General features: G+C 39.0%; 3 protein-coding genes, 1 long non-coding RNA gene and 3 pseudogenes across 12 annotated transcripts; 5 read left to right on the top strand and 2 right to left on the bottom strand.

Annotated features, from left to right (window-relative positions):
- Positions 1-12,555: 12,555 nt before the first annotated feature.
- LOC101702034 (arginine/serine-rich protein PNISR pseudogene) lies at positions 12,556-13,678 on the top strand (annotated as a pseudogene).
- A 15,204-nt stretch (positions 13,679-28,882) lies between these two features.
- LOC101707166 (olfactory receptor 2F1) lies at positions 28,883-29,836 on the bottom strand. The gene has a single exon (XM_004860480.1). It carries the CDS (start codon positions 29,834-29,836, stop codon positions 28,883-28,885), a length of 954 nt encoding a protein of 317 aa, XP_004860537.1.
- Positions 29,837-30,337: 501 nt separating this feature from the next.
- LOC147828957 (uncharacterized) lies at positions 30,338-74,054 on the bottom strand. Its single transcript, XR_015449910.1, has 4 exons — positions 73,968-74,054; positions 67,090-67,200; positions 35,222-35,318; positions 30,338-30,524 (listed from the first exon to the last, which is right to left on the bottom strand). It is a non-coding gene; the product is annotated as an uncharacterized LOC147828957 (long non-coding RNA).
- LOC101702371 (guanine nucleotide-binding protein-like 3 pseudogene) lies at positions 33,945-34,922 on the top strand (annotated as a pseudogene).
- Tcaf1 (TRPM8 channel associated factor 1) lies at positions 60,952-106,840 on the top strand. Of its 9 annotated transcripts, none has more exons than XR_015449909.1 (9): positions 60,952-61,116; positions 83,230-83,863; positions 95,056-96,050; positions 96,344-96,441; positions 97,551-97,764; positions 98,075-98,314; positions 99,213-99,550; positions 100,944-101,248; positions 104,283-106,840. XR_015449909.1 is itself a non-coding variant. In XM_004860481.4 (9 exons), exons 2-9 carry the CDS (start codon positions 83,244-83,246, stop codon positions 104,290-104,292), a joined length of 2,766 nt encoding a protein of 921 aa, XP_004860538.1. In that variant the 5' UTR covers positions 60,953-61,116; positions 83,230-83,243; the 3' UTR covers positions 104,293-106,840. The 9 variants fall into 9 exon arrangements, 6 of the variants coding, with proteins under 6 accessions (XP_004860538.1, XP_087063746.1, XP_087063745.1 ...); XM_004860481.4 differs by having other exon boundaries at positions 60,953-61,116; positions 100,944-101,194; XM_087207620.1 differs by having other exon boundaries at positions 60,953-61,116; positions 100,944-101,220.
- A 9,349-nt stretch (positions 106,841-116,189) lies between these two features.
- On the top strand, positions 116,190-135,204 carry LOC101708729 (TRPM8 channel-associated factor 2). The gene is made up of 8 exons (XM_004860485.4): positions 116,190-116,316; positions 118,021-118,657; positions 125,522-126,513; positions 126,806-126,903; positions 127,979-128,192; positions 128,622-128,861; positions 129,694-130,031; positions 132,621-135,204. Exons 2-8 carry the CDS (start codon positions 118,035-118,037, stop codon positions 132,873-132,875), a joined length of 2,760 nt encoding a protein of 919 aa, XP_004860542.1. The 5' UTR covers positions 116,190-116,316; positions 118,021-118,034; the 3' UTR covers positions 132,876-135,204.
- Positions 135,205-142,457: 7,253 nt separating this feature from the next.
- The window catches only part of LOC101702711 (TRPM8 channel-associated factor 3-like), a 7,842-nt pseudogene continuing 6,120 nt past the window's right edge, over positions 142,458-144,179 (top strand).

Below are 144,179 nucleotides of genomic sequence, written 5' to 3'. Positions count from 1 at the left end.
TCATGAAGGAAGATAACCCATTACCGTCAGGATTTAACTATTGGTTGCAATATCCAGTAGGTGTATGTTGTTGTTCATGTCACTGAGGCAATACCCTTGATGCGTTCCTTTTATAGGAACATAAAGAAAATGTGTCAATTTGTAACTAGGATTCTCTGGAGCAGAAGGATCACAAAGAAAATCCTTTATCTCCTCAAAGGTACTTTCAGGTTCCTCTGTTTAGTATTCTTTGTCTTAAATGATTGACATAGAGTTTGAGCCATAATGGAGAAATTTGGGATCCAATTTCTACAATATTCTACAATTCCTAGAAGTCTCCTTAATTGTTCTTCAGTTTTAGAAGGACAAAAGAATAATATACATTGAAGATGATCGGGGTCTAAAAATAGTCCCTGCTTAGAAATCAAGTGTTCCAGATACTTTATATGGGGCTTACAAAATTTCAGTTTTCTTTTGAGATCTTGTCTTTTAGGTGCCCCTTCCTGCAACAAGTGGAGGCTGTGCTTTTGGGAAAGTGTATGTAACAGTATGTCACCCACGTACTATAATTGATCACTTTGAAAAAGTGGTACCAGTGATTCCAACCTTTAGAAGTTGAGAAAGATACATGGAATTCTTGAGATAGCCTTGTGGTGTAAAAGTCCAGGTATATTGTTGACCTTCTCATGTAAAAGTAAGCATAGACTGGCTTTTTTCATGAACCACAGGAATATTAAAGTAAGTGCTGCATAGGTCAACAACAATAAAAAAATGCACAATCAGGAAGTACAGGTGGTACATAAAATATAGGTATTATATACAACAAGGTGTATATGGATTAGTCTATCATACATGACTCTTCAATCTTGAAAAACAATCTCCTTCTTGCATTTGGTTTCTGTAAAGGAGAATAAATATATTGTAAGGGCTGCTTCAGGCAGTAATAAGTTTCTGCTCTGCATAATCTCTAATAATGGGTCTGATTCTTTCAAGAGCTTTTGAATTTAAGGGGTGGAGTTGAATTGTGGGTAAGGTTTTTAATCAACTGGGATTTTTATAAGTGATGTTAAGTGAATTTTGCCAATATCTGGATAATTTTTAGAACCTAGGCAGTCTAATAAAGTATCTTATAGTAGATAATTATCTTATAATAACTAAATATACTGAGATGCTTATTGATGAATGTTATTCTAAGTTGAGGTTTGAGGATTGATTTAAATGTAAAAATATTTCACCCTTTTGGAAAAGTGAGATGTGTGCTTGGCAGGCTTCAAGAAAATCTCTTCCTAGCAGGTATAAAGGTGTAGAGAAAGGTAGTAGATTTGATGAACTCCTTGGATAAGTCCTAGTTGGAAAGGATTGGTTTGGGAATTCATAGGCTTACTTGAGATTCCTACCACTGAAATAGTTTATTGACTCCAAGGAAGGACAGTAATGAGCTGAAAGGATTAAGAATAAATAAAGTGGTTCCTGTGTCAATAGGATCAGGGTAACCTCATTCATAACTACTAAATGTGTATCTCCAAAATAGTTTTTAGTAATTTTTAGTAAAACCCTTTTTAATTCAGAGTAATCCCAGTGAGGGCAGGTATTGGGATACATGTGAGCCCACACACGTAAATCCTTCTACTTGTGTTAGAGTCTGTGCTATAACCTTCCCCACTATTTTATTAAATAATGACAATATTCTGGGTGAAATGTAGAAATGTGAGGAATTTGGTTAGGGGGATAATTGTTTCATTTAGAGGTTCATGAACTGAGAAACCTGGATCTGAGTCCATAACTTTAGTAGCTTTCTCTTTAGATTTTTTTGAAAGCATCTAGAACTGTTACCCAGCTAGGGTCACTAACTCATGAAGTTTTTCCTCAGTTGAGGTCAGGGAATGCTCTTTAACAAAAACACTTAAATCTTCCTAAAGACTGGCTATGAAATTAAATTGAATAGGCTATTGGTATGGTATATGGTATAGTTGGGGGTTTTTTTTGTACCAGGGATTGAAATCAGGACCTTGCACTTGTGAAGCAGGCGCAGTGCCACTGAGCTAAATCCCCAGCCCCTACCTGTTAATATTTTAATACCTGAATTTTGGAAGTAGGTCTTTGCAAAATGGTTACAATAATCCTAAATGCACTTACCAGGTTGTTGAATATATTGTTGGGTGATGAGCAAGTCAATGTGTTTGATGAATAGAATATGGTCTTTTTCATGAAGTTTTACAGCTAGTTTTAGAGCATCTGTTTAGACTTTAGAATTCAGACTTAAGAAATCTTTAGTAGTGTCTTTCCAAATGACCCCTGAAATATTTTCCTTAGCTATGATATGGACTAATTGATGTAAATTTAAAAAGCAGGGCTGATAGGCTTTAATTAAAAGTCTCAAATTGCTGAGCAACTTCAACTAAGTCTTCCTTAACATTTGGAAAATCTTTAGTCCAGAATTCATTTCAGCCCATGTCCCAGCCACATATATAATGGCTTTAACAATATGGACCTGAAACCTAATTTTAAAAACTGAAGCTAAAATGGATGGAGTGTCAGAGATAGCCTTTTGAGGGGCCTTAATTTCAGTATCATACAAAAGAAGCCCAGGAGAAAGGGATGGAAGGGACAAGATCAACATATGGGGGCAGTCAAGACAATGAGAGAGAGTAGGAGTGCCAAAGGAGTGTACTCAGAAAACTGAGGATTTTCTAATTTGGAAATTATTTGAGGCAGCTGTGAATTTGTCTCTCCAAGTGAAGTGATAATGAATTCATTATTATATTTAGTAGCTTCATATACCAATTAAGAAACATCCCATTCAAGTTGTTGTGTTTTATACATTTTCCCTATTTGAATGTGCAAGTGAACTAATTTGGAATTGTCAAAAGAGCCACAAAGCAGACAGAACACTTTTAAATCATCATGAGTAATTACAACCCATAATGACAGGAATTTACAAGAAGGCACATAGATTTTAGCCATAAAGGGAATCAGAGCACTGAGTGGTGGCTGCTTACGAATCTCTTAGAGACATAATTAACTCAATATGAAAGTTTTCTTTCCTGAAAAATAAGCACTCACTAAGAGTAAGGATGCTCCCCCCAGGCACCTGGCAATAATATGAGAGCCAAATAAGACTCAGAACTTTAATGAGGAAGACAAGACAGGAGGCTCAGAAATTGAGAGCACTTATCCCATGATCCACAGCTGCCAGGGAGGCAATGCCCCAGTGGGCGTCTGTGCACATGTCCTCCTCGGCATCATTGGACATTGGGAGGAGTCACTTTGATTGCTGCTTCTGACACCATATAACTTTGGCCAACACAGAAACTGTAAAAGAAAAATAAGTTCTTTTGGGATCTTAGAACTGCAATTCAGAATAACGTAGATTCAGACCATTCTGAATCAATCCTCTGTAGATATTCATACCGTATGTGGCTTTTAATGGGAAGGAGATGAAAGGACAAACGCAGGTCCACTTATTACAGGAAGGGAAGGTGACTAGGGTAGAGAAGGAACTGTAGCAAGAAGCTGTGCATCACCAGGCTGTGAATGATTGGTTACTATGACTGTCTCTAGATGTAAGGCTGTCATTCATCTGTGAGAGCTGCTCAGCTGCAACTTTCAATGCAAGATGTTAATGATGTTGCAGGCTTTGACTCAGTTCAGATGTCAGTACTGTATTGCTGTAACTTTCTAGTGCCCAATTCAGGAGTTCTCCTTCTCAGGAAGCAGCCTCTGACATGCATAGATCCTGCTCCTCAGTTGATGTCCCTACCTTATCTGAAATTGTTTTCTGCAAGTTCTGTTTCATCGATTGTCTTATGGATTTCACAGGCTTGAGCAGATAGGATGATGGTTCAGAATGTAGAGTCAGCATTTGCTGCTCTTAGATGTTCTTACAGAACTTTAGTAAGACCAATCTCTAAGTGTCAGAGAATGGAGGGTCTTAATTGCCAAGAAATGATCAGAGCCACAGAAACAAATACTCAGACTTAGTCTTTGCTTTGCCAAAAACATTTCTCTTTGTAAACAATTTTGATATATTTTGTTTTGATGTATGCTAATCTTATAATCAACCTATTCTGTTCTAAGCTCGACTGCTTATCAGTCTTTCTCTTCCTCTCTCTGTCTCTACCCATCCCCTCATAAACATACAGAGTTCTAGTAAAAATACAGCCAAATTCAATGAGGATCTTACAGCTCTGCTTTAAAGAACATGTGCTTGAGAAGCTGAAGCTGTTACTGAAAAATGAGTCTAGAAGAAAATTACAGGGGTGTAGGCAACATTGATTTTGATAGGACAGATTTAAAAATAGTTTCCTCTGACACTTGCAGGAGTCAGTCTAAAGATTTTCAAGTTGTATATTAACATCGCTGGGATTCTCTGGCTCTGGTTGTGAGGAGGAGCACACAGTAGCCTCAACTTCTTTCTAATAACTTAATGGGGTTCATCATATCTACAGTTGTTATTATATAAATTTAACACAGAATATAACAGTGGAAAAGTATTTGACAAAGTATTATGATATCCTTCTAGATAAAATGATTAAATCAAATCTTGGGAAATTAGCTAAATAAAAATGTACTCCAAAAAAATGTGGATCAGGCTGCAGGCATAGAATGTGTGCCAAGCATACTTGAAACCCTGGGTTCAATTGTCTTCACCCAACCCCCAAGAAAGCTAGCTGATGGGGCCAGGAACTTAGCTCAGTGGTTCCGGCATCTGCCATGCAAGTGCAAGGTCCTGAGTTCGATTCCTGGTACAGAAAAAAAAAAAAAGAAAGTGAGCTGATGAAAAAGTTTGGAAATAGGTAATAGTTGCAAAACATTGCAAATATAATTAATGTATTGAACTGTGTACTTAAAATAGTTTTCATTATTTTATTATTATAATTACATATATATGTATGTAGATATACATTTACTTACCATAATAAAACAAACTGTAATGGGGCCATCTTTTCAAATTTTAAAAGCAAATTTGTTTCTTGTGAAGCAGGCATGACCCACTACAGTGGTCAGAACTAAGGCTGAGTCATATACTGTTTAGTTCGGTATTGACACTCTAGGCACAAAAAGATTCAAAATTCTGATATTGGTATCATTTAAGAAGCTTAAAAAGTCATTTGTGATGATCCTGGAGGAAAATAAGGTAGTTCTACAACTAACAGGAGTCTTGCCATATAGAAAGAGGAACGCTCATTTTCCTTTCTATTCCATGAGGTGAAAATAGACCTCATTAATGGAATTTTTCCCTCTATTCATGCTACAGATGTTAACTTGGGTGTTTACAGAGACAATCTGTACTAAGCCCTCAGATGCAGAGGTGAGCAGGAGGTGGTTCTTGGCTCCACAGAGATTACAGCAAGTCTTCTTGGGAAGAAAAATGTAAAGCATCTTCCCTCCAGGCCTCAGCACAAAACAGGAGGTAGAGAGAACCTCAGTCATGAAGAACTTGGGTTTATGAGTCAGGCAGACCTCAAAGCCAGTTCAAATTTAACAACTTCAGTGTAATAACTCAGCAGCCCTCTGGTTCATGCATAAAGTGAAGGAGCAATATCTCCCTCATTGACTTCAAATATTAAAGAAAAATATGGGATATACTGTTGAAATACAGAACCAGGTACATGGCACTACCTCTATTTATGTGAATAGTAGCAGTATGGGTACAGGCATAACAGAAGCTTTCCTAGGAGGCCCTGTTTAAGCTGGGATAAGCTGTGTTTATATAAATTTGTAAGTGAATAGAAGGAGAAATGGAAAGATATGGTACTGTGGAGAAAGGCAGTATATTTTACTCAAGGAAGTGAAAGGAACCCAGTATGACTGGGAAAGACAGAATGATTGAAGGGAACAAGGTGAGGGTGTTCAGGAGCCCTAGAGTATCATAAGAATTAAGGATCTTATGTTAATGGTAGTGGGATACTCTTAAAATGTTTTGAAAAAGAGGGAATGGTATATTCAGACATTCAATTGAAAAAATAATACATTCTATGGAGGAAGAGTGAAGATAAGCAAGTGTGCATGTTGGAAAATCAGGTTGTTATTGCAGTAATGCAAGCAAAGATGACAGGGTTGAACTGTGGGGGTTGAAGTTGGGAAGAAGAAAAGTAGATAAATATGAAAATGGTATCTACTTATTATTAAGCTGAGAAAGAGTAGAGCAGAAAGATAGTAATGTCCACCAATCTTCTGTCATGAACAACTTAGTGAGTGGTGATAAGTTCATGAAATGGCAAAGTTTCAAGAGTTAAATGAAAGCAAACCATCTGAGGCATGTTGAGCCAATGGACCTATAATACACGCATATGTATGGGATAAAAATATAAATTTGTAAACCATTAACATAGGGTGATAACTGCAAATAAGTGATTTTTATAAAGAAATTTTACTGTAAGAAAGAAAAACAGATGAACTGAAGCTCCTAAAGTAAAGAATCCCTCAGTGCCTTCATCAAGATGGTTGTAAAACAATCCCTCAGTGGGAAAAGCAGTTGCATCAAACTTTCCCATGCTCAGACTTTCATCTTTCTGCTACTGATTAAAAATTTAAAATAGTAATAAATATTAAATTGAACAAATAAAACTGTAATCTATCTTGTCAGACAATTGAGAAAAATCATGAAAATATGAACTACTAATTAACTGACTCTTCCCAAATCTTTCATTAGCCTTGCAAATGTTGTTTCTTTCTTTCTTGTACACAGAATTAGATTTAATTCTAAATCTTTAATTAGATTTTAAAGACATTTTTAAAATCCAGTCCTAACAGCCCTTGTTGTACAGTATGAAAGGATCTTAAATCATTTTTCGACCAGCCTCCAGCTTGGCCTTGAAGTCAGAACAGTGCCAGGTGGCTGCGCCCTGCTCTGTCTGGCTTGCCTCAACCACTTGCATCCACAAGACTGTGATACCCCCAGGGCATGCCCACCAGCCACCAGCTTAGCCACGCGGGCACCTGCAACAACAGCTCCCCCCACCCCCACCCCCTGCCTCTGGCCTCTTAGCTGTGCAGCTACCTGGTTCCACACTACAGAGGCTCAGGGGGACATAAAGGCCATTGTCCTGAGCTGCAGAAGTGAACAACAGAGAGAGGGCCTCTCTCAGGCTCCCAGATGAAAACTGAAGCCCACTGGAAAAGTGAAGAGAATCTCTGCAATAAAGGCACACCAGACCCCCATGCTTGGTAAGTTGGAGGGATCATCACCTCCCATCAGAATCTGGACTATCTTCAGGGGAAGGGCAGCTGGAACCTGCAGTAAAACATTGCAGAGTTCAACCCTGCAGGAGGACAGGGAGCTCAACTTGGGACTTGCAGCCAGAAATCTGCCTGAGTCTCACAGGTCTGTGACTGGCTTCCTGAGACTCATTGACTTATAAGTGCACACTGGTGCCCACGTTGTTTATTGTGACAGCAGAGATATATACTGAAGGAGGCCCTTCATTTTTATCTTTTGTTATTTTCAAAATTACCACTATTTTATTTTGCTCTTATTTTTGATTTTTTTCTCTTCTTTCTCTACTCTTTTAAAATTTTGATTTTTCTCTTTTCTTTCTCTCTTTCTCTCTCACTTGCTCCCCTGCTGGCCCACATTTTGCTTCATCTCCTTTTGTGTTCCTGTTCTGGCCCTAATTCATACTTTATCATTATTTTTTTTTCTTCTCTCTCCTTCATTTACCTGTGCCCTCTGGCCTTACTGCTAACCTTCTTCCTGCCTCTACCTACCTATTCCTCCCTCCCCAACTCCTTTTAATTCCCCATCATGAAGGGTAAAATTGCTATATTGAAGAGTTTATTCACTATAAATATATGTTGGATTGGTTCTTGAGATTGGTTCTTGATCTTGATTTAATTTACACAATTAAAGGTGATAGGTTAATAACCACCACAAATTATCATTTTCTAAAAGGTACTTGATGCTATTGTGTTGCTGATTGTATCACTTGGGCTATGTTGTGATTGATCTAATCAGTTGTCCTTCCTGGTATAAATAAAATGAGATAGCCTCAGAGCTATTAGAGATTCAAAACCTAAAGACCAGCTATATCTGAAAGATACCTCTGAGAAGCAATCATCATATAAGGGATCGAAGTACATCAACAAAGAGACTTACAATAAGCAACTTCAAAGTATCAACCCAGGAACTAACTAAACCAAGGACAGTACCAAAAACAAAAATGAGAAGACATTTAAGCAAGTCACAAACTCAGACTTCCATCCCACAAAAGGCAAATTCTGAGGGAAATGAGGTGGAAAAGTCTGATAATCAACCACCTGGACACTCTGAACTGATAGCACAGGAAGTAACAAAACAGATGAATGAGGCTCTAGAAAAATTCAAAGCACAAATAATTTCCCAGATAACTACAGAGATGGTGAGCAGAGTGAAAGACATGATTAGAGGCTCTAGAACTGAAACAGATAAAAAGAATAGATGAGCTCAGAAACATGCTGGAAGCAATGAATGCCCAGCTTAAGAAAGAAATGGAAACCATGATTGCCCAGCATAAGAAAGAAATGGAATCCATGAAACAGATTCAAACAGATATTCAGGAGATCAAAAACTCCATCGAAAGCATGCAGAGCAGCAGATTAAGGGAATCTGAAGATAGAATATCAGATATAGAAGAAAGGATTGCATTTAAGGACCATGAAAACAGAGATTTTTAAAAAATAGTAAGGGACCATGAGAAATCAATCCAGCAGCTGCTAGATGATGCAAAGAACAACAGAAGACTGATAGGAGTCCACAAAAAAAACAGGAGAAAGTACAATTGACATAAAAAACTGTTCACAGAAGTAATAGAAAACTTCCCAGACAGAGGTAGAGAAGTGGACATACAGATAAGTGAGGCATATAGAATTCCAACTAGCTATGATCAAAAAAAGTCTACACCTAGACACATAATAGTTGAGATCCCTGAAACCCAACAGAAGAACAAAATCCTATAGGCAGTTAGAGAGAAGATCAAATCACCTACAAAGGAAAGCCCATCAGAATCTCAGCAGACTTCTCAACACAAACTCTCAAATCAAAGAGAGCATGGAGTGAAGTATTTCAAGCCCTAAAAGAAAATAACTTCCAACCTAGACTGTTGTATCCTGCAAAATTATCTTTTAAAATCGATGGGGAAATTAGATATTACACAACAAAGAACACCAAGCCAGCACTCCGAACAATTCTAAGCAATATCCTAGAAAAAGACAATGAAGGTCACAACTCCATGAGGCCCAACAGAGGGAAGCCACCAGACAAGGTGAGACACTAAAGGGAAAGGGGGAAATAATAAGAAATAAAAGAGCCAACAACAGTAAAACATCATGACAAGGATGAGTCAATATCTATCAATTATAACTATCAATGTTAATGGCCTCAATTCACCAACCAAAAGAAATAGACTGGCAGAATGGATTAAGAAGCAAATCCAGCAATATGCTGTATACAAGAAACACACCTAACTCAAAAAGAAATTAATAGACTGAAAGTAAAATGATGTAAAACAGTTCTTCATGCGACAGGAACCCAGAAGAAAGCAGGCATAGCAGTCTCATTTGCAGACAAAGTAGACTTCAAACCAAAACTAATTAAGAGAGACAAAGATGGTCACTACATCCTTGTGAAGGGAACAATCCAAGAGGAAAAGATGACAATCCTAATATATATGCACCAAATACGAATGCCCCCAACTATACAAAACAAATATTAATGTACATGAAAAGCCAATTAAGCACTAACACAATGATAGTGGGGGACATCAATACCTATTATCACAAATAGACAGATCATCTAGACAAAATATTAACAACAAAATTCTAGAACTGAACCAAACTATTGAACAAATGGACTTAATAGATGTTTACAGAGTATTCCACCCACAAAATCAGAATACACATTCTTTTCAGCTACACATGGGTCATTCTCCAAAATAGAACACATGCTAGCTCATAGGACATGTCTAAGTAAATGTAAAAGAATTGAAGTTACACCCTGTATATTATCAGACCGTAGTGCAATAAAATTGGAGGTCAATAACATAAGAAATCACAAACTCCCACAAACACATGTGGAAATTGAATAACACTCTCCTTAACAACCTATAGGTCACAGAGGAGATTAAAGAAGAAATTAGACAATTTCTACAAGTAAATGATAATGCCAGTACAACATACAGGAATCTATGGGATACAATGAAAGCATTTCTACATGGGAAATTCATAGCAGTGAATGCCCATATTAGGAAAACAGAGAGAACTCAGTTAAATAACCTAATACAGAACCTCAAGCACCTAGAAAAAGAAGAGCATAACAAACCCAAATCTTGTACAAGGAAGGAAATTATAAAGATCCAAGCAGAAATCAATGCAATGGAGACTAAGAGAACAGTACAAAAAAGTCAATGAATCAAAGAGTTGGGTTTTTTGAAAGAATAAATAAAATTGATAAACCTTTAGCCAACCTTATCAAAAAAAGGAAAGAAAAGGCTCAAATTGATGCAATTAAGAATGAAAAAGGGGAAGTCACAACAGACCCAGAAGAAATCCAGAGGATCACCAATACCTACTTCGAGAAATTGTACTCTAATAAAATGGAAAACACAGAAGAAATAGACAGATTCCTAGATACATACGAATTGCTGAAATTAAATGAAGAAGATATAGAAATTCTAAACACCCCAATTACAATGAAATTGAAAATGTAATAAAAAATTTACCAACAAAGAAAAGCCCAGGTCCTGATGGCTTCACTGTTGAATTCTACAGGACAGTTAAAGAAGAACTATTGCCATTACTCTTTAAAGTCATCAAGGAAATTGAAAAGGAAGCAAGGCGTCCAAATTCTTTCCTGAAAGCAAGTATTACTTTGACTCCAAAACCAGGGAAAGACACAACCCAAAAAGAGAATTACAGGCCAATCTCCCTAATGAACATAGATGCAAAAATCCTCAAAAAGATACTGGCAAATAGAATACAAAGGATCATCAAGAAGATCATACAAACCTAACCAAGTGGGATTCATTCCATGGATGCAACGTACGCAAATCAATAAATGTAATACACTATATCAATAGAGCCAAGGACAAAAACCACATGATCATCTCAATAGATGCCAAAAAAGCATTTGACAAAATCCAACACCCATTCATGATAAAAACCCTACAGAAAATTGGAATAGAAGGTCTTAATCTCAACCTGATTAAGGCTATGAAAAACCAACAGCCAGCATCATACTAAATGGTCAAAAACTGAAAACTTTCACTCTAAAATCAGGGAAAAGACAAGGATGCCCACTATCAACACTCCTGTTCAATATTGTTCTGGAAACATTAGCCACAGCAGTTAGAAAAGAGAAAGAAATAAAAAGAATAAAGATAGGAAAGGAAGAAGTTAAACTCTCACTATTTGCTGATGATATGATTCTTTACATAGAAGACACAAAATACTCTGCCAAAAGACTCCTAGACTTAATTGACAGATTCAGTAGAGTAGCTGGATATAAGGTCAACACTCAAAACACAATAGCCTTTTTATATACAAAGAATAGACTCACTAGAGTCTATAGAGAGAAATTAGGGAAACAATTCCTTTTACAATAGCATCCAAAAAAGTGAAGTATCTAGGAAACAATCTAACAAAGGAAGCAAAAGATCTCTACACTGAAAACTATAGCATTCTGAAAAAGGAGATCGAGGAGGTTATAAGAAAATGGAGAGACAGCTCTTGTTCCTGGGTAGGAAGAACCAATGCAGTGAAAGTGGCCACATTTCCAAAACTACTATATAGATTTAATGCAATGCCGATTGAAATTCCATCAATATATTTCACAGAACTAGAGAAAACAATCCAAAAATTCATTTGGAACCAGGAGAGACCTAGAATAGCAAAAGCAATTATAGGCAACAGAGACATGGCTGGGGCTATCACAATCCCCAACTTGAAACTATACTACAAAGCTACTGTGATAAAAATAACATGGTACTAGCAAAGAAACAGACCCAAGGATCAGTGGAATAGAAGATGCAGAAACAACTACAGATATGCTCAGCCACCTCATCTTTGACAAAGGAGCCAACCACCTTCATTGTAGGAAAGATAGCCTCTTTAATAAAAGGTGTTGGAAAAACTGGATTTCAACCTGGCAAAGATTAAAACTAGATCCATACCTATCACCATGCACTAAACTAAGATCAAAGTGGATTAAAGATCTAAATATTAAGACAAAAACATTAAATTTGCTGGAAGATACATTAAGTAGAACTCTTGAAAACATTGGCATAGGAAAAGACTTTATGAACAAAACCTCAGTAGCATGGGAACTAGCATAAAGAATCTCAGCTGGGATCTCATCTTATTAAAAAGCTTCTGCACTGCAAGAGAAACCACCAACAGAGCTAAGGGACAACCTACAATCTGAGAAAAAATTTTCAGCAGCTGCACCTTAGAGAAAGGACTACTATCTAGAATATATAAAGAACTGAAAAAAATCAGACCTCCCCCCCAAATTCAAAGACCCAATTCAAAAATGGGCATCTGAAATGAACAGACATTTCTCAGACAAAGAAGTAAAAGCAGTAAATAAATATATGAAAAAATCACAACTTTGGTGGACCACCCGATAATTTTGCAGTGGGGCCAGTGAACCAGTTTGACTATCAGCATGGGGCTGCTTTTGGTCCACTACAAGGTGGATTTCATCCTCTTTATTGGCCACCAGGACCTCCAGCACCTCCCCAGAATGGAAGAGAAAGACCATCGTCATTCAGGGATCAGCAGCAGTCACCTATTGCCCTTCCTGTGAAGCAGGAGCCTCCTCAAATTGATGCAGTAAAATGTAGGACTCTTCCAGCTTAAATTCATGAAGGTCTTGAAAAAAATGGAATGTGAAAAGCAAAAGAAATTAGAGAAAGAAAGGATAGAACAACAATGTTTACAATTGTCCAAAAAATAAAAGAAGGCCACAGAAGAGGCTGAAGGAGGTAATGGTTCTTGTTTTTCTCAGAGAAGTAAATTTGATAGTGATGAAGAAGATGAAGATCCTGAAAACACTGAGGCTACAATCAGTGGAAAAGTCACCAGAAGTCCATTTCCAGTTCCTCAGGAAGAGCAGAGTGAACCAGAGATGACTGAAGAAGAGGAGTATCAAATGATGTTGCTGACAAAAATGCTTCTGACTGAAATTCTTCTGGATGTCACAGATGAAGGAATTTATTATACAGCCAAAGACACACATTGGGACAGTTTTGCAGGAGCAACAAAAGCTCCTGTAAAACAGCTGGCACAGTCCAGTGCACTGGCTTCCCTCACTGGACTTGGTGGACTAGGTGGTTATGGATCAGGAGCCAGTGAAGATAAGCAGAGTGACAGAGGCTCTGAGTCATCTGACACTGATGATGAGGAATTATGGCACCGAATCTGGCAAAAACAGGAAGCTTTTTGGAGAAAAGAAAAAGAACAGCTGCTACTACATGATAAAAAGATGGAAGAAGAAAAGCAACAGTAAGAAAGGGTTACAAAAGAGATGAATGGATTTATCCACAAAGAACAAAATAGTTTATCACTTCTAGAAGCAAGAGAAGCAGATGGTGATGTGGTTAATGAAAAGAAAAGAACTCCAAATGAAATGACATCCATTTTAGAACCAAAAAAAGACCATAAAGAAAAAGAGAAACAAGGAAGGAGTAGATCAGGAAGTTCTAGTGGTAGTTCCAGTAGCAGTAGCAGAGTACTAGTAGTACTATCTCCAGTTCTTCTTACAGTTCTAGCTCAGGTAGTAGTCACACTTCTTCTCCGTCGTCTTCTCCTAAAAGAAAAAAGAGACATAGTAGGAGTAGATCTCCAACAATTAAAGCTAGATGTAACAGAAGTAGAAGCTACTCTCACGGAATTAAAGTAGAGAGCAGTAGGGCTAAGGTGAAGATCAGAGACAGGAGAAGATCTAATAGAAATAGCCCTGAAAGAGAAAGAGGACGAAATCAGAGTCCTTGCTGAGAGAGACGTAGGAGTAGAAGTCGCTCAAGGGCTAGATGAAACAAACGTTCCAGTCGCAGTAGGAGTTGAGATAGGCCTAAAGTTGAGGATCAATGTGGAAATCTTAGTGGGAGCAGTTATAAGCATAAAGGGGAGGTTAAAGAACAAAAGAGGAAAAAGAAGAGGAGTCGAAGTATAGATAAAGATAGGAAAAAGAAAGACAAAGAAAGGAAGCATGAACAGGATAAAAGAAAAGAGAAAGAAAAAAGGGAAGAAAAGATTTTTAAGTTCAGTAGTCAAGAAGATAGATTAAAGAGGAAAAGAGAAAGTGAAAGAACATTTTCAAGGAGTGGTTCTATATCTGTTAACATCATAAGACAGGATTCTGGACAAGATAGTAAAAAGCATTCAGGCTGTGATTCTAGTGGAAGGAGCAGTTCTGAATCTCCAAGAAGCGGCAAAGAAGGCTAAGAAGCCTAAACATAGTCGATCGCGATCCATGGAGAAATGTCAAAGGTCTGGTAAGAAGCCCAGCCGCAAACACAAGTCTAAGTCCCGATCAAGATCAGCAACCCCTCCCCGTCATAAGTGCTGAGGAAGGATGTGGCAAGAATGCCAAGATGTTTTTTAAACTTCCATGAGTTTTAAGGGCTTGTCTCATTATAGAGGCACATTGTGGCTGTCTAGGTGAAACCAGAATCTTTTTCATTTAATCTGTAAATAGGTATACTTTTTCCAAATGCTGCTCCAAGTTACTTAATAGGATTTCTTTGTATTACATTTTTTTCAAAAACTTTTTGTCTTAAAACTAATTGAAGGTTTTCAAGAATCTGAGTCTATCAGCATGAAAATCCTACTCAAAATAGAATTACCAGGGTGATGAGTACATTCTCAGAATATCTGAACAGTGTGAACTTCAGAACCTTCCCATACAATATTTTTTCTTCACTTATATTACAAAAACCCCAAAATTTCCAACCCAAAATAGAAGACACTAAAACACCTACATGGCTAAGGCACATTCATAGCATTATTGAATTACTTCAACACAAGATTAATTTCTGTTCTTCAGCCACCATATTACAATCTGTTTCATCAAAGATAGCAAATACTTCAAAAGAATTATCATGTATTGCCAAGGCAGAGTGGAGATGATCATAAATGCTTATCCCTCACTCAGAAGAACCTTTGGAACAGTTCTTAAAAAATATAAACATCAGACAAGAAAGCTTAGTAAAATGTATAAAGAGCACAAAGAACAAGGGGAGATGGCAGAGATGAGCCAGAGAATAAGCCAGGAACCCGGGGTCTGTACTCCTCTGTGGGCAGCAGTCTCTTGTTCCTTTTGCTATGCACCTGATTTGCTTCTTGCCGTGGCTACATTGTCATGTTGCCTCTTCTCTTCCTTACTACAGAACACTTAGAAAATTGAGCATCAAGTAAACCCAGCTCCAATGAGCAGCCAACCCAAATTTTTATTTCAATTAGAAATACCTGCATTTGATGCTACCATAGCATCTATCTTTCCATCATTTTCATGCACCTCAAACATTATATTGTCATTTTAAAGTACTCTTTGCATAGAATTAATGATTTATAGAAAAGCAGGCATTCCTCTAAACCATAGCATATCTGTTTTTCACATTATGGAATCAAGATAGTGGCGTAAATTTTCCCTCTCCCAGAAGTTTAAGCACATAGCTTTATAATGATAATTTAAAAATAACAAAAATGATTTATTGATATATACAAGTGGAAATAACCTTGAAACTATAAGAATATTTTTAAAACATGCACCAGCTAAGCAAGCTATTTGTCATACGACTGTGGATACTGTGGCTTAGGGAAGTTACATTATATTCTGACCAGCTCTAACTGGGCAGCGGTGGGTAGCAGTTTAGACAGGTATGCTACTTCAAAGAATTGTTCACCAAGCAGAAAGTGAGTATAAAAACAAACAGCTGATCCCTGATCACTGATATCTGGCAAAGAAAAGGCACAGGCTGCAGACACTAAGGCTATGAATCTAGAGCTGATTCATTAGGAGGCTCAGGCCCATCGCAGGTTGGGAACACTTAAATCCTTTGGAAAGTTATGTCTCCCTAATTTGAATAGCTAGAACAGAGTTTGTGAAGCCAGATTTCCACTAAAGGAGAATTATATCAAGCCACCATACCTTTAGGTTTGAAGGAAACTTGTTTTATAATTCATGTTCCTAAATAAATGTTTTGTACAAGGCCTGACTCGCCTCTGGAGAGTGGAGAAAACCATTCTTGTCTTCAGAGGATGTTAAAACTGGGAAAGTTTGAAATTTGAAGGCAGGGCAATTGGAGTTGGTAACTTTCTCAAACTTTAGGAAGGAAATCTCCAGGGACTAATTATATTTTGTTTATTAGATTTCTTTTCTTTTCCCTCCCCCTCTGACTGGTCATTTCTGCATCTAACACCTTGAACTACATTTCAATTTTGCAAATGGAATTTTGCTTTCCTTGTCCCTGGGGTAGGGGAAGGAGCTTGCCAAACTTTTGATTTCTCAGGGGAACTAAATCTGTTCTTCACTGATTCCACTTTGAATGGTGAGCCCTTGTGTCCTACTTGGTAGGCATACAGACACAATTACATCTCTAATTCTCCATTCCAATTTGCTTTTCTCCACATCCCTTTGAGCAATAGTTCCTAGTCCAGGGAACTCAGAAGACTGTTGGGATGCTCTGTTTCATTCTATGATGTGAGTATGGGCAAGGAGACAATTTTGCTCCAGTTCCTAGTGAGATGTTGCTTATTCTTGGGCTGCTCTCCACATTTGGAATTCTACTACCACATCCTGCAATGGTCGTTAGGATTTTAATCTTTCCTTTACCTTTAAGGAAGACAGAACTTGTCCTGGTTTATAACTTAGAAACTTTAATTTTCAGAAGGTTTAATAAAAGCACAACCATATTGGCTGAAAAACTCTAGTGAGTCGCTCTCTCTCTCTCTCCCTCTCCCTCTCTCTCTCCCTCTTCCTCTCCTTCTCTCTCTTCTCTCTGTCTTCCTCTTTCCTGAGAATGATTGGCAGTTTCCTCTGTTGTGCTGCTCTCAGCTCTACTCAGCTACCTAGCATTATGCTGAAAGCTCACCACTGTCTTCCCTTTGGCTTTTTCAGAAGCTGATGGCAACAGATGTCCTGTGTGTAGAGGGCACCAAAGGGAGAGCTGGTGAGAGAAAAGCAATAGAGTCTTAGCAGGGACATTGAAAAAAAAAGGAAGAAGGGAGGAAAGGGGAAGAAAAAAGGGGGAAAAGAGAAGAATGAAAAGGACTCTTTCTAGCTTTCAAAATATTGCTGACAGAGCCAGGTAGGCATGATGGGGCATTCCTGCAGCCCCAGCATTCCAGAAGGCTGAGGCAGGAGGATGGGAAGCTCAGGCCCAGCCTGGGCAACTTAGCAACTTAGTAAGAACTTGTCTCAAAATGAAAACAAAGATGCTGCGAGGTAGCTCATTTCCAAAATTCTAAGTTCAATCTCCAGTACCTAGAATAAATATTGATGACATCTTTCATAAAATACAATTCTTTATTTGCAGTCATCTTTACTTTGTGGATTTATTATCTTATTTCAATTTTTACCCCTATTTATACCGACACAAGAGGGAAAAGACAAACTCATTTGTATAATACACTTTTCATCTTTAGATTTTAAGAATTATTTTTTCTTTATGATACATAATAGATAAAATGGTATTTCTTTTTCCTGTTAGGATAGCCATTTGTCCCACATAATTTATGTGGTAGTATATATTTTCTTTAATTTGTTTGAAATTGACAATTTATATCTAGATTCTCATATGCTGAAGTTGTATTTTGTACTACATTTTGGTTCATTGATACATTTTTATCTATAGCAATACCATAATTTTTAATTGTAGTTACTTTATGTTTTGATATATTAGAATAATCACATTTTACTTCACTTCTTTTTCAAAAGCCTTTTTGGTTATTCATAGAAAGTTTTTCTTTCATGTGAAGTTTAAAATCAACCCAATTACAACTTTCAAAAATGTCTGTTAGATTTGGATTGCTATTGTTTTGAGTTCGAATATTCACATGAGACTATCTGTATTTTGTAGTATTAAGTCTTCATACAGAAGCAGATATCATTCATTTATGTTAGATTTTCTATGGCTTTCTTCAAATTAGAGATTTTGCATTGAAATTTTGCATATGTGTACTAGACTTTTTTGTTGGTTCTATAGTTCATGCTATTATTGTAAGTGGGAGTTTTTCTAGTACATGTATAGTTCATTCTTGGTAGAGTACAGACAGACTTCTGAGTTTATGTACTCAGCCATCTTCCTGATTTCGCATTATCACCAGTACTTTTTTATTGAAGATACATAATAATATCAACCACTCTATGTCAGAGACTTTTAGCTGCCCACCAATATCTAATTTCCCTTTCTTTATTTCAAATTTAATAGTGTACATGGCATATCACAGCTTTCTTTAGAGCCCAGGTAGAAGTTTTTGATTGTTCAGATGGCCAGCAGGCAGAAGATTCTTGGAAAGAAAAATGGATTTACTATTGTAAATGAAGCTGCTCTGTGGAGGTGGGTTTATCTCTGTACAACTCACACTTCTGCTAGTCTCAGTCTGTGAGCACTTCTTTCCAAAAAGTAATAAGAACATAGCTTGGCAAGTTGATGATAGGCGCACTGGCTCATAGGTACGTAAATCATATTGTGAGGTTTTGAAAAGTCATGTATCATGATAACACATCACTTATCCTCATGGATTCAAGGACAGTTCACCATCAGAAAACTGACTGGTGTAATTACATTAGTAAGCTCGAAGAAAAATTCATAGTTATATTGATTGATGGATTAAAAAGGGATTTGATAAATCAAAATGTCCATTTATTTGCAAAATCATTTAAAAATAGGAATTAGAGGGAACTCACTTAACTTGGTAAAGGTAAAATATCTCATATAAACAGCAAATGTTACACTTAGTGAGGAACCTCTGGATGTATTTAGAAGCAAGAATAAGAAGTGATATGTACTCTCATAATTACAGTTTGACAGTACGTTAGACATGCTGGCCTCAAATAAATTAATATGTACAAAAATTTTAAAGGTAACTATCACTCTTTATAGTGTATAATATATGTCTAGAAAAATTTTCAACAATATATTAGTGTTAGTGAGAGAACTAGGTATAAGCCCACCTTACAGATCTCAACAGTATTTCTGGAAAGAACACGCCAAATCTCCCCTCTACAGACAGGCAGGTCTGCCCACGGCCTACCAAGGTCCCCAGTCATGTGGAAGATGCCAAATCACCCCGCTGCAGACAGGCAGCCACCTGGTTCCACACTACAAAGATGCAGAGGGCACCAGACCACCAGACCACCAGACCAAGGTACTGAGTCCCGCTGCTCCCGGCGCAGAGGTAGGGGCTCCTGAGCCGCCAATCCCACTGCTCCTGGTCCAGAGGAAGGGGCTTCCCGGCCACCATCCCTCCCACTCCTCCCAGCCCACAGGAAAGGGCTTTCGGGACACCATCCCTACTCTTCACTGTATGGGTCCTACACAGAGGATCATCATGTGTGGTGTCCAGAGATGTCTTCTAATGCTCTGTTCAATTGTTCTCTCACTAGTTTTTAATTGCATTTGTTTCCTTCACTGATTTATGGACCATTACATCAAAATACTCAACTTACCTTTGCAAGGAAGGAAATAACCAGGCCTTGGCACTTAGATATCATTTCCCTTCCCAACTGTCAGTACCACATTTTATTATGCTACCCCAGTGAGTACATTATGCATTTAAAACAATCTAAAATCACTTCCTACTTCTACTAACTGGCTGGTTCAATAAGTTCAATTTTCCCCTTCCCTCTAAATTAGGACAAGAGAAAGAGTTCTGATTTTGAAAACCTACAAAGTATGCATAGTATAAAAGGATGTCTAAAGGTCTTATCCTCCAGAAATATTTCAGAAAAATATCTAGCATCCACCAATCATATTTCCAATTTTTAATTAGCAATAATTCTCTTTCCCAATGTTTATTTCATTATGTCTCTCTGCCAGCCTTAAGGTTTGGAATTAGCAAACTCTTGCAGTGAAAATATACCTAAGTCACCAACTTTGGGAAAATTGAATTATTTTACTATACTTCCTATTATATTAGGGTGATAAAATTTCAGCATTTATACTGCATATCTCTAATCCAAATTCCCTAAAAAGCAAATGTATAATAATTCTGCTCCTTTATAAATTCCTGTTTATATGTACTCCCTTTTGATACCTCTATTCAGAATTCTCATGTACTAATTAATATCTGTTGATATAGTCCTATCTCCTTTAACCTAAGATTGTTTTCATAATGCCTCCTTCAACAAAGTTGTGGACCATGGAGATTTAGTGCCCCAGTCTTCTTGGGCTCCATGATGTAGAAATCACCTGAGATGAGTTTAGAAACACTACTGGGAAGAAGTTCATGGGTGATCCCAAATGGGTTGTCACACACAGAACTAACAAAGTGCAGGACTGGCTGCATTGGCAACGTGGAGCTGGCAGATCCTTTGGGAGCTTCTTGCCTGACAGCGTTAATTGCTGCTGTGACCTAATTTCCAAGGGGAAGGCATCATGCTGCCCTTTCCTTCCCTGTGGAAAGCTATTCTCCTACTCCTCCCCTCCAGAACTCCACTGAAGTCAGAGTCATTCTAAAAAATCACACAAGCCAACTTCCTAATATTTTAGGATGTTGCCCTATAGCCAAAACTTACTTTGTCTCTCAATACCTCTATTTTAGTAATCAGTGAGTATGCCTCCCTCCATATCAGAATGAAAAGCCCTCTTCATTTAGGTCCAAGATGCCCTTCCAGAGACAGAGTGTTACACTGTATTCTGTTGAGATATGTGCAAGAAATAAGATCAGCTGTAGTGAGCAGTACAAGTGTCGATGGGCAACAAGTATATACCTTACAGTATTATTTAAGTCCCAGAATAATGTCATTATAAAAAGATTCAATGGGCTGAATATGATCTACAAAAAAAGTCTTACGATCTAAAAGAGAAAAAAAATCACACAAAATTAAATTAGTATACCTTTTTAAATTTTTCATATGTATTAACAGATTTTATATAACTTTGAAACAACAGTCACAGTAACATGCTGTGGCATATTCTTTAACCCTTATTTCTTAGATAGATATTTTTCATGTATTTATCCATGCCAAGTCCGGTACCCAATAATTCCCCAGCATCATTACCTGTGTATCTATGAATGAACCTGAGAGAGAAAACCACCCCTCTGTATGGAATTGGACAACTATGGGTTAACTGGATAACTATGCTCTTTGTGGAATGCACCTGAGTGACATGATAACTTCTTTAAGCTGTCACCAAAGAAGTGTAATGGACTCAGAAAATCCTGCCAAGACTCTTTGGCCCATGCTCCCCCCAACACACACACACTTCTCTGCTTTGTATAAATTATGTAAATCCTGATTGATATATTTCCAGGGAAGCTCCAATAAAAGTAAGCCTTGCAGATGTAAAAAGAGGTATATAAAGAAAAACAAATTTCTATTCAGGGCTCTCAAGCCTGACAGGAGTCACTTGCTGAGCTGCCAGCATTAAAGACTACTTGCTCTTTCTTTGTGTGTCAGAGTGGTCTGTCTGGGAATCTCATGTAGTTTCCCACTGCAAACTCAGCTGTCTCTTTCACCATCCCAATTCTCATCATTTATTTTCTATTCTGCTCATGCACCCACTGTTGCATCCCATCACCCACATGCTAACTCATCTACAGCATTTCCCTAACCTCCATTAATTATCTATTCCTACCCAAGTTATCATCTAAAACCTCTTCACTAATTTATTCAGTCAGGTTAGCATAGCTTCTGATGTTACAAGGTCCAGTATCTTTGAAAAAGTTCTGGAGTATTCTAGGCAATACATAGGAAAGTACAGATGCTTCTTTTTCTTCATTCAAACTTCTAAACTCCTATAGAATTGAAATAATTGGTTGGATATTTTTTGTTCAGCAAGCTAGGAAAATTCAATAGAGATAGAGTTTTAGTCATAGCATCTAAATGTTTATATAGCTACTGTTTTTCTACATTCATCTCTAGACAAAAAAAATATAAACTTCAAAATCTCAAACTTTTAATAAGGGCTTCCCAATATTTTCTGTCACTCTTAGTCAAAACCTGGGTAAATATTATTTTTCATTTAAATTCTATGATACACTTCTTCCTCTGAAACGTCTTCCTCTCTTCAATAGGTCCTTCTTTTCTGTTATTACTACTGATGGTCTCTATCATTTTAACATAATGTTTACAAGAGTCATGTAATTCATCACCTTTCAAGATGTGATTGGCTTCATTCAACACTGACTTACTGAAACAGAAACTATGCAGCTGAGTACAGAAAACAGTTTTAAGAAAACTTTCAGAAATTTCTGATGAAATAAAATGATGATTCCTTGAATAATTCATTCTGCAGACCTCTGTCACATTTCTTTTCCATACAACACTTCATTCTAACATTATCCATTTCACAAATATTTCATGTAAAACCTTCAATAAATACAATACCAAATCTCAACTGAGTAAAGAGCAACAGAGTCAGCCACAATCTTGGTTTTCACTGTTTCTTTTCCATATGAACTTCTATCCATCCTACAACTCTTGCTGCTCTGCAAACAGAAAATTGGTCTCTCCTCTGCACAGGATGGTCATCTCATAGATGTCTACCTAGGCATTAAATGAGTTCCTTCAAGAAGCACTTGTGACAGACACACTAATATTCATACCTATGATATTATAGAAACATAGCCTGAATACAGAAAACTACTTTTTCCAAAAAAAATAGTTTGCCTAAGTCCTGAGAAGTAGTTTGGTTTATAATTCCTTGCTGTGGCTAATTTCCATTGTTACAGTTTACTTAGTTGAAAATTATTACGTTTCCTCACTTATCCTTTGTTCATTTAAAAATATTAAAAATTAATTGAAAATATACTATTCTGTTGGTGATTATCGACAGTAGGAGAGACTAGACTGTGCATAGTGGTGGGGAGCAAGAAGTATAGGGGAATTCTCTGTGCTTACTGTTCATTTTTGCCAGGAATGTAAAATTTCTCTAAAGAAATAATAAAAGCAGTTTAGTTTGTTTTAGCTTCTACTTAGTTTGTAGAGAGCTAAAAAGAGGAGTGCTTCCATACTAAAGCAAGAAATGTTTAATAATATACCAAATTATAACTATTCTTGAACTGATGAGAGAGCTGATGTTCCAGGAAAACAGATCCTTGAAATCATAGGAATGCTAAGGACCTTCAGAAAGACATGGGACATGAGCTCTGTTTTACCAGGGCCAGCACATGGGAGAAAAAGCAGGCTACCATACCAGCTAGAAAGAATCACTGAGTGAGTAGTACTAGACTAGAAAATGTCTAGAATCCACAGATAAAAGGGCATTCAGAACTAATCTCATGATTCTCTCTTCAGATCTGTAATATTCTTCCTAATAATATTCAGGGGAAGGTATAAGACCAGACACAGCCTCAAGCTACAATGCAAGCTCCAGAAATTTAGAGGTGCCAGTCACATGGAACATTTGCTAAGGAACCTGAAGGTAGTGAGGGACGCCAGCCCAAGAGACTGGCTATGGCACCTGCCACTAGTAAGACCATGATGTGGCTCCAATCATGCTGCCATGTATCCCAGATGTTTGCCCTGCTAGGTTTGTTTTGGTATGATTCTTTGTATCCCTATTCTCTTCTTTTGGAATAAAAATGTTTGCCCTATACCATTGTATCATCAGATCACGTGACTTGCTTTTTGAATTCTACAGGGATTCATAGGTAAGAGTTTGTCTTTAGTCTTAAAGAATACTTTGAACTTAGACTTGTGAGCAATGCTAGAATTCTTGAGACTTTAGTAAAGGAATTACTGTATCTGCTTGTACATGGATAATTATGCCATGTTAGATGGAATTATGACCTTGTATTTGTGTTTATTTTGAGATTGAGTTTTGTTTGAGATATGATTAGCTATCAAGTTGATAAAGGGTCCAATTTTATTGGTTAACCTTGATTGTCACTTGACTGGATTAAGAGACTCTTGGAGAAGTGATTGCATTGTCAGAGTACTACCTTCATCAATGAATTTACATGATGAGTTCACAACTGAATGGGCAATGAGGAGGTGGGTCTGGTTGGGCACCGTGGGTATGTGACTTTGAGGACTATATTTAGATCCTGGTCTCTTATTCTCAGACTGTTCCCCAGCTCTCTTCTTGCAGATGCCATGAGGTAAGCAGCTATCTTCTGTTATGGCTTTCCAGTGTGATGTTTCTGATTTGGAACCATATGACTATGGACTGAAAATGAGATCCTAAATAAAGCTCTCCCCCTATGAGTTGTGGTTGTTTAATATTTTGTCCCAAGAGTGGAAAGCTGACCAATACATACTTTTTGATGAGGATCAGAAAAAAGAGGCATGATTATGGAAGTAAAGGATCACAGAGAAGCTTGCAGTATTATTTGACTTGTAGATGAATTAAAGCACCATAAGCCAAAGCATGGAGGCACTTGAGGCAGCAGAGAAAACAGAAAAGCTATTTATTCCATAGAGCACTTCAGAAAGTCATGCAGCACTGTGGACATCTTGATTTTGGCCCAAATGAATCCAATTTCAAACTCTGATCCTCATAACTTTTAAATGATAATTTTATGTTGTTTTAAGTAATCAAAGTTGTAGTACTTTCTTACAGAATCAACAGGAAATTAAATAGGCTGTCATTCACAAAATACAAGATAACTTTAACACCTATAAAGATTAAAAATGCAATAGATTAATAAAGATCAAGTAAATTATTGATGAGTTCATAAGGATAATGAAAAAATCCCATGTCATTTGTTGTATTTAAAATGGTAAAAAAAAAAGGAAACCATTAAAAATTTTCTTCCACATTTCCTGTACCAACTATGTCCCAGGAAGATGAAATAGTTGTGAGGAGGAATATTCTATATTTATAAATGTATTCTAAACAGTAAGAAATAAGAGACATGGACTCCACCATCTTTCAGGCCTAACAAATCACTGGACTTAGTTCAGTAGCTCTCTGCTGAAGGAAGTCTTGGCAATGCCTGGTGGATTACTGTGGTCTAGTAGGTAGAAGTCAGGAATGTTGCTAAGTATCCTACAATGCACAGGATATCTCTCCAGCAAAGAATTATTCGGCCTAACATGTCAGTAGACATCTGTTTCCTTTAAGAAACATAAACTAGTGCAATAAGCCCTGGAAAGAAAGAAATGAAACATCATGCATCAGCTGTAGAACTGTAGTCAATGTCTATGAAATTCTATTGTCAGAAAGAAAATAAGGTTAAATTCTATTGAATAGGAGATATAGGATCAAGAATATAAAACTATACTCCCACGACATCATTAAAATATCCAGAGTGCACGCAAATTCCAATTGGGTCAAACAATGCAGTTCTACTCAAAAAATAATTTAAATGGTAAGGGTGAGGAAGTGACAATAAAACTATACTGTAAAAGAGGCATAGTAGATAATGGTCATAGAAATTTCTTATTGGGACTTTTGTTTAAACAAAATATAATTTTACATATATTAAACTTTTTATTTAAAAATTCTGCTGATGATTTACTGGTTATTAGTTTCTGAACAAGATTTTATTTTGAACACTTTTTAGTGACTTTTTTTAAAAAGTTCTTAAATATGACTATCTTGTTTAAAATTTTATCTTATTTTAGCCCTACACCAATACTTTCCACTTTTCTATTGGGAATATCTTTCATGAGCAATTGATAATTGCGAATGGCTATAGTCTCGAGTAATTTAATTCATGGAAAATTCAATTAACTAAGAAATTGCATCCCTGAGAAAATGCCAGGAAAATGAAAAAAAAGGTAAAAATTCAACAGATGAGATATGAGACAATAATAGCCTGTTACTACATAGCAAATGCCTATCCTCAGTATTTATGCTTCTTAGAGTGAAGATTTGAATAATCCTTCATTTAAAGACACCAAACAAGCTGAAGAGTTGTCGGAGGGCAAAGAAATCATGGGATGATTAGTAGAGCAAAGTCACACTGTGATCATACAGTTAGTCATGAAAATAAGGATATAGTATTTCCATATATTTTTCTTCCTGATGTATCATGTGTATACTTGCATACTTTATTAATTTTCTTCTTTCCTCTCATTCCCATATCATTATATACAGGCTATATTCATGGTAGTAAATTTTCCAATTTAGTACACAATTTAGAGACTCTTCAGAGAGAACCATAACATTTTAAAGGAGGAATAAGACCCATGTTGAATTCTAATCTGGAAATTCTTAAATCTCTCAAGTTACATGGTTTGACTTGACTTTCCTGTTTCCCATCGATGCAACCACAGTTCAGTTTCCTCTAGTGTCTCAACAGTTATTTCTGGAGCAGCCCATTTCTTGTCTCCTTGCTCTAGCCTTTTCTTCCACTTTTTCACTTGTTAGAGTTGTTGGGGAATTTGAGAGACAGGAGAGACCACTGGGAAACAGGAGGATTTATCTTAGGTGAACACCACCTCAATGGACTAATGTCCAGAGGAAGAATGTTGAACAAAGAAAAGTTTCAGTTTTTATACATTTGGTTGAAGGTGTTGGTCTTTCTAGCGATGAGGCAAGTGAGTTTACAGAAACAGAACAAGGCAGTTTTACAATTCAGCTTTGAAAGAAGGCAGAACTTTGTGAACCTTGTGAGAACAAGATGGCATAAACTTTATTGACAAGATATAGTTATCAATTTTATCTGTACCAAAATGAGGAGTTATACCTACAAGGGAGGGGGGTGTGATCTGGGGGGCGGGCACTATCCAACGCTGGGAAAAACTGTTTGTCTTTAAGTCCTGCTTCAGAGTGACATTTCAAACATGAAATTTTTAAAGTCAACTTTTTCTAAAGAGTCCTTACTAGCTCTCCATTGCTATCACAATAATTGGCATCGATGCCTTCCAGGATCTAACCATGTCTACCCACCTGCTATTATCTTTACTGCTTTTCACTTTTATCCACCCTACAATTGAGCTCTCCACACCTTTGGATTCACATAGTTGACTTCATCTCTACACCTCTGTACATGTTGTTCCCTTGCTGGGCACCTTGTCATCTGCATAACTGGATCTAATGGTTCTAGACTCAAACTAAGGGTTCTATTATAGGAAGACTTCTGAAATCATCCCCAATAGACTCACTCTCACTTTAATACATATTAGAATGCATTATAATTATTTCATTGTCTGTCATCCTTCTAATGCATAGATACTCTTGTTAGGACTGTACTATATCAACTATTGTGTGCATGAACATTCATCGACCGTGGGACACAGTCGACATTCCTATTGCTTTGACATCAATAGATACTTTGCTAGACATGACATTTTTGAATGGCTGCCTATCTTGCAAGAATTTGTATTGTATTATTATGAAGGTAAAATTCAAATTTCAAATGGTATGCAGACTGTATGAGTCTGACTCTGCCTGAACCATGAGGTTCTATGACACTGTTGAGAAACATAACAATTGTCAATGAACTTACTTAAAGGAGAGACATCAGGAAGAAAATATGTAGACACTTCTTCTTTTTCTTCTTCTTCTTCTTCTTCTTCTTCTTCTTCTTCTTCTTCTTCTTCTTCTTCTTCTTCTTCTTCTTCTTCTTCTTCTTCTTTTTCCTCTTCTTCTTCTTCTTCTCCTTCTCCTTCTCCTTCTCCTCCTTCTCCTTCTTCTTCCCAAGTCCTATTCACTTCTTTCTTTCTTTCTTTCTTTCTTTCTTTCTTTCTTTCTTTCTTTCTTTCTTTCTTTCCATTATTGAGGCTTTCTATCAGAGATGAGGTCCATTCTTAAACCAAATCACTAAGATTACAAAGGCTGACCAGTACCTGGTGTGTGTGTGTGTGTGTGTGTGTGTGTGTGCATGTGTGTATAAATGAGAAAAATGTTTAAAATGTTGGGAGTAACATTACCACTGCTGACTGAACTACCTGGCTCCCCCAAATTACTATTAAAATTTTTTTATCTTTCATTGGACTCGGTGATGAGTCTGCCCTTTCTTAAATTAACTAGGCTTTTGATATCTTATTCTTCACTTCATAATTTATGTGTTTATTTTATTACCGAAGTTCCAGAGAAAGTTCATGGATTGTACAAATTGAAGAGTTTTAACATTCTAAATGATACTCCTTATGCATGTAGTAAAATTCCTTTCAAATTGCTTGACTACCGTCAGTGCCTGAATCTTAGCTTTTCCATGGCCAGTAATATAGCTTTGTATAAAAAAACCTTTGGTTAGGTTGCTATCAGAGTAAACAAGACCTTCACTTGATCTTTCTACAGTTGCTACTGTCAGGGTTGACTGAAAGGCATTACACACACGTTTAGTAGGTTCTGTACGAAAACGTTTCCATCTGTCTTGCAAACAACACTCTCCAGAGAATGTTGCCTCTCACATGTCATGGCTAAACATGTCACACATTGTTTTAAGTGAGTGTCCAAATGTGAAAAGCCATTTTGTTTCCATGGGAAACATTACAACCCTTTTCAAAATGTGTTTGTATAAGTTCCTGTGGCACAAGATAAGACCCATGGATAAGTCTATGATTATAAACAATGTCAATTATCAAAAATGTGAGCAATTTTTTCCAATTATTGCCAGGCCATAGAAATGAATGAACTTCCATGTGGAAGTTCTATGACAGCAGTGCATAACTTCACTGAACATGCTGCTGTGCCATATCACTACATCCACCCCCAACACAATCACTTGGCCTCCTACATAACATGACCAATACACATTACAACTTCTTCACATTTGCCATGGTAATGCAGTTCATATTGTCTTATCTGAGAAGAGTAGAGAATACTAGGGCAAAGCTCTTTTCTTCAATGATGCCCATAAATCATCAAGTTGACAGTTTTGATGTTAATCCAGAAAATTGTACTAATACTTTCTGCCAGGCCCCTTTCACCTCTTTATTCCTTAGACTATAAATCATAGGGTTCAGCATGGGGGTGAAAACAGCATAGAAAAGAGAGATCAACTTGTCCTGAAGGACAGAAGAACTGGAGTGGGGCTGGGTGTAGGTGAAAATGGCCATGCCATAGCACAGGGCAACCACAGTGAGGTGAGAGGCACAGGTATGGAAGGCTTTCCTTCTCCCCTCTCTAGACTGTATCTTTAGGATGGTGGAGATGATCTGGATGTAGGACAAGAGAACCAGGAAAAAGGGGGTCATCAGCAGCACAATGCTAGAAACCATGATGGCCACTTCATTGGAGGAAGTGTCCACACAAGCCAGCCTGACCACAGCTAGTAGTTCACAAGATATATGATCAATATACTTGTTTGTGCACATGGGTAGCTGAAAGGTGATAGCAGTCTGCATAAGAGAGTTGGTGGAGCCACTGACCCATGATGTAATGGCCAATTTAGCACACAGTCCTGAATGCATGATAGAAGAATACCTCAGGGGGTCACACACAGCCACATAGCGGTCATAGGCCATCACTGCCAGCAGAACAAACTCAATCCCACCCAAGGCCAAGGAGAAAAATAACTGGGCTGCACAGCTCAGAAATGGGACTGCTTTATGTTCTGCAAGAAAATGCACCAGCAGCTGAGGGACTATGCTGGTGGCATAAGACACATCCACAAGGGAGAGGTTGGTGAGAAAGAAGTACATGGGAGTGTGGAGTCTGCTGTCCAGTCTGATCAGAAGAACAATGAGGAAGTTCCCCAGCACTGTCACCAGGTACATGACCAAGAACAGGACAAAGAGTGAGGCTTGAATATCCCAGTCACTGGATAGGCCACGGAGAATAAATTCACTCACCCACGTGTGATTATTTGTTCCCATTAAAAACTGTTAATCTGCAATCAGAGTCAGAAATAAGAGATAAGAGAACCATAAAATATGTTTTTGTAAATATATCTTCAAAAACCAGCCACCTTGACCAGGTATTTCAGATCATGGATTGGGCAAGAAGATGGCTTGAACCTGGTATTCTTTTCATATCTATTTTGCACCAGAAAGACAGTGGAATACCTTCATGAGGACGTAACTCCTTATCAGGAAGGTCACTTGTACCTTGGAGATAATGCATTGCAATTCCAATAGCTCTACCATTTTACTAACTTACCTCAGATTCTGGGGTAGGGAGAAAATGGCACGTGACAGTGATAGGTAAAATCATACACAATTAAGAAGACTGTGGTTGGGCAATTAAAAATTATCTTCAGTGAGTCCAGTAGATCCTACTTGGTGAAATGTATAAATCTAAATCAGGGAAAGATTTGAAAGAAATACGGATCTGAAATCAGAAAATATTGGTTTAAAATGTAGTTTTATTAGGTAGTTTTACTATGTTTCTTCAGAGATAAAGTTTAGTATATAAAGAGCACGATAACACAAATAAGCTCAGATAACATATGTGGAAAGTACTTTTGAATCGTTGACAGTAGAACTGTAGTCATATGGATGTTACCAGCAACAGGACCTCTGTTTTAGAGTTGATAAAGCAGCAGGTATTATTAGTGCTTCAACTCTGTAAAGAACAAATCAAAACTGTTTCAGAAATGCTTATCTCCTGCAAGGACCACACATCATGTGTAAATATGTTTTTCATGGACTCTTCCCTAATACCATCCTTGAGATCTGACCTCCTTCTCAACAGTCCCTTGTTTGCTTGTTTATCCTGATACTTCATCCTCTACTTTTGCTGCTTTTCTAAAATCTTAATCAGCCTGAGAAAATTCCACATTGTCTCAAAAAATCTAAATTTAAATTCTAAACCCTTAAAAATAGTTCATTTAAAAAATCTGTGAAGTGTTCTTGAATATGCTATAGGTCTGTATCTAAGTTAGACATTTTTCCCATTAATTTGGAAAATATATTTGAAGTACCACCTTTGCTACAAGTGCCAGGGTGAATATTACCTTTCCCTGATCAGATCTAGTAATTGAAGGAAAAGACACAGAACAAATTGCTGTTGCATCGTGGGCTGCTTCCTGGAGCACGGGCAAGACCATGCTCACCATACTCATCTTGAATGGCCATCCATCTCCGCTACATCCCTGTCTCATTACAAATGAGTGACAGTGTCACATCCTAGAAATAGCATAAATTTCACAGCCCATCAGCTTGTGTTTAAACCCACATCCCTTGCATCTTGGGGCCTGGAGATATCTACTTAGCCTCTTTGAGCTGCATCTTTCTTCATCTTTAACCCGTGCATAATATTAACTAAGTAGAAGGGTCACTGGGGAAACCAAAGGTTGAAGGATTACAGTTCCTGCATGAGGGCCTGCATAGGGAGGTGCCCATTACTAAGTGATGATAATTAGTCTTGATTTCATGCTCTCTACCTCTTTCAGGATCCCTTTTCTTCACAATTATCCCTCTCTACCACCCTCAGATTTCTGTATCTCCAGAGTGGCTCCTTCTTTTTCTTTATAAAAGGAAATATATAGATATTTCCTTTGTTATCAAAGTATTTACATAACAAGTTTTTCAGTTTTAGGAGAGGAAATTTTGCTATACATTTATCATTCTAAAACTCTGTTTTGCATCTGGAATTATTGGTGTCCATTTTCCAGATTCATGTCCTATTATTCATCCTGTTGGTCATGGAAATTTCTACTCTCATTAATCAATAAAATTTGAAAACTTGAAAGCTACTGATAATCTTCCATCATTAACTCCAGAGATTTCATCATATCTTTATTTCTTCTTTATTTTTAACAACGTTGTCTATTCCTTGAAACTCTCAACTCTGTGTTATGCTTCTCTCCTGCTTTCCCCTCAGTCTAATTTTCCTCTTTGCATTTTTAAAATCTCTAAATCCTCTACTCTATTGCTGTGAGCATTGTCTAAGATTCTCTGCTCACCAAATGTGCATATGCTCTATTAAGCAACTTGATAAATGTTTCCTAAATATCTCACTAACAATCATGTTCATCTGTCCACAGCCTTGATTTCCTCCTGAGCTTATTTCTAGCAATAGAACTAGAATATTCCCATTGCCCCAGTAAATTATGTTTTGGCTTTTCCTCTTTCTTACCACTCCACAAGCTCTCTATAAATGCTTTTCCTTTATATCTTTTACTACATATCTCTCTTCTCTTCCCTTGCTCTTCATACATACTTAGCCTCCCTGGCTCTATGCCCATGTTATATGGGCAAGAGATTATGTGTTAATTTCCCTCGTGTAACCTCCAACTACTCCAAACATCATACACTTTATCTCCAAATTAATAGTGCAAAATACAAATGTATTCATATCATTTTCATGTATAAACATTATCTATAATATCTAAGTATATACAGAATTAAATTAATCTTGGACAGAAAGGTTTTCACACCATCTATAATCTAGTCTTGTCTTACTGCTTATTTTGATTTTGTTAATTGTAGCAATTATCTTGCTGTGTGTTTTACAGAAAGAATTTTATTGAAATAGCTTTCTAACACTTCAATACCTTTTACTGATCAGTAGGCAATTTTCTAGGTTATAAAATAATTAATATCCAAATATACACTTTTTCTTTACCCTTTTTGGACTCATGTTAAAGAAAATAGAAATATCATCTTCAGTTGGAAAGCCAATTGAAGGAAATATGTTGGCCAGATATTTTAACACATCTTAAGTTAATAGCATCTTCATATTACTTCACCCTCCCCTTCCATCTAAATATAATTCCATTTCCACCCTTACTTTACAATAAGTGGAATAGATGCCCAAAAATACAGTTCATGTCTAACTTCTCCCCTCAGGAAGCTAGAGCTTGATCTTTTCAGCTGTAACTAATTTGTAGATTCTATAGCTCTCACTAAACTGGTGTTTTTCATTGAAGTAAAAACACTAAGCAAAAAATGTGAGGAATATTTACTGTATTTATACACACAAACATGACAACAAAAGCCTCTTAACACAGTGTAGACTCATGGACCATGGTTCTGTGTTCAGATCACATTTGTTTTAAACACTGAACATAGCTTATTGTCGATGCTATTGAACTCTTCTTCATATCCAAGTCTGCTTTACAGTCTCCTCTCAGTATTTGTTCAATTCCAGGTATTTCACTTGTCTGCCAGACATCTAATGCTCTTGTAACAAACAATAAAATCCCCTCTTTTGCATTCTTTGGGTGATATCCTCATATTCACTAAGCATCAAACCATACCCTCTACACATTTTAAGAGCTCTTCTACTCAAAAATAAGCAATCCAAGCTGCTAGCTCAGAGCATCAGATTGAAGAATGATGCATCCTCGCTGTTCATCTTCTTAGACATAAGCATAATGAAGGAACAATTTCCTTTTGCCTATGTTTTATGAATTGCAGTGAATTAGAATAATTAATGTGACCATAATGAATAAAACATACTATATAATAGCATTAAAAAGCTTTTGGGTCAGGGGGATAGCTCAGATATAGGATTACATGTGCAAAGCCCTGGGTTTGACCCCAAGCATAAGAAAAAGATAGAGGTCAGGGGGAAGGAGGGAGAAAGGAAGGGAGGGAAAGAGGGAGGGAGGAAGTGAAGAAGGAAGGAAGGAAATAAAAAATAAAAAGTTCTCATTCAAAGAGTGCATGAAAAATTACTAGATCCTTAAAACACTACCATTACTGCTTGAAATTTGTTATGCTTTTGTTGAACAAGTTTTTTTTTCTGTGAACTGTTTAACAATGAAATAATTCTAAATGAGAGATTAAAATATAAAATGCCTAAACTTATTGCAAACTAGTATATAAGCTTGCACTTGTCCTTTAAAATCTGTCAGACACAAGTTGAAAAGGGGAGCTTTAATGTGAATGACACAGAAACTGCAGAAGTTGGAGAAGTACAGACAGCAAATATCAGAATTTCTCAGTTAAAAGATTACCTTTAGATTTCACCCAAAGATCATCTGAAGGAAAATAGTCTGGTGATTGGGTTTTATGCATTGTCAGAATAATTAAACTAATGTATTTGAAATTTTATCACGTGAAGGTAAAGAAGAAAGCTGTTTCATTCAAACGTAAAGTCTGGTTTGGGAAAGAGGGCCTTTTGAAACTTCTTGGAGGTTTTAAAGAGACTTTCAGCAAGCCTATCCAGGTTGGAGTGATTGGTATCCCAAATGTGGGGAAAAGTAGCATCATTAATAGCTTAAAACAAGAATGAATTGTAATGTTGGTATATCCATGGGGCTTACAAGAAGCATGCAGGTTGCTCCCTTGGACGAACAGATCACAATCATAGATAGTCCAAGTTTCATTGTGTTACCACTTAATTCCTCCACTGCACTCGCTCTGTGGAGTCCAGCAAGTATTGAGGTAGTAAAGCCACTGGAGGCTGCCAGGGTCATCCTGTCCCAGGCTGATGCTAGACAGGTAGTTCTAAAATATAATGTCCCACACTATAAGAATTCTCTGAAATTTTTTACTAATCTCGCTCAAAGAAGAGATCTGCACCAAAACGGTGGAAGCCCAAATGTTGAATGAGCTGCCAAATTGCTGTGGTCTGAGTGGACAGGTGCTTCATTAGGTTACTATTGCCCAACCCCTACACTCTGGATTCCTCCACCACATTTTAATGAAAATATTGTGGCAGACATGAAAAGGGGCTTTAATCTGGAAGAACTGGAAAAGAACAATGCACACAACATATAAGCCATCCAGGGCCCTTCTTCAGCCAATAGCATACTTTTCTGGTCTTTGGGCCTGACAAATGGAACAATGGAGGAAAAAGAAATATCTGAATTGCCAAAGCAGAGGTGATGGGGAAACTGGAGGAAAGTGAGGACAGGGAAGATAAGGAAAGGATCTCAGACATGTCCCCTAGACAAGTGAGGCACTCCCAAAGGAATCTATAGTGGGTGAGCCATCTACAAGATCTTTTATTATCTTGGATGAAAAGACTAAAGAGGATGATGTTTATGACTTCAGCACTGATTATGTGTAACAGAACCTCATCCTTTTATAAGGATTTTCTTAACATTTCAGGCTAACTGCTAAAGTATGTATGTAATGTGCCAGTTTTGGTATGGCATAAGCTGTATAAATTTTGTGAATATGTATCATCATGTACACATTGAAGTGATGAAATAATTACATAAAAACAAAAAATATATATTACTTTTATTGGAATTGCTAAATCAAGCTAATTAATATATGTATTACTTAATACCATTTTTGTGAAACACTTGGAAGTCTACAGAATACAATTTTCCTTTGTTAAACAAATAAATGAAAAAACATTACCCTTGTTTGTGCTTATTAGAAGTACCTCCGCCTGCCTTCTGCTATGAATCAGTGATTATCCAGCCCAGCAAATATCAAGACATCAATGTTCTTCTGTCTATGACAAAGAAACAAAGACAAAAAAGTAGGTGTTCACTTTCCTCACACAAAACATTTTCCATGACACAATACATCTAATTTAAAAGTAAAATTTCAATCAAGCATAATTTTTAAAAATGAAACAAATCTATTCATTGATTCCATGGAAGTTGTTATATAATTCTTTAAAAATATAATTTTAACAAATTAAGTGTGATTTTTTCAATTTATTATATCTTGGTAAATGCACTTATTATTGCTTCTATTTTTCAATATTCTACCACCTTGTGATATCTTTGGTTGGAAATATATATTTGCTAAAAAGATGAGGAGTATGGAATTCACACAACCATAGGAGCTAATGTTAAAACCTGGGTTATCTTTTGTTTGGATGAAGTAGATAAAATTTAATGTTTCTACCTCCCTTTTCTCCAGTGTGGCTTCTAACCCTTTATCTGTGAGGCAACTTCATGCCATTCTCTGTAGCTTCCTGCATCCGGCTTGCCTGCCTTCCAGTGACACAGCCCTACTCTAAAACTACTCTTCCTTCCCCTTGTCTTAAAAGGAGTATCAAAAAAGTCTAGTCCTTAAGCCAAGTTAAACATATTTCTAATGGTAAATTCTCATGCAGGAATTTTAGTAAAATTTTCCACTAACATGGGGATTTTAGAATCATGATATCAAGTATCCTTTGGCTAGTCTTTTTACTTAATTTACTCAACTCTGACATGTTGATGGGAGTCCCATTAATGCCAACCTCCCTAATTTCTGCTGAATGCTAGAAAGAATATATTTCCAATAAAAATGTGACTTCTCAATTTAAAGTGTCTCTTTGGATACCTCAGCCTCCTCATATCCCTGCTCTAATAGACACAAAAAGACCTTGAAGGAGCTGTGAGCAAATGCTTATTTAAAAAAAAGATGAGAGGTCTGATCCACGACAGAACTGTTCACTCCGGGGATACTGCACAGAAGAGATCATCACACATGGTCTCTGGGATGCTGCTTGATGCTGTTCTTCTCTGTGTTCTTCTCCAGCCTTTAACTGCATCCCATCTACTTGCTGCCTATTGACCAACACTTCTAAATACCTAGCTTTGCAAGCAAGGAAGTAGCCAGGGCTTGACACTTAGCTGTCATTTCCCTTCCAAACAGTGACACATTTCATCAACCTAACCCAGTAGGTGCATTATACATTTAAAGCTATCTAGCATTTTCCATTCCTACTCAGTGGTTACTTTAAAAATTATAATCTCCTTTTCCTTCCCTAAGAAGAATGAAGTGTTGATGGGTAGATGCAGGAGATATGCCCACCATAAAAGAAATGCCCAGGGTCTCCAAAATATATTTTATAATAATCTTTTTTACTATTCATATGTAGGGGCAGGGATCTGTAGACATAACAAAAACAGTAGAATAAGCGCCTCATTAGGTCTTCTGGCTAATCCTGACTAGAAGGAGTTAAAACTTTACTAGAGAAATTCCCAGGAGAAGTAGGTCAAGTACTGGGGCAGAAAGAGGGAAAAATCAGATAAAGAAAGGCACCAAATGGCCTCGGGACTCGCAGCAAGAGACCGGAGCAGGAAAAAGCTGCAGGCAGAGTACAGAGAGAGTCAAGTACCTTAAGCCAGATCTAAGGCAGCTGTCCCTCTCCACTCCAGTACAATACAGGGGAGACAGGGAGACACACGGAGAGGTTTGCTGAGTGACTTTGGGGAAAGCTCTTATTTACACCTATGCACTCTAGGGTATCCACTCTAGGATCTCTGTAGTCATCATATAATTATAGAGTACAATAGATATCCACATACCGCCTTACCAACTCTAATCAAACTATGAATAAAGCACCCTATTGCCAACCCACCACCACTCCAAAGATAAGGCCCTGAAAAATAGGTCGGGGACAAGTAAACAAACAGACAGAAAAAAGCTGCATGTAGACCACTGGAAGAAATAACATTAGGCAGCAGTGCCTGGAAGCCAATCCAGTTAAGGCAAGTTTGGGGGCGGGGTGTGTGTGTGTGTGTGTGTGTCTCTGACTCTCCATAAACGCAGCCAGGAACAATGACCCATGGGATCCTCCATCTTTCTGGAGCCCCCTACCCTGATTCTTTCTTATCAGGGTAGCTATCTACCTCCCCCCACCTTTCCTTTTCCTCCTCACAAATAAAGTGTCTTCCTTTTTTTACATTTTGTCCCTGTAATTGTTTTACTGGGGCTGAGTTTATGAATCCCAGAGAGCTTCCCATGGGCAGTGGAGGGTGCTCATCCCCCAGGTGCAACACATGTCAACTCAAGGAGTGCACAGTTGGAAAAAAACTGTATCAACCATGAAAATCTAATCTGAAAGACAGTGGCTTTTAGAGGTAAATAGTTGACCAATATTATCTCTCATTCATTAAAGTGATGATTTCCCAGAGCTGAGGATTAATGACCCAAAAATTCTTTTCCTGGGAAAATTTGTGTATTAATTTTATAAAATGCCTTTAAGTGCTAGTCATATCTGACCTCCTTATTGGAGTCTTCTACAATCTAAACTGGGATAAAGTCCTACATATAGAAGGTAAAAAAAGCAGTGTACAGACATTTTCTTTCATGTTCATCAAAATAAAGAAGAGCCTTACCTTTACACATGAAGTCACCCATGGAAATGGATCTTTCATTTAGAGACACATTCATCTGACCTGTGGCTGAGCTCTTGACAGTTATCTACACAGACTACATCTGTCACCAATAACAGCATTTTGTCATCTTATCATTTGGACAAAGAACATCAAGGCTCCTTAAGTGGGTGATGTAAAAATGATTTCATATTTTGAGCAAGCAATTACTTTTTCTTATTTAAGGTCTTGATGTCTACTTTCTTTCTGGATTTGGTTGCCTGATAGCTCATGCAATGTGTCCATTTATTGAGACCCAGTGTCTCAAACAGGTTCAATCTTGAAATTCACTTTTGGTGCTATTTATTATGATGATTTCATTCTGCAACTGCTCACCTGCTTTACAGCTTTTGGCCTCTATACCTAAGACCAGAGTATTCCTTTGAAGTATAATTCCCTTACAATGGAGTTATTGAGAAATCTGTTCTTCCTCCAAAGTGCACCAGAGCACTTACCTTCAGGAAACCAGAATTATTTGTTATAATACTTAGGATGAAAAGATTGCATGAATGGATCATAATCTCTAACATATCAGATCAGTGTAGTCCCATCCCTTCAGAGCCTGCTTAAAATCCATTATTCCCACAGTTCACACTTCTATTAGGAGCTCTTAGATATTAATTGGCACCTGAAAAAATAGACTTATCTACTTCGATCTAGGTTGAAGCTATATCTTAAAGAGTGTGCTTCCTTCCAACAAAATGATGTATAACAGAGGTTAAAAATCCTCTATTCCTTTGGCTCCAGGGTTCAGAAATCACCTGAGAATGCAATATATTGTGAGTGAAACTTAGAAGATATGCATAAGTGTCCTCACAGTGGGCTCACACACAGACCTAAGGAAGTGGGGTGAAGGCTTCTTTAGGAATGTGGGGCTGTCATATTTCCCAAGGAGCTTCATGCATTAGTGTTAATTGCTGTTACCATTCCCAATTCTCCAGAGGAGGGGTTCTACACTGCCCTTCTTCTCCCTATGGAAAGCTGTTCTGCTACATCCCTCTCCCTTTCAAAGTGCCATTGAAGACTTAAATTATTCTAAAAGGTCATAGAAGCCAGTCAGCCTCATGAGGTTCTAGGATGGTCTTCCAGAGCCCAAACCTAACTTTAGTCTTCATACTCTTAGTGAGTCATGGTCCTGCATCCTCACTTGGTGAACCAAGCCCATTTGCATCTTTGGCTGTAGTACCTCCTTATCTCTCCTTCTGTAGGCAAGTGAGCTTGATTCAAACCCTAGGGTTACAGGCAATGAGCATTGCAAGTGTCTGTAGATATCTACGTATTTTGATGGTGCTATTTACATTCCAAACATAATAACATCACATTATTTTAAGATTTTGCTTAAGATTTAAGAGTCAAAAAAAAAATGTCTACCTGAACAGAGCCTTATTATCTACAGAGAGGGAAAAGGAAAGTAAAAGGGTCTTCCAAAATCCTTAACAGAGAATTGTTCATTTTTTTATTTGTTGAAATTTTTAAGATTTATGAAGAAAGAATCACTTTTCAACTTTCGGGCATGTTCTTTAAGACTTCACAATGTTGGGCTTATAAACAATGTTAGCTAGGACATGGGAAAATTAAATACAGAAGCCAAACACATGAAGATAAGTGCTTCTTTCATGATAGTGAAAATAATTGAAAGGGGAAACAGATAAAACCATGTTAGCAGTTGAAGACTTCAACATGCCTCTCTGAGTAATTAGTAGAATATACAGAAAACCTATAAGGATAAAGAGTACTTGTAGCACTATTAAACAGTCTAATTGCCATTTATTGAATGCCACAGTCAATAGTAGAACACATAATAATTTAAACTATACACAGAACATTAACTGAGATAGAGTACATTCTAAGCCATAAGACAAAATTTGAAGTGAAAAGCAAAGTATATTCTCTGACAATAGCAAATTCAAATAGAAATTTAAAACAGGAAGTCATATCTAAAATATCCAAATATTAGAAAATTAGCACATTAAGCAAACTGTTCCTACATGACACATGAGTCACAGAGGAAATTTAAGAGAAATTGTTAAATGCATTAAATTGAGTAGAAATGAAAATAAACATATGAACATTTGTGAGAGAACACAAAATGCTCCTTAGAGGGAAGTTTAGAGCATTAAATGCATGTATTAGAAAAGAAGACAGGCCCCAAAACTGACACTGTAATTTCTAACTTAAGAAATGAGAGAAAAGGCAAATTAAACCAAACAAGCAGAAGGAAGGAAAAACAATTTTGTAAAAACATTTTCCTAATAGAAGAGCAGGGAACATTTCAGAACTGATTTCATGAGGCACACATTATTCTGATACTGAAAAAAAAAGCAAGACCCCATCATGGAAAGAAGAACTGTAATGCAAAAACCGTAAAGAACAAAGATACAAAATTATTAACAAGATACTGAGGAATTAAATCAGGGATTGTGAAATTAAATGAATATTTGAAAAATTAATCAATGTAGTTCACCATATCAACAAATTAAAGAAAAATACATAATTGCTTCAGTAGATGCATGTCATTTAACATCTATTCATAACAAACACTCTCATTAAATAATTTACAGATGGATTCTTCTTCAGCCTGATGTCAGCTACAAAAAATCTCTATAGTTATTATATTTAACACTGAATACTGTGACAGTTAAGCTTTATTGTCAGTTTGTCTGAATTTAAAGACTCCTAGAAAGGTATTTGACTCAAGGAATTGCTTGACTCTTTGGTATGTTAGACCACTGATGTGTGTAGTTGAATGTGTTATTAGGGGGTGTTGCCTAGTGGGGGAGGGGGGAGCTGGGTGAAAGAATCATGAGATATGTAGAGAAGAGTCACAAACTCTGGGACCACAGATGAGTCACAGAAATGAGGATGTAGCATTTGCACTTATTGTCCTCCTTGGTGTGTCTATGTATATCTGTGTTTTGGATAATGTTTCTTCCTTCTCCTTTACCTCACTCATTGTTTGGGTTTGCTCATGAAGAATATTTTTCAGATTAGTCCAGAGTTGCAGAATATCCAGACAGGATTTTGATATTCTAGAGTGAAATGACATCCAAGATTAGTAATCCAGTCCTGATGAGACAGATAGTGCACTCTAGTTGTGCTTTGTTTTAGATGGGACCTTTTAAAGAGAAGGGGCTATTAATACGAGAAGTAAATGTGTTGATTTGGAGTAGACAAAGGGGTGAAGACAGCATGTCATTACCTATTTTTTTGCCCAGTGTCTACAAGTTTCTCTCTTGCTTGAGGCCTCCGAACTCAGGAGAGGCTCAAATATTCTCGGCATCCATGGAATCAGGGCACAGGTTCTGTCACCGATATGCTCTCCTGCCAGAATGTGGCACCAGGGCCATGGATGCAAAGAGGGAGTAAATGCCCAGAATTAACCTTGGTGAGGCTGGCATGGAGCTCAGTTTCCAGACTCAGTAATGACAACACTTCTAGCAATGTTCAAACCCCAGGAAGCATTAACATCATGCACTACACTGTTTGGACTCAGATGAGACTACAGCAGTGTAGTCTCAGAACCAGTCTACAGAACCAGCTGTGCAGAATGATTTGTGAACTTTTCTCAACATTGCTCAATCCCACATCTAATTCTTAGAGCTTATGTGAGTTATTCAGCCTCCCTTACTAAAATGTATATCCTGCTTAAATTAGCCAAATTTTGCATCTATTGCATACAACGATGATACTAGTTAAAGATGATGAATTATACACACTTGGAAAGTAACAGGGCTGGCACAATAAGCTTTTGTTTTTCTTTTCATTTTTCAGTTTACATATAACAGAAGGAAGAAATGCCAGGTTTCACTTTTTTGTTTATTCATCTGATTTTTCTCTAGAAACTTAGCTCAAACTATAAACATAGGAAGAGACCTTCAAAGAATGATTCCCAAAATTAACCCTTGGTCTTCCTGGGCATCAGTGTCCCCTGACTCTCCACTCTGTGTAGATTTTCCTCCGTTTTGCCCTACACAAGGATGACTCATCACAGAGAAGTAGGACAAGGACTTCAAGGCTATTGGCAATTGCCTCCCTGGACAGTTTCCAAAGCCAGTCCTCTGTCCCTCCCAGTCAATTTTCCTAGTTTAAGCACTTAGAGCTAGTTTAAAAAATATATATTGGGTTGCTTTTCCAGCTACCTTTTTTCTCCACAAAAATCCTAGTAGCTCATCCTGTCTCCATTCTCTCTCTGTTTTTCTCTACCACCTGAAACCCAAAAAGAAGCTACCTAGATTTATAGAGGCAGGTTATTCTTGAAAATGATCATCTAGTTTTTCTACCCCTAAAGCCCTTTGGGTTTTCTTCTTATTTTTATTTAAAGATGAGATACACCTAATTTCCTTTCATCAAAAGTTTCTTTTCTGACCTACATGATAAAAAGGTCCTTGGCATTTATGAAAAATATACCTCAAAACTATTGTTAACCTATGACTTGTGTAAATTCTTCAGGATGCCATTTCCACAGATGATCTAACTAAAAGTTTGGATCCTTCACTTACAAAATATTTTAACATAATATTCAGACACTATTTTTAAATTAGCAGATTCAATTTCATTTCTCTGGCTGATCTAAGGACTCATGAAAAATTAAGATAGTGGGAGAAAGAGAAGTGAAAGAATTTGGAATTTATGTAGAAGGTAAAACTGATGTTACTTATGCACCAACCTGGCTTTCATCAGTAAATTCTCTTACTTAGTCCCTGGCTTTTCTCTTGGTGAGTTGTGCACACATTTCTTCACCTCATCTCCCACTCCCTTCTCTCTAATTCTCAGCTCTTGGTACTCACTGGCCATGGCTGGCACTTTTTCTCCTAAAAATATCTCTGCACTGGCTGGTGTCTATATTGGGACCCTCTTTGGCAGATACTCTAAGGTTCATTCTACATGTTCAAAGTTTTGCCCACATTCATTTTCTTGGCAAGACAATCAAAATCATCCTAACCTCTGCAAATTTGATTTTCCTAAGTTCATTTATTTTTTTTCTACAGACTTTTCACTTTCTAATGCATCTTAAAGTTCATATGCACTTTGCTTATTATTGTGCTTATCCATCTGTTCTCAACAGTTTGCAAGCACAATGAAGAAAAGGATTTTAGTGTGTTTTATTTTCTCATCCATCACTAGCTCCTAGAAAATTCATGGCCTGCATAACTGCACAATGAAATGTTAATGGAGGAATGAAGAAATGAAGAAGCATCTTTTTAAAAAATTTGCCACATTATCCTAGAAATGAGACATACTCAAATACCAAAAATGTACATTTACCTATATAGCTCAGCTGAACTTTGTTTGCTTAGTGATTTTGTTTCCATTTTCTTCATTTTTGTACATATCAAAGATGATGGTCTGCATTCATAGAACTAGAAAAAATTCAAATTTTACAGCATTTTTTCACTCTTTTCTACATCTTGTTATCCACAGATTGAGATACTAGGTAATAAAATATCTTATACTTTATAAGGAAAATTAAGGTGAAACTACAAGTCTATTCATGAGTGAAATAATCCAGACTCTAATTTTAAATATGCACACATTGCACATTATATAGTGAGAGCAGCAGCATCTTGCTTTTGACTCACAAAGGAAGAGGGTTTGCATTATGACACAGCTGGAAGATTAGTTTTAGACTCAGAAATCTAGAGTGCAATATTGACTAAACAACTAATCATTTACTTTTACATGATTAATGTGAACACTTTAGCCTAATGTATATCAATAACTTGAAAAACTAACATTAGCTAATGTATTGTCATATAAACTTTTTAAAATGAGATGTAGGTGCTTCTGTGACTTTAAGAAAGGAGGAGTAGGAGGGCCCTCATTCCATCCGTGAGTGCCTGCAGATCCCAAGAACAGCTCTGTGGCCCAGACTGGTGTGGCTGCAGGCAGATCCTAGCCGGAACACCACCCCACAAGACCAGGAGTCTGCCCAGAGAGGAGCGGCAAGGGGCACTCAGGCTCCCACTTGAGGCCTGCCATTCCATCCCTAAGTGTGAGCAGATCCCAGGGAGTAGCTGGGTGGCCCGAACCAGTGGCTGAGGGCAGAACCCAGCAGGGGATACTCCCTGACCCCAGAGGCTAAGGCACACCAGCCCAAGCAAAAGGCCCGCCCAGAAAGGAGCTGCACGGGCACACGGGCATCAGCCAGAGGTTCACCATACCATCTGCCAAAGCCAGGGACCCACCTGGAGGAGAGCTGTACAGGTGCACAAGCAATACCCAAAGGCTTGCCCCTATACAATTGATAAGTGTGAGGAGAACCTAGCCAAAGCCAGTGCAGACAACAGAAACTGGGATGCACAACTGCCAACCAAAGGTCCTCCCAGACAATAGCTACATAGGGGCCCCAGCGAGAAACACACCTAGATACCATCCCAAGTGTGATCAGGCCCCAGCCAGAAGCCCACCCAGACAACAGGTCAGCTGAGGGACCTAGAAGGCCACCACTATGAACCCAGGAATTGCTGCACTGGTGAGAAGCAGAGTAAAGGCTGCTCTGTGGCTTGCTGAGAATTCAAGACCACTGGGTGAGCAAAAAGTTGCCTCAACAAAGACACAGCAGGCTGCATCTGTTGAAATGAGAAGATGCTTAAATAAGTCCCAAAACTAGACATCCAGATCACCTAAGGGAACCCCAAAGGGCAATGAGATGGAACAATTTGATACTCAACCACCTGGACTCCCTGAATGGGCAATGAAAAGGGACCTGGAGAAAAATGAAATCTGAAATAATTTCCCAGATAACAGCAGAGATTGTGCCCATAGTATAAGACAAGATTAATAAATCTAGAGTGGACTCAGATAAAAAAATAGAGGCATTGAGGAATATAGTGGAATTCCAACATAGGAAACAAATGGAATCCATAAAACAGATGCAAACAGATTTCCAGGAGACTAAAAACTCCATTGAAAGTTTATGCAGCAGAATGAGCCAATATAAGGATAGAATTTCAGATATAGAATATAGGATTACAATTAGTGACCAAGAAAAGAAAAATTTCTTAAAAATAGTAAGGGACCATGAAAATCAATCCAGCAGCTGCTAGATGATCCAAAGAAGAATAACATCAGTGTGACTGGAGTCAAGGAAGAAACAGGAGAGAGTGCAGATGACATAAAAAATCTCTTCACAGAAATAATGGCAGAAAACTTCCCAAGCAGGGGAAAAGAGCTTGACATACAGATAAGTGAGGCATATAGGACTCCAAATAGCCTTGATCAAAAAAAATCTACACATAGGCATATAATAGTTATGATTCCAGAAACCCACAGAAGAACAAAATTCTACAAGCAGTTAGAGAAAAGAAACAAAACACATACAATGGAAAGCCCATCAGAATCACAGCAGACTTCTCAACACAAACCCTCAAGGCAAGAAGATCACGGACATATTTCAAGCCCAAAAGGAAAACAACCTCCAACACAGATTGATGTACACTGCGTAACTGTCTTTCAAAATTGATGAAGAAATAAGATAGTTTCATGACAAAGAGCACCTTAGGAACTTCATGAATACCAAAATAGCACTCCAAAAATTTTTAGTCAAAATCCTAGGAAAAGACAATGAGGATCATAACCCCAGGAAGCTCAGCAGAATGAATCCATCAGGCACCACAAGAAATTAAACACAAAGGGGGAGATTTAACAAAAAGAAAAAGTCATGACAAGGATATGTCAATACATACAATTATAACCATCAATGTTAATTGTCTCAATTCACCAATCAAAAGAAATAGACTAGCAGAATGGGTCAAGAAGCAAGATCCAACAGTATGCTGCATACAAGAAACACAATTAAAAAAGAAACACATAGACTGAAAGTCACAGGGTGGAAAACAATAATTCATGTGACAGGAACCTGAAAAAAAGCAAGACTAGCTATTCTTTTTGCAGATCAAGTGGATTTCAAACCAACACTGATTAACAGAGACAAAGAAGGAAACTACAGCCTTGTAAAGGAAACAATCCAAGAGGAAGAGAGGACAATCATTAACATATGTGCACCAAACCCTAGTACTCCCAACTATATAAACCAAATACCAACAGACATGAACAATCATATAACCACTAATACAATAGTAGTGGGGGACCTCAATACCCCACTCTCACAACTAGACAAAAAATAAACAGCAAAATACTAGAAATCAAACTCTTGAACAAATGAAATTAACAGATGTTTACAGAGTGTTCCACCCTACAAAATCAGAATACAAATTCTTTTCAAGTGCCTATGGGTCATTCTCTAAAATAGACCGCATACTCGCTCATACAACATGTTTAAGTAAGTGCAAAGGAATTGAAGTTATCCCTTGTATATTGTCAGACTATAGTGTGATGAAATTAAAAATCAATAGCAAAAGAAACCACAAGAATTTCATAAACACATGGAAACTGCCAAACACACTTCTGAATAACCAGTGAGTCACAGAGGAAATTAAAGAAGAAATCAGACAGTTCCTACAACTAAATGACAATGTCAATACAACATATTGGAATCTATGGGACACAATGAAAGCAGTCTTATGAAGAAAATTCATAGCAGTGAATACTCGCATTAGGAAAACAGAGAGAGCTCCATTACATAACCTGATGCTGAACCTTAAGATTCTAGAAAAAGAAGAGCAGGACAAACCCAAAGCTCACAGAAGGGAGGAAATTATAAAGATCAGGGCAGAAATCAATGCAATGGACACTAAGAGAACAAAGCAAAAAATCAATGAAGCCGAGAGTTAGTTCTTCAAAAGAATAAACAAAATAGACAAACCCTTAGCCAACCTTATCAGAAAAAGGAAAGAAAAGGCCCAAATCCATGCAATTAGGAATGAAAAGGGTGAAATTACAAAGGATCCATCAGCAATTCAGAGCATCATCAATACCTACATCGAGAATGTATATGGCAATAACCTGGAAAATACAGAAGAAATGGACAGATTCCTAGATGTGTGTGAATTACCAAAGATGAACGAAGAAGACCTAACAATTATAAATGACCCACTATCAGTCAATGAAATTGAAAATGTAATTAGAAACTTACCAACTAAGAAAAGCCTGGGTCCTGATCGCTTCACTGCTGAATTCTACAAGACATTTAGAGAGGAACTACTGCCACTACTGTTTAAACTCTTCGATGAAGTACAAAGGGAAGCAATATTCCTGAATTCATTCCTGGAAGCAAGCATCACCTTGATCCCCAAAGCAGAGAAAGACCCAACCGAAAAAGAGAACTATAGGCCAATCTCACTAATGAACATAGATGCAAAAATCCTTAATGAGATACTGACAAATAGAATGAAGAAGATCATCAAGAAGATCATACACCCTGAACAAGTGGGATTTATCCCAGGGATGCAGGGATTGTTCAACATATGCAAATCAATGAACGTAATACACTATATGAATAGAGCCAAGGACAAAAACCATATGATCATTTCAATAGATGCAGAAAAAGCATTTGAAAAAATATCTGACACACATTCATGATAAAAACCCTACAAAAAATTAGAATAGACAGTCTCTACCTCAATCTCATAAAAGCCATCTATGAAAAACCAACAGCCAACATCATACTAAATGGTCAAAAATTGAAATCCTTCACACTAAAATCAGGAAGAAGACAAAGATGTCCACTAACACCACTCCCGTTCAATATAGTTTTGGAAACATTAGTCACAGCAATTAGACAAGAGAAAGAAATAAAAGAAATGAAGATGGGAAATGAAGGAGTCAAATTGTCATTATTTGCAGATGACAGCATACTCTCTATAGAAGACCCTAAGAACTCCACCAAAAGTCTTCTAGACTTAATAACCAAATTCAGTAAAGTAGCCGGATACAAGGTCAACATACAAAAATCAATAGCTTTTCTGTACCCAAAAACAGACACACTGAGAGAGAAATCGGGCAATCAATTCCTTTTTATTGTACAATAGCATCAAAAACCCTGAAATACCTAGGAATCAACCTAACAAAAGAAATCAAAGACCTCTTCTCTGAAAACTATAGCACTCTGAAAAAAGAGATTGAAGATGATATCAGAAAATGGAAAGACAACCCTTGTTCCTGGGTAGGAAGAATCAACGTAGTGAAAATGATCGTACTTCCAAAACTGCTGTATAGATTCAATGCAATCCCAATTGAAATCCCAGCAGCATACTTCACAGACCTGGAGAAAACAATCCAAAAATTCATTTGGAACAAGAAGAGACCTAGAATAGCAAAAGCAATACTAGGCAATAAAGACAAGGTAGGGGATATCAAAATCCCCAACTTGAAAGTATACTGCAAAGCTACTGTGATAAAAACAGCATGGTACTGGCAAAGAAACAGACCCAAGGACCAATGGAACAGATTAGAAGATGCAGAAACAACTCCAGACACACTCAGCCACCTCATCTTCGACAAAGGTGCCAGACACCCTCACTGGAGGAAAGATAGCTGCTTTAATAAATGGTGCTGGAAAAATTGGGTTTCAACTTGCCAAAGATTAAAACTAGACCTATATCTCTCTCCATGCACTAAACTAAAATTGAAATGGATTAAAGATCTAAATATTAAAACAGAAACACTAAATCGGCTGGAAGAGAGGTTAGGAAGAACTTGTGAAGACATTGGTATAGGAAAAGATTTTATGAACAAAACCTCAGTTGCCTGTGAACTAGCACAAACAATCAACAGGTGGGATCTCTTCTTGCTAAAAAGCTTCTGCACAGCAAGAGAAACCTTCTACAGTGTGAAGAGACAACCCACAATGTGGGAAAAAATTTTCGCCTGTTGTCCCTCAGACAGGTCTACTATCTCGAATCTATAAAGAACTTAAAAAAATCAGACCTCCCAAATTTAAAGACCCAATCGAAAAATGGGCATCTGAAATGAACAGACATTTCTCAGACAAAGAAGTAGAAATAGAAAATAAACATGTGAAACAATGTTCAACATCACTGGTCATTCAAGAGATGCAAATGAAAACAATGCTGAAATTCCACCTCGCCCCAGAAAGAATGGCTGCCATCATGAAATCAACCAATAACAAATGCTGGCAGGGTTGTGGGGAAAAAGGAACCCTACTCCACTGCTGGGGGAGTATAGATTGGTGCAACCACTGTGGAAATCAGTATGGAGATACCTCAAAGAACTAGGACTGGAAGTCCCATTTGACCCAGCTATTCCCCTGCTGGGTACCTTCCCCAAAGAATTAAAAGAATCATACCACAGTAATATTTGTTCACCCATGTTCAGAGCAGCACAATTCCTGATAGCTAAAACTTGGAAGCTGCCCAAATGCCCATCAACTGGAGACTGGTTAAAGAAAATGTGGGGTTTTTTTTGTTGTTATAAAATGGAGTATTACACAGCCATAAAGAACGAGAAACTAGAGATATTTATAACTAAATGGATGCACATTGTGGCGATGCTCTTAAGTGAAATAAATAGGAAACACATGTGTAAATACCGAATAGTTTCTTGGTGTAAGAAACTGAGAGTGTAAATAAGGACTAAAAGGTATAATAGATAATGTGAAATAGGAAGAAAAGGTGCAAAGGGAAGGGGAAATGAGAGGGGTAGGGGAAAGAAAGAAGAGAATGGAATTAATATGAGAAAAAGAAAAAATGGAAACAAAGTCTTTATAGATAGGGAAGGGTGGAGGGGTTAAAGGGAGGGCAGGGGAATGGGAAAAAATAAGAACCAAGATGGAAGGCCAGGGATATAGCTCAGTGGTTCCCCCGCCGGCCTGGCAAGCCAAGGACCCAAGTTCGATCCCCGGTACCAAAAAAAAAAAAAAAAAAAAGAATCAAGATGGATTATGTAAAGGTGCAAATTTCCAATGATGAATGTCATTTTATTGTATACCTTAAAGGTACCAATATAATAAATAAATAAATAAGATATAATTTGCATAACAGTGAAATGAATGAATTCATTTTGCAAGGGCTGCAAGTTTTGTGTTGTATATAATCTCCGCCCAAAACAAGATTTAAAAGATTTCCAGGCCCAGAAACTCCATTCGTACTTCATGTTCTTTTCCATCCAAAATAATTCCTTGAAGACTACATCTTTCTGGTTTTTGTCTCAGTAGATTTCGTCTTCCTATTCTTATATTTCATATAATTTTGCAAAAATGTGATACACATTCCCCCTTTTATCCCTTAATACAAGATATTGAAGAACCATTCATGTTGTTGCTTCAGTAATATTTTTCTCTTTTATTACCATTTGTTCTCTTTTATTATCTCTTTTTATTATTTTAGTTCAGGAACATGCCACATGTTATTTATTTGTTTCCTGTTGGTGGCTATATAAATATATGAAGAGAGTAGCTGTAAACATTCGTGTTCAAGTCTTTTTGTGGACAGATGCTTTAATTTCTTTTGAGTAAATATTACAAGTAGAATTTCTGGTTCCTACAATATACATGTGTTCTCTGTGTGGATGTAGATATATATGTAGAGACAGAGACAAGAACTGACTTGGCAAAATACACTAAACAATATGCCAACTTGCCTGAGCCATTTTACATTCCCAACAGCAGTATAAAGCAGTTCAAGTTGTTTACATATTTGCCACAGAATTGTCAGTATTGTCAGTTTCTATGTAGTGATTCAAGTAGGTTGAAATTATATCTAATTGTGATATTTTTTCAGTGCAGAGAATCAACCAAGGGCCTTTACATTAAGGTATAGCCCCAGCCCTTTCTGGGGTTTCACTAACTCGCTAAATTACTCAAGTTGGGCTGATGATCCTCCTGCCACAGCCTCCCAGAGTGCTGGAATACAGGTATGGGTCACCATGCTCGGTGATGGGATAATAATTTTTATTTAACGTTAAGTATCTTTTCGTAGTGTGCTTCTGGGTGATTTTTATGTTTGTTTTTTTTCTGCACAAAATATCTGTTTAAACTCTTCCTATTTTTATTGAGTTTTTTTTGTCTTTTTAATTGATTTGTTAGGGTTACATCTATATTTCAGTTATATTTACATTCTATTATCAGAAATAGAAACATACAGATTTATACATAGGCATATAGAAAATATTTTTATCCCACTACAACTTAATATTTCTTTTTCTTTACAGTTACCTTCAAAGAGCAAAAGTTTTGAATTTTGATAAAGTGTCAAATAAATAATTTCTCTTTTATAAATAACACTTATCTATCCTCTCTAAAAAATCTTTGTGTACTCCAAGATCTTAAGGATATCCTGCTGTTTTCTTATGAAAATGTGGTTACTTTAGCTTTACATTTAGATTTATAATCAAGTCACAAATTATTTATTGTGTGGTATAAGATACAACTATTTATTAAAAAGATCTTCCTTATTAAATTGCTTTGAAAACTTTGTAAAAAATTTGTACAGATGTATCTAGATAGGTTCTTTTAGAAATACAACACTTCCTTGATTATTATAACTTTATAAGAAATCTAAAGAGCAGGCAGCATAAACCCTCCAAATTAATAATTCCTTTTCAAGTGAGTTTTAGCTATTACAAACCACTATGAAATATTTGAGGCCAGAAAAGAACCACTTGGAAGGATTAGAGGGAACAAAGCTGAATACAGTCACCCCATGGCATCTGTAGGAATTAGTTCCTGGACTCCATGGCTCCCAATCTAAGGATTCGTAAGTCCTTTATCCAAATGGCATTAAGAGGTGTCATGTACATGTAACAAATCCCCATAAGGAATGTAAACATTATGTACTAAACACATGTACTAAAAAAATAATGTTATCAACAACCACAACAAAAAATACTTCAAATCTAAAAATAAACATAAGGAAGAAAAAACTAGCATAATATTTTCATATAACCTACTCACAAACGCCTGTATATGTTTTTTGTTTTGTTTTCATTAGTTTTAGGGGTTTTTATTGCTGTTGTTGTTGTTTGCTGGGTTTTTTTGAGACAAAGTTTCACTGATTTGCTCCAGACTGGCTGGACCCTACTCGGTAGCCCAGATGAGCTCAAATTCTTGAGCCACTAGATACAGTGCTCAGGGCATCTTGGCTCTGTAGTGCTGAATAATTAGCCCTAAAATAAATGTCACTTTGGCCTTGCCTAACAAATCTGAAAAACAAGATCCAAAAGGATCAAACTTATCCCAAGTAATTTAACTGCATCCCAGAACAAAGCTCATGATTATTTAGAGTAGTACAAAAAAATGCACTAAAAACAATAAAATTCACAATGTATACAAAGGGGCATGAAAATATGACCAATTTTAAGAAGAAATAAAATGAAGGCCAGTAGACACAGATTAGAACTATGGGCTCAATTCCCCACAAATGGGAAATAGCTTTTTAAAATATTGCCTTGCTTATCTTGAGCCTGAATGGCCACCAAAAAAGTATTATAAAGAAATTTAAAATAATATTTAAAAAGAGCTGGAATAATGTTTTTGCTGATATTTTTTAAAACATTATTAACTTGCATATATCACATTTTCATTTTGTAGGCTTGAGTAAATCATTTTATCTCCATAAGCCTTATTTTATTCATATATAACCTTCAGATAATGATATCTCCTTCATAATTTTGTGTGAGAAAAAGCAGCTATGCATTTTGAATTCTTAACCTAGGAACTAAATCTACAAAACAATCAAGAAATAATAACCATTTTAAAAATGAATTTTATGTATAGATTTCATTACCTGATATATATTACTGTGCTAATGTTTGAACTTGTTTATTTTCTCTTTTCTCAGTAGAGCAGGAACTTTTGCTTGTTCATTGATATATTCCCAATGCTCACATCAGTGCCTGGTATACAATGTGCAAAAATTGTGTTGTAGAAGTATGTGTGGCCATAAAGGGATAATACAAGGAAGTCTTGCAAGGAAACAATCCTATAATATGATTATAGTTGTTACACAAAGCTACACACATGATAAAATGACATCAAACCATATATGCATAAATGAGTACATACAAAACTGATGAAATCTGTAAAAGCTCTGTAGACGTTAGAGATGTTTCCTGATTGTGATATGTATTATAATTATACAAGATGTTTCCATTGGGTAAAATTATGAGAAGGTAATGGGATCTCCCTATACATTTTTCCCCCAATTTCCTGTGAATCCATAATTATTTCAAAATAAAAATTTCAAAAGTTGTTAAACAAATGAATAAGTCAAAATTGGCAGGTATATCTTTAAAATGGCATGCTAAAAAGGAAGAGGTAAATATTTAATAATATTTAGGGTAGTGTTTTGGCTCTTGTAATAAAGAAGGATTTATTTTAATCTACCTTTCTTTAAATTCTTAATGAAAACAAATTAACATCAATTTTTCATTTGTTCTTTTATTTTTCCTTTATCTATTTATCCAGTCTCATACCACATGAAGAAGCCTTCACATAATCCTTGCAATGGAAAGACAACTGTCCTCCAACTGCAGTCCCCTAAGGTGAGCCCCTAGTTTCCTCTAAGGTGGGGTGATCTCCATGGAGCATAGTTTACCATGCATATGATGAGGGAAGCTGCTTGGAGATTTTCTGATAAAAATAGCCTCTCTAGAATACTATAAATTCTATAAAGCTCCTGCCTCCCTTCTCCCACTGCAATAGTCTACCTGTCTTGCTTAGCATTTGAAGCTCACTGAAACAGATTTGATTTGTTCTGTAGCTCCTTTGCCTAAAGGAACTATTTCCCTTGGTGCCACCCACCTGAAACAAAAAGAGATGCTGGAGGAGCAGGGCCCCTAATGCCACTGCACAACCCAGGCTGTGACTAACTCTTTCCATTCCTAAAAGGCATCTCAGCTTTCAAGTATTAAATGGTATTTATTCATTTTAATGAAAAACAACCTCCTTCTTTCTCCTTTATGCTGCCTTACCTGACAGCCATTGGTGACCATTTTCAACAGCCTATTGGAACAAGCAGCTTCCAAAGGTGTTGGTGATGGTGCCACAGTGAGAAGCAAGTGTCAAAACCAATGTCTAAGAAAGAACTTGATAAAAATAAATAAATAGGGAACCAAGAGATGGAAGGAGAGGACAGGGAAAGAGGGGAAGGAGAAGTAAAAATAATTAAGACGTGTTCTGCACCAGTACCAATTCCCCCATGATAAATGTAATCATTATGGACTGCAAACATGTACTAATAAAAATAAATGAATAGACAAAATAAAGCACATTTTAGCAAGACTAAAATATCTTAAATTGATGAATTTCCTACATATGGAAGCTCCACACGATGTACTCATAAACCTCACGGAATCAGGAGCTTTCCCACAGCAAAGCTCCAACCCTCTGGACCTCCAGTGGAGCCCAGAAGGAAAGAAAGACTTCTGTGGGCAATAACTCTCCTCTTCATACTCTATCCCTACCCTACATTTTAAACCTCCCAGGTGTTTGTCTGCTTTCTCATTATTGCTCTGAAGGTAAATCTTACTGTATGCATGTTCTAAGCTGAAAGAGTAGCATGGATAAGAGTTTTTGCCTCTAAAAGTTTCAGGAACAAGGTGAGTTTAGCTTAACTGGCTGTGAGGATGTGAGGCAGGTGGCTAACTCCTTGGGTGGGGACAGAGAGGACAGCCATCATAAAGACCCAATGTGGCTGGACTGTTGAGAATGAGTAGAACTCAAGAGAGGTCTGACCTGAGTTAGAGATTCCAAGAGACCAAAAGCAGCAAGAGTTTCTATGATGATGCTCTTTGTTTTTGTCTTCTCAGAATTTCAAGTCCTGACCTATTCCTTTTGTCTCATGTTGTATTGAAAGGGACTCCTTTCCACTCCAAAAACTTTGATGCCAATAAAAAGTGAAAGGATTTTCCCTATCACATAGGAGGTAATGGCAGAACTCCCATGTTCTCCCCTTCCACCTGTTCTTTCCATCACCCCAGAGCTAAGCACTCTCACCCACTGGCTCCTCTGTGATCCCCCATCCAGCATTCTCTCTGGCTCACAGATCTGGGTGCAGGCTCAGCTCCTGGTGGCAGACAACAGAGGACACAGCCCTAAGTCTTCGGTCTTTTCTTCCCACTTCAGTTTCCTTTCAACTGTATGTCCTCCTCCTTCCTCGTTGAAAGTCTAACATATTTTATGTAAATACTTAACAATCTAATATTTTGACAAATAATTCTGATGCGTATATATAATATTGCTTTGATACACATAAAAGAATTTCTCTTGTTGTCTTTACACAAAAGTTTGTACAAACCCAAAGAAATAATTTTTCTGCACATTCATGAGTATGTCGAAGACATTGGGAAACAATGGTACAGTGCTCCTGCATATTGATCAAGAACAATGATACTGTATATCTAAGAATGGAAAAGAAGATCCCCTTTATGGGCTCATAAGGTTGAGTATAGTCCACTAAAACAGCACTGCAGAACTATATTGTTGAAGAGCTAATGAGAGGTTTTTGCTAAAGAAACAACCCTTGTCAACTGCCTGGTAGACACTACTTTATTCAATTAGTGAGGAAGAACATCATTAGTAATGGGATAAAGTGAGGTCATACAACATCTGATAGAAAGGAGAGCTCAGCATTGCTTCTGGGCTACTCCTACAAGCTTTCCCCTCACTGGGGAAAGATACTAGATACCCACAAATTAAAAGATGAATGGAGTATTTTGGCTGTTTCAGGAGATTCAGTCCATGGTTGGCTGGCTCCAAGGCAGAAACAGCATGGTGGAAGGGCCTAGTAGAGGAAGCTGCTTACCCAGTGGTGGATAAGAAAGAGAAAGAGAAAAACAGAGACAGAGAGACAGCCCTGGGAACAAAAATACACCCTTCCTGCTCATGCCTCTAGTGACACACTCTTCTGGTCAAGTCCCATCTCCTAACAGCACATTCAGTTATGAAGCTATCAGTGAACTAATCCACTGATGAGTACAACATCCCCATGATCCAATCAACTTTCAAAAGTCCCACCTTTGAACACATGAGACTTTGGGGTGACATTTTAGATATAAACCATGACAAGGCATAACCTGTAAATAATTATAGGGAAACATCAGGAAAATCCAAACTGAAGATGCACAAAATAACTGGCCTACAGTCTTCAGTTTCTTTTTCTTTTCCATTGATTGATTGGTTTTATGTTTTTATAGGACTGGCAATGAACCCCAGGGCTCCATGCATGCTAAAGAAGAGCTCTATCACTGAATTACACACTCAGCCCAGGTCAGCCATTTTTGTTCCACCCAGGCCTTCACGAGGGAGTGTAATTTCTTCTCACCCAAAACCATCCTCACAGAAACATCCAGAACAATGTCTGGCAAAATATCTTGGCAATACATGGCTTAGTAGAGTTGATATATGAAATTAATCTTCACAAGGCTTATATAGCAGGTGAAATTGACCCTGAAAAAGAGCACAGCATGGAAACTTCCTTACCCAAAGACCACCAAGCATCATTGCCATGCATACACACCTCTGCATGCAGGATGGCAGGACACTGAGGCTTACTGGAAGTCATCTCACAGCAGCCCCAGGAACCCTGGGCTCTTGTTTACCACCAAGGGGCAGTCAGTAAATTCATACATCACATGGGCTCCAACTAAGAAGCTGGTTCTTCTATGTACTTCCAGAATTAAAGACTGGTGGGAGCCCCTCTTAAAGAGGATCCTCATTGTGATCCAGAGGAGTCACATGGGTATCTCATCCTTTAAACTTTTAGGAGTTTCCAAAAGCCTCTCCTGACTCTGCAGTAACTTTTCCAGTTTTTGCCACACTGCAGGCATTCCCTTTTGTTGACCCAGTGAGTATCATGCAGTGAAACATTTGGGACATGATCACAAATCCCAATGCTTATAAAGGTCAGGATGGGGACCTGCTGTGGCTGGTAGGAGTTTTGCAGAATGTGGCAACCAGAAAACACTTCTAAAAGGAGGCTTGGGTTGTTGTGTCATGAGAATGTTAGCACTCTGGTGCTCCATTGTCAGATTATTCAAGAGAAGCTGGTATTCTGGGTCCCTATCAGGAGATCCTCCTGATTTTAAAACTTTCTGATGTTAGGTGGATGTGGAGATGCATGCTGTAATTTCATCTGGGAGGCTGAGACAGGAGGATCTCAAGTTTGAGCCCATCCTGGCCAATTTAATGAGACCCTGTCTCAAAAAATTTGAAGGTGTTGGGGATGTAGCTCAATGTGAAGGCCCTAGGTTCAATCCCTATACTGTAAAAACAAACAAACAAGCAAATAAACAAAACTTCCTGATTTCATCTTAAATATTAGAAATTTACAAGATTTCAAACCTCAACACATGTCTGACCACCAAGCTCAGACTGTGGACTGTGAGTGTGTGACTTCTATTTTAGGTGGATTTTGAAAAGTGTTTTAGGTTGTTCATGAAGTATTTTTCATTCTCAATTAAAACTTCAAGTTTGTAAAGTAAATGTGATTTATTTTGCTTTTTTTAAATCAACTGAATTCAGATGTTCAGATTCTATCCTGGGAATTAACAGAAAATTCCATTATAGTCACTTCCAGGGTCCCCCTGTCCCTGCTGAGGTGTGGCCAGCTCTGTGGGGTGCCACAGACATGCATCCTTAGCTCCCTCCCATTCTTCAGGCATACACAGACCTCACATTTCCTTTCTGAATTTTTTCCTCTCTGTTTTACTGGTTTTCTGAAGTCCTCCATGTCTGATAGCTTATTCGGTAGCTCATGAATTTAGGAACTCCTGAATTCTTCAGGATGCTTGGCAGGAACAATTACATAATTTGGGAGATTGATATAAAATAAAAATGTGAAGTCTCTTGTTTAAAATATATTAAGAATTTTCAAGATGGCAATGATAGACCATCAAAATGAGCTTAGGGTCTCCTGAGTTCCCATGGGTTCTCCTGAGTGTGGCGTCCTGCATGACTACGTTGTCACAAACCAAGGAAGGCACCCTGAGCCTTTGCTTTTCACATTCAAAATGTAAGCTAAGTGAGCAATGGCAAATCTTACCTACCAGACTGAGGTGGGGCATAGAATCGAAAAGGGACAGCATTGCAAAATTTAGAAGGCAGACAGCAAAATTACCTTACCAAATTTTCAATAGTGGATCCAGGTTTAGACTTCTAAACTATACACAAGACTACAAACTACAAATTTCATAAAACAGAGAGAGATTTGCAGTCTACACCAGCCAAGCCACAAAAGACAGGTTCTAAAATTCAACACCAACACACTCCATTTCCTCCCTTCCTGGCTTCCAATCTAGCCAAGAGGGCCTATCAGATGGGCCTTTGAACACTTTCTATCTCTCTCCATCTCTACCTCTATCTTTAGCTCTAGCTTTCAATCTTTGTCTCTAACTCTGTCTTTCTCCATGTCGTGGTAGTATTCTAGGAAGTGGAAATGGATCTATCTCAGGTCACCAAACCCAGACTCCCTGGCCTCCCAATGCAGCATAGCATACAGAGGAGAGCAGGGGGAGCATGTGACTCCCTTCCCCCTCATTCCCTTCCCTGTCTAACTCTCCAAGCTGTGGGTCCTCTACTCAATTTCCTGGAAGTCTGGCCTCCTGCTGAGCTATCCTGGCAGTCTGTCCTGAGACCAGACCGGAGGGCAGATGGGGCAGTTTTCTTCTCGGAGGCTTCCGGCAGTGAAAAGCCCAGTACTCACCCTCACAGAAGAAAGCTAGTTTCTGACCGCCATGTGAAAAGCACAATTAATATTTGGAGAGTTTGACATCAGGTGTTTGTGCAATCACTGGGGCGTTGGAGGGGACCTGAGGTGCCAGGTGTATGTTCTAGGATTGTGAGCCATTTGCAATAGACCAGCATTCTTTGCAGCTGAGCTCTCTCATTCTTTCTGCCAAGACAGCTGCATTTCTCTCTTGCCCTATCCCTCCTCTCAGATACTGACAGCTAGCAGGATGCATGCCTGCTGTTCCCGCTCTCCTCAGACACACACACCACCACTGCCGCCACCACCACCACCACCACCACCACCAACAACAACAACACATTTTTAGTCACAGACTTTGGGAGTTTAAATATCCAATCTCCTCCCTTTTAGAGAAAAGAACAGGAAATACAATCAACAGAAAATGTTCCTCTAGATACAGATGGAGCAAGACCTTAAAAATCATCAGATGCAAGGACTCTTTCAGCCCCAAATCCCTGAAAGTCCTCTAGGTGTCTCTTGTGTGATTGCACGCGTGCTTGCATGCGTGTGTGTGTGTGTGTGTGTGTGTGTGTGTGTGTGTGTGTGTTTCAGGGCTTAGGAGGAACTAAGGCCAGCTCTGCAGGCTGTTGAGAGGAGTCTCCCCCACTCAACACTCCCACAACTGCCAGCTAGGTTTGGCCCAGCACTGTCATGCTTTTCCTCTGCTCCCCTCCTCCCTGGTTCTCATCCCAGCCCAGCTCCCTGTTCCAGCCCTTCTGCCCTCTGACCTCACAGGCTCTGGGCCCCTGGCTCTGTGGTTGAGAAGGAAGGAGCAGAGACAGGAGCCTGTGCCAGATTCCAAGCATGGTGCTGACAGCCCCCAGGGAGTCTGGAGGGACCTTTCTGTTACAATTCCAGGTCTGAAAAGCAGTAGACTCATAAGTGGCTAATAAGTGCCAGCAAGAAAACTGAGCAAGTATTCTGTTGATAATGTCCTCTACCCACTGTGCTTTCTACCTGTAAGAAGCTGAATTATCTGGGGGACAACGATGAAGGATACACAACAGAGATGAACAGAATGATCTAAGAAAAATGAATGAGAAAGGAGAAGCAGCAGGGTTTGCCATCGAGGCAGGGAAGCCTGTTGGATCAAGGACAGGTAAAGGACCGGGTCACACTCATACAGAAGGGACTGGTGTACCAGTTCCAGGTGGGAGGAGGGAGCCAGCAGAGGAGGTGAAGGGACCCATCACATGGAGTAAGGGTCTGCTGTAGAGTGAGGTCACTGGTAATCGTGTGCTTCAAAGAATCAAAGAAGAGGTCTGGAATGATCTGCTCACCTCTGTGATCATAGTGAACATCCACACAGCATTTACCATGTGCAACGTGCTGCCTTAAGTACTTTACTTGTATTAACTCATTTGAACACCTTTACAGTCCTGAGAGCTAGGGATCACTAGGCCCAGGGTTAGAGATGAAGTCCTGAGATAGAAGCTAAGGAACCCTCTGTGCTAGGCAGGAAAAGCGGCCCCATGAAGATGAGCACATCCCAATTCCAGTACCTGTGAAAATGCAACACCACCTGACCAGGGAGAATCCAGGGTGTGCTGGAATCAACTGCTAATCAATAGATCGTGACAGGGAGCATTATCCTGGATCATCTGGAGAAGCGCGGGTCCTTCCAAATAACAGAGGGAGACAGGATACTCAGGAGTTGTGACAACAGAAGCAGAAGTTAAAATGATGAGATGATGAAAAAAGAGGCCCAAGCTGGAGGTTGGAGACAGCCTTTGGAAGCTGGAAAAGACTGGGAAAATGATTCTTCCCTTCCAAAAGCCATACAGCTGTGTCTCAGGTGAGACCCATGGTGGGCTCAGACCTACAGAACTGTAAGATAGGAAATGTGTGTTGTTTTAAGGCACTAAATGTGTGGTAATGTGTTACAGTGGCCACAGGAAAATCACACACTCCCCAGCTTGTCAGAGAAAGTGGCATCCTCAAAGTCCAGACTTTTCCCCAGCTACGCTTTTCTAACACCTTATTGCTTTACCAAACTTATAAAACAACCCATGTGCAGTTCAATCAATAGTTAACTTCAGTCTTAGCCCTGCCCTTTATATCGCACATGCAAAATATTTTTAATAAAACATAATAATGTTTTACTGCAAGCAGATTTTATTTAAAAATATATCTAAGACTCATAGATTTAATGTATCGTTTAAAATTGTGTTTTATATAAAGAACTGTCATTATTCATAGAAGCCCAATTTGTTCATATACTTAGGGGTTTTTATGTTCCATTTTGTAAACAAATCGCTAAATTGCTAGGGCGGGCGCCTGGGTCTCTATCCCAGGTTGGGGCTGCATCTAGGGGTAGAAATTGACCCAAACCAGGGCCTCTGTCCCTCCCACCCTGCCGCGGCCAATCAGCTCCCGGGGACCGCCCCCTCGTCGCACTCCTCACGGCCTGATCCTTTCCACGTCGCCCAGCCTCCGGTCCACCGTCCGGTCCCTCCTCCGCGGAAAGCTCCTTCCACTGGGAAACACCTACTGCCCGCCCCTTGCTGGTCCTGCCTGCCCCGAACCCGCGCCGCAGGCAACAGCGGACCACAGGGTGAGTGGCGATCAGCGATGAGGTCTGCACCAGAAGAGGCCTGCGGTGACAAAGGCCACAGTGCGGGGGGCGGGGTGTCCTGTGGGGAGAGGTGGGGAGGGTGGGGATGGGACGGATGGGGGGCTGTATGCGTGCCTTAGGGTGGCAGAGATGTTCCAGGGGTGCTCCTTCCTCCCCGTGTCGCTTCTCTGCTCGACATCCATCTCATTGTTACTTCTCCTGCTTGCCTGGAGGCGGATGACTCCCGTATTCTCTTGATATTTGGTTTGTGCTCCGCAGGGAGCCTTTGGGATCGATCAAAGGTGAAGAAGGTGAGGTGAAGCTTTCTCACCTGCTTGAGGCCGGATTGAATTCTTCTAGGACAGCTCTGTCTGCTTAACCCCCACCCTAGGTAAAAGCCCTCATGTCGCAAGTGCTCTAGGCGCCCACGGGGCTCTGATCGCTTCTTCTGGGAGACTTCAGGGAGGTGGCGGTGGGCGCACGCCGGCTTCTAGAGAACCTTCCTCGGGAAGGTTTAGGGTTTAGGGCTGAAGCAGCCAGTGCCAGATCTGTTTCCAGATGATAAACAGCAGGCCCTGGCCTCTGAATGCCCCAACCTGCAGGGGAGGGAGAAGGCCTTAAGGACAACACAGGAGAAAAAAGATCTTTGTCAACTGGACTCTCATGGAGACTTGGAAGATGTACAGCTCTTATCTAGACATAAAGAACAAATGTCTGCGTCTAACTGACCAGCCATCTGGCCGTTTTTCATCCTCCAAAATATTTATGTATCGATTGATTGCATTGCAATAGTTTTCTTTTTCGCTTGGTTTTGCTTTTTTAAAAATTTGTAAATGAAAAGAATATACAACGTGGAAGAGCAGATGAAAGGATAATGAAGTGAATGCTTGACCATCTTGTAGGTCAAGAATAGGTCGTTGTAACACCTTAGATGCCGCAATGGGTTAAGGGGGCTCATTCCTCCTCCTTCCCTGAAACAGGACATCTGTCAAGGCCCTTGTTGTGATCAGACCCTAGCTTTTCTTTATAGTTGTATCACATCTGCATGTGTCCAAAAATATGTGTTAATTTTGTTTATTTTTTTAATGTTCATACTAATGAATGTTGTCCTGTACATATTCTTAAATTTTTGAGACTTTTTGTTGCATCCTTCATTTTCATTGTTTATGACTTAAAATTATATTTTAATTCTTCTATTCTAATGCTCACAGGCATTTAGGTTATCTCTAGTTGGGGGGGGGCTGCACAGCTATGTGACAAATTACTGCTAACACTTAGCAACTCAAAGCCAAAAGAACCCAAAGCAAACAAAACAAAACTCCTTTTCTTGCTGTTATCTCAGTTTCTGCAGATCAGGAATGTTGGGGTGGTGAGGTCTCTGAGTCCAGATCTGTCACAGGCCCCTAGTCAGGGGGTCAAGGTGCTGGCTGGGGCCCAAGTGCTTTCCAGGGTAGAAGTGAGTCTCAAGACTTTGACAAGGCTCCTGGCCTCAATGACTTAGGATGGATGGACCAGTTCTTTGTCACTTGGCCCTCTGTATAAAGTTGGCCACAACATGGCAGCTTCCTTCCCCCAAAGTACAGGCTCCCAGACAGAAATAGAAATCACAGATTCTTTTTGTTACCTAATCTCAAAAGTGACAGTCCACCATCTTTGCCATTTTCTACATGGGAAGTGAAGCACTAGGTCCAGCCCACACCTGAGGGGAAAGGATTTCCCAAGGGCATGAATACCTGGAAGTTGGGACTTCTAGGGCCCCTTTTAAATGCTGCCTACCACCAGTGATATTTCAGGATGTGCTATTCTCTAACATCCTTGTACACCCGTGCAGGAATTTCCCTGGAGGATACATCTTGGTTTAAAATTGCTGCATTATACAATTTACACATATTCAACTTCATCAGTTCATTTCCCAGCTAATTCCAAAATGTGGAACTAGTTTGCACTTCCTCCAACAAGGAATGAGCATTCTTGCTGGTCCACATACTTGTCACAAGTTAGTTTTACCAAATTTCATTTTTACTCCATCTGAGAGGTATAGAATAGCATTCCACTAGTATATATGTAATAACTTTTATATGTAGATGTAGACATAGATACAAATATATTTGCATCTAACTGTGTGAATTGATACTGGCCTGTAATTATAATTTTCTGCACTATCTTTAGCTGATGTTGATATCATCATAAATTAGTATGGGTAATATTCTTTGGTGGTTTATGGAAAAATTCTTAACAAGATTGGAATAAACTGGTCTTTGAATATTTTCTTAAATCATCTAGAAAATCCTCTGGGTTTAGCATTTGGGAGATTTTAAACTTGGTTCAATTACTTTAATGATTATAGAACTATTTAGATTTTCATTTGGGTTCATTTTTCATAAATGTATATATACGTGTATTCAGTATACACAGGGTCAAACTTAGGACCTTGTGCACAAAAGGTAAGCACTAATACTTAGCTACAACTCCAGCCCTTGTTGACTTTAAATTTTTCTGAATCTTTGCCTTAAATACACATATAGTAAATTTATCTTATTTTTTTAAACTGGATTAAAATATATATTATTTGACACTTTATAACTTCTCACTGAATAATTTAGTCCACTTATATATTTATTGCAACTCTTAATAGAATTACTCTAACACTGTGTTATTTCTTTTTACGTTTTTTGTCTTTTTATTCCTTTCTTCTTTGTTTTTCCTTTTTTTCATTTCCCCATTTTTCTTCCTTTTCTTTGGAAGTTAGATTATCTGAGTCTAATGTTTTAGGAATATTCTAGTTTTATTACACATTTAACACACTCATGAGATTCTTTCTTGGGCTTTAAAATAGTTAGCTAGTTTTATAATAGACTTAATTTAGCATATTTACATTAAATAACATTGGTTGTCCGTACTTCAATTCTAACGCTTACCCCAAATGTCAGATGTATATCTTTATTACTAGATAACATTAGTGCTTGATTTTCCTACATATTTACCAATATATTTGCTCATAGATCTTTCTTTCAATACAACATTTAGGTATAACTTACTTATACTAAAGTTCACAAATCATAAATGTATAACTCAATAAACTTCATGTATGCATAGAGTTAGGTCAGGATATAGACTATTTCCAGCAGGCGAAGACTCCTTTTTCATCATGCCAGTTTCTGTTCTTACAGTCATGATATATTGCTCCAATCCTGATCTTCCCATTACGTGAGCCAGAATTAATTATTCTTTGTGTTTATTTTGCTTAAATGCGGCATTAGGTAGGTGAGATTCATTCATATAGTAGCATATAGAAGCACTTTGGTCTTTCTTTTTCTCTGTGTTAATACCATATTGGGTAAGTCCATCAAAGTTATTTATCTATTCTCTTTGTGGACATTGTTTTCCAACTTTTTGGGTGGGGCCATTGCCAATAAAAATGGTTTGATTACATATCATAGTAGGCATGAATGTATATTTCTATAGAACATCTAATCAGAGCAAAAATAATTCCAAACAATTTTGCAAAATGATGGTAGCAGTTTACCCTCCCATCAGAAATGCATGTATGTTGTAGAATGGATACAGGTATCTTATTGTGGTTTTAATATGGATTAACCTGGTGATTGATTACATTAAGCATATATTCATATTCTCATTGACCATTTGAATTTCATCTTTTGTGAAATGGTTGTTCATGTTTTTTTTTTCATTTAAGGAAAATGACTAGGGTTTTTTCTCATTAACTTTTGAGAATTTTAAAATATGTTCTGGATATGTACCTGCACCCTTTGTTGTGTTGATGAGTTGCAAATATAACATCCTCTTCTAACCTGTGGCTTGCCTTTTCACTTTGGTAATGATGTCTGCTAATAAAAGGAACTTCTTAATGTAATTCTAATAGTATCTAATTTTTAAAATTAAATCAGTGCAGGTAACATTAGCCCTGAGTCCTATTTAAGAAAATTTGCCTTATCCCTAGATCAAAAAAAGTTTATCCTGTGCTTGTTCTGTCATTAATATTTAAGTTTATAATTGATTTCAAATTATTTTTGTGTGTGTGGCATGAAGTGTGCACCAGGAATCATTTTTTCATACAGATACATAACTAATAATTATTTATTGAAAGGGCACCTGGACACTATAAGATTATATTAGTTACTGTATTGTAAATTAGTTAACCATACATAGGAAGTATCTTTGTTTAAGATTTTTATCCAGTTATTGAGTGAAATTAATCTCTAGTTTGCAATGCACTTATCAGATTTTATGATCAAAGTTATGCTGAAAAATTCTTCTCTAAAAGAATTTTTGTAATATTTGCATTAAATTTTTCTCAAATGTTTAGGAAAGCTTATCATAGAAATACTTCTCAGTCTAAGTTCTTTTCTGGGAATATTTTTTATTTTGCTTTAAATTTCTTTAATAGGTAAGATTATATATTCTGTTTCTTTTGTGCCATTTTGGATAAATTGTGTAGGAATTTGAAAATGAATTTGTCAGATTTGTTGGCATATGGTTGATTATTCATATCACTTTATTATCTGTTTGATGTCCTCTGGGACTGTAATAAGTGTCACATTTTAATTTCTAATAATATCTCTCTTTCTTTCTCTCTTTCTCCTTCCCTCCCTCTCACCCTTTCTTTTCCCTTTTCCCTCTTTATTGATCACTCTTTGGCTCATTAAAATTAACTTTCAGGTTTTTTGAATTTTAAAATAGTTTTAAGTTTTAAGTTTTCCTTATATGTTTATTATATCCTCTCTATTTTCTTTAGCTTTAATTTGTTGTTCTTTTTGTAATACCTTAAGACAGAAGTTTAGGTAGTTTATTTTCAGCCTTTCCCCTTTCACTAATATATACATTTACAGCTACAATTTGTCCCAGTAACTGATTTTGCTGCCTCCCAGAAATTTTGACACATTGTCTTCTAATTATTGATAAATATTTTCTAATTTTATTATGATTTATTCTCTTATCTAGGTATCATTTAGAAATATATTCATTAATTTCTAATTTGGAACGTTCTAAATTGTTACCATTGATATCTATTTTTATACCATTATTATCAGAGAATATATTATCTATGCTTTTGAGTTTCTTGAGACTTGTTTTATCCAAAATATGTGGGCTCTTTGGGAATACATTTGACCTGGACTGGAAATTGTGTGTATTCTGTTGTCAGGAGTACAGATGTACCACATATACTGATCAAGTCAAGTTTGATAACTGTATTTTTTAAATCATATATCTCTACTGATGTTCCTGGCATTTGTCTTATCAGATTATTGGGAAAGACATATTTCAACCTTTTTTAATATTATTTATTGGTACATTTTAGGTATACAATATAATGACATTCATCATTGGAAATTTGCACCTTTACATAATCCATCCTGGTTCTTATTTTTCCCCCTTCCCCTGCCCTCCCTTCAACCCCTCCATCCCTCCCTATTTATAAACACTTTGTTTCCATTTTTCCATTTTCTCATATTAATTCCATTCCCTTCTTTCCTTTCCCCCATCCCTCTCATTTCCCCTTCCCTTTGCCCCTTTTCTTCCTATTTCACATTATCTATTATACCTTTTAGTCCTTATTTACACTTTCAGTTTCTCACACTAGAGAAACTATTTGGTATTTACACATGTGTGTCCTTAACTATGGTTGTATATTTATCTACTACTTTTTTATTGCTATTTAATTTGTTTTATAAATTTTGAATTTCTATTATTATAGTTGCAATTTAGAATTGTCAGGTTGCTCTGTAGAATTAATCATTTTATTACTATGAAAAGCCTTTTTTATCTTTGTGTGGTAAGACTCTGCAGTTATGTTTGCTTTGCCTGTTGTAAATATAGCCTTACAAACTTTCTTATGCTTAATTTCTGAGTGGCGTCTTTTTCCATTTGTTTCTTTTGTGCTTAGTCAGCTTTCTGTCACTATAACAACTACTGAGATAATCTTATAAAGACAAAGGGTTTATTTTGACTCACAGTTATGGAAGCTTCAGTCCATTATCCATTGCACCTGTTGCTTTTGTGCCCAAGGTGATTCAGCACATCAGGTGTGTGTAGCAAAGCAAAGCTTTTCATGTCATAGCCAGGCTAAAAAAAGATAGAAAAAGGACAGTCAGGGTCCCACCCTCCCCTTAACCAGCACACCCCCAGGGAGCAGAAGCCTCACACAAGGCCTCACTTAAAGTTTCCAACCTTCCAATAGCACCACTTTGAGGAATAACCCTTTGAACACACGAATCTTAAGGGGACATTTCATTAACCTTAAGCAGTTTCTGTTTATTCATATTTAAAGTATTTCTCTTTTAACCAAGCTTTGCCTTCTAGTGAGATTTTTAAAAATCCGTTTACATTGAATAAGAGTATTGATTAGATGGCATCTTAGTTTAGGCTGTATAACAAAATGCCATACAATACCCCAAACAGTACACATTTATTTCATACCATTCTAGAGCCTGGGAGGTCCAAGATGAAGATGGCAACAGATCTGGTGTCCAGTGAAGGCAGACTTCCTGTCTTGCAGGCTGCTACTTTCTCGATGTATTTCCACATGGTCATGAGAGGGAACTTTAGTCCCTCTCTCTTTGTAAAGACATTACTGAAATCATGGGTGCCCCAACGCTAATGACCCATATAAACCTGATTGCCTCCCAGAGGCTCCAATTCCAAATACCATTCCCATGAGGGATAGGTTTTTAATATGTGAATTTCACAGGGACACAAACATAAAATCCATAACAATTGGGTTTAAGCTTGCTAAGTTTTGTAGTTTTTTCCTATTGTTTCATTTGTTCTTTTTTTCTTGCTTAATTTCAAATCACTTTTTCTTCTTTTTCCTGTTGTAAAAGTTTTATTACTTTTAATAGTTATGATAGATATTATAATATATCTTATTGGCTTATTGCTGTCTACCCTAAATTATTACATTTACATATTCCAAAACAGTACAAAACTTTAAAATAACTTATCCCTGTTAGCCCATCTTTAACTATGCTACTGTTGTATGTTTTGTATATTCTTTATATCCCAGAAGACATTATATTTGTAGATTTAAACAGCCAATATTCACTTCTGTTTGCACGTTATTTACTTTTTTTCTAGTGTTCTCTATTTCTTCCTACAGCATTTTGTTCTTGCGTGGAATAATTTTCCCTCATCCTGAAGAATTCTTTTTGGCATTTCTGACACTGTATTCTTCTAATCACAAATTCTCTCAGATTGTGTATATCTAAAATTATCTTTATTTTGCCTTCATTTTGAGAGATATTTTTGCCACACATAGAATTTTAGGTTTGCAGATTTTATCTTTTATTTATACCAATTACATTATGTTCTTTTTGTCATAATTTCTTTTGAAAAGTCAGCTGTATTTTTGTTTCTTTGAATGGAAAGTATCCTTTATCACTGGATGCTTTACAGATTTTGTCTATGAATTTGGTTTTCAGCAGTCTGACTATGAGATGTCTTATGTATAGATTTCTTTTTTATTCTATTTTGGGAATGTACAGTTTTCTCAGTTTGAGATTTGATATTTTTCATCTCTTTTAGATAATTTGCACTCATTAGTTAATAACATGTTGCTTCTCTTTCATTTTCTTTCTCTTTTCCTCATGGGACTTATTACACTTAAGTCATAATTCTTCACTATGTCTCATAATTCTATTATGCTCTTACTCTATTGTTTAGTCTCTGTATCCATCATTATCTTTTCTTCCTCCTGTGGATATATTCCACTGACCTTTGTTACAGTTCACCAATTCTTTGGTCTTTTGTGTCTAATTTAGTATTAATGTCATCTCTTAGATTACTAATTTCAATTGTTATTTTTCTTTTTTAAAATTTCCATTTTACTCTTTTATGAGTTTTATTTCTATACTGAAATTCTATACTGAAATTCTCCAGCCTTGGTTTTTTTTTTGAAAAAAAACCATATTAGTTGCAGTGGGTTTAAGTTGCTTGTGTAAGAGCTGAAATATGAGACCAACTTGTGGCTCTGTTTATATTATCTATTGTTTTTCTTGACTTTTTGGCAACTTATCCTGCTTTTTAATCTCCCTCTTAATTTTTGATCAAATTTAAAATATTGTGGATGAAACATTACAAAAGTTCTGGGCAATGTTACTGTCTTTCAAGGGGTTGAGCATGTGGGAGCAGACATAATATTAGCAGACAGCTTCCACATTATCATGGTTAGTTTTAAGCTTCTTTAGAACTGTCCACTTCAGGGGTAACCTTTTCCTAAGAACGTAATCCTTATAGCTAAGGTGTGACTTTATTTCTATGCCTTGAATTTTTTATATGTCTACTAAAATCACAGAGTGTGTACAAAAGCTTTCTTCTTTCTTGGTCCTTGGACTCCATCATTTTATTTTCAGACCAGTACAATTTCCGAAATAAATGCTTTGTTGTTCAGCCTTTGGCTATTACTGTATTTTCTGCAAGATTTCTTGGAGTCTCTTCTTGTCTACAGCATAGGAGTCACCTAGTGACATTAGTACATAGATGTTTAGATTCAATTTTCCGAAATTTCTTCATGTCTAAAATTTTCCCCTTTGAGCTTCTGTTGTCTGGTAGTCTTGCACCAGTACGACTGACACTTTCTGTTTGGTCTCAGCTATTTTGCACTATGAATGGAAAATGTCTAAAAGGAAAACGTAATAGAGAATACAGAGCTCATGTTCTGAGGTTTCTGTCTCACAAGGACTGCGCCTCCTCAATCTTTTCCAAAGGCCTTCAGTGTTTGCTTTTTAGAGTCTTCAGTTGCTTTTTATATTTTGCCCACTTCATTACTGTTTTCTGGGGGAGAACTGTTCCAAAGAGATTCTCTCAGTGCAGAACTGGAAGGCTTTCACCATTGAGTCTTCCATCTCAGGTTATCACAGATCATTTTTCTTTTGCTTAAGATACATCTTTTAGAATTTCCTCTAATACGGGTTTTTGATAACAAATTTTCCAATTTGTTGCTTTGAAAATGGCATTTCTTAAGAGCCGTAGAAGATGGTATGCTGGATATAAAATTCTACATTGCTTATATTCTCACAATATTCTGAAAAATATTATCTCATTGTCTTTTTTTTCTGCTGAGAAGGTGATGGGGAGTTCAGCCATCAGTTATTTGTAAATGAACTGCTCTCCCTGCACCATGAACTGCTTCTATTTCTCCCCTGCTTTAGTATCTTCTATTATTGAATTCATTATGATATAGTTAAATCATTATTTTTAAATTTATCTTGTTGGAATTTGTTAGGCTTCCTGGATCTGAAGACTGGGATCTTTCAAGAACTTGGGAAAATTGGCAATAAACATTTTTTCCAGCAATAACTATTTTATAATTTATCCCCTATATCCATTTAGAGATAAGACAGACATATGTCATCTCTTGTTACCATACCTTTCATATCTTCTATCCTGACTCATACTTTACATCTTTTTTAGCTTTTAGATTAATTATGAATAGTTTCTTCTAATGTCATCAATGAATTTTTATTCTGAACTATTCCATTTAAATTATTATATCTTTCTAGTTCTGTTTGATTGCTTGGTAAATACTTATTTTCTGTTCAAGTTTCCAAGTTTCTCCTTTATTTTTCAAACTTTTAAACAACAGGATTATTTTACATTCTGTGCCTAGTAATTCTGTTATCTGAATTCAGCCTGTTTCTGGTATCTCTTGTTTGTAATGGCTCTCATTCAACTCAATCCTTTATTTCTTTGAGTATTATGTGATGTTTATAATTATTATTATCAGCTGCTGCTTTCATGTAGAAACTTTTTCTGTAGAAATTCCTTCTGTTGCATTGAAGTTATGTTTTTTTCAGAAATCATCTGCATTTACTTCTACCTAGTGGAAACATTACCAAGCTGGGACCACCTCAAATTAAATTATTTGCTTAGAGTTTTTCAATCCCTAGAAGTAGTATGCATTCAGATTGCAAACTATAAGGGTAACTATTGTGCAATTGATTACCAATTCTCAGTGATTTTCCCCTTCACCCTCCAGTAGGGCAAAGACAAGTATGGTGCCTTGATTTCTTCCATGTTAGATGTGTTGGACAATTTATTTATTATTTACCTTTTCCCTTCATTAGTACCCCTTTGGTGTCTGATCTTTTTGCACAGATGTCCTTTTGAGTTGCATCCTTTTATGTGATCCTTGTCTCAATATCCTAGACTAGTCACCCCACTGAGTCGCTGTCTATGTTTTGCAGGGTTTTGCAGAAACGCCACAGGGAAAGCCAGCTTTTGTGCTTGCTTTCTTCAGCATTTGCTGATTGTAGTTTGTTTTTGTCTTTGCAGACCTCTTGCTTTTCTATCGTCCCATTGATGTGTTTATAATATTTTGTATATGTATTATTTACCAGAAGTGTTTTTACAATTACATTTCTGAAAACAAAATAATATTTTAATACTTTATTAACAATATTTGCATGGGAACCTATTCATCAATATATCATGAGAGTACAGCTTAATGAGTTTTAACAAGCTTAATATATCCTTGGACCAGTACGGAAATTCATTAAGAAAACACCAACAATGACCCAGAACACTCACTCCCCCTTGGGCCAGTCACTGCCTTGCCCAAGTCAAATATTATTCTTTTTAACTTTTTCTTTTTTTGGTACCGGGGATCAAACTCAGGTCCTTGTGCTTGAGCAGCAGGCGATGGTCAAATATTATTCTTAATTTCTCTCTCTCTTTTTTTTTTTTTTTGGTACCAGGGATCAAACTTGGGTCTTTGCGCTTGCGCAACAGGAGGCGAAACCACTGAGCTAAACCCCTGGCCCATTATTCTTAATCTCAAAGATTAGTTTACCCTTTTTTAAAAAAATGTATGTACATATATTCCTACAAAAGGTAATATTTGATTTCTGGCTTCTTTAGTCCACAGCATGTTAGTGAAATTCTGCCATATTGAGTATAATATAAATCAATTCATTCTCATTGTTGTAAAATATTATTTATAAGGCAGAATTTAAGCAAATGTGCTGATGGTACATGATGATGGAGACTAGGGCGGGATTGTGGTGAAGAAGCAGGAAGGGTGTTATTTGGGTAGCCATTTAGACCATTATGGATGGTGCTACTCTGAAGGTTCTAGAACATGTCTTTTAGTGAACATGTGTATGCATTTCTATTGGGTAGAGACTTAAGAGTGGTATTACCAAATTGTCTTACTTTTAATTTCAAAAATGAGACTTTTAACATCTTTTAAATACAAAGTGCCTTAAGAGAAAAATTACTAACCAACATCCCTCCAATTCCAGAAGTAGCCAGTATGTCATTTTTTAGGCTTCGATAAACATAAATGTACATGATCATAAATTTTTGCTGCAAAAGTAGGAGCATAAATTTTCAGTGAAAATGCGTACTTCAGAGCATTCCTCAAAGTATGAATTCAGTTGATCTTATTAAAGAACTGCAAAATAATTTGTAATATTAATTTTTAATAAACCATTCACTCACATACCACTGAGTACTTATAGGATTTAATAGTGCAAAAGTTATTTCAGTGCTTTCAGGATTTCATGGCAATCTCCTTTACTCAGGCTTACTCAGGACAGAAAACAAAGAAAAACAAAGAAGTCCAAGGAGAAATAGAAATAAGAAAGGCTATATGGCTAAAACTGGCCTAGAAGTGTAGAGTTTGTGGAAAAGAGTGGAGCCAGCTCATATATTGAGGAGACATCTCATTGGGAGACAGGGAAAGGAAATGTCTTCAGGGGGAAATCATAAGAAAAGAACAGAAAAGAAAAGAGAAAATGATCCTAGGTAGTTCTTTCTCACCCTGCACTCATCTGTCAGGATAAGACATCATGGAGCACCTGCTTATGACCTAGGAGAGGTGGGAAATAGAAAAATAAAGCACAGTTCTTGATCCATGCTGCCTCTAGTTTGGGGCGTTCTAACAAAAACTTGAGTAATACAGGACTGTCTTATTCTGTCCCCTTTATCACTGAATTCACCTTTCACTGGGAGGTCCAGTCTTGGCACTATTTTACAGCTGGGGAGAAAGTTTTATGACAGTCTCCTCCTGAATTTAGTTTGATCGGGGGACATTTTCTCTTTAGGTACTGGGCAAACAGGTGCAAGGGCCGTGAGAGGTGGGGAGCTGGAGAATGTACAGGCACGTGGAGGATCTCCTCAAAGCCTTGGGGACAAACAGAGGAAGACCCGAGGGGCTTCTCTCCGGATTTTACCCTTGAGCTCATCAAGCTAGACCGACATAGGAGACTCAAGGTGGGACCCGATTAGCAGTAAACCCAGGTCATGTAATATCAGATCCCACCCTTGATTAAAATGGATCAGGACTAGGACCCAAGTTCAAGAACCCTGCACACTGACAGAAATCATATTCCTAGAGAAGGCACTACCAGCTGTTGGAGCAAGGGTTTTTGTCCAGTTTCTTTAGTTAGTTGGATTTATTTATTTATATTATAAATAATACAAACTTCTATTGAAATGTTAATGAAGTGCATAAAGAAAAATACTTATAAGAAATCCACCTGTGTAATACATATATAAATATTTATGAGTATCCAACTTGTCTGAAGTAACAGATTCTCATACTTGAATCTATAGCTTCTATCTAATTTCCTTGTTTACATAAGTTTATAAAAAGATTTCTAACTTTTTGTACAAAAATGCAAACTATTTTATTATTAACACAATGTTTACTTCATACATATTGAAAGAGAGAAAGCCTCTAATTATTCCCGGTCAATATACAGAGATTTAACCCATTCTTGGAAATAGTTGTGTATTATTTTACATAAAGGTTTATCATTATCAGACTGCTCCCTTGTTTAAAAAAAAGTCTAGATTTATTCTTTTTAAACAAATTGCTCCGCTGTACTCACAAAGTGGACGTCAGGGTCTCTGTCAGGGCTTTGATGCCAAATCTTGGGTAGAAACTAACAAAGCTTGGGCTCTGGGGTCAGGGCGCCGGCCAAGCTCCGCCTCCTTGGCCTCGACCAATCAGCTGCCGGGTTCCGCCCCTCCTCTCCAGTCGGAACTGCAGCAGGCTCCCAGCCCTTCGCCACCCATCTCCAAATCCCCAGGCCTCCTGGTTCGTCTCCCCGTCGTATCCCAGTGGAGGACACCCTTCCCCCTCCAGAGTAGCAGGGTGTGGAATTGCTGGACGTGGTGAGTCTTGCCCAAAGATGTTTCCTGAACTGCAGGCCAAGGAGCACCTACCGAATTAGGGCTGCTCCGTGGAGTGCACTGCAGCCCCCAGCCGGGTCCCGGAGCTAGGCTGAGGTTCTAGGCCTGAGACGCTTGTGCCCAGGGGACAGGTCCTTCCAAGAAGGTTCCCTGCGGTCTCCTCATCTCTGGAGTCCCCGCTTTTTCTGGCATTTTTATTTATTGCATGCTGAATTCCTTCTCCTGGAATCTAACCGTTGCGTCTAATAAGTCTCTACCTTGTTTTTGTTTTTGTCTTTTTGGTACCAAGGATCGAACTCAGGTCCTTGTGCTTGTGCAGCAGGCGGCGAAACCACTGAGCTAAATCGCTAGCCAGATCTTTACCTTTTAAAAGCATTTTTCATGATGCAGTGTTATGTACAAAAATTAATATAATTTATCAGATGCCGACATTTTATCACCCTTGCTTTGGCTAGCTGGTTCTCTCTGTGTGTCTCTGTGTCTGTCTCTCCCTTTTAAAACTAAAATTAAAGCCCATTTTTGCACCAAATCTCATGCCTGTGCTCCTGCATCTTCCAAGGTAAGTTAGTTTGTATTCTTCCTGTGTATATATTTGCCCTGTGGTATTTATTTTTATGCAAGCAGTACATGCGTTTTCATTACCACTTTAAGGTTATTTTCATGAATGTCATTTCGATGGTACTGAGTCCTGACATTTCAGATCCAGAAAGAACTTACTGAGCCTGCCTGCCTCTGTCATTTAGCTGAGAAAGCTGAAGGCCAGAGAAGGTAAAGAAGGTGAAGGACAGGCTCACCATCTCTCAGGGGGTCTTCACCCAGCAGGACTCTGAACCCAGGTTCTGTTGGTTTCTGTCCTCGATAGTGGCTCCACGTAAACCATGCCAGAGCCCACCTTATCACTGGGCTCCTAATGTTCACATGGGAGAGGGGGTGTTCAAGGGAGATGAGAAAGGAAGTATGGCTTGTACTTGGACCAAAAACCCAGTTAGTACTGAAAGTTATGCATCTTCCTAGACTTGAAATATTGAATCATAGGATGACTTAAATATTTGTCTTACTTAACAGACACTCAGACAGTTATATTGTGTGCCAGGCATTGATTTAAGAACAAGTCTTAATCCACCTACTTTGAATCTTAAATAAATTCGTAATGCAGGTGTAAGTTTTATCATCCTTCATTTAGAGGAGAATTAAGTAACGCCCAAAGTCACCCAGCTTGGACTTGGAGTCAAGCCATCTGGTGGGAGTCTGAGTCCCTGGCCATTACACTACCCTGCTAGAAGGGAACATCTGTCACCATGGTGAAGTCGCCCCACAAAGAAGGGACGTGCAGTTGACAGAGAAAGGTGCAACTGTCAACTGATTACTAGAAAGGGCATAAAGGGGATTTCAACTGTACACTAAACAAGACATTCCCGTTACCCATCGCTTGTGTGAAATCTATGATTTTCAACTTTAAAAAGGCACACGTGATTAAGACAATGCAGTCAATGCAGAGACATAAAAAGTTGTCTCTCCCCTGTTCCTCAGATTAAATATAAGCAGGTAGAAAGGTTTTCTTCCCTTCTTCCCACATAACACGAATTTGGGTCCCTGTATATAAATGAAAGCCTATTCAACAATTTCTACCATCTGTTTTTCCGTGGGCCATGTATCAAGGAACATTCCCCCGGTATGTGAGATTTAAGCTCTTCCTAGAAGTGCACTCCTGAAGAGTGCACCGACGGTTTCTATGGTAATTTGTTCAGCCTTTTCCTTACTAATAGGCATGACCCAGAGACGTTTATGCCTTTAATAAAACGGCCTTATAGATTGTTAAGGATGGCACCGCCAGCCTCCCTAATCCTCCGCAATGCCGAGCCTCGGGGCTGGCGACACAAAGAAGCACTGTCCCCTGCCAAGCGCCGCCCCTCGGGCTCCCACTCCAGCCCAAGAGGAAGTGGGGAGGAGGAGACTCCTCAGGAACCCTCCTTCCTCGCGCTCGGGTCTGCTCCCAGCTCGGGCACAGCTCTCGGCTCGCCATCCGGGCCACAACTCTGTAGGGAGGCCCCGGCCCCGCCGGCCAGTGCGCCCCGGAGCCCCCGGCCGCCCGGGTGGATAGCGCAGGGTAACCCGGTGAGTGGACCCCTCCGAAGACCTGCGGCCTGGGAAGGGACCGGCTACGAGGAGCTGGGAGCAGGGGTTACTGGTGGTGGGACTGGGTCCCGGGGGCGCACGGGGAGGGGGGCACTGCGGGCCTGGGTGGGGTCCACCCTGGGGCAGCCCGGGGGAGCTTTGTGTCAGTGCAGCTGCCGGTCATTTTTCTCTGCTCCCCGGCTCTGCACCCCCTCCCCCTTGCCGCACGGCTCCTGCGCCCCGCGTTCTGACAGCGATATTGGTGTGGGCTGCGCTTTGTGTGGTCGCGTTCCACTCAGGCGTGACTTCCAGAAACAGCTTTCTGGGATGAGAAGACCACGGCCGGGGAAGGAGGCCGGGTTGGCTCGGGGGCTCCCAGGTATCTGGTGACAGAGCATCTCTTCTGCCTCGCTGCCCTTGGAACTTTGCAATCAGGGTCTCTGGGACCGAGATTCTCTTGCTCTCTTGCACTGTTCCCTGGAGACCGGGTGGGGCTGGAGGAGAGGGCAGCGCTCTGCGTGCGCCCACCTCACCCCGACCTCGGGCCCTGCGGCCTGGAGAATTTTCTGCCAATCGCGCTGAGCTTTCCTGCTGCGCTCCCCTCCTCCCAGGCTGCCGCCCCGCCCCAGCTCCTCCGTCTAGGCGTCAGCGGCTCTGGGCCTGGGAGGGAGGAGGGGAGAGTGGAAAGGGGCCGGCTCCGAGTTTATAGAGGGCAGCCCCGGGGAGTTTAGGAGAACATCGCTCACCCATTATCCATTTCATAGAGACCCTCTGAGGCAGTAGGGCCAACACCTAGGAGGAAGCTGGACTTTAATAAAAAACAAACAGCAAACATGAAAATCACCCTGGTCTTCTCATCCCGGGCAAGGGTTCCTCAACTCTGTTGTGCTCCTGGAAGTCGCCCAAAAGGAGATAGGTGCAAATAGGACTGAGAGAACAACAGAGAGCCCCATGGGGGCTCAGGAATTAAGAAAGAAGGGTGGTGAAGCCGAAAGCTTTGCTTCCTCAATTCTATAGTAATGGTGGTCATGATCACTGTTATTATCAGTCCATTCCCCATGGGGAGTTGATACATTTGCATCACACAGCTTAATCATTTTTATCCTCTTCTCCCCTCCCACCATCTCTTGGTTCTCTTCCCATTTGCAAAACATTTATCTCACTACTTCCTAGTATCTGTCCTTATTTTGCTCTGTATTTATATTTTTGGGTGTCTCACATATATATGAGAAACCATGCAATATTTAAGCTTGTATGTCTGATTTATTTCACTTAACATTATGGTTTCAGGTGCATCCATTTTCCTACACACAACTCAAGTTCATCCTTCTTTATGGCAGAGAAGGTTTTGTTTTTAAGCTGAGTGGTAAATATACACAATTTTAAGTTTTTAAATTGTTTTGCTGTTACTTTACTGTTTATATCCTTCCATGGACATTACATATTCTTGTAGATGTGTGAATTAAACATTTTCAAATTAAAATTAGCTGGAATGTCTAGGGTTGAACCAGCTCCTTTGTGGATTAGTAGAAGTTGATGGACATTCAAAAGGAAGAAAGAAACAAAAGCGTTCATGGAAAAAATTCTCACGAAGAAGAGAAGATATGAATTATTGGATGTCTGTGCTCTCAATCAATTTTCAAGGTCAGGCTGGCTATTTGCTGAAGAAGTGACCATAGGTGTGTCCTTACCTTCATACCTCTCCTCCAGGCATCTATCCTGTGATTACCCACTCATTCTCTTGAGGAATCAAAGAGTAAAATGTATTCTCTGACCTGGCACTTCAACTCTTACGTTTCAAGGTCTGAAACTGAGCTATAATCTTGGATGTGAGTGGCATAGAATCCAAAAGTTTCCACCATTCCTATGTACATGTCTTCCAGGGAAAATCCCCTCTAGGCCCATGGAACTGCTTTGTGTTAGGAGTATAAACTCTGCTCTCCCTAGTTACAGGTCCTGCTTGGGGTGCTTTTTGCTTCCGTGGTGACTGTGTACAAAATTAAAAGGCCCAGGGAAGAAAGAAGAAGCCATAGGGGAGGTTAAGAGGAGAAATAAAAAAATATTTCCCCAGGTGATGTCCATCTGAGTTCACCAAGCTAGGAAACAGGGATTCAGGCATCAAAAGGAAGCATTTGATTCAAAAGACAAGTCTTGTCACTCATAGCTGGTTAAAGTGGGAACAGAACCAGATACAGAGTTCAAGGAACCTCACAGAGGAGGAAATGAAAAACACAGATGTGCAAATGAAAGATGATGACATGGTTTTAAAGCCAGTGAGATAGGACCTGTCGATTGATCTATTGTTTAATGTGTTTAATTTTTTAATTGAACTTGTATTAACCTGGGTTCTGTTTTAAATTATAATAATGTACAGCAATTCAGAAGGATATAGACTTGTTTTTTAAAAAATACTATTCAGCTCTTCCTTTCTCAATATAATCAAAGCTAGGATATTGAAATGTGGCCTCCATAGATTGTGTATACATAAAAACTAGCGTTTAAGAAATATTTATATATTCCTGATGCTAAAGAAGGTGGACACAGCACTAGATTTATTGGAGTAGGTCCTAGATTCACCATCTACCACCCATGGGACTTTGAGCAAGTGACAAACTATCAAGCTATTTGGGATTTTGGTTGTTTTGTTTTACCTGTCTATAAAATGGGGATAATGATAATACATACGTCATAGGTTTATATAGATTTATTATCGGGATTAAATAAATGGCATGAATCAGTTATTACAATGCCAAAACCTAAAAAACAGTATTATTATTACTGTCACTACTGCAATTACTACTATCATTACCATTATCTTTATCTATAAAAATCCGCTCATGTCCTATATATCATAATGAGTTGAAATTTTTACTTAATATATATCTAGAACTTTCTAGGTAGATGAAAAATAGATTTAATTTATCTTTGAACTAGCTAGTGAGGGCAGAAATGTGAGTTCTATGTTCTGGTCAAGTAGCACATTAGCACTGGGGAAAGTATGGACCCAGAGAGAAGGGTCCTATGGGCAGTCCTTGAGGGGGGAAACTGTGGGTGGGAGTGGGGGCAGGTCAGGTACAGTGGAGTGTCAGGGGACGCGTGAAAGGTGGGTAAGTGTGGGACTGAGTTGGAGATCCAGCATCCACCAGACTGGAAATTGATACGAGGAAATATTCTTTGTGTTTGATCTATGTCCATTTCTAGGTTTTCTTTTTTTTTAAATCTCCATTTGCAGTTTTGTGTGAGAATCTATATATATATATCTATATATATATATATATAGATAGATATATATATCTTTATTTAGTTACCTTTCTTATTGCTGAGACAAAATACCTGACAGCCTCAAGTTAAGGAGGAAAGGTTATTTTGGTTCCTAGCTTGTAGAGGTTTCAGTACAGTGTGCTGGACCCAAGGCAGGATGGCATAGCAGAAGGGCATCACAGAGGAGAATCAGTTCATGATGTGGCAGGCCAGGCAGAAGTAAGCAAATAAGTAAAGTACCAAAGCAGCAGTTCCAAGCAACAAGCCTGCCTTTATATGCCATCCAGGCTACACAAACCCAGGATGGCTCTTCCCATTATCAACACCCAGAATGATGCTAAATCAATTAATGGACTAATTCACACACATCCAGGTTGTTTTGAAAGAGTGAAGACATTCTAGATCCTTCATCAGATTGTGATAGTACTCTCCCCATAGCCTTTCCACCATTGAACATTAGCTACCTTCTGTATTTACTTTCTTTACTTTCTTCACATTCTTCTTTCCTCCACTTCCTTCTCTTTCTCCTAGTTCTTTTTTGACAATCCTGTGGGCAACATACATTATGTTTCCTATTGACTGATGAGGTTGAGCATTTTTGTTTTCTTAGAGTTAGCCATTTAACGTTGCTCTTCTTTGCATATCTTCACTTAGAAGAGTAGGATTTCCACGGAGAGAAAGATGTGGGTGAGAAGGGAAGGAAAGTGAATGAGGCTGATCTGAAATGGAATCAGTGTCTGTCTAGGGACACCAGGTAGGCTTGGAGTTGCAGGGAGAGAGGGAACAAGAGATAAGTGAAGGAGCTACCACCCTGGAGTCATCACAGACCAGGAGGAAGGAGCTAGGTCTTCCCCTGTGGATATAGAGGAAGATCTGGGGATTTTTCTTCAGAACAATAATATAGTTAGAAAAGTTTTAAGACCTTGATGACTTAGAAATTGGATTGATCTAATCCATACATGAATTACTGAAGAAGTAAAGTAAGTTAATGGCAGTGTGATTAGAAGTCGTGAACAAGGACATTGACAGTACTTGTGGCCAACTGATCATGGGAATAATAGGACAAAAGAACTTACTGCGACTCTGTGGTTTACTGTCCTAGTTATTTGTGGACAACAGGAGGGGCCAAGAAAAAAACAATCTTCTTATTAATGTGTTTGCTGGTTGTATATTCTCAATAGTTCTCTGAGGTAGATAGGTAGATAATCCTTGTGTTTAACTGCTAAAAGCATCAAGCTTATGCAATTTACCTCAGAGGGGCTCTTTTGGAGGAAAATAATGAGTTTAAAACTTCTTTAGTTTCAGAAACCAGCTATGAATGATTTCTGTCCTCTTTCAGTTGGGGTTTTAACCTTATTCGCTACTTCAGGACAGGACTTTTTTATAGATAGCTGTGGAAAGCACAGTGCTGTCCAAGACTTTTTCAAGGACTCAGAAATAATGGAGAAATAACTATAATAATCTTTAGCACCAGTATGATCATTAATCTTAATATTGGCTGCAAAAAGGACAAATATAAAATCTGAATCAATAAATATTCAATCCAGTGTTTATAAAACCCAACATTATGTTAGACTTCTTTTTCACTTTGTAAGAATTTCCTATTATTCACATACTTAAATGATTTATTTTTAACCAAATAAATATCAGCATATACATATATGTTTATGTAGAAATAACTGAATGCTGATGAAAGGGCACGTAGCCTGTGTTATTCCCTCTAATCCTCAGAACCATATGTGATTGATACTGCTATTTCTATTTGATGAATAATGAAATTAAGTTTAAGATGTGTTATCCAAGTCTTGTAGTTAGTTTGACTTGGGATTCAGACCTAGACAGCTTTTAAGCCCAGCACCTGAACCTGTAATTATTTTGCATGTGAGAGTGAGTCTTATGGTTTGGATGTGTCCCTCAGTGTTCATGTGTTGGAATCTTAATCCCTAGTGCAAACATGCCCAGAGAGGAGACCTTTAAGAGGTGGTGGTTGGGCTGGGGATTTAGCTCAGTGGTTCCGGTGCCTGCTCTGCAAACGCAAGGACCCGAGTTCAATCCCCGGTACCAAAAAAAAAACAAAAAACAATAAGAGGTGGTGGTGAATTCAGAGTCCTCATGAATGGATTAATACCATTATCCAGGTAGTAGGTTAGTTCTTACCAGAATGGGTTCCTGATAAAAAGAACCATTCAGTCCCCTTCCTGGATCTCTCTCACATGTACCCTGTTGCCCTTCTGCCTTCTGCCATGGGTTGATGTAACACAAAGGCTCCAAGGAAAAATAGAGAAGAGGTTAAGGCCAAAGATAAAAACTTAGAAAATGTCTACATATGCCAAAGAGAAATAAAAGAAGGTCAGAGAGTAATGGGTTCCAGAGTATGAAGATAAAGAGCTTGCTCAGGATGGGAAGAGCAGCCATGCCCAGAGCTGCTGCATGCTCAGGACAAGAAGCCATGGATGTCTTGATTATGAAAATACCTGTTTTTGGAGGTCTGTTTCAGTCAAGTTCGTATAGGTCAGACTGTGGAGCATCCTTAAGGGGAGCTCATGGTGAAGCAGAGGACACTTGTGAGTTCACATTCATTCACCAAGTGTCACATCTTCCTTGGCTGTGTTCCAGTGCAAGCAAGAATCTGCCATCTTTTCATGACTTGTTGCCATCTGCACTTGGTTGTCCAGGACTTGGATTCCAGGCACAGAGGACTTATGTGGCCTCTTACTCAGGCTGTGACTTGGACCAAAGAAACTTTTCTAAGAACCCAGACTTTTTGGATTGAAATTCCAAATTCTCCAAGCAGGGATTAAGAAAATCAGTGTGGAGGCCAAAAAGAATGGGCACTAAAAGAACAAAATGTTGCACCATTATATCAGTGCTTTGAGGTTGCCATATCTAATGAACACAAATAGAGTGGTTTAAAGTAACAGGAATTTATTCGCTCACAGTTCTGGAGGCTTAGAAGTTCATTATCCAGGCATCAGGAATGTTGGCTCCTTCTGGAGGTTCAGAAGTGGAATCTGTCCATGCCTTTCTAATTTGAGCTTCTGTTTTTTGCCTACATCCTTGCTGTTCCTTGGCTTGTAGACACATAACTTCAATCTCTGCTTCCATCTTCTGATAACACCTGCCTCGATGTATCTGTATCTCTTTGCACCCAGATATCCTTTTCTTATCATAACATCAGCCGTTGGTCCAGGCCCATCCAAATCCAGTATGACCTTATTTTAACCTGAACACATCTGAAAGACACTATTTCCAAGTAAAGTTACAGATACTAAGTTAGGACTTCAAAATATCCCTTCAGTGGGCACAGTTCTGCCTTCATTTCCCTCTTCTGTTTTTGTCCATCTATGATAGAAAAGTGTCATACTCTCTGAGTTTGACCCTACGAGTTCAAGTGGACAGGGCATAATGGGTCTCCTTGATTGTAGACCTGGACACTGACAGCTTTAGTCATTTCACGTGTCAGTGTCATCTGCACTGTGAATTGCCCCATCTGGTAAGAAAGGGGGAAACTCTGCTTGTTTTTATTTGTCTGTTTGTTTGTGTACTCCTTGCCAAGCTAAATCTTTGCTTTCTTCTCTATAGAAACCACTGGAGCCATGGCGACTCCCTCTGCTGCCTTCGAGGCTCTTATGAATGGAGTGACAAGCTGGGATCTCCCTGAAGATGCCATCCCATGTGAATTGCTTCTTATCGGGGAGGCCTCATTTCCTGTGATGGTGAATGACATGGGCCAGGTCCTCATTGCTGCCTCCTCCTATGGTAGAGGCCGCCTGGTGGTCTTATCCCATGAAGACTACTTGGTGGAAACTCAGCTGTCTCCCTTTCTTGTCAATGCTGTGGGGTGGCTTTGTTCTTCCCCTGGGGCTCCCATTGGTGTACACCCATCCCTGGCACCTTTGGTCAAAGTCTTCGAGGGTGTTGGAATAGAGGCAAAGATTGAGCCAGAAGTGAACGACTCCTTGGGGGTTTACTGTATTGATGCCTACAATGAAAATATGACTGAAAAGCTGGTCCAGTTTATGAAGCGTGGAGGAGGTTTACTCATGGGAGGCCAGGCCTGGGATTGGGCCAACCAAGGTGATGATGAAAGAGTTCTGTTCACATTCCCTGGGAACCTGGTGACCAGTGTGGCAGGTGTGTACTTCACTGACAACAAAGGAGACACCAGTTTCTATAAAGTCTCTAAGAAGATGCCCAAGATCCCAGTCTTAGTTAGGTGAGTACCTGACCCCACTGTGGATGGAATTGGCCCCAGGTTAAAATGTAGACATGGTTCTTATCTTCACATTGCTTCCAGGCTAACAGCAGAGAATCTGGCACTCAGACATGCGTTCTTCACAAAACAAGTAGATTTTTAAAATATTGTAAAGCCCAGGAGGGGCAAAGTCCTCATTGCTCCTGCCTTTCCAGGCAGGATTATTTTGCTGTTTGGTGAGAGTACTTCTTTATTGGCCATGGAGTCACCCAATATCTAGCTTAATAAATACACTCATGACCTGAAGAGTTAGCACAATAACCAGGAAGATTCTTAGAAGAAGGATTCTTTCAACTGAAATGCAAGGAAAAGGAAAACACTAAGGATCCCATAACCAAAGTCTAGAGAGAAGTGGGAAAGTCTAGAAATTTCCAACCAGATCAGGTTAGAATGAAAATAGGAAATAAGGGATTCAGAAATTGAAATAACAAAATAGATGGTACAAATTATATGTGCTAAATCTAGGATTTAAGAGAGAGATTTTTATCTCTGGGGTCCAAGACTAAATCATTGAGAATGAAGAATATAAGTGATGAGTGCAGAGAGAAAATGCACTGAATGAAAATTATTTGAAAACATCACCTAGTCTGTTTTATTCACACATAGTGCTGTATATGTGGCAGGTTAATAGATGCTCAAGAAATATTCATTGGACATAAATTACATGGATGGATATAGGGGGTGAATATACATGGATGAATATAGCTGGAGTGCTCACAAGAGTAGAAAAAGTACATGAAGCCACTCTATTGTATATTAAAATTCTCATATTCCTTGGAACAGAGAACACTGATATTTCTGGCTGATAGGGTCAGGGTAAGGTAGGATTGGGTGAGGAAGATGCATAGAGCTGGAGGTATGGGGAATGAATGAGCTGCAACCTCTCCTAGGGTCGAATGTTTTGGGAAAACCAATCAGAACAGTTTTTTTGTTTTTGTTTTTTTCAGAACAGTTTGTCTACTCTCTTTTGGATGACACCTGGCTCCATTTTAACCTAAATACAATGGTACATAAGTTCACAAACTTAATTTGTTCCATGATTCTGGAAAAAATGGCCGTGTTCATGTTCATGAGGGAGAAAGATGACCACAGTCATGTTTGTCATCCAGTGTGGAGTTCGAAAACAAAAACAACGTTTTTCCAAATGCTTCTATTTGCGAACCAAATTGTTCTCAAACAAAAGCATTCATGAACCAGGAGACACCACATTTTGGGCTTCTGAGAAGTAGTTCAGAGTGTTTATTCATCCACTCATTTAGCCAGAGTTGATGGAGTGTAGTCCATATTCTAGACATTTCTTATTTTAAGAACACAGTTTACAGATAAGAAAACTAAAGGCCCAGAAATATATCTAATAAAAAGATCGGGGAAGAAATGTCAAAAACCACATAACTCCTATTGAGGGCTACATTATTGTAGTTCAGTAGAATCTGGAAACTTGGGACCCATGACCAGGGACTGCCCAGTGTGGCATTCATTGTCCTTTCAACTTTCTTTTTCCCTCCAAAAGAAGCAGAAACTCCCTGTCTTTCTTTACGCCATTACTCCCATGAGACTGATTTTTCAGTCTGTAGTGTTCCCTGCATGTTCACAAAGTTATCAGAGATGCATGAAAAAAACCATTGTACAAATACTAAGGTCTGTATGCTCACGTGCTCCAATTGAAAACACCCCTCTGAAACCTGACTTAATCAGCATTATAAACTGATGCTGTATGTGTTCCTTTTGGTTTGAAAAATGCTGAAGGGCTATTGGCCACAAAAATTATTTAGACTTCCAAATTACTAAGGAGATTTCAAAGTTTTGAAAATTTAAATTGTCTCAGATGAAATAAGAAACTGTCAAATTATTGAATATAAACATGAATACAATTCTCCAAGTGGCTTGGAAAAAATACCTGAGCAAGTTTTTTTTTGTTTGTTTGTTTTTTTGTACCAGGGATTGAACTTGGGACCTTGTGCTTGCAAGGCAAGCAGTAGAACCACTAAGCTAAATCCCCGGCCTCCTGAGCAAGTTTTAATAAATTTATTTATAACAAGGATCTGCATATCCTTAGAAGTCATTACTAGTTATATGTTAGCTATATAGAGAATAGATTAGTAAAAAAATAGTTGGTTAGTTGATAAATGATAAAACTAAGTGATGAACCACTAGATAGACTGATCATGACAATAGGAATGTTAACACAAATTGTATATTTCAAAAATGGAAGAGAAGAGATTAATACAGGGCCAGGGATTTAGCTCAACAGTGCTGCCACCTGCTTCACAAGCGCGAGTTTCTGAGTTCGATCCCTGGTACCAAAAAGAAAAAGATTAATACAGATCCTATCAAAATGATAATATGGGAAAATTATAAGTTTATGCAAATAAGTTTGTCAATTTAGATGAAATGGACATTTCCTAATAGACATAAATTACCAAAATTGACACAAGAAAAAACCATAAAATGTATGCTAAATTCTAACTAACACTAAATCCACTATGGTATCCTGGATTGGATAGTAGAAGGCATTGGTGGAAAAACTGCTAAAGTTGAAAAACTGCTAAAGTTTATATAAAGTCTGTAGTTTAGTTAATAGTGTTTGACCAGTGTTAACTTCTTAGTTTTCTTAAATAAACCATGGCTGTATAATGTATAAATTTTAGGGCTGGGGATTTAGCTCAGTGGTTCCACCACCTACCTTGCAAGCACAAGGTCCCAAGTTCAATCCCTGGTACCAAAAAAAAAAAGAAAGAAAGAATATAATGTATAACTTTAGATGAAAATTGGTGAAAGGCAAATAGAAACTCTCTGTACTGTCTTCACAGCTTTTCAATTTTTTAAAATTACAAAATAAAAATTTTCGTTATAACCCACAACACAAAGAAAACTCTAGGCTCTGATAGTTTTAAATGTGAAGTTTATTAAGCCTTTAAGGGACAAATACCAATCCTCTATGCAAACTCTTCCAGAAAATAGAACAGAAAGTTTTTCCTAACTTGATTTTTAAATCACCATTTCTCTGAGACTTTCATCAAAGAAAGACACTGTAAGAAAAGAAAACTATTGAACAATATTGCTCTTGAACATGGATGCAAAGTTATTAACAAAATACTAGCAAACAGAATACAGCAATATACAAAAAATAGTACATCATAGTAAGGTAGAGATGTACCAAGCCTGCATGGGTGGTTTAACATTTAAAAATCAAATTAACATATTAAAAGAAAAATATGAGAAAGCCATATAACTCAATAGGTGCACTAAAAACATTGACAGAATTCAATACCAAATCATGATAAAATTTCAGCAAACTGGAAATTAAAAGGAATTTTCTGTTAAGAAGTATCTAGCTAAAAAAAGATTCTTAATAGTGGAATATTGAGTGTTTTCCCCTAAAATTAAAACAAGGTATGGAAGACTACCTGCTCTTACGCCTTCTGTTGAACATCCTACTAGAGTTACTGATAGTACTGCAATAAGAAAAGGAAATAAGGGATAGAGTATACAGTGTGTATACACTGGACAAAGGGATGAATTGCCCCCCCCCATGGTGTAAGATTTCATCATGCTACTCAGAATGGTAAGCAGTTTAAACCTTGTGATTTGTTCACTTATGTAATTTTTCTTTCAATGTTTATGGATTAGAACTGTGATGAACTGAAATTGCAGAAAGTGAAACTGTGGATAAGAAGACATGCTTGATATCTTTTCTAGAACACTGAGCTAAACAGACAGGAAAAACTTGAATTTTGGTGTTAAAAAACAGATTACCAGGACAGCAAAAAAATAAAAAGTATTTTAAACATTTAGAAGAGTTGTGACAAGATTCATTTGAGCATGACCAGCAGAATATTTCCTACAGTGGGATTATTTTATCCCTAGAAGTATTTGCAGAAGATATAATCATTGTGTAATGAGAAAAAAAAACTACAAAAAAGCTTCCAAAATATTTGACTTTACCACGGTTGAAAATTACAAAAATCAATTAAATTTTTATACACTTGAAACTAACAATTGGTAATTGAAATTAAAATATGTCACCACTTAAAATAGTATCTAAAATCAAGAAATACTAAGGGTTAGATTTAACAAAAGATATCATAATGTACTGAAAACTACAAAATGTCACTGAGAAAAATTAAATAAAAACTAAAGAAGTGAAGAAATATATCATATTGATGAATCAGAACATTGTATCTTTCTTTCTTCTCTTCCCTCCTTCTTCCCTCCCTCCCTGACTAGTTTGCTGTTACTGTTTTTTGATAGTTCTTTAATTTGGGCTGAAAAACCTGGGTGCACATGTACTTGGCCCCCAAAGATGTACTCTCATACAATAGAAACCATTAAATAGAAAGTTTGGTTCCCATTTTATTGTTCAAGTTAAAGTTATTTTTCTTTTAAAATTTTATTGGTACAATTTAAATATACTTAATGATCACATTCATCAAAGAGAGTTTGTATCTCTATGTGATATATCTTTTTGTTGTTGTTTTTTTTGTTTTGTTTTGTTTTTGGTACCAGGGATTGAACTCGGGTCCTTGCGCTTGCGCAGCAGGCGGCGAAACCACTGAGCTAAATCCCTGGCCCAAAAATGTATCTCTATTCTTTTTTCTTTCTTTCTTTTTTTTTTGGTACCGGGGATCAAACTCGGGTCCTTGTGCTTGTGAGGCAGGCAGCAGAACCACTGAGCTAAATCCCCGGCCCTCTATGTGATATATCTTGATTCCTCTTTTTCTCCCAATTCCCTTCCTTCCCTATATCCCCACCCCCTTATTTACAAAAGCTTTGCTTCCATTTTGAGACAAGGTCTCCTTTTCTAGTCCAGGCTAGCCTGGAACTTACTATATATCCCAGCCTGGACTCAAACTTTTGTATTCACCATCCTTCAGCCTTGGCCTCCTGAGTGCTGAGCTTACAGGTGTGTGCCACCATGCCCAGCTCAGAATATTCAATATTTCTAAGATATCAGTTTTTTCCAAAGCGTGGTATAGACTCTATGCAGTCCCAGCAGAAGTTCAAATTTATTCTAAAACTAATAAACAAGTGAAAAAGAACTAAACTCACCAACCCTATTCTGAAAATGAATAAAGGTAAAGAACCTGTAAAATTTCAAAGTTCTTTCAACAGACAGTTCTGACTCAGCTTGATACTCTGATGGGAAAAAAATGAAGTGTGTCCCATATAAAACAAATACATAGAGCTAGACCTAAATACAAAGGCAAAAACTTCAAACCTTCCAAGTAAAAGCATGGAAGAAAATACCATTAGATAGGCAGAGATTGGTCACATAAGATGCAAGAAGCGCATGATCATAAAAGGAAAAGATTAATAAGTTGGGCTTTATTTAAAAACTATAACTTCTGTAGTTCCATGCATAGTACTAAGAAAACTAAAAGGCAAACTACAGACTAAAAAAAATTTGTTTGCATGTTTAACAGTAAACTTCCATTCAGAATATAGAGAACTCTTACATCTCAGTAAGATAGTTCTTTAAAAAGGCAACATATTTTAACTTACTTCACAAAGGATGACATACGAAAGGCCAAAGCATCTATAAAATGATTCTCAACATTATTAGTCTTTAGACAAATGCAAATTAAAGTCACAGCAAAATATCTTACACCCGTTAAAATTTTAAAATGAATAAAATTAAAGAATCATACTTTCTTAAGAAGTTAGTATACATTTAGTATAGAACTCAACCAGCTTTAATCTGAGAGAAATTAAAACATGTCAACACAAACTATTGTATGTGAATATTTATGGCAGTATGACTCCAACTGGAGGTTAACCAAATGTCCATCCACAGAAAAATGATTAAATGAAGTGCAGACTGTCCACATAATTGCAAGATGCTCAACAGTAAAAGAGAAAGAATTGCTGATAGGCTCAATGGCAGGGATGATTCTAGAGCACATACTTTAAGATTACATTTATGTAAAACTTTAGAAAAGATAAATCTGACCTGTATGTACAGAGTCTTTCTATGCTGGAGTAGGGGACTGGATTAATTATAATAGAGCAAAATAGATTTTCACGTGATGGAAATTTTGTGTGTATTTGTATAAAACTGTGGTGGTTATTCAGTTGTGCAAATTTAGCAGAAACTCGGCAAGATGTGCATTTATTTTTTTAAATTCTTTTATTGGTACATTGTAGGTATACAACACGATTACATTTCTCATTGGGAACTTGTAACTTTACATGATGCATCTTGGTTCTTATTTTTTCCCCATTCCTAGCCCTCCCTTCACCCCCTCCACCCTTCCCTATTTACAAGGACTTTATTTACATTTTTTCCATTTCTCATCATTTTTCCTTTCCCTTCTTTCCTTTCCCCTGCCCCTCCCACTACCCCTACCCCTTTGGACCTTTTCTTCCTATTTTGCATTATCAATTACTCATTCTAATCATTGGTACATTTTAGGTATACAATATAATGACATTCAGAAGATGTGCATTTAAAATGGGTGAATTTTAGGGCCAGGGATTTAATTCAGTGGTTCCGCTGCCTGCCTCGTAAGCACAAGATCTTGAGTTCAATCCCCGGTACCAAAAAAAAAAAAAAGAAATCACTAAAATGGTTGAATTTTATCATACATCAATGAAGACTTTTAAAAAATAGGTGTTTAGAATGTATGCTATATATATATATATATATATATATATAGTTTTGACATGTATATATATCATAATTTCTTTATCCATTCATCCACTGATGGACCTAATGCTGATACTGTATCTTGTCTACTGTGAAAAACATTACAGTGCATGTGTGAGTGGAGTGCAGTTGTCACTCCAAGGCGTTGATTCCACCTCCTTTGGGTGCAAACCAACAGCGGGATTGCTGAGTTATACATAGCTCCGTTTTAAAATTTTCAAGGAACCTCAAACTATTTTCTATTTTGTAGACAATTCCACATGTACCAATTTAGAACATACTCTATATGTACCAATTTACATCCCTACCAACAATGTGTAAGAATTCCCTTTTCTCTATATCCTCATGAACATGTATCTCTTGAGTTTTACATAATAGTTATTTTCACAGTATGAGGTGTTCTCATCATGGCTTTCATTTCCATTTCTCTGATAATTAATGATGTTGAGTGTTTTTTCATAGATCTGATAACTGTGTCTATTCAGGTGTTTTGGCCTTTTAAAATTGGATTATTGTTAATTATTATTATTTTGTTATTGAGTTATATGAGTTCCTTATATATTATGACTATGACCTCTCATCTGGTATACAGCTTGCATATATTTTTCTCCTGATCCATAGCCTGATTTTTCCTTTTGCTGGGTTTTGTCTTTCCTTGCTGTGAAGAAACATTTTAGTTTGATGTAGTCTCACTTGTTTGCTTCGGGGTTTGGTTGCCTGTGCTTTTCTCATGATAGCCAAAAAATCATTCTCTAGACCAACACTAAGTAGCTCTTACCCTACGTTTTCTTCTAGGAATTTTCTGATTTCAGGCTTTTCTTCAGATCTTTAATCCATATTAAGTTTATTTTTGTGTATATTGTAATGCTTTTCTCAATACAGTATAACGTGGTTGTCATTCTCTGACAGTGCACAGAAATTTTCCTTATTTTTGTAGCAGTGTTATACTCCACTCTAAATATACACCATAGTTTATTCAGCCAATTTCTAACATTTATGTTGTTTTCAATGTTTTGCTATTATAAATAATGTTGAAATGAATAAGTCTGTTATTCTATTTTGTTGGAACTGTATGTTTTAGGTAATTTTCTACTGGTTGAATTACTAGGTCAAAAAATAAATGTATGTAAACTTTTGCTGGAAATTACCAGAATTTTCTCTAAATGGATGTGCACTATTTGCTATTGCCATCAGGAATATAAGAGAATGCCAGTTACCCCAGAGGTGCTCAATGGAGAAGTTATCAGAATTTTGAATTTAGCCAATTTGATAGTCAGGAAAAATACTCTAATATAATTTTAATTTGCATTCTTCTTACACTGAATAAGATCAGTTATCTTTTTGTGTGTTTTATTGCTTCTGAATTATGAAGCACCTGCTTGTGTGTTATGTTATTTTTCTTACTGTGTTTTGGGTGTTTTCTCCAATTTATGATGTCTTTACATTTTAAATTATAAGACCTATATATGACCTGTGGCTCTTGCCTTTTGAATGTGCTTAGTATTCTTACCTAAAATGCCTTTGTATATACAGTTGATTTCATCAGTCATTATTATCATATCTGATTTTGGGTCAGACTATTAAAAACTTAACCCTTGTTTTCTCTTCATATGTTTGGTTTTATTTTTTAAATTAATAACTCCAACTCATTTGAAGATTTTTTCTTTGTGCATTTTATAAAGTATGGGTCCAGTTTATCTTTTCTCATATGGCTAGCCAGTTGTTCAACACCTTTTTGAAAATATCCATCTTTTCCAAAGTAATTTAAGAGGCATCTTTATTATATACTAATGTACATATTTAATGTGTTATTTTTAATTTTTAAATAAACATTTTTATCCGATTTGAGAATTAACTTGTTTATACAATTTACCTTACCTTTCAAGATCAGAACTTTTATATGTCTCACCTTCTCTGTCTATCCCCTTCCTCCAAGATTTTGAAGAAATCATATGTTATTTTGGTACCAGCTTGTTTTTACTAATTTTTGCTTTGTTTTCTTTGTTTTAATATCAGCGCTCTATTAATTTGTAATTCTTTCTTACCAGTTACATCAAGTGTCATAGGACTTGATCAGCAGTTTTTAGCATTAGTTAGTAATTTCACTAGTATGATTGCCCATTGTAGCTTTTTATAGCAAATTTGTTCCTCTGTTGCATTCAGTTTTGTGTTCTCTGGACCTTCAGTATAACTCTAAATAACTTTTTTGGAAAAGTTTTATGTGCAGTAAATTTCAGTGTCCTCTTGTGCTGAGAAAAGTCTTATGCAGCTAAAATACTTATTTCTTTGTAGGCAATTTTGCTTTATTTTCTACAGGCTTTTATAAGATTTTTTTTTCTTTATACTTGGAGTTCATAAATTTATACTGTGCTCAGTTTCATTTTCACTGCATTCTATTCAGACAGTGACTTCATTCTGAAGATTAAGATCTGTTTTGAGCCCAAGGACATGTTTATCTCACTTTTCTTTGTTCTTTCTTTTTGGAACTCCTAGGTGCTATATGTTAGACCTTTCAATCTGTTCTTCCTCTTAAAATGTTAATCTTTTTTACCTTTAGAATTACTCCCTGAATTATCACCTTACTAAACTTTCCAGTTTGCTTATTCGCTGTCTTTAGCTATGTCTTGACATATTTTCTTTTTGTGTGTCAAAATTGGGATTATCTATTTGGCAGTTACATTTTTATTCTGATCAGTAAGTTTTTACATAAGCCTCTCCCGTTTTTTAAAAAAGAGATGACATATCTTCTTAAATCTTGCTGGGGACAAGCCATATGTATTTAGAATTTTCTTCTCCATGTACCATGATTTCCTCAGAAGTTTGTTTTTTCTTTGGTTTGGTGCTTTTCATTCATGTTGTTTGTTTTCATCAGATGTTGTCTATTTATGATTTAGATTGTGGTGAAATTCTACATCAATCAATATTACTTTTACAATATCTTTTCTCAGGACAAATGATAATCTTGGTCTTTCTCTTTTCTTGGTCTTCTCTTCCATACACGTGTAGTCTCAGATCCTTCTGTTCTCATGATTTTCTGTTCCATCTGATTCCATTCGATTTATGTTCTCCATAAATACTGTGCTATCCTAATTTACTGATTGCACCCTTTCCAAATATGTTACTATTATAGATTTATTTCTATCTTAATAACATTTGTTTCATTTCAGAATATGGTGAAAAAGAAAAACTTAACAAAATGGATATTTTTTCAATTTATGACACTATTATTTTGCTCCTCCTAACTCAAATACAGAAGTTATGGCAGTTGGTACAGATGAACAGATGTCTCCGAGAGTGCTTTTTGGTTCAGCACTGAGCAGGATCTCATATCATTACCTATATGAAGTTCTAGGGACTTGGGATCTGAGTCTTGGCTTTGCAGTTTTAGTAACTCATTTTTTCACATCAGGCTCACATAACATCCTGATGCTGATATATTAATTTAGAACACAGTAGTGCATCTTTTTACTGACTTCATTAAAAAAATAATAGTTGTATGAAATTTATAATTATAACTCTTTAACAACTCTCTAACAATTAACTATTTCCATTTAATTTTGTATACATATTTGAAATTTTCTAAAACTTCATTTTTTAGAATTATCAAGTTAAAGAAAGATTGCCCAAGGTATTGCTGAAGAAAAATAAATGTCACCAATACAGAATAGTCTGGATGGGCTGACCAGTGGCTTATTGCCATCCTTGGGCAGTTTATCATGGGGAGCAAGATTATATTCATAAGGTTGTTTGGTAAACCCAGAATCAGAGCAAGAAGAGCTAGTTGATGATTTTAACGGTTAGTGCTTCACAGAGAGGGAGAGTTATCTCCGAATTGTAGGTTGATGCCTTCATCTTCAGGAAAGGGTCCACTGTGAGAACCAGTTTTCCAATCAGTTTAACCTCTGATAGCCCCAGAGAGTATAATACAAATCCTATGACTATTTTCTCTGTTGTTTGTTTGTTTCTGGTGTTTCCTCATCTCTGCCTTCTGATCATACGTTTGCCACACTTTTCCTAACACAAATAGCAGAATATCTCTAGAACCTTAAACTTACAGAGATCATACCACTCCCAATACCTCATCCCACTAGGCAACCAGGTCTCTGTTTACTTTTGGGGGGTTGTTGGAGATCTTCTAGGCATGGATTCCCCATAGAAAGTAAACGTGGTTTACTTGCTAGGGTAAAGAAAGTAAACACATGGTTGCACAAAAACAAAACAAACAACAAAAAACATAGCATGTACCACCGCTGTTGGGCAGGCAGTGAATGAGTAGAAATCCAGATGTAGACTGTTGAGCCCCACTGGGTTAAGACAGCCGGGTGGTTGCACTAGAGTTGATGCTACTCACCTCTCCCCCACTCCAATAAATCTCCGTGCTCAGTGAAATCACACCTGCCTGCTCTGCTTTCCTCACACATCTGTAGTACTTGCTGTATACTTGGCATTGTTCTAAGAGCTGTAGTAGGGCTGTTCCTCTAATCCAGCACCCACGTGTCTTTTGCAGTTGTGAAGATGACCTGTCTGAGGACAGAGATGAGCTCCTGCATGGGATTTCGGAGCTGGACATCAGCAACTCGGATTGTTTTCCATCCCAGCTGCTAGTGCATGGGGCCTTAGCCTTTCCTCTGGGCTTGGATTCCTACCATGGCTGTGTTATAGCGGCTGCCCGCTATGGCCGGGGCCGAGTGGTTGTGACTGGCCATAAAGTATTATTCACCGTGGGGAAACTAGGCCCTTTTCTTCTCAATGCTGTCCGCTGGCTGGATGGGGGCCGAAGAGGCAAGATCGTGGTACAGACCGAGCTTCGAACACTGAGTGGCCTGCTTGCCGTGGGGGGCATAGACACCAGCATCGAGCCCCATCTGACCAGCGATGCGAGTGTCTATTGCTTTGAACCCGTGAGTGACGTGGGGGTCAAAGAGCTGCAGGAGTTTGTAGCAGAGGGCGGTGGGTTATTCATTGGAGCCCAAGCTTGGTGGTGGGCCTTCAAGAACCCCGGAGTGTCCCCTCTGGCTCGATTTCCAGGAAACCTCCTTCTCAACCCCTTTGGCATCAGTATCACAAGCCAAAGCCTCAATCCCGGGCCCTTTCGTACCCCTAAAGCAGGGATAAGGACCTATCACTTCCGCTCCACTCTAGCCGAGTTCCAGGTTATCATGGGCCGCAAGAGAGGTAACGTGGAGAAGGGCTGGCTGGCAAAGCTGGGACCAGATGGCGCAGCGTTCCTGCAGATCCCCGCCGAGGACATCCCAGCCTACATGTCCGTGCATCGGCTTCTACGGAAGCTGCTGAGCCGCTATCGTCTCCCAGTCGCCACCCGAGAGAACCCTGTTATCAATGACTGCTGCAGGGGGGCTATGCTTTCCCTGGCCACGGGCCTGGCCCACTCTGGAAGTGACCTCTCTCTGTTAGTCCCAGAAATCGAAGACATGTACAGCAGCCCCTACCTGCGCCCCTTGGAGTCTCCCATCACCGTTGAGGTCAACTGCACCAATCCAGGTAAGACCAAAGGGCTGAGACATCAGCATTAGGAGGATGAGTGGATTAGCGGCTTGTGACTGTAGCAGCTCATATGGGGGAGTTGACCACTCGAAGAGGGTGGCTCCATCCTTTGTAACACACTTTTGAGAAAATAAAGACTGGGCTTTTGGGTGCTGCTGGAAAGAATTCAGTCAAGGCACCACAGGCATGAAGGGGAAGAGTTGCACAGAGCTCAGGCAGGGTCTGTGGAGCACTGTGTGGGGCAGAGTCATGGAGAAGGGATAAAGTCTGCCCTTCTATGCTCTCTGCAGGCACCCGATACTGCTGGATGAGCACTGGCCTCTACATCCCGGGAAGGCAAATCATAGAAGTCTCACTGCCCGAAGCTGCTGCCTCTGCTGATCTGAAGGTGAGGCCATGCCCCATCTGTCTCACCAAGTGACAGAGCACCCGAATTGCCTTCTGGTTGATAGCTCATTGGGTCCTCATAAACCCTACTGGCAGTACAAAGTCGGTATTGTTACCTCCATTTCAAGGATGAGGCAACTAGGTTGCAGAAAAGCTAAATATGAACCTGATATATTTCAGAGCACAGGATCCCAAAATAATCAACTTCTGACTCTTCAGGGTTGTGCTTTTGTCATATCCATAGAGTGAGGAGTAGGATAGCTATCAAACTGAAGGTATTCCATCCCTCAGCTTGCATTCAATAAACCTTAGTTCATTATCCATGCCCACGTGTATCTCCCACTGTAGCACAAGGTCTTTCTCATTCCACCTTCTTTCCCATGACACCAAAAAAAAAAAAAAAAAAAAAAAAGAGTATTCTTTAATATCTCAAATCTACCCTCTGCTTTGTCCCTTCCACAAACATGAATTCTATGACTAAAATTAAATTGTCATCCTGCTGTTTCACACCAGCGGGTCTTTGTGATGGTGAGGATCTTCCCTATGCCTGTATCTGTCCTGGCTCTTATTTAGCAAAAACTTAAGGTAAGCAATCCCAAGACTATCAAATGCAAGCCTCATGGCACTCCTCAGGAACAAGGAAGGAATTAGAGTCCTCTGTTAACACTGGCCAGATCACACTGCCTTGCACCAGCCCTCTCTCTAATCTGCAAAGGTCAGAGTCACCCTGCTCCCTCCCCAGTGCCAGAGTTGCCACCCTGCAGCAGCCAACCTCAAATTCTTTCTGTTGCAAAGGTATCATTGGACCATCTGTGGAGTCTGCACTCCCCAGAGTGAACCTTACCACTGCACCTGCTGCTTCTCACATTAATGTCTCCACATGGTCCCAAAGCTGTTCGAATCCCTTTTGAGAATATCCAGCCATAATGGAGTCCGCCTGTCCATGAGGAATACTACAATTTCATGAGTTTGTCACACATTTTCAACTTCACACACTATCTCAATGGTGTTTGGGGTCGAGGATTTTTCCTGAGTGCCCGCCTCTTGGGCTTCCTTTTTTTGCCCACACATGCATCATGGTAACTCTGGTGGGGGATTTCTCTACTCCAGATACAGATTGGTTGCCACACGGATGACCTGACCAGGGCCAGCAAGCTGTTCCGAGGGCCCCTCGTGATTAACCGGTGCTGCTTGGACAAACCCACGAAGTCAATCACCTGCCTCTGGGGTGGACTCCTCTATATCATCGTGCCCCAGAACAGCAAGCTGGGTTCTGTGCCCATCACCGTGAAGGGGGCTGTGCATGCTCCCTACTACAAGCTGGGTGAGCAGAACCTGTAGGCTGCAACCCAAGGGAAAGGGAAGGGCCTGGGACAGGGATGTGATTGTGGACTGTTTGGTGAAGGACAAGAAAGGCACAGATTAGTGGAGGGAGGAAAAGAGGGAGGGTGGCTTCCTTAGATTCTGCTTTGGGCCAATGATATAAAGACCAAACCACACTGATGAGGACTTCATAGGTGGCTAGAGAGAGGGGATATGGCTGTTTGATCTGGACCATTCTCCATCTGGGGTCTAAGTTGCCTCTAATAACTTGAGTGAATGTGTGTTTCAAGCTCTCTGGCCTCTTTTCCCAGGGGAAACATCCCAGGAGGAGTGGAAGAGACAAATCCAGGAGAATCCAGGTCCCTGGGGAGAGCTGGCCACCAACAACATCATCCTCACAGTGCCAACTGCAAACCTGCGTGCTCTGGAGAACCCTGAGCCGCTGCTCCTCCTCTGGGATGAAGTGATGCAGGCTGTGGCACGACTGGGTGCCGAGCCTTTCCCTTTGCGTCTGCCCCAAAGGATTGTGGCCGATGTACAGATCTCAGTGGGTGGGTGCTCCAAGAGAACCTTGTGTGTGCGGCCCCCGAGTCCCCTTCTTGCCACAGCCGGGGGGGCAAAAATGTTTTGCTCGCAAAGCATATAGTACATGTACTCCTGGCTATTTAAGTGGAAAGGAAAAGATACACATAAGAAATAGGTAATCCGGCCGGGGATTTAGCTCAGTGGTTCCACCGCCTGCCTTGAAAGTGGAATGTCCCGAGTTCGATCCCCGGTACCAAAAAAAAAAGAAAAGAAATAGGTAACAGTTTAAGTCAGCATGTCAAGAGATGCCATCAAAAGCAACAAGGCATGTTACCTGAGTCTTCAGAGGTGTTCTTCAAGAGACTTCAAGGAGGGGTAAAGATAGTGACTTAGCTCAGAGTCAGTGAAAGACATTGAATAAAGTGTTCTTTGCCTGTGGATCCAAGAGCCTAAAAAGTGGGGGGTGAGCAGCTGTATAGACATTAAAGAATAATGGAAATTTCTCTAGATCCTCATTTTTTTGGGGTTGCATAGGTAATCCTTGTAAGGTAGTGCCATTGTGAGCAAATCCATATCTAATAATGAGAGGAGAAACCACAGTCAAAAAGTCCTGAATTTTGAGAAGAGGATATAACAACACAGAATCCCATAGAAATAGCACTCCTGTAAAAACAAAAAGCATAGTGGCAGGAATGGCCATCTGTAGCCTGTAGCCTCTCCCCTTCAACCCTGGTTCAGGATGGAGTACAGATAAGGGCACAGGGATGAAAGCCAGGAGGTCTGAGTTTGGGTTAACTTTTTAAGTAGTAGGGGTGCCAGAAGCTGTCCAAGCTACCAGGTATTTTGGAAAAGAAAGAGCTCAGAGAAGAACTTCATGAACTTCTGAAAACCTGACCCTTTTCTCCTCCCTCCTACATTTCGCAGGCTGGATGCATGCAGGGTACCCCATCATGTGTCACCTGGAGTCTGTGCAGGAGCTCATCAACGAGAAGCTCATCAGAACCAAGGGGCTGTGGGGCCCTGTGCATGAGCTGGGCCGCAACCAGCAGCGGCAGGAGTGGGAATTCCCACCACACACCACTGAGGCCACCTGCAACTTGTGGTGTGTATATGTGCATGAGACAGTCTTGGGCATTCCTCGAGGCCGTGCCAATATTGCCCTGTGGCCCCCAGTTCGGGAGAAGAGAGTCCGAATCTACCTGAGCAAGGGGCCTAATGTGAAGAACTGGAATGCCTGGACCGCACTGGAAACGTATTTGCAGGTACTGAGCAAGAGTTGAGGGTGGGAAGCCCTACTGGGGCCACGTCATTAGATGATATTCTAGCGACCCAGGAGACATTGCAGTGTATTTGCCTTTTCCCATTCAGAAAACCCTGCCGGAGTGCCAGTATGACAGTCCTGTTGACAGTGTCTTTCAGTGCATTCCTAGGCGTGACCCTAAAGTGGATTTAACAGACTCAGCAGCAACCCTATAGAGATATATCAGTAGACAGAGAGCACTGAGAAATCTTTAAATTGGCAGAAGCAAATATAGTACTGTACTTACTCTTTCTGGCTTTAGAATGAGACATGTCTGAGACTGAAGCCAAACTCTCCTGCTTCATTGCTGTTAAAAACCAACCTTCCTTACACACACACACACACACACACACACACTCTTCACAAGAATTATGACCCACTTTCCCCGAAGATGAATGTACCATCTCATTGTGATTTGGCTGTGCCTCAGATTCTGCCTTACGTAAGCAACCCAAGAATCCCAACTGCTCTGGGCATGGAAGTTGTCTTTGCCTTTGAACTATCATTGGAGGCCCATGCTCTCAGCCCTCAAGTTCCCAGGTCATTTCCTGGCTCACTTTGGGAAGTGGCCTTGCCTTGGATTCAGGACAAGCATGCTGTACTCTGGTTCATCCATGAGAATGGTGTAAACAGCCAGAGAGGCTCTGTTTCCACCTTTCTGTCTGGACACTTTGCCCTAGGAAAAAATGTTCCTCATTCATGAAGTAAAGTTAGGTTGGTCTTGGTCAATTTCCCAAGTTGTTCTTAAATGGAAAGTTCTGTAACCTTGGCTAGCCAGGGCTCTTCCCATTTCTCCCAGGATGGCTGACTCTTTCTAAAATTATAATTTACTCCTAATTCTGGTTAGACTCTCTATAGTCTTTTGCAGCTACCTGGCTCACTTCTCCCCCATCCTCCCCAAAGGCCATTTTAATAGCTGTGTGAATGGACACAGACCTATGGTTGAGGATTTCAGGATAGGGGAGGGAGTTTCCAAATGTTAGGGGTTTAATTTTGCAACCCTGAAAGATAATCAGGAGCATTCCACTTTAGGCAATTTTAAATCTTTGTGTAATGTCCAACATTACTTCCATGATTTTATAAGATAGGTAAATAATAATGTTGGTAGAAAATATTGATAATAACTATTACAGTATTACCAAGGCCGTCACTGATTGTTTACAAACCCCAAGGATGTTAAGATGATTAGACAGTGAGAGAGTAGGGCGTGAAGCCAGTGTGTAAAACAGGAGAGGTCATGACAGATACAGAGTTAATGTTTAGGAGTTAAATACACTAAATTCACTTATTGTGTTTGATGAGCCCCCTTTTTTGTAAATTAGATGTCTCAACTGGCTTCACCTTTCTCTTTCCAGCTCCAGGAGGCCTTTGGTTGGGAGCCATTCATCCATCTCTTCACTGAGTATAGGAACCAGACCAACTTGCCCACAGATAATGTCGACAAAATGAATCTGTGGGTCAAGATGTTCTCCCACCAAGTGCAGAAGAATCTGGCTCCGTTCTTTGAGGCCTGGGCCTGGCCCATCCAGAAGGAAGTGGCTACCAGCCTGGCCTACCTGCCTGAATGGAAGGAAAATATTATGAAATTGTACCTTCTCACACAGATGTAAGGAGTGCCCATCGAGGTGGCAGGTAGAGAGGTTTGGGGAGGTAGGCAGAGGTGAGATTCACTCCTCCACCTCTGTCTTCTAGGGTTCTGGGCTTGCCCCTGTATCTTATCATCAACTTCTGTTTCTAGGAAGTGGGTTGAGAACACGGCAAAAGCAGAGTCAGGATTTCTCAGGAATAAGGCCTTCTACTAAGCATCCTGCTTCTTTACTCTCAGCTGTCAGATTCCTTCCTGACCCTTTATGGCCCAGTCTGGGAGTCTATACCAGGCTTCAGCCATCCTCATGAGCTAAAGCCCATAGAGGGTGTTTCTCATCTACACATCCTAAGGACTCTCTCTGGATTTATTTTTGATCATCTGATCCAGAAATCTGACCATAGAACTCTACTGGAATACAAATTTACCATGACAACCACACAGTTCCCTGAAGCCTCATATATTATTTGTCCTGGGTAGTTTTCAAAGCACTTGAAAATCAGCCTGGTATAGTGAGAAAAATCCAGAGCTAGGATCCGCTCTTGGTTTCTCTCTGTACTTTCATTTTCTTGTACGTGGAACAGGGATACAAATCCCTGCCTCTCAGAATTGTCACAAAGATGCAAGTGGATAATTTTAAAGAGTTCATAAACTGTACCGTGCATGGCATCTGAGAGATTGCCTTACTTCATGGTGCTCTGCAGAATCACAATATCCTGCCTTCATCCCTTTCCCAAAGCTTAGAGGTTAAGTGGTTAAGATCATCATTTCTACAAGTACATGCCTGGCATTCAAATCCTGGGTCTTTCACCTATTAGTTGTATGACCCTGGCAAGTTTCTTAACTTCTCTGTGACTCAGTTTCTTCATTCTATAAAATGGGATATATTTCTTGAAATTATTGTGAAAATTCCATTTTACATTGCCTCTAAAAGTGAGTAGAACAGTACCTGGCAGTAAGCTGTGTTGAGGAAATTGAAGCTGCTGTCATATCTAAGTAACTCAGTATCATTTTAAAGTCTGATGTCACTTTTTGATGATATTTACAGGTACAGTTGTAATTTTTTGTTTTTTTAATTGATACATAAAAGTATAAAAAGTATACATATATTATATATATATAAATGGAATACCATTAATGTTTAACTCATATTAAACACATCTGTCTCCTCAAACATCTGTCATTTCATCATACTATTGAAAGAAAATCTTTTCTTCTAGCTTTTGGAAATACACAGTACATAATTGTTACCTCTCCTGTCCCATCCTATAGTTTATACACCAACCCCCAAAAGAACCCTCAGATTCTTTTATGACTCTAAAGGAAGGACTCTAAACGTACGGTGGGATTTTTAAAAGCTACTTACAGTTTGGCCTCCCTACCTAATTCTATCTTTCAGGCCATGTTCCTTCTCTGATTAAATTAAGGGTGGAAATCTTAACAAAAATAAGGAGAATTCCACCTCCGTCCTACCAAACCATGTGGCTTCATGATGGCAGGTATATTTTGATAGTGACACAGATTCAAGGTACAATCACTATCAAGAGTTACCACACACATATAGAAAACTTTACTTTGGAACAAGATAACCAAATATAACTAACCCAATCTTTACTTACCACACATAAAAAGATCCTCCTCAGTTTTCTTCTATATTACATAAAAGAGCCTCCTAACTTTTCATCTACATTTCTAAGTTTCATCTCTAAGTTTCATTTATAAGTTTCATCTACATTTACTTTCATTTGCGTTCCCTTTTCTTTATAGTTTTAACTAAAATTGAGCCTCTAGAATTAATGTTGTTTACATCCAACTAGTTTTCCTTTAGCTTACTTCTTTATTTATGTTAATACACCATTTTATTTACAATGTGTGTACAATAAGATTTCATCCACATAATGTTTTTCTTTGCCTTTCTTCATAATGTCATCTCTCTATCCTAGAATGTTTTCCTTTTATTTCATGAAAATCTTTTGTCTAAATTCTTCAAACATAGATGTTGCACATTCATTCATCTGACATTTAAAATAGTTTCTATCCACTTTGGAAGCTGTCTTCAACCTTTTGACATTACGTTTATTGTGCACTCTATTTCTATTGTTATTACATTACATTCTCATAAGGAGACCACCATCTACAGTCCTTGCATGCACAGTTCACAGTAGGATTCACTCTCCTATGAGAATCTAGTGCCACTGAGATCTGATAGGAGGAGGTGGAGCTCAGGTGGAGATGCAGGTGATGGAGAATGGCTGTAAATACAGACAAAGCTGCTGTGCAGCCCAGTTCCTAACAGGTACCACACTGGTACCAGGACCCCTGTATTTTGGAGTATTGAGTATGTGCCAGATATTTGTACTGTTTTTTTATAAATTGCTTAATTTAATCTTCACAATAATCCTATGAGGTAGAAACTGTGATCACTCTCATTTTATGATAGAGATCTGAATTTTATGGAGGTTAAATACATTACATAAGGTTCTATTACTAATAACCGGTAGATCTGGGATTTGAACGTAGGCATTCTGATTATAGAATGAGAGTTCTAATTAAAGTGTTTTGAATAACCAAATAAATGATAAGGAAAAATCAGCAAACAGAAAAAGCATTATGTTCCTACTCACTAGAGCCTTGGCTCCTTATTCTTATCCCTCATCTCATTTTATCAGAATGAAAAGTCCCTTTGTTTATCCCAAATCCTTGTACAAAGAAAAAGTATAAGGGAGGCTACTGGAGTGCGTCCCAAGAGACTGTGCTAGGTGAGCACTGGGTTTAGTTTCTGTCCATGAAAGCACTCTCTACACTTGATCTTAGCCAAAAGGCCGAGAAGCAATAAAAGCACTCTCTCTAGATACAGAAAAGTGGCCTGTTTTGGTGAGCATCTGACTTCTAAAAATCTCAGATACTGCATGTTCTCTGAGAAGAAATTAGATTTTCAATCTTTTAGAATAAAATCATACCCATTCTTTCCCTCTTTAATCCATTTTTAGCAGTGAGGCTCTGGAATCATTTAAATATATAAAGTTACCACCTGCCTGTGAGTCTCAAGCAGGGTGTCCAGTTTAAGATGATGGACTGAACGTGCGTGTTTATCTCCTTTCCTCCCCAGGCCCCACTGAAGCTGACATCAAGAAACACAGAAAAGAAATGAAAAATCCCAATCAAGCAAACTGAAGGTATTTGGTTACCATTGGAGAAGATCTCAACACACTTCTGGGAGAGAGAAAGTGGATGAAGCATGAAAATGAATTGAAAGAGCAAAGGTACCCTTCAGACAGAATATAAGCTGATCTGAACAACATAACCCCAAAAGAGACTCATGCACTGGAAAAGTCTATCTACAAGAGAATTATACCAGTTGGAAAACTCACCCCCATCGTATTCTACCCCCCCACCCTTGTACACAGAACACAAGTAGCCTCATATTGGTACCAGTTAAAAATTCACTGTTGTTGTTCTTGTGGTTGTTTCTTGTATAAAGGAATTGAATAAACTGCCTGAGGAGACGTAAGAGTTGGTGTTCCAAATAAAATTCCTCTTTTTGTGGTAATAAGTGCCCCTCAGCCTATTAACTAACTCTCTACTGAGAGTGAGACCCCTACTCAAGTACCCAAAGTTTCTGCTCATAAAGACTGGCTGGAGATAAAGACCTATCCATGCAACAGCAGAGGAAACCCAACCAATATCTGTAAAAGTCAATAGTTAAAATTGATTCTTAAGTGTAAATGTTCAGCTAGGAATCCCCAGACATGGAGGGGAGAAGGAAAGAGCAAGGGAAAAGCATTTTAAAAAAAAAATAACCAAGAAGAACTAAGGAACGTTGAAAAATTCTGCAAACTCTGGACAAAACAAAGTCAGCATGGTAAAGAAATCACTTAAAATTGTAGCCACATCTTTAGGGAGATTTGAGGTGTATTTGTAAAATGGGAATTGGATATTACAGAGAAAGGGAAAATTCCAAGAATAACAAGAGATTTTTGAAAACAAAATAAGACTTTCAAAAGTATCCAGCAAACAGGCTGGGAAATAAAGTGGAAAGACTCTCCCTGGAGATGGATCAAAAAGAAACAGAAAATATGAAGGAACAAAAGAGATACAGATAATCAAAATATAACCATTAAGAGTTCCTAGAAGGAAGAACACAGAAAACAGTACAGAATGAAAATAATCAAAGAACTGAAAGAACTACATTTTCAGATTAAAGAGGCCCAATAAAACCCATATCTAGGTACAATCTTATGAAATTTGGGGATATTATGGGTAGAAAATGATATTAAAAGGGAAAAAATTAGATCATAATAATTAGCTTAACTAAAAAGGAGTGAGAAATATATTGGTGGCAGATTTTTCATCAGTTACATGATTGCTAGAAGTCAAAGGAGCAATGTGTTTGTTCATACATAACAACGTCTAGAAAACTTTTGTGCCTAGAATTCCATAGAAGACAAACTGGCAAGAGTGATGTCAAAATAATGACATTTTTCTGGCACACAAGTTTTCAGAAAGGCTACTTCCTTTGTACCCTTATTGAGAAAGTACCCTGAGGAAGTTCTCCAGAAAAATAATGAAAACCAGTAAATAGAAAAAAATGGGATCCAGGAAATAGCAGAGCTCACCCCAGATGTCTCATTCTTGGGTAACAGTTATCTAGTAGCACAACTCACTCTAGAGTGATAATTATACAAAAAGATGTCACTCGACAGTGACATTTGTTCAGCAGACCTATTTTGGATGAGAATACTCAGTCTAGCGCTCTCTGGGAAGAATCTTCATTTTGCCCCATAGTATCATAGAGAAGCTAGGAAGTTGGAAAATATGGAAGACACACATTCTTTATCCAACCAAAAAGAAAGACAAATTAAAAAGATACCAAAAATGCAGGTCCAATTATGAAGGAAAACAAAACAGGGCATGATTTTGACTATTCATTTGACATGGGTGGTGAGTACGTTCCCTTTCCAGTGATGCATACATGGTGACATTGGGTGAGAAGAAAATACCTAGCTTCTACTTGTTTTTTGTTGTTTTTTTTTAAAAAAGTATTTTTATAGCCAAAATCATGTAGATGCCATTTATTGGTCTTCGGAGTTCTGGTATCAGCAAAGCATGAGAGGAATACTGTTCAGAACTGAAGTTGAAAGTGATGCTGACAAGTTAAAAAGAAAAGAAAAAGAAGTTAGAATTAGTTGGGAGAAAAAAGAGAAGAGTGTGGCTACTTATATACTCAAAGTGGGGATGAAAAGGTAAGGTCTTTAGTTCAGGGGATAAGAACTAGATAATTAGTGTAAAATAAACCAATGAAATTATTTAAAGTGACATATCTATCAAACATTTGGGGAAGGATGGATAAAGGAGAAGTGGGAATAGTTTAAGTTAAATCCTTATCTTTTGTAATGAGAAATTATTAAAGATTATCTAAAGTTAATAATCAAGAAATTATTGTTCAAACATATTATTTAAAGTTAGGAAGTTAGTTAGTGGAAGACCCCAAAATAGATATTGTTTAAAGCATCTAGGGAATGAGACTAGCATTAAAAAAGGGTGGGGTGGCAAATTGTGTTTTTCATTTTAAGTCTTTCTGTACTATTTAATTTTTTACCTTGTGCATGTAATATTACTTTGAAAAAAATTTTAATAAATCCAAATAAAAATCATTTCATGGCTTCACACTGACTAAGATTCAGTTGATCCAAACCCTTCCCATGGCTTGAAAGGGTCTCAGGTGTTTGGATTCACCTAACTTTCGAACACATCAAGTCTCCATTCCTCTCCAGTACCAACCACACTAAATATACGACAATTATTCAAACACCCTTTACATTCTCTTGTTTCTACAGGTATTCCACAAAAACAAAGCCCTATGCTGGTCTCAGCCTGTCTGGTGATTGTGCTTACCGTCTAGCAGATTCATAGTATTTGTTGAATGAAGAATGTTTGAGAAGGCACTGGTGAAGTCTATAAACTGATGTTCTCTCCAAAGGCTTATGATGCCTGTCCCTATTCTAGGAAACACTTCAAGAAGACCCGTATGGGGCTGAAAGCTTTTCTACTCTCCTAATCACTTACCAGCTGTAACAAGTTACAGTCTTACATGCAGCCAGCTGGCATGGGAGGATTTCCATCCATCTGTCAGTCCCTTGTTATGTTCTTTCCCGTTTCCCCTGCACATTCTAATCTATTTTCAGCTATTTTCCCCTGTACTAGGGAGACACCTTCAACTAATAGAAGTTGTCAGGCCACCAAGTTTTTTATGTACTGCTATTCCTACTCTCTTAGTAGCCGTTCCTACTCCAACCCCACTAACATTTCTAGCTGAAGATAAATATTTGTACAAAGTCCTTTTCTTACTGAGTTACTGTCTCCCCTATATACTGTGCATCAGGATCTGGATCAGAGATTTACTCTCACGAATTAGACAGGTTCCCAGATTGTTACTGTCACACAAATAACCCAAATTCTTTTATAAATTCTACAACACAGCTCAGTCTGCATTCCTGTAAAAGGAACTGAAATATGCCATTGTCTAACTCCCAGGGTCAACTGGAGCTCTCAAATGAGCACTGGCCTTAACAGCCAATCTTTCATAGGAGCATTTATCAGAAATCCTTCCTATGTGTTCTTCATAAAATCAAGCCCTGACATACTTAGTGCCTTAGTCAATATCCTCACTCAAAGTCACAACCTCACCTAATTTATGTACCCAAAATGACCTTAGATGCCCACTAGTTTTGCCAACAACATAACATACCATATTGCATCTTTCAAGACTGCTTCCCTCCCGTGTTCTCCACACCTTGCAAAATCTTTGGATCCCTGTTGGCTTCCACTTTGCGAAGGGCTTCTTTGACTCACACTGTTTGGGTGAATCTTACAGTTTGGTAGGGTAGGAACTGAGGATGATCCTCAAATTCCAAGATGTAGTTCTTCCAACTACAAGCATACACAAAATAACTCCTCATCTAAATGGAGAAACCAGAAAAATGTTACTTTGCATTTGGATTCTTGTTCTTTTCAATGATAGCTAAAAGAAGCATTTCTTTGATATGAGTTTGAGCAGTTGAATTGTGCATGTTCTAGTCTTGGGTTGGTTTCACAAATCCTCATTATATTAGAAATAAATAGAATAAATTAATGAGTAGATAAATAAAAGGTAAATAAAGGGAGGAAAACAGTGCTAGTTTAAACAATAGCAACACCACCAGGTATGGTGGCACATGCCTATAGCACTTGGGAGGCTGAGGCAGGAGGATTTCTGCAAGTTCAAGGCCAGACTGAGCTACATAGTGAGTTCAAGACCAGCCGGAACTATATAGTGAGACCCTGTCTCAAATAAAAACCCAAAAAGTTATCGAGAATAAAACAATAAACAACAGCAACAACAAAGTGATGATGTGTCAGGAACTAAGGTTTATATTAATACAAATACTATATGTGCACCTGAGAGCCGTTAAAAGGCTACTTCTGTTCACCTGAACTAAATGTGAACTCAAATTATTAATTATTATCAAATTATTAATTGAGAAGTATGTATAAGTGGGTACCAAAAAACTTTTCCATGAACTGCCTAAATTTTGACATAAAATTCATTTTCACAGCCTGCCAAAATTATAATAACTGAAAATCTGAAATAGTGCCCAACAGCGGGGGTGGGGGGGGTGGAAGGGTAAAATTATTTAAGGCACAATATACAATCTATGAAGGGATCTAGAAGAGGCCCCACTTTATAGAAAGAAGACCAAATCCCTTCCTGAACAACACAGGTAGTCCAGGGCCCAAGTGTATGCAGCTTGCTACGCTTAGGGCAAGACCTGGTGCCTGTAGGGTCTGTGCTTTCAGCAGAAGCCAGGAACTAGGGAAGAGATCCTAACTTACTTCACACTCCACCGAGGTAATAAAGGAGAGGGAGGACCCCCTTTAAAAAAAAAAAAGTCTCCTTTTATTCTAGCTATCTTTGTAGCCTTGGAGATAAACTGCTACAAAGAAAGTAAGTTTTAATTATATTTTTGACATTGAACCATAAAGCTACTGACACCATGAGCTTGTGTATAAGTTGCTTTGGACACCCAGAACAGACTTCAATCTCAAAGACTCACTGAAAACTGAGATAAAGTGTAAAAAGGTAAGCAGCTAACTGATGTTGGTAGCATTAGAGTGACGTTTGGCATAAAGCCTCATGGGTCTCCAGCGCTGAGAGAACTTCCTGGGGTGAAGGGGGAAGAATACCCTCAGCTGCTGCCAGTGAGGCTGTCAGTGGCCTCCAGCCAGAGGTGACCAGGGACATGACAACAACTGGACAATCTCGATCTAGACTCATTGCAGCAGGGAAAATCCACACCCTAGGAACGATGGGCTTCTCAGTCAATGGTTTTAAAAGAAACTACTGTAGGATCTTGGCTTTAGTTGGATAATTTGAGGGAGAATCTAAGAAGGCAAGGTTTTATTCTGGATCTCTGGTTGCGACCTCAATAAAACTCATCCACAAGGAGAGCTGAGTTAAGCACAAAGCTGTCAACGGTTTTTAAAAAGTAGCAGCTGCTCACTTTAGAGAAGAAGGATATTTTGTATTTTGTGGGTTCAAAAGAAACTTGCTCAATTTATGATGATCTCAGAGTGACATTCTCCTTTTTTATGAAATTGTTTATTTACAATAGGGGTACATGGCCCAGCTTGAGTGCCAGACAAGTCCCTGGAGTCAGGGGCTGCTGCCTGTTCTTCTCATTACAATTAGAGGAAAAAGCTTTGCTCCTCTCAGAGATTTAAACCTGCATTTCTCTTGGCTGAGGACAAGGGACAAATTAGAAATAAATAAATAAATAAAGAGATAAATAAACAATGTACACAAGAACTAACCTGGGAAAGGATGGTCCCACTTGGTGGAAGTCTTAGGTAAATGAAAATGAAATTAAGACTGTAAGTCAGTAATTACAGGTCACTTGTTTATTGTTTGAAACATTCTCAAATATAGATTCCTGGAGCCATTACTGGGAGGAACAGGAAGTAGTTACTAGGGTAGCAGTCTGCTTTTACCTGGAAGGGATAACTATATCTTTACTATCAGGTAACTTCATTTGCTAACTGCTATAATTAAGTCACATAGAAGAAATTGAAATTTAGAATGAAACTGAATGAATTTGTCCTATTAAAATGTAACAGTTTGATTAAAGGAGTAGCAGAAGCCACTTTCTGTAGTGCTCAAATTTACTTCATGGAATATATTATCACTATGTGATAGGAAATTAAGCTAGTAAGGATTTATGATGGTGCTCAGACTTCCAATTTTTAGCACAAAATTAAAAGCCAATGATTGCCTCCCCAAATTCAACTAAAATGCTTCTTTTTTATCTGCCCTATTTTAAAGAAATATTTATAAAATGTAACACCCTTACATTCCAACCTTTTGCAGTAGTGGGGATCAGGTCTGAATCCAGGGCCTTCACACTGAGCTACAAACCTACCCTTGTCTATTTTTTGTTATTGAGACAGAGTCTCACCGAGTCCCTAACTTGACTGGTTAGGTTCAAACATGTAATCCTTCTGCCTCAGCTTCTACAAGGTGCAAATCTCACATTTGGGCATCCTCTTCTAATCCAGCAATCAGATAAATCCATTCAATACACATTTATTGTACATTTACTACAATGCTAAACACTGTTCTAAGGTCTGGAAATAAAAGTAACAATAAATCCCCTGCCTTTGTGGTATATATGTTCCAGTTTGACCATGAGCAAATAAATGTCTATCAAGTGTGATAAATTCTATGAAGAAAAGAAGTGTAGGTAAAGGGGAAGAAGAGGATGTTTTGGGGGGCTGTATAATGAGCATGTTTGCTATTGCATGTAGTGAGGTCCAGGAAACCCTCTGATAAGGTGACATTTGAGCACATTCTTGAAAAGACTAATAGAGCAAACAGTGCACATAATTCAAAGTAAAGAGGTGTAAAACAATGTGATGCATGCTGAAGAAACACAGAGCATTTATAAGTTTCATGGCTACACTAAGTAGCTACTTTAAGTCTTGATCACAGATTTCTGATTTGACTCTATGATGGAAGTCACTTACTTAGTTTGAATCTTAAATGTTCCCTAAAAACTCATGTACTGAAAGAGTGGTCCCCAGTGGATGATGCTATTGGAAGATGGTGGGAGCTTTGGGAGGTGAGGCCTCATGGAAGGAAGTTAGGTCATCAGGGCAGCTTGGAAGGGATATTGGAACCCTGGCCCCTCCTTCATGGTGTCTATTGGCCACCACGGTGTGAGTAGCTTTGCTCTATCACATCGGCTGCCATGATGTTCTGCTTCACCATGGGACCAAAAGCAGTGGAGCCATCTGACTATGGACTCAAACCTCTGAAACTGCAAGCCTCAGTAAACCTTTCCTCCTTTTGACATGATTGTCATAGGTATTTTGTCACAACAACAGCAAACTAATATACTGACCTAATACAAATCACAGCTTTTGGAGTATCTGTCTTGAAATTTTACAATCACATCACATTTCACAGTAAAGTTTACAGCTTTTTCCTTCTGAAATTTCTGTATGCCTAAGGAGGGAAAATGGCTCATTTTAGTGTTTTCTATGTCTTCTGCCAAAGCTATAAATGAAAACATGACTCTAATTTTATATTCTAATTTCTGGGCCTTTATCAATGACCTGATGGGTCCAGTGACAGCTAGAATTTGGAACTAAATTCATAGGGAGAAAACTGATTTGGAAATAATTAAATTTGCATAGTAGTGAAAGTTTAGTCTTTCAAATGGAGGTCCATCGAGGCAAATGTGCACAGAGTGCTGGGAAATGTCGATACCATTATTCTTGGCTTCTTATTGCACTCCCTCTTTTACCCCACTAGCCTGAAAGATGTCCACTTGGCCTCAGTTAAAATTAAAAGCACTTTTGATATATCAAAGCCGTAGAAAGAACATTCATTCTCAGCCTCAGGTTAACTTAGTTCCATGGGCTGCCAGACTGTTGCAATCTTCAATACAAAATCAAACTTCTCCCTGGAAGCAGGAAGGAGTTTAGAAATGTAAGAAGATTCACTTCCTTGTCCTTTTCTGGAGGAAGACAGTTTCAGCATAGCTACATACCTGTAGTTGCTGTGATATATTCCAAGATGTCCTCTGGTACTGGAATACCACTGGCTCCCATCACATATATGCCACACACCTATGATACAAGCAGAAAAAAATGCAGGCCCAAGTTAATTTCACAATTATATTAAAGAAGAATGTGAAAAGCTTTCGTAACTCTGAATTAGGACTGGGTACTTAGCAAGAGAAATAACAAACTAGCTTCATTGCTTTCCATGAAGAAGCAGACAGAAACTTGACCTTGGAAATTATGCTTTAATCTGAATAAAATGTATCATAAATATACTCAAAATGAAACATGTAATGGATGAGTCTTCCATGAATACTCCCAAGTTAATAACTATGCTCTTGACTCTCACTACAACAGTTTTAATGAGTATACTTGAGCACTCCAATGTTAGGAGTTATAATTGTAATACTGCTTGTATCATTCTGGGTCTTCTAAGAGGCGGAAGTCATTGGGAAAGAGATTTATTAAGGGCATTGCCTATGAAGGAACATGGAGAAGGAGCCAGGGGTGGCTGGGAGCACCATCAGGCTTCGGAGTAGGTTTAATCCTTGAGAGAGATGGGAGGAAAGGCTTACACTGCAGTACAGGACTCAGAAAGGTTCTTCAAGGCCATCAGGGGCATGTGGTCTGCGAGCCAAAATTATCCATCAGAAGAGTCCCATGTGTCTCAGGAATGGGCTGCCTTACAATCCGCATCACACTTAATCTGGCTGGGAAAAACCTTGGGCAGCACGACCATGGAGTCAAGAATTCCGGAACCCACCAGCAGAAGCTGTTTGGCACTTCTATACCCTGCAGTTGGAAATCTGAGAGCAGCGTTTTCATGGTCACCACGGTACTTATTCCTAAAACAGCTGTGGACACCTGTTCTGGATCATCTTAAAAAATGATTTAGGGAATCTCCCCAGTGACTCGTGCCAGTAGGTGTACATTGGTAGATTTATCCATCTCTGTTCTTAAATTAGAATGTGGCTAATCATTTCCAGATTCTTAAAGTCCCTTCAGAGAAAGAATATAAAGACCTCCTCAAGTTAGACTCATGACTATAAATAATTGAAGAAGGAGGCCAGGGACTTTTAATGTTAGCCCACAGTTAGAAAGCATTTGTGTGAAGCAACCCTCCATTTGGCTCAGTGATAAACTGGAATTACTGCAGCAATTGGCTTCCTGCTGACAAAATGAACTATGTATCACTGGGACCAACAGCAATTCTGATTTCTGCACATCTCTTATGTGCCTGACAATTATGTATAATATTATTTGTACACATTTATTATATAGAAAGCAGAAAGAACCAGTTGCAGCAGTGCCCTATCAAGGGTAAGGATTAACCTGCTTGAACACCATATATATATTTCCTTGGAATGGAAACTGCCTTATTTGCCCCTAAACCTCTTGAGGGAGGTGGATTATTGGGACAAAATTGGGGTTTGGCTAGAAAGGACAATAGGCATGAGATAGGGAATAGATGTTGAGGAGGCACCACAATGTTTATACACGTGCTTTTTAAATGATTGCAGACTAGAATTATATTCCAAACTCCTCAATATGACAGCCAAAGTCCCTCAAGTGCTGGCTCAAATACCTCTGTAGAGGGAGAACTGTGCAAATCCTGTTAACAAGTTTCATGACAGTGAACATTTTGTTTTTCTCATGGGAAGTCTTTTCACATTTATATCTCCATGGATCAGGATATGGCAGAGCCTCACATTGCAATGCCGTCCACTCACCTCCGCCCACAAGTATCATACACATTTTTCAAAGCTAAGTTTTTGTGCCACCTTCTCTACAAGTTCCCTGATCCCTTGATGAGAAACAACTTTGTCTTCCTTCCTTTCCTTGAAGTGACTTGCAGTCCATTTCGTTCCTAAAGGATATCTGATATCACCGCTGTGTTCCTGTCAGTTCTCCTCTCTAGATTTACAGATGCAGACTTATTTTGAGACTTCTCTATACTTCTCAACCACAGAATCATTTCTGTCTGCCACAGCGCCTCCAAGAATAGATGTCCAGTGAGAATGGGTTGACTTTCGCTAAAGGATTTGTTTTCCTGGAGGTAAAAGGAAGAGTCTGAGGCTCGCACCTTCACATGAGCAATGCTACATAAATCGGAGCCCATTCCAGCCACCACCTTCCGTCCCTTCATTTTACAAACAACACTGTGTTGTTTTATTTCCATTCCTCAGACTCTTAATGCTCCCAGATGACACATGCCTCGGCGTTGTCACATCTTCTTCTCCACTCTGATCCTGGAACTAGGTGCTCAAGGTCCTTCCTTTTGAGAACAGAAAGAATCCATTACCATAATGGTGACATTGATGGAAGTAGAGACTCCTTAAAATCTAAGAGCCCCTGCACATAAAAGAGATGCTAAGCTCAGCTTTCCACAGGGAGCCTTCCAGACCCACTTCTCAGAGTCCATCTCTTATCTCTGTTCCCAAAGCTCAACTTTTTCCTGGCACAAAGCCTGAGAGCTCCGATTACTTGACCTGGCATTAGATTTCCGGGCTTCAGTGTTCTGAAATTCTGACAGATCGTGTCCAAATTGTCTTCTTTGCAAATGCCAGTTTCCCCTTGCTCATTCTTTCTGAGACCAGAATGTATTTGGTTACTTGTCAGTCTTACAAAGACTCAGTTATTTACTCATTAATTCATGAGAAATCTTTTAGACACCCACTACCTATTTATCGGTTCCACATATATGGATGTGTTTATTAAGAAACTAAGCCCATTGTGTGCCAGAAATAAAAGGAGGCAATAAGGACCCAGTGGTGAGTAAAATACCGGCATCTTGTACTCTTGACACCACAGCTTGATGAAAGAAGGCGGTGGAAACCGACAAGTACACGGATAAATGTAAAATTACACCTGGGTAAGAACTAAGAAGCAGAGTTTCTTGGTGTAGTCACGACGAGGGTTTGGTATAATGTGGAGGATGAGGAAGCCACTCCTACGGAAATGATAACGGAAAAGAGTTAAGTTTTCTGGAAGAAATTTCACTTTGATAGGCGGGAGGGATGTGCGTTCCCTAAACTTAAAGAAAATCAAGAAGTCCACGGGGTGGGATACTGGGGAGGCAGCAATGTGTCCGGTAACGCTGGAGGCCACGCGCGCCGAGCCCCAAACAGTTCAGGAGGCCGGGCCGCCAGAGAACATCATGCAACTGGTTACGTGAAAGTAGCTGACCTGACGCCGTGAACACTGGAATGCCTTTGAACGAGGGCTCAGATGCATGTTAAAATTCAGGGAGGATATTTTGTGGGAATAAGTGTTGTTTTTAAACAAGGCTTATTTTTTAAAAGGCAGCTATAAAAAGACACCGTGAAAGAAAAAACTGTATCTTCTATGCAAAACCACGCAGAGGCAGATTCGCAGCAAATCAGCTTCTCTTCCTCCTTCACTTTCACCCTCCAGTCCCTTTAGGTAGAAACTAAGGGAGCAGCCACTCTGTAACATTTGCTTAATTTTCTCAGTCACCGTCTGGTCTGCTTTGGGGACGTCACAGGCTCCTCGCTTTCGCTGCAGATTCCAGCGCAACTGGCGCCGAGGTGCACTGCCGGTGCTGACCACCAGGCGACAGCGCTCGCCGCAGGTCGGAGGCTTGGCGCTGCATCCAGGACCAGCGAAAGGAGCAGGCGCCACGCAGGCCGGCAATAGATTACACTGTCATTGAGGGATCGTTCGCCCTTACTTTGGTTTATTGGAAACCTGGAATGTGCTTTGCGCACAAAGTGTGACAACTTTCACAGCTGCTTACCCAGGTAAGGGTGAAAGAGGGACTGCAAAGTAGTGGTGGGGCAACACCGGGTAAGGCCACCCCCGCCCCGCTACGTCACGCCCCTGCTACGCCACGCCCGCTCCGTGCACCCTGGACCCGCCCCTCCGTGTCGCTCCGCCCTACTGGGGGATGGCCCTGTCTTGGACAGCCTCGCCCCTAGGCAGCTCCGCCCCCAAAGGCTCCGCCCCTAATGGCTCAACCCACCTCCGGAAATTTTCGCTGCGTTGCCACAGCGCCAGTCCCCGGGGACCCCTGCTGGCAAAGTGTGAGTTTTTCAGTCTTGCGCGTCCTGGGGTGAGGGTGCGTGGCCAAGCACCTGGGAGAAGATCAGGGGTGTGGGGGAGCGCCCCAAGGTGCCAGCGGGATCCTCAAACGTCTTCCTGGCAGTCTGATATCTCTTTTCTTAGGTCTAGCCTTTTCTTTGGTTTCTTTCATCTGGTACTACTTGCTCCTTACCTCCAAACGTATTTCTCTGTCTTTGAACTCGAGTCAGGAATTTGACAAAACTTGTTTGTCCGCGCGCGCGCAAGCGCATTTTTGCAGAGTTCTGTGCTTGGCGTTCCGGCACATTACTCATCTGGAGTTTCTGTGTGTTTTTCCTGTCAAACTGCTCATCTTCTCAGAAGTGCTTAACAGGAGCTGGAGCTCAGACTTTCTGATCTCTCTTCTTCGCTGCTCTTTCACACTCCTAAACTCGGAGCTGCAGTCACCCACGTGTTGGCTTGTGAATTCATTTTCCTGGAGCAATATTATGAAAGAGGTGGCGGGTGGGGAGAGATGAATTCTATGGGAAATGCAGGGCATGCTGGGGATGCCCAGTCCACAAGAAAGTGGCAGGGAAAAAAAGTCTAGTAAATGGAGTGCCAGACTTGGAGACCTTGAAACCAGAGAGAAGCACTGCAAATTTCACCTCCCGGGGAATGGATGAAACGTGAGAATTCTCATTAGGGTTCTTATGAAGGCACTAGAGCACAGGGAAAGGCGGAAGATGGAGTGAGGAAGGACCACCAACTACACTGTCCGTGTCACTTGGGGAAGCTAGAAAGGGCAGTGGAGGGGCAGGCGCTGGCTTTTACTCAGTAAAGGTATAAAGGTAAAGGAATAAGGTGTTATTCCTTTACTTTTATTCAGTAAAGGAATAAGGTGTGTCCCGCCTGTATTCTGCTTATCTCCAAAATCAGTCCTGCAGGGGCAGTATTCCCCTTTTATAAATAGTTAAACTGAGGCCTAAGTAATTTATCCAAAAAGAACACTCTGAAGAAAGAGCTGCAGTGAGTTTAGGAAATGATTTTAAAAGACCTCCAGAAACCACAGAAGGCCAGCCAGAGAGAAGTGGGGACCTCCACATTAGGGCAGAAATAAGTTGGCAGGCATTTCTAAATCATGTAGTGGAAGCTGTTGGCACAAATGCAGTTTCTGGCAGGTCCTGTGACCTCTTTGCCCAAACATGAAACACTAATTCAATTCATGCACATCAACTTAATCCTCACGCTGATCTACCAGGCTGTGCAGGTTCCTCCCACCCACCTCAGGTCCTGTTCCTCCTGCCCTGGGCTCCCAGCCACCCTGGTGTTTCTCTTGCTGAATGCTCATCCTCTCCAGCACTCTGGTTTCAACTTCAATGTCACTTCCTTACATAGAGGCCTTTCCTGTCACCCAATCTAAAGTAGTCCACCAGTCAGTCCATATCTTATCACCATGTTTATTTTTGTCACAGCAATTATCAATTCTGTTTCTCTGTTCATCAATCATATTTATTCATTGTCTTTCCCCTTCTAAAATATTTGAGTCTTGAAAGTGGAGGACTTGTCAGTTTTGTTTCCAGCTTTACTACCAGTGCCACAACAGTGCTTAGCACACAGTGGAGAACCCATAAAATTTTGGGGATAGATGCATTTAATTGTCTGGTTTTTTTCTTCATTTTCCTCCATCTGCTCTGACCAACCCAAATCTTTGCTTTCCCCTGCAGCTGCTGATAGGACCATGGTGACAACTCCCTCTGATGTATTCCAGGCCCTTATGAATGGAGTGACAAACTGGGACATCCCGAAAGGCCCCATCCCCAGTGAACTCCTTCTTACTGGGAAGGCCTCCTTCCCAGTGATGGTGAATGACAAGGGCCAGGTGCTCATTGCTGCCTCCTCCTATGGCCAGGGCCGCCTGGTCGTCGTAGCCCATGAGGGCTACTTGTTGCATTCTGGCTTGGCTCCATTTCTTGTCAATGCAGTGGGCTGGCTCTGTCCCTCCCCAGGGGCTCCCATTGGGGTGCACCCATCCTTGGAATCCCTAGTGAAGATCCTGAAGGATGCTGGGGTGGAGGCACAGACTGTGGCAGAACCTGGAGAGCCCTGGGGGGCTTACTGCATCAGTGCCTACAATGACACCTTGACTCTGAAGCTCATCCAGTTTGTGAAACATGGTGGGGGCTTGCTCATCGGAGGCCAGGCCTGGTATTGGGCCAGTCAGCATGGCCATGACAAGGTGCTGTTCAGTTTCCCTGGGAACCTGGTGACAAGCGTGGCTGGAGTGTACTTCACTGATGTCTGTGGAGACCAGGGCAGGTTCAAAGTCTCTAAGAAGGTTCCCAAGATCCCACTTCACATCAGGTGAGCGATGCTTTCCCATTAGGGATTCTGACTCGTGTTAAGCAATAGAGTTGATCCCCCTTCTTCAGTGAGCTTTAGATTCAATATGAGTAATTTTCTGCAGTTTGTAACCACCACAAATCAAAAGCTGGATTATCAAATGCATCAAAGCATAAGAAGGACATGTCCATGCATGCTGCCAGTCCTTCTATAGTCAGACAAATAATCAACTGAAAAGGAAAGCTTGTCTTTTTCACCAGTCTTTCTCCCTGTGTGCTGCCTAGAACACAGAGTGCTCATGAATAACTCCTTAAGTGGATGAAAGAATATTGTGTGAGCACTTACTGTTAGCTCCATTCTAGGCACTGGGGTCTAGAAGAGACCAAAACAGACAAATCATGGTGTCCTGAACCTTATTCTAGGGGAGAACTCTGCAATTAATGAGACAAATAGAAAAGTACTCTATCCAGTATTGATGAGAGCCACAAGAGAAAATAAGGCAGGATGCACAAATAGCATAAGAAGGAGGCAAGTAGAGTCTATTTTATTTGAGGTCTTCAGGGAAGGAATATCAATTAGACTGAGTCAGGGTACAGTAGTTTAAGCAGAAGGGATTTAGGACATGGAATTGAAAGTACAAGTGATTGAAAAGCTAAATGTCACACGGGGCAAACAGGACATTAGCAACAGCATGACAGAAAGAGGGAGGTGGTAGAGTCTAGGTGCTATGGCTATTTGTAGATGCTGAAGGTATGCTAGGTGTGTCCAGTAGGGCTGGGACCACAGATGGGTGGTCTGTCTGGTGAGGTGGAGTCTTGGAGAAGACATGGTAGTTATAAAAGATACATCTTGAAGAGGATGCGTACCTTGGGCCCTCCTTCCTTCTTGCCTTGTCTTCTGTCTCTGCTTTCCATGGGCTGAACACACAAGGGTCCAGGACACAAGGAAATATAGGAAATTACCAAGAAGGACAGGGAATGGATTTGAATGTGATCAAGGAAATGAACGGCATGGAAGTCATGTCTGGAAGGTAACACTGGAAAACATACCGGAAGGAAGTTAGGGGATGAACCATATGAGCATCTGTAAGAAGAGGAAGCCAGGTAGAGCAAGGAGCAAGAAGGACAGTCTGAAACAGAAGCCAGATTGATATCTTCCTGGAATATTAAGAAGGCCCAATAATTGGAACTGAGCAAATAAGGTTGGATCAGTTGGAGGTGAGGCCAATTTAAGAACCACTAGTCCACAGCTAAGACTGTAGATTTTATTTAATTTAAGCTAAGGAGACAGTTAGGAGTGTATTCAGAGGATTGATGTAATTGATATTTTAAAAGGAACCCTCAGACTAACGGTAAATATAACCTATAGGAGGCAAAGGCAAAGATTGGAGCCAGAAACCACCAAAATAAACCACGTGAGAGCTGGTGGTGACCTGACTAGGGTAGCATCCATGGAGCTACTCGGAAAAGGTTTAATTCTGGATATGCTTCCAAAGTAGGACCCAGCAGTCTTGGTTGATGGACTGAAAACAGAGCGAGAAGGAAAAAACAGAAATTGAAATTTTTGGTGAGTGACTTAAAGATGCATCTTGCCGTTCATTGAGTGCTAAAAGATGATGAGAAGACAGATTAGAGATCAGGGGTTTAATTTTGGACATTAGTGACTCATTGTATTTGTCCGTCCATCTGTGACAGCCTTAGTACAGTAGATTAACTGTGTAGGAGTTTATTTTTCTCTGGAATTCCTAACATGAAGTCCAGGCCTGTGGCCTCCATGATATCCCAAGTTCATTCTCTCTTGGTGTCTTGCTTTCTACCCCCAACTCCTGTCATGCTGTGCTGCTTTCATCCTTTGACCATAAGATGGCCAGTACTAATCTGGGCACTGTGGTTACACCCAGCCAGTGATAAGCTGGAATGGATACTCAAGCTTGATCGGTCTGTTTTAATTCAGAAAATTTATATTTTCTGGAATCCCTAACCATTAGACTTGCATTTGTAATTTAGCAGTCAGAACTAGATTATGTGGTTAACCTTAGCTACCAGGGAATATTTTTAAATGAGCACTGGCATCTCTGAAGAAAACAAGACTCTGCTACAATGAAGAAGGGGAGAATCAATAGTGAGTGCAAGAGGAGTGCTCTGGACCCTCGCACCCAAACCCGGACACACTTGAAATTCCTTCTTTTCAACTGGGTGGGGAAGGTGATGTAGTTACGAGGTCATTGGAGTGGATCTGATTTGCTATAACTTGTTTTTGTTTTTAATGTTAAGGAACAAGCAGGTTAAGCCCCATCAGCAGAATCTTTTTAATTGCCCGAAGGGTTGCCAGATGGCATAGTGTCTGAAGAAGATTCTAGGCTCTTTCTGTACCACCCAATGAATTGGCTGAGACAACCAAGAAACGTTAAACACAACTTTTATGTAATGTAAAACAAGAAAGGGGAAGAGGTAAAGAAAAGAGCAGAAAGGAAGAAAATTAAAAAGTGAGGGAAAAGAGAGGAGCAAGAAGAGATACGTCTACAGGATGGGCCACTGCAGAAACAGGAGCATAAGAGAACAGCATGATTGCAGTGGCAGCAAAGTCAATGGCTACCACCTTTTATATCCTTCCTTACATCCTATCCTGTGTGGAAGGTCCATCAGAAGTTACTCGGCCCACGCATCCTGGTGGTAGTTGATGGGTCACATCCCTTCTGGATCAGGTAACATAGGTACATCCTATTCTCAGCCTCCTCTGGGTCTTTGTAATTAATAGGTTACATCCTACCTCAAAAGGACTCCCCTCAGCAAACAAGACCTGTTTTTCTTCATCTACCCCTATGTTTTCCATCTCTGCCACTGAATCTGGGGCATATTTGGTATGGTTTTTTAAACGTTTAATTATGGAAAGCTTCAAACACGTGTAAAAGTAGAGAGGACAGAACACTGTACCCTTGTACAACCTCCCCCTAAGCCCAATAAAATAGTCAACTCATGGTCAATCTTATTTCATATACAGTCCCACCACTCCCTACCCAGACCACTTTGAAGCAAAAGGCAGACATCATATCATTCCATCTGTATTTCAGCATAAATCTCTAAAGACAGGAAGTCTTGAGGACATAACCACGAGGCACTAGTATCACACATAAAAGAACAATCCCTTAATGTTACCATCCATTTCCATGCTTGTCATGTATTCTTCTTTACAAAATTTGTTGGCATTGGTATTTAAATAAAGCTTAGTCACTTTGATTTTTTTTCATTAACATTATTGGTACATTTTAGGTATAAAATACAGTTACATTCATCATTGGGATCTTGTACTATTACATGAGTCTCTGGTTCTTATTTTTTTTTCCCCTTCCCTTGCCCTCCCTTCACCCCCTCCAACTTTCCCTATTTGCAAAGACCTTGTTTCCATTTTTTTCCTCTTCTCATATTTTTTCCTTTCCCTTTTTTCCCTTCCCCTACCCCTCACAATTCCCCTGCTCTTTTAGACCTTTCCTTCCTGTTACACAATATCAGGTATACATTTTTTAAATTACAATATCAAGATCTAGGAGACATTACCACAGATTTTACAGAATTTAAAAGGATATAGAAAGCATATTACAAAAATCTTTTTTGAAATAAATTTGACAACTTCTAAGAAGTAACTTGGAAGACAAATTAATGAAACTAACTCTGGAGGAAATATAAAATTTGAATAGCACCTGTTAAGGAAAGTATATTCCTAGCTTGAAAACCTACCTATATGACAACAGCAGGCTCATAAACGTTTTAACTGATAAATTATATCAAACAATTAAAGCAGAAAAAAGAAAGAACACTTCTCCCCTCATTTTAGGAACTCACCATTGTGCTAATCCTAAAATTGGATAAAGATAATAGAAAAAAAAGTATAAACATAGATAGAAATTTGTTTAACAAAACAAACTATTAGAAGTCAGATCTAGCAGGATGTAGAAAGTGGTTTTAGGGATGGCAGTGTTGCTTCAGCATTGGAAGATCCACCCCCAAAAATCATCATTTTAACAGAGGAAAGGAAAAAGCCATATGATCCTTCACTAGTTGAAAAAAGAGTAATGGACTAAATTCCACAGCTGTTCATGGTAAAAGCTATCAGGAGACTAGAAGTAGAACAGAACGTTCTCAACAGATCAAAGACATGTACTCCATACTTCCAGTAAAAACACCTTATATGAATGGAGAAGATACAATGCTTTCTCCTTAAGGTGGGGAACAAGGACAGATATGCTTACTCTTTATCTGTCCATTAAACTTTGAAACCTAGGCCCCACCAAAATAGTCTGGCAATAAGATGACACAACTAGGATAGGATTGGCACAGCAGAAGCAAAATCTTTATATGTAGATGAAATGATCTTCTACAGAGAAAGTACTAAGAAATCTCTAGGAGCCCCTAGAACTTGTACTTGAATTTAGCAGGATTAGAAAACACAAGGTATATATAAAAATTCAGGTCTGTGTATACTTGCTATAAATGAAGAACTGGATATTGAAATTTAAAAGTTATGTAGGAGTACAAAGGACCTAGAAAAGTTAAAAACAAAAACAAAAACAAAACCAGCGTTGGAAGATGTTTAGTACCTAATTTTAAGACTTCTTCTAAAGCTACAGTAATCAAGGCAGTGTTGGTGTAAGGAAAGACATACAGATCATTGGAATAAAACAGAGAATCTAGAAATAGAACCACACATATATGGTCCACTGAGTTTTGAAAGATTATTTAACATTAGCATTTTATAGAATATAAACTCAATTCAAGAGCCAGGGAAGAGATAGTGTTTTCAGCAAATGGCACTAGAACACCTGGTATCCATATATAAAAAATTAACCTCAACCCTTTTTTTCCATACATGAAAATAACTTGAAGGGATCTAGGAACCTAAATAAGAAGCCTAAAAGTATAAGACTTTAAGAAGAAATTATAAGGGAAAATATTTATGAATTCAGGATAGGCAAGATCTACCTAGGATACAAAAAACATGATGTATAAAAGAAAAAGATTGATAAATGAGATTCCATCAAAATTTAGAACTTTAAATGACATCATTAAAATGAAAAGTAGTCCTTAAACAGACCATATTTCCAATGCATATAACCAATGAGCAGAATATATAAAGAATTCTTAGAGCTCATTAATAGACAACCCAATTAAAATGTAGACATAAGAAGATGATAAATAGCCAGTATAGCACAAGGAAAGGTGTGCAGCTCTAGAATCAGAAAAATATTAATCAATACAATAATAAGATTGAATTATACACTCATTAGGGAGATGAAGTTAAAAGTTTTAAAAGCCTTCTCATGAGTTTTTCTTTTTGTTGGATTCTCCCCCTTTTCATTTAATCATGCCCAGTGGATTCATTCTGCTGGGTTTCCTGGGGTTGTGATCCTCATTGTCTTTTCCTAGGGTATTGTTTTAAATTTTTTGGAGTGCCAGTTTGGTATTCATGAAGTTCCTGAGGTGCTCTTTTTCATGAAAGTATCTTATTTCTCCATCAGTTTTGCAAGATAGTTTTGCAGGGTACATCAATCTGGGTTGGAGGCTGTTTTCCTTTAGGGCTTGAAATACATCACTCCAAGCTCTTCTTGCCTTGAGGGTTTGCATTGAGAAGTCTGCTGTGATTCTGATGGGCTTTTCTTTGTGTGTGATTTGTTTCTTTACTCTCACTGCTCATAGAATTTTGTTTTTCTGTTGGATTTCTAGAATCCTAACTATTATATGCCTATGTGTAGATTTTCTTTGATTAAGGCTAGCTGGAGTCCTATATGCCTCATTTATCTATATGTCAAGTTCTTTTCCCCTGCTTGGGAAGTTTTCTGCCATCACTTGTGTGAACAGTGTTTTTATGTCATCTGCACTCTCCTGTTTCTTCATTGACTCCCATCAGTCTTATGTTATTCTTCTTTGCATCGTCTAGCAGCTGCTGGATTGATTTCTCATGTTCCCTTACAATTTTAAAGGAATTTTTCTTTTCCTGGTCACTAATTGCAATCTTATCTTCTATATGTGAAATTCTATCCTCACATTGGTTCATTCTGCTGCACAGACTTTTGATGGAGTTTTTGATCTCTTGGAAATCTGTTTGTATCTGTTTTATGGATTCCATTTTTTCCTATGTTGGGATTCCATCATGTTTCTCAGATCCTCTATTTTTTTTATCTGTGTCCTCTCTAGATTTATTAATCATGTCTGCATACCTTGTGCATTAGAGAAGGTTTATGTGTGTGTTTAAATCTTCACGTGTGGTAAGTACACATGTGTCCCTAGTACAGAGATAGACCTAGGAAAGTGCAGGTTGATATTTTTTAAACAGTCTTCCTTATAGAAAGTGAGCTCTGAGATGTTGAGAAGTGGGACTGCTTTCTGTAGAAATAATACAATTGTTTTTTTAGATTTACTTGTATGTTTAATTATCTCAAAAGACATGAAATTCAAGCCAGACTACTTAACACTTAGCTGACTAAATGGGAAGGATTCCTGAAAGTCCCCATTTGGAGAATGTGGATTTTAGGAAATGGAGATAAAGCTACTACTTCCCTCTCCAAATCTATGACAAGTGCAGTAGTGAGACGTGCCAGTATTTTATGTAACACTAGGAAGAGCAAGCGCATTAGTGAGATGTGCTAGTATTTTATGTAACACTAGGAAGAGCAAGCACAGCCATTTAAGCAGTGACGATGCAGTCAATTGTAAAAAGGTGGAAAATGTATGTTAGTCTTGACCAAATAAGTGGCACTACAAACTAACACGGCAAATGTTAGTAAGAACAAGAAGATTGACCTGAACTATGGGATGTTTCTCCACTCACTGAGCTGATTCAGGGACCCACTAGCTGGCTGTAGCCTCTTTATCTCTCATATCTTTTTCCCAGGTGTTGGGAGGAGCTCAGGCAGGACCAGCAGCAGCTCCTGGAAGGGATCTCAGAGCTGGACATCAAAACAGGGGGACTCCCCTCACAGCTGCTGGTGCATGGGGTGCTTGCCTTCCCTGTGGGACTGGATGCCTCCCTTGCCTGCTTCTTGGCAGCTGCTCACTATGGCCGTGGTCGAGTGGTCCTGGCTGCCCATGAGGGAATACTTTGTGCTTCTAGGTTGGAGCACTTTTTGTTCAATGCTATCCGCTGGCTAGCCAGAGGCCAGACAGGCAAAGTTGGGGTGAACACAAGTCTGAAAAATCTGCATCCTCTACTGTTGAAGCATGGCCTGGAATGCAGCCTGGCCTCTCATCTGACCAGTGACTTGAGCGTATACTGCTGTGTGGCTTACAGTGACAAGGAGGCCAAAGAGCTACATGAGTTTGTGGCCGAGGGTGGGGGGTTGCTGATTGGTGGTCAGGCTTGGTGGTGGGCCTCCCAGAACCCAGGCCACTCTGCTTTGGCTGGTTTTCCTGGTAATGTCATCCTCAACTGCTTTGGCCTCAGCATCCTGCCTCGGACCCTCACCCCAGGCTGTTTTCCTGTTCCTACTCCTGAGATGAGGAGCTACCACTTCCGCAAGGCACTGTCTGAATTCCAGGCTATGTTGAACCATGGGGATGGGAATTTGGAAAAGAGCTGCCTTGCAAAGCTGAGAGCAGATGGTGTAGCCTTCCTACAGATCCCTGCAATGGGAGTCCCTGCTTATATATCCGTACACCGTCTCCTGAGGAAGATGCTGCGCCGATCAGGCCTCCCAGCTGTGAGCCGGAAAAACCCAGTGGCCAGTGATTCCTGTGAGGCCACAATGCTCTGCCTGGCCACAGAGCTGGCACATTCTGGAACTGACTGCTCCCAGCTGAGCCAGGGGCTTGGCACTTCAATCTGTTCTTCTGGGCTGTGTCCCTCTGAAGACCCTATCACGGTGGAAATCGATGGGACCAACACAGGTATGGAAGGAGCAGAAAGTACAGAGTATCATAGGGTGTGGGAAAGGTGGGATTGGCCTATTTTGCAGGACCTTGTAGGTACTGACCCTCAGAAAGGCTGACTTCATGCTTTGTCAAGTAGTTTCCAGAAGAAGAGGGTTGGGGTTCTGTTTAAGGTTTAGGAGGGATGAGTCCAGGAAGCATGGATAATTGAAGTGAAATAGGGAGAAGCTGTTCTGTGGAAGAGGCTGAGAGGCTCCATGAGCTGGAGTCAGTTAGGAGCAAAAACTTAGCTTTCTCTATGTCTTGTCAGGTGACGGTGATTCCTGGGTAAGCACTGGGCTCTACCTCCTAGAGGGACAAAATGTCGAAGTCTGCCTGTCAGAAGCTGCTGCCTCTGCTGGCCTAAAGGTAAGGCCAAACACAGCCAAGGTCTTCTCAAACACAGAGCTACCTCCTTCTCACCCATTGTCTCGATCCATGTCCCACCAGTGCTACCAGGAGTGCAAGGAGGGATTATGCTGAGATTCTACAGTTGAAGCAGCTAAATTTCATAGAGCTCAAGTGACTGAAAGTCCCCACTATTAATATCAGACCCAGAGCTCATGATCCTGAGCTTTCTGATTCCTATTTGTGGTGATTTTACCTACTGACAGAAATGAGGAAGAGCAGCACCTGTTAAATGCCAGTTCTCACCCATTTTCCTGATAGCACAGGCCTCTGGGTTCTACTTTGCCCTGACAATGAAGGCCACTTTAATCCTATCACCCACAGAAATATCCCCTACATGTAGAATTTAAATTATTTTGCCTCCTTAACTCTGAGAGTAGCTTCCACAGAGGGTCCCTCTGTGTCAGCATTCACTTCAGAGCTCACTTACATTAAACCTAAGAAACACACCAGGGATTTAGCTCAGTGGTTCTGCCACCTGCCTCACAAATGCAAGGTCCCAAGTTCCATCCCCAGTACCAAAAAAAAACCAAAAACATAAAACTTAAGAAATACAACCCTGATTCCAAGCAAAACCAAAAGGGAAAGAATCTATCCTCTGCCCTTCAGGCCAGATTTTTCTGCCCCTGGGCAGGCAGCTTGTGTTCTCAAGAAGCAGCCCAGGATTCCCTGGCTCATTCCCAATACTAGGATTGCCACGCTGTTTAGGCCTAGTGCAACAGCTCAGCACTCTACCTGGGAAAAAGCCACCATAAGCCCCTCCTCAGACTGAGCCTTGGATTATGCCTGGTGTCTCAACTCATGTCTGATGGAGACCACTTGGAGCTGTTTATATCTCTACAAAAATCCCATGGATTGCATGTACTTTTAGTCCATATGACTTTGGAGTGCTTACAGCTTCATAGGTTGCTATGTATTGCTCTTGGAAAACTAAGGTTTCATGTTTAGTCCCTCCACCCACCCACCCTGTGCACAACCCCACCTCCACATCCCAGGAAATCTCATTCACTGACACATGTTGGAATCACCTGTCCAGATACAGATTGGCTGCCACACAGATGACCTGACCACAGCCAGCAAGCTGTCTCGAGCCCCAGTGGTGACTCACCGGTGCTGTATGGACAGGACCCAACGGTTAGTCTCCTGCCTGTGGGGAGGCCTGCTCTACATCATCGTGCCCAAAGGCAGTCAACTGGGTCCTGTGCCTGTCACCCTCAGGAGGGCTGTGCCTGCCCCATACTACAAGCTGGGTGAGTGAACTGGAATCTGGAGTAAGAAGAAAGATCTGCAGTTGCATGTCTAATTGGAGTTTCATGTCTAGCACCCTCTACCCACAAACTGTCTACCCCCACATTGCAGAGACTCTTGTCCCTGTAGGAGAGAAGGATAGAGAGAAGGGTCACCAGATGAAAAAGAAAGAACTATTAGAAGTGGACATGCAGACAGGAGATAGGAAACATCCTGTGTGTAGGGAGACTTCAGGGAAGAACAGAGAGAGGGGTCTGAACCATATCCTTCATCTCATGGAAGGGTTACACAGAACATTTTTAGGCTCTGTCTTGGACAATACCGCAAAGTAGTAGTTCACTATTTTGGTGTTCTCATCGAGTTCAAGGTATATTTTCAAGCCGATGAAAGTTAAGGAAGTGAGTGGGAATTTTCATGGTATTTATCCCCAGGGAAGACATCCCAGGAGGAGTGGAGAAGCTGTGTCGAGGGGAACCCAGCCCCTTGGGGAGAGCTGGCCACAGACAACATCATCCTGACTGTGCCAACCCCAGACCTCAAGACCTTGATGGATCCAGCACCTCTGCTCCGCCTTTGGGATGAGATGATGCAGGCCATAGCCAGGCTGGCAGCCCAGCCTTTTCCTTTCCGCAGACCCGAGAGGATTGTTGCTGATGTGCAGATCTCAGCTGGTAGGTGCCCCTGGGGAGTGCTCCTAGTCAAGAGACAGCATTTGTTTATTATATTGCTCTTCTTTGAATGTTCAAGACATTTGAAGCATAATTTTATAGGTAAGGAAAGAAGGACTTGAAAGATAGAGAGACCATGATAGGGATGAGAGGTGTTTACAGGTGAAAGGAAAATCATTGATGCCTACAAGGAAAGATTTCACAAGATGTCAGAACAATCCCAGAAAATTGGTACTGGGAGTTCACAGTTATCACCGAGGATCATTTAAAGGAGACCATACAGAAGGAACTACTTCCTTGAAACCTAAGTCAGAGTTGAAAACAAGGAGAGCAAATGAGTAAAGAGGTTTGTGTTAAATACCAAGAGCTTTAGTGGAAACAGAAACAGAAATTGGGAACTGGGGTTCCCACACAGGGACCCTGATACTCTTGTGTTAAAAAAAAAGAAGAAAACGCTTTTCATCATGAATTGCAAACTTGGAGAACAGTAGTTGCATAGGAGAAGAAAATCTGGTGTTGTACAAGCTTCCCAGATCTCAGATCTAGGCACAGGACATAATGTCACACTCACATGCAGAGGAGCTCACAAAGTAGCCAGTTCCAGCAAGGATGACTATGTGAAGGGTATCTGTATTCTTCAAGGCCCGAGTAAGTAGGGTACAGCTCAGGTGGGAGAGGCTGGAAAGCAGAGCAGGTACTGTAGGGAAGCCATTTACTTTTTAACCAGCACAGAGATCCTGGAATCACTGGAGACAACTAGAGTGATGAGGAAAAATTCCACAGTGGAGAGGAGGCTGGATGGTTTTTTTCCAGGTTGGATGTTCTTTTGTTCCAGGCTGGATGCACTCAGGGTACCCCATCATGTGCCACCTGGAGTCTGCCCAGGAGCTCATCAATGAGATGGGCATGAAAAGCAGAGGCCTGTGGGGAGCCATCCACGAGCTGGGCCACAACCAGCAACGGCCTGGGTGGGAGTTCCCCCCGCACACCACGGAGGCCACCTGCAACCTCTGGTCAGTCTGTGTGCATGAGACCGTCCTGGGTATCCCCAGGGCACAGGCCCATCCTGCCCTGAGCCCTCCAGAACGAGAGAAGAGGATCAAAGCACATCTACAAAGGGGAGCGCCCCTGTGTGACTGGAACGTGTGGACAGCTCTGGAAACATATCTACAGGTACAGAGCAGAAATTCAGGGAGTGAGAGCATTCCAGACCCTCAGTCAGTAGCGTCATTGTTCACAGGTGCTCACCAGCTCCTCAACCCCGCCAGCTTGGGATTGCCACCTCCCTGGGCATGGTGGGTCTGGCTGTGTGTCATGTTTCTAAGGTTACCACCTGTATGATCAGAGAATGACACCTGTCCTCAGCACCCCTATGATTTTACAGTGTAAGAAGCAATTTAAAAATATGTATTTGTCTATATTATAGCATATTGGTTACGAGCAGAAGCTTTGACATTGAATCACAGCTCTTCCATTCACTAGTTTTGTGCTTGGTCTCCTAGTAAGTGTTCCATAGTGTGTAGTCATTGTTTTTCATGTTTTGTTTTTCTTCACTTAACTTTTTTGCATCAAGTGAGTGTTAATTCCCTTTATAATGAAGGGACATGTCTACAGGACAGTGGCATTACAAAAAGACACTGTAGGAGATAAATCTGCTAACAAGGTTCTCAGACTTCCATCACTCCATTTGAACCCAAAATATTTTAAAAATAAATTCAATCCATTAGGAGAACAGCAAAGTTACAAAGCAAGTCTACTTCCTGTGAAAAATAAGCATAAATCCCTATACCCTTCCCTAAATCCAGCTTTCACTTTGAATGTTTTTGAATTGTCAAAGCTATTCCCATCTCCTGGGATATCTACTACAACCCTACAGATAAGTGCTGTTTGGCCCACCTTTCACAGAGGCTCCTGCTAAGTTAAAGAATCGAAGCAGCCTGTCCAATGGCACCTATTGAAGTGACAGGTGTAGAACTTGAAATCAGGAGTGAATAGTAAGTCCCAGGCTTTTGCGCTCACATACCCTCTTTTGATTCTTTTCCTGTCATCAGTTTTCTGAAGAGTAAATGTGAGATGATCCCGTTCAATAAGTAACTCTGCATTGCATCAGTGTTCATCTTCTCATATCACCAGCCTGATGGTCTGCAGGACACCAGAACCATAGGATAAATGTATTCTGAAGTGTAAATAGAGCCCTAATTCTGCCCTGCCCACCTACCCTCTTGCTTTGGAGCTCTGAACCTCAGTTCACAAGGGCTATGGAGAGACCCAGTATCATCTTGGAGACTCAATTTTAACACATAAGCACCTTCCTCCACCCTCTAACAGTCTTTCCCCATCATTCCTGCTGCTGTTGCCTTAGCTCAGGTTCTCGTTACTCTTCCTTGGTCTTCCAGTAGCTTCCTCCTAAGTTGTTCCAGCATTTTGCCTCAGTCCTCCAAATCCCTCTTCCATACTACTCTCAAAATAAGGTTAAGTTTCCATCTTTAAAACTCTTAAAGTATTCTTTTTCATGTATAGGATAAATTAGAAGCTGCTTGACAAGGTGTAGAAGGACCTTTTGCCAACATTCCATCTTCATATTTTATGATTTCTTCACCGTCACATTTCCCTCCAGTAGACCAAGCTGCTTACAGTTATGAGCACACCTGGCTATTTCAGGGTCTGAGCTTCTCATGTGTCTTTTCTGCTGCTGAAACATGCTTGAACATCTTTTCTATTACTTATCAGGTCATCTTTCAAAACTCAGCTCTGTTGTCCACTGCCTGAACATCATCTCCTTGGCAAGCCGACCTTTCTAGCCATTCGTCTGTTTACATCTCTGTCCCTCCTACTGACCTGTACCCTCTAGAGGGACAAGACCCTTGCATCATTTTTTGCCTGACACAATATTTGGCACATGGTAGACAACTCATGAATGTGACTAATTTAATAAATGTTTAACTTGTTGATGCATTAATTAATAAACTTCCAGAAGCAGCACAGCAAAAGCAAGTGAGCAGTACTAAGGGTAACAAGACTCTGAGACTCTGAGGTTCTGAGGGATGCCCGCCATCACGTTTGATTTGCCCTTGGGCCATTATATTCCAGATTCAGAGATTTCTTTCTCATCCTTAAAAGAGGGAATGAGGCTAGAAAGCCCTCAAATTTCTGCTAATTCAAAAATTCTGTAATGTTCCTCTATGAAGTAGGAATCACATTTGTTTTCAGATCCTTAAGACATTTCTAATTCTTTTCTTTTGTCCCCCAGAAGCAGTGTTCCATACAATAATATAGTACCTTGTGGATAATGGGAGGCTTAAGATGGGTATTTTAAAAAGATTTTTGTTCTGCCTGGAAAATGTTGAAGTTCACTAGCTTTTGGGGTCCCAATAGGCTACATATGTAGGATGTGAGGGATTCTCATCTCAGTCAAGGTTAAATCTGTCCTGATGCTAAGGTAAACACTTAAGAGCTGGAGATTCTATTAAAAATTAAAGATAATGGTAATTGTCCTTTACTGAATTCTATTCTCTTTCAGACATTAGCTTTCCATGAGCCTTACCATTAGATTCAGGGTACATAGTTTGATGAGTAAAAGATGAAGTCCAGTGATGTTGAATGTATTTGTAGTTGTCAGATGGGAAGACAGAGGCAAATAATAGGAGTGAACCCAGTGATGGAGGGGAAGAAATTACTCACTGTAAAATAAATGTACTTACCAACATGCATATTGCATTATATTAGCAAACTTGAAAGCTCATTCTCCCCTTCTTCTTTCAGCTCCAGGAGACTTTTGGGTGGGAGCCATTCACCCAGCTCTTCTCTGACTACCAGACCCTCTCTGTCCTCCCCAAAGACAATGCTGGCAAGATGAATCTATGGGTGAAGAAGTTCTCTGAAACAGTGCAGAAGAATCTGGTGCCTTTCTTTAAGGCCTGGGGCTGGCCTGTCCAGAAGGAAGTGGCTGATAGCTTGTCCTGCCTTCCCTTTTGGCATGAGAACCCCATGCGAGTATACATGGATTCCAAGGAATAAAGAACATGCAGTGGGCATGGAAGGAGAAGAGGAAAGATTCCACTGCTAGTCTGCCACTGTGACCTTGCTTGGGAACCTTTGTGCCTTGAGCTGGCCTCCCACTATTACTGGATTCTGGGGTTCTACAGATTTTTATAGGTTCTTCTTGTCCTGACCAAAGAATTAGACAAAATAAGCATGAAATATAACAAGGTTTTACATTTATTAAAAGATAGGAAAAGAAATGTGGTCTGCAGAGCAAGCCAATTAAAAGTAGAAGTCCACTGTACAAGGTGAGAGCACATCACTCTGCAAGAGAGAGCCCAGTGGCCACAAGGTTAATGGCAGCCATCTTCCATATCTCCCACTCCTCAGGCTGACCTGAGTGGTGATGAAGCTATGGCACATATGTGGCAGTGGGCTATTTGTATCAATGAATGTTCTAAAAAGTTTGCCATTACTGATTCTGGGCTATCCTATCAAAAACCTGCTTGAATTCTCATGAGAAGCATTGGCGATAGCGTTCTCTGATTGGTCCCAGGTTCAGAGCTTTGAGAATTATTTTTCTGCACATTTCCTGCCTCTCTGTCATTGACAGGTCATGCTCATTTGCTCAGCCAGTTTGCCATGCCCTAATCTCCTGCCTCACTTCTTTGCAGCCTGCCTTCAGGATGATGGTCAAGGTCATAAAGACAAAAATGGAACCAAGTTTCTCAGGAATGTGCCTTTGTGCTTTCTTTTTAATCCTATTGTACCTAGCTAGAAACTTCCTTTGTCATCCAGCGAAGTGCTTTCATCCTGCCCTCCTGAAGTTTCTATTTTTCATCAGTAGTTCTAAAGGCCTTGAAATGCCATACTTTTTCACTTCCCCTCCTCTGCTATCACTGCAAGTCTTCCAATTTCTTAAGTTTTGAGAAATTTTTACTAGCAAAAGAGACGGGCTGATGTAATGGACAGAGCCCTGGGCCAGCCTTGGTTCTATGATCAATCAACATCCCTGTGTTTCAATGTTTTTATCCATCATGTGCATAAAACACCTTCCTTGCATGTTTGTGACCATCACATACTACTCATAGAAAGTTAACCATCAGCTTTCTCTAGCCCCACAGTACCTTTCACTATCCATTTTAGTGTGGACATCCTGAACACTGAAACTCACTGCTATGTAAGAGTATTTATAGAATATTACTGTTCGTCCCTGATGTGTTATCAATAAGAATACAGTAATACCTGAGTTCATGAATGCCTGTCTTTGTAAATAGTTTGATTCATGAACAGAAGTGTTCAGCAAAATTTTGCTTCTGTTTGCCAACTTGGCACCAGGTGACAAACAGAACCGTGGCCAATTTTCCCACACAAACATGAATGTGGCCATCTTTCCCAGAATCACGGAATAAATTAAGTTCCTGAACCAAGGTACCACTGTACTTGCTGGTGTCCTAGCCCAGTTGACATTTTTTTTCCTCATCTCTGGAAGAATTCTCAGGTATAACTAAAATGGTGTATACTCAAACTGTATGTTCTAAAGCTGTTGGGGTTTGGTCTTTTGGGTTTATTATGACACAGACCACCATAAAGTCAGAATTTAAAAAACTCCTTGGCTCTTTACCTGTTTTTACTTCTTGTTTTTAAATTCACAGTTAATTGTCTATAACTACAACACTCACCATTTATTCTTGAATACACAAAAACTAATTTGCTGCAAATGATAGGGCTATTTTATGATTTTTGAGACACTTACTTGGATAATTTTATATATCTAAGCCTAGAAATGCTATTAGAAGAAAAGTACTCACAAACAATGGGAAGGATACTGAATCTAGCTTGTCTAGCTTTGCAACATGTTCTTATGTTTTCTTTTAAACTTAGTGTTTTTGTCCATCCACTACATATACCAGACACTGGTTTGGTTTGGTTTGGTTTGGTTTGGTTGTGAACCAAACGCTCTCCCTCATGAGCCACTTTATTACTTTGATAAAAGCCCTATCAGTTTTCTTTGGGGATCACCAATTTCAATACAGAGAGTCTAATTGGTTTGGAAGGGGTTGACCCACACTTGTGGTAATAGTGAGCAAAAATTCTAGGCTGGCTTTTATGATCATTCATATCTTCTGACACTGATTGGTTCAAGTGATGAAAAGATGATCCATGCCAGGCTGATAAAGTACACATCAAATATAATTACTGAATATATTGGAAAACACATATTTCTTCCTGGAGAACTAGAGAGGAGGGCTTAGTGAGATTGCCAAATGTAGTTAATTATTTTAAGAAGTTGAAGAACACCTGAGACATTGTTACTAAACTTTGCATATGTTTTAAAATTTAATAAAGAAAATTTGATTGTGTGAGCATATTATTATTTATAGCTACAGAAGTAAAAAAATATTTTAGCACTGGAGATTGAAACCAGAGCCTCACGTATATTATGCCAATCCTTTACCAGTATTTCCAGGTTTGCAAAAGAACACTTAAAAATAAAAATTTTACAGCAAGATGTGGTGGCACAAATCTGTAATCTCAGTACTTAGGTTAAGCCAGGAGGATCACTGCAAGTTCATAGTGAGTTCAAAGCCACCTTAGATTACATAATAAGAATCTGTGTCAAAACATGTATAAATAAATGGAAATTTAAAAGACAAAAAATTTGAAATGGTCTCACAGTGGCAATAAAAGAGTAGAGAAAGAAGGTTAAAAAGAAGGAGAAGAGTTTGGGTGGACTGCCTTTTTTATTGTTTAAGTTCTTCATTAGTAGTTTATTTCTACCATATACTACCCAGACATTTTTTAAAAATATATTTGAACTATGCTCATATTTCTTCCCAGCTCATATGCTGATATGGTCTACCACATATTTTCCCAGATCTGTGTCTTACCACTCTTTCCCTTGTTTTCCTTTCTCTACCCCTAAAGTACAGACTTTGGTTCAGCTAACAGGTCCTTTCTCATCTGCAGACTCCTCTATGCTGCTGGATTGCTTCTTACCTCTACCTGGTCTTCCTTCCACCATGACAGTGTGGAGAAGGTTCTGGTATTTGGACTTCTTCTCTGGTACAACAATAACAAATCTACTGAATATATATTACGTTTTATAATTATAGTTTCAGATGTGAACAATTATAACATGTATTTTATCACAAGAAATCAGAATATCTTCATATTTTTTCCTTTTAAATACTCAGTAACCTTTAACCAGATCGTAAGCACAAGTGGTCTATCATCTTTTTGAAATGTAGAATAATTTCAACCTATATTTCATCTGCTACCTAAATAATCAGCATTGTTTAGTGCTGCATTTAAGAAAATTAAATCCTACTCTACCAACGAGGATTTGATGTGGATGTGCTATTTGGGCCTCCACACAAAGGCACCAGACTAAAGAGCCATGGGATGGGGTGGGAGAGTGTAGCTAGTTTGGTCTGCAAGAGAGGCCTATTTATACTCACATGAAGGCATTCTGTGAGCCAGTAATACCTTTAGAAATGGGGTTTCTCTACATTAATTCAGATTGATGAATCGCTACTCTTAAAGTTTTCTTCTCCCAATCTTAGCCTAAATATCATTTCCTCAGTTGATAGGACACAGGAGACAGTCTTACAATTATTACACTCTTTAATATGAGCATGCAGTCTACTCTCACTCATATAGTTTTTATTTATTTTGAATAACCCATTACTTGAAAAGATGGTTAAAATTCATGGCCATTGAGGGTCAGAATTTAGTTAAGTTATATATGACAGGTTTCAATGAACTATGACAAGGAAATTGTAACAAAAAGAAATAGTGTGCATTTATATACTCCCATTCAAAGCAAACAACCTAAAACTACATCTCGCCATGCACTTGCTCCCAAAGATGTCAATTCGGGTAAAATAATCATCAATAAGATGCTGTTTGCTAAGAACCATTTAAGGTGCTTATTTGTTTGTGCTTACAACAGTTCTACAACATAAATTCTACTATTGTCCCCATTTTTCAGTTAAGAAGCCATTGCTCCAGTCCTGGAAGTTGGAGCTTGCACTCTTGATTAACACACTGCTGTACAGTTATTGTATGTGCTATGCCCTGGAGCTCAAAAAGCTTTAAAGATCTCAGCCTTCAAAATTAAAGTTTGGTGGAGTCCTGGAGGAAGCTAGCCTTAAGTTCAGGGCTCTTATCTTTCTTAAGGGCACTCATACACCCATCAACTCTCTGAGAGCCTTAGCCAAGGAACCATGTGTCTTTTTGTAGGTTATTCGGTCTAATATCTGAAAAATCTGTATCCTGATCAAATTGTCTGGATTTTAAGGAAAAGATTTCACCCAAAGATATTTAATGATTAAATTTAAAGCAGGTAAAAAAGATTATCCACATTTCCTTTGCTGAGTGCAATATAGCTGATATTGAGTTAGAATAATGCTGTTTATTTTAAAAATAGCTAGAACATTAGTAGTTGATTACAGTAAATGAACCATCAAATCTCCTACCCCTGGCAAATGTCATTAAAAGGAAACAACAAATAAACAACTAAAGGGAATCAAATTAATGATGACCACCTATGGAGAGCAGGATGGCTTTAATTAACAGAAGTTTTGCTGGTCACAGTTGTAATCCTTTTATTGCCAGATAGCTTTAACTGGAGCTCAAGATTAAAGGTATTAACCCTTTTGATGCCAATGAGCAGTCGCTACAGCTCACAGATCTGAAGATGTAAGGACAGGGGACCACATATGGAGATGGCCTTTGTGTCAGAATGTCCTGATGATATAGGAGAAATATAACTCCTAACCTGTTAGGTGTCAAATGTGCTGAATTCGTGGTCCAACAACATAGAGGAATGAAGTCGTGAACAAAAGGAGTGAGGAGAGTTTTATGGGGATAAAGAGAGAAGACTGGCTCCTGGATTTCCAGGAGGGGTCCTGAATGGGGTACCCACTGAGACCCTTTGTCAGAGGTAATTTATACAGCAAAGTCACAACATGGGTACAACATGAGTCAAACTACAATCAACCTATAGGATTCTAAGTATACCTCTTTAGCTAATATTGATCCAATAGGGAAACAAGTCATGTAGCAAGGGTATATGGAAAGAAAAAAAAAACATTTTGGGGAAGGGATGGAGGCAGATGCTTTGGTCACCCACCTGGGCAACTCATGCCTATCTGGACTTATTGGACCAGATGATGCTAGTTACAGAATAATTCCAAGTCACTGCTTAAGCTACATGCCTTAGGGAGGCATGTAGGCCTGACCATTATATCTTTATCTTGAGGCCTAGCCTTCTTCAAATGCACCTCCAGCCACAATTCTGATGTCTTTATTTTTCTACTGACTTCCTTGAGGGCCAGTCCACTATCACCACTCTTGTTCGATATAGTTTTGGAAACATTAGCCATGGCAATTAGACAAGAGAAAGAAATAAAAGGAATAAAGATAGGAAATGAAGAAGTCAAATTGTCATTATTTGCAGATGGCATGATACTCTATATAGAAGACCCCAAAAACTCCACCAAAAGTCTTCTAGACTTAATAACCAAATTCAGTAGAGTAGCTGAATACAAGGTCAACACACAAAAATCAATAGCTTTCCTCTACACAAATAACAGACTCACTGAGAGAGAAATAGGGCAAATAATTCCTTTCACAATAGCATCCAAAATACTGAAATACCTAGGAATCATCCTAATGAAAGAAATCAAAGACCTCTTCTCTGAAAACTATGGCACTCTGAAAAGAGAGATTGAAGATGATATCAGAAAATGGACAGACATCCCCTGCTCCTGGGTAGGAAGGATTAATATAGTTAAAATGGCCATACTTCCAAAACTGCTATATAGATTCAATGCAATTCCAATTGAGATCCCAGCAGCATACTTCATAGACCTCGAGAAAACAATCCAAAAATTCATTTGGAACAAGAAGAGACCCAGAATAGCAAAAGCAATTCTAGGTAACAGAGACATGGCAGGGGGTATCACAATCCCCAACCTGCAACTGTACTACAAAGCTACTGTGATAAAAATAGCATGGTACTGGCAAAGAAACAGACCTGAGGACCAGTGGAACAGATTAGAAGATGCAGAAACAATGCCAGACACACTCAGCCACCTCATGTTCGATAAAGGAAGCAAACAGCCTCACCGGAGGAAAGATAGCCTCTTTAATAATTGGTGCTGGAAAAATTGGGCTTCAACTTGCCAAAGATTAAAACTAGACCTATATCTCTCACCATGCACTAAACTAAAATCAAAATGGATTAAAGATCTAAATATTAAAATAGAAACTCTGAACCAGTTGGAACAGAGGTTAGGTAGAACCCTTGAAGATATTGGCGTAGGAAAAGATTTTATGAACAAAACCTCAGTTGCCCGTGAACTAGCACAAACAATCAACAAGTGGGATCTCTCCTTATTAAAAAGCTTCTGCACAGCAAGAGAAACCACCAGCAGTGTGAAGAGACAACCCACAATGTGGGAAAAAATCTTCACCTGTTCTTCCTCAGACAAAGGTCTACTATCTCAAATCTAGAAAGAACTTAAAAAGATCAGACCTCCCCAATTTAAAGACCCAATCCAAAAATGGGCATCTGAAATGAACAGACATTTCTCAGACAAAGAAGTAGAAATAGCAAATAAATACATGAAAAAATGTTCAACATCACTGTTCATTTGAGAGATGCAAATGAAAACAATGCTGAGATTCCACTTCACTCCAGAAAGTATGGCTGCTATCATGAAATCAACCAATAACAAATGCTGGCGGGGCTGTGGGGAAAGAGGAATCCTGCTCCACTGCTGGTGGGAGTGTAGACTGGTGCAAGCACTGTGGAAATCAGTATGGAGATACCTCAAAGAACTAGGACTGGAAGTCCCATTTGACCCCACTATTCCACTGCTGGGGATCTTCCCCAAAGAATTAAAAGAATCATACCACAGTAATATATGTACACCCATGTTCATAGCAGCACAGTTTGTAATAGCTAAAACTTGGAAACAGCCCAAATGCCTATCAACTGGAGACTGGATAAAGAAAATGTGGGGCTTTTTTTTTTATAAAATGGAGTACTACTCAGCCATAAAAAATGAGAAATTAGAGACATTTATAGCTAAGTGGATGCACATTGAGGCAATACTCTTAAGTGAAATAAATAGGACACACATGTGTAAATACTGAATAGTTTCTCTGGTGTGAGAAACTGAAAGTGTAAATAAGGAATAAATGTATAATAGGTAATGTGAAATAGGAAGAAAAGGGGCAAAGGGGAAGGAAGTGGGAGGGCTAGGGGAAAGGATAGAAGGGAATGGGATTAATATGAGAAAATGGAAAAATAGGAACAAAATCTTTGTAAATAGGGAGGACTGGAGGGGTTGAAGGGAGGGCTGGGCAAGGGTGAAAAACAAGAACCAAGAGAGACTATGTAAAGGTGCAAATTTCCAATGATGAATGTCATTATATTGTATACCTAAAATGTACCAATGATTAGAATGAATAATCGATAATGTAAAATAGGAAGAAAAGGTCCAAAGGGGTAGGGGTAGTGGGAGGGGCAGGGGAAAGGAAAGAAGGGCAAGGAAAAAATGATGAGAAATGGAAAAAATGGAAATAAAGTCTTTGTAAATAGGGAAGGGTGGAGGGCATGAAGGGAGGGCTAGGAATGGGGAAAAAATAAGAACCAAGATGCATTATATAAAGGTACAATTCCCAATGAGAAATGTAATTGTGTTGTATACCTACAATGTACCAATGAAAGAATTTAATACAAATAATAATAATAATAATAAGCTTTCATACGTGCAGGAATTTGTCTTTCAACTCTTTCTTCTGGATCATTGACCTAGTCATCTAATTCTGGGCCAATCATATTGCTTTTGCTACTCAAACTTTGAAGCGACTTTTTACATAGGGAAACAAACTCTTGTCCATATCCCTGGATTACTTCTAAACATTTCCAAAATTTCTTACATGTTTTTAGATGCTGACATTTTTATATGAACCCATGTCATCAGTTCATCAAGTTCCTGTAATATATGTTGAGATCCTGAGCAGGATTATAATCACTTGAGAGATTCTTTGAGGATAATTGACATTATAAAATATTGAATTGATTCACTTAACAACCATACACATGTTTTCATTTATTCAAATATCTTTATATTCTTTTTCAAGTTTTAAAGATTTCAACAGAAAAAGTTAGTAGAATTCTTGTCTGAATAGGCTTGGCACTTGTATATGTTTTATAATTATGAATTATAAAATTGTAATTTATATTTTTAAATTATAATTTCTGATTACTAGAACAATTGTTGAGTTTTGTGGCTAACTTGAGTTCAAACACCCTACTAAGTCCTTTCATTACTTATAGTATTTTGTCTCAATTGATTCTCTTAAGTTTTCTAGTAAACAGTCTTTCCAGGAAACAATGGAAATTTTACTCATTCACTTTTATTGTTTGTTTTTTACATTAGCTGGAACATCCATTAACATTATGACAAACAGCAGTAATAAAGGATGCTCTTGCTCTTTTTGTTTGTTTGTGTGTTTGTTTTGCTTGATTGAACAGGAATGTTCAATCTAATCTTTATTTTTTCCTAATGGATACTCTATTCAGATAAATGAGTTTCCTTCCAATTATGATTTAGCTTTTTATTTTGTTTCACTTTTCAAAAATCAGGAAAAACTTTTGGCAATTCATCCTGATAGCTATAAGAATGAGGGAATCTGTTTCTTCAATTTATGTCTTCTTTGTCATTTTAAAAGGAATGAGAGATCTTAACCACCTATGCTATACGGATATATTTTAGAAAACTTTGCCCTCAAAAAAAAAGTCTTCAAGAGTTGAAATGAAAGGAATTGTGTACCATTAAACTTAATTTTTAAAATTTTACCATTTTTTCTCTACATATTATAACTTGATATCAGCAGTTGGTATAAGCAGCACATTTGTTCATTCATAGAAAATCTTAACTATAAATTTTTTCTTTAAGCTTTTCGATTTCAAAGACATAAAATTAAAAATTAGTTGTAAAATCTCTACACAAATAGACAAGCCTATAGGATGAATGGATGTTTAAATTGTAGCTATTGGGCCGGGGATTTAGCTCAGTGGTTTCACTGCCTGCTGCACAAGAGCAAGGACCTGAGTTCAATCCCCAGTACCAAAATAAAAAATAAAAAATAAAAAATAAATAAATTGTAGCTATTTATTGATAAGAAAAAGAGAAGAAAAACTATGAAGATATTTTCTAAATTGTATGCTGAAAATGAATTAAGTAATTTATGGTGATCACTGTCACAATATTTACTGAAATAAATACATGAAAATTTTCAAACTTTATAGGTATTATACTTTTCTGATTATGAAGATCAAGTCAGAAAAATGTAGGCAAGCAAAAAAGAAACAAACATCTATCATAGTCAATTCTATTCAGTTATTACAAATAACATTCTAATATCGACATATTATGTTGATTGGTTTCTAATTGCTGGAACACAATGTTCAACACCCACAAATTAAAGGAAAAGAGTTTTATTTTGGCTAGCAGCTTGTGTTTCAGTCCATGGTCAACTGGCTCCAAGGCAGAGTAGCATGGTAGAGGGCATGGCAGAAGGGAAACAGTTCATGGCATGGCTGCCAGAAGAACAGAGCAATCGAGGAGAAGGAGGTATATACACCCTTCCAGGCCATGCCTTCAGAGACCCACCTCTTCCCACCAGGCTTCACCTCCCAACATCACACGCAGCTATAAACCCACCAGTGGATTAATCCCATTCAGTCACCCATGATTCAGTCAACCTCTAAAAGCCCCACCTGTGAACTCATGAGACTGCTGGGGACTTCTAGCTATAAACTCAAACACCCATCGAAGTAATTGTTCTTTATTTTCAATAACATTAACAATATTATTTTTCTGTGTACATTGTTTTTGTAAGTTATGTTTTTCACTCATTTCTCATAGCTGTTTTTAACACAACTGGACCTATAAAATATCAAAGTGTACTCAGTAACCCCCGAGTTTTTGACAAGCTTGTAAAGTTCAATTTAATGCACAACATTAAGATATTTTATCTCACTGTTTCAAACATGCTGATACTTTTACTTGACTTTATAATAAGAAACAGACTAAACATTTTTCTCCAAATATTATTCCAGAGGATCTATTTGAAAAATTTACCAAAAAGAGGATGGTTGGTGTGCAGCTCAGTGGTAGAGCTCTTGCCTTATGTGTGCAAGGCCCAGAGTTCAAGCTCCAGAATGGTGAAATATTTTTTAAATAGATTTTAAAAACTACAAAAAATAAACAATAAAAGATAATCTAAAACTCTGACAAAGACAATTTGAGAAAGTCACAGCATTTTGTTATTTGTGTATGAGGGCAGATCTATTGTAGCGTATGTGCCCTTCCAGACTTACAAGTAAGTATACTATCCATAGAAATGATAGCCTATTTTTCAAGCATGATTTGCTTCATATTTTTAGTGACTTAAATTAACAACTTTTAAATCAAAACAGTCAAGAAACTGTCAGTTAAGACATCACTTCATCTTTGAAAATATTCACTGAGAGCATACATGCACATTTCAAGATATACAGTGACTGTAAGTAAAAATCTACACTTTGGTAATATTGAATATCCCTAATTAAAATGGATTTGAAGATGAACAAGGATTAAAATAGCATTGTCTTTTGTTTCCTTTTGAGGATCTTGTACCAAATGAACTTGTGTCTTGAGTGCCCTCTGCATTTTCATTTGACACGCTCTCCTTCCACCAGCACTAATGTGGGGTATGTCTCATTTCCAGGTGTGGAGAGGATCTCATCCAGGACCAGCAGCAGATCCTGCAAGGCCTCACCATGTTGGACATCAGCAAAATGGGAATACCTTCACGGCTCCTGGTGCATGGTGAGCTGGCCTTTCCCCTGGGAATAGATAACTCATATAACTGTTTTCTTGCAGCTGCCTGCTATGGCCAAGGCCAAGTGGTGCTGACAGGCCATGAGGATTTTATCCTCAGTGAAAAAATGGGCCCATTTATAGTGAATGCTTTCCGCTGGCTGTCAGAAAAGAAGAAAGGCAAGATTGGACTACAATCAAAATTTAAAAGTTTAGGCCCTATGTTATCAAATAGTAACCTGGAGTGGAGCATAGCAGAACATCTCACCACTGACTTGAGTGTCTTTTGCTGTTACCAACTTAACAGCAAGAATGCCAAGGAGGTGGAGGAATTAGTGGCAGAAGGTGGAGGATTTCTGATTGGTTCACAGGCATGGTGATGGAGCTATATGTACCCAGGGTGTACCTGCGCGTGTCAGTATCCAAGTAACCAGTGCCTTCAAAGTTTTGGTCT

This window comes from Heterocephalus glaber, unplaced genomic scaffold, assembly GCF_053883595.1.
Source record: "Heterocephalus glaber isolate CG9 unplaced genomic scaffold, H.glaber_assembly_v1.0 deba00000818, whole genome shotgun sequence".
NCBI classification, from domain to species: domain Eukaryota; kingdom Metazoa; phylum Chordata; class Mammalia; order Rodentia; family Bathyergidae; genus Heterocephalus; species Heterocephalus glaber.
The sequence above is the reverse complement of the archived record's forward strand: the minus strand, read 5'-3'. Positions and strand labels throughout refer to the sequence as shown.

What these genes read in the sequence shown, in the direction of transcription:
- LOC101707166 (XM_004860480.1), bottom strand. Translation starts at nt 29,836, where the DNA reads ATGGGAACAAATAATCACACGTGGGTGAGTGAATTTATTCTCCGTGGC.
- Tcaf1 (XM_004860481.4), top strand. Translation starts at nt 83,244, where the DNA reads ATGGCGACTCCCTCTGCTGCCTTCGAGGCTCTTATGAATGGAGTGACA. An exon ending in AAGATCCCAGTCTTAGTTAG is followed by an intron (nt 83,864 to 95,055) that starts GTGAGTACCTGA and finishes TGTCTTTTGCAG; the next exon opens with TTGTGAAGATGACCTGTCTG. An exon ending in CGATGTACAGATCTCAGTGG is followed by an intron (nt 98,315 to 99,212) that starts GTGGGTGCTCCA and finishes TACATTTCGCAG; the next exon opens with GCTGGATGCATGCAGGGTAC.
- LOC101708729 (XM_004860485.4), top strand. Translation starts at nt 118,035, where the DNA reads ATGGTGACAACTCCCTCTGATGTATTCCAGGCCCTTATGAATGGAGTG. An exon ending in TGCCCCATACTACAAGCTGG is followed by an intron (nt 128,193 to 128,621) that starts GTGAGTGAACTG and finishes ATTTATCCCCAG; the next exon opens with GGAAGACATCCCAGGAGGAG. An exon ending in CTCTGGAAACATATCTACAG is followed by an intron (nt 130,032 to 132,620) that starts GTACAGAGCAGA and finishes TTCTTCTTTCAG; the next exon opens with CTCCAGGAGACTTTTGGGTG.